The sequence below is a fragment of the Salvelinus namaycush genome, chromosome 14 (assembly GCF_016432855.1).
Source record: "Salvelinus namaycush isolate Seneca chromosome 14, SaNama_1.0, whole genome shotgun sequence".
NCBI classification, from domain to species: domain Eukaryota; kingdom Metazoa; phylum Chordata; class Actinopteri; order Salmoniformes; family Salmonidae; genus Salvelinus; species Salvelinus namaycush.
The window spans coordinates 21,571,223-21,715,401 of NC_052320.1; the positions used below are offsets into that span (position 1 = coordinate 21,571,223).

The following is a 144,179-nucleotide window of genomic DNA, read 5'->3' on the forward strand; positions in this document are numbered from 1 at the left end:
TTTCCCGAAGCGGATCCTCTGTTTTGCCCACCACCCAGGACAATGGATCGGATCCCAGCCGGCGAACCAAAACAACGACGCCGTAAAAGAGGCAGACGAAGCGGTCTTCTGGTCAGGCTCCGGAGACGGGCACATCGCGCACCGCTCCGGAGCATACTACTCGCCAATGTCCAGTCTCTTGACAACAAGATAGATGAAATCCGAGCAAGGGTAGCATTCCAGAGAGACATAAGAGACTGTAAAGTTCTTTGCTTCACGGAAACATGGCTCACTCGAGACACGCTATCGGAGTCGGTACAGCCAGCTGGTTTCTTCACGCATCGCGCCGACAGAAACAAGCATCTTTCTGGTAAGAAGAAGGGTGGGGGGGTATGCCTTATGATTAACGAGACGTGGTGTGATCATAACAACATACAGGAACTCAAGTCCTTCTATTCACCTGACTTAGAATTCCTCACAATCAAATGTCGACCGCATTCTCTACCAAGATAATTCTCTTCGATTATAATCACAGCCGCATATATTCCCTCCCAAACAGGCACATTGATGGCCCTGAACAAACTTCATTTGACTCTATGTAAACTGGAAACCACATATCCTGAGGCTGCATTCATTGTAGCTGGGGATTTTAATAAGGCCAATCTGAAAACAAGACTCCCTCAATTCTATCAGCATATCGATTGTGCAACCAGGGCTGGTAAAACCCTGGATCATTGTTATTTGAACTTCCGCGACGCATATAAGGCCCTCCCCCGCCCTCCCTTCGGAAAAGCTGACCACGACTCCATTTTGTTGCTTCCAGCCTATAGACAGAAACTTAAACAGGAAGCTCCTGCGCTCAGGTCTGTTCAACGCTGGTCCGACCAATCTGATTCCACGCTTCAAGATTGCTTCGATCACGTGGACTGGGATATGTTCCGCATTGCGTCAAACAACAACATTGACGAATACGCTGATTCGGTGAGCGAGTTTACTAGCAAGTGCATCGGCGATGTCGTACCCACAGCAACTATTAAAACATTCCCAAACCAGAAACCGTGGATTGATGGCAGCATTCGCGTGAAACTGAAAGTGCGAACCACTGCTTTTAATCAGGGCAAGGTGACCGGAAACATGACCGAATACAAACAGTGTAGCTATTCCCTCTGCAAGGCAATCAAACAAGCTAAGCGTCAGTATAGAGACAAAGTAGAGTCGCAATTCAACGACTCAGACACAAGAGGTATGTGGCAGGGTCTACAGTCAATCACGGATTACAAAAAGAAAACCAGCCCCGTAGCGGACCAGGATGTCTTGCTCCCAGACAGACTAAACCACTTCTTTGCCCGCTTTGAGGACAATACAGTGCCACTGACACGGCCCGCTACCAAAACCTGTGGACTCTCCTTCACTGCAGCCGACGTGAGTAAAACATTTAAACGTGTTAACCCTTGCAAGGCTGCAGGCCCAGACGGCATCCCCAGCCGTGTCCTCAGAGCATGCGCAGACCAGCTGGCTGGTGTGTTTACGGACATATTCAACCAATCCTTATCCCAGTCTGCTGTCCCCACATGCTTCAAGAGGGCCACCATTGTTCCTGTTCCCAAGAAAGCTAAGGTAACTGAGCTAAACGACTACCGCCCCGTAGCACTCACTTCCGTCATCATGAAGTGCTTTGAGAGACTAGTCAAGGACCATATTACCTCCACCCTACCTGACACCCTAGACCACATATGTCAGAGTCAAGGCCCGCGGGCCACATCCGGCCCGCGAGAAGGTTTTTTACGGCCCCTGGGATGATCTTGATTTATTATTAGAACCGGCCCGCAGACCGCAGCAAGCCGGCAGCCCGCAGATCTTTTACACGCACCAATACTACATTTCCCACAATGCAACGGTGACGCACCGAGCAGTAGGCTGCTTCATTTCAATATTTATTGGCACAGCAGTCGTCAGCATCACAGTAAAATTAACTTTCAGATACCCATCAAAAATGGCAAAACGGAAGGTGGACACTGAGAACCGGGGGTTTCAAACAAGGTGGGAGTCGGAGTATATGTTCACGGAGGTAGCTGGAAAACCTGTGTGTCTTCTGTGTGGAGAAAGTGTGGCGGTACTGAAAGAGTATAATCTGAGACGACATTATGAAACGAAACACACGGACAAAAACAAGAATATGGACATGGAACAAAGGCTACAAAAGGCTAGATTTTTGCACTTTATTTTATTGTATTTCAATCCAATTATATTTTAAAAATATTTCAGTTGAGTGGATGATAGAAAATTGCTATTATTGTTTTTTTCTTTGAAGTAAATTTAGCCCACTTTTGCTAAAATAGAAAATATAGGCTACTGATGGTGCCTTGAATACCGGTTTCTTTCATTTAATGTTCATGTTATGGGGATTTTTATATAAAGGAAATTTGTCTTTTGTGTCTGTTGAAAATTAAAGATTACTGACAGAGCCATAAGAAAATATTGCTTTATTTATCTGATCATATTGGAATATATTTGTTAGGTTTTCAGTAGGTTCAATTAGGTTCACTAGACTATATGCGTCATTTAAAAAATTTTCAATGAACATTCGAACAGTCCGGCCCTCGGCTTGTAGCTAAATTTTTTATTTGGCCCTCCGTCCATTTGACTTTGACACCCCTGCCCTAGACCCACTCCAATTTGCTTACCGCTCCAATAGGTCCACAGACGACGCAATCGCAACCACACTGCACACTGCCCTAACCCATCTGGACAAGAGGAATACCTATGTGAGAATGCTGTTCATCAACTACAGCTCAGCATTTAACACCATAGTACCCTCCAAACTCGTCATCAAGCTCGAGACATTGGGTCTCGACCCGGCCCTGTGCAACTGGGTACTGGACTTCCTGAAGGGCCGCCCCCACGTGGTGAGGGTAGGTAACAACATCTCCACTCCGCTGATCCTCAACACAGGGGCCCCACAAGGGTGCGTTCTGAGCCCTCTCCTGTACTCCCTGTTCACCCACGACTGCGTGGCCATGCACGCCTCCAACTCAATCATCAAGTTTGCAGACGACACTACAGTGGTAGGCTTGATAACCAACAATGACGAGACGGCCTACAGGGAGGAGGTGAGGGCCCTCGGAGTGTGGTGTCAGGAAAATAACCTCACACTCAACGTCAACAAAACAAAGGAGATGATCGTGGACTTCAGGAAAGAGCAGAGGGAGCACCCCCCTATCCACATCGACGGGACAGCAGTGGAGAGGGTATTAAGTTTTAAGTTCCTCGGCGTACACATTACGGACAAACTGAATTGGTCCACCCACACAGACAGGGTGGTGAAGAAGGCACAGCAGCGCCTCTTCAACCTCAGGAGGCTGAAGAAATTTGGCTTGTCACCAAAAGCACTCACAAACTTTTACAGACGCACAATCGAGAGCATCCTGTCGGGCTGTATCACCGCCTGGTACGGCAACTGCTCCGCCCACAACCGTAAGGCTCTCCAGAGGGTAGTGAGGTCTGCACAACGCATCACCGGGGGAAAACTATCTGTCCTCCAGGACACCTACACCACCCGATGTCACAGGAAGGCCATAAAGAACATCAAGGACAACAACCACCCGAGCCACTGCCTGTTCACCCCGCTATCATCCAGAAGGCGAGGTCAGTACAAGTGCATCAAAGCGGGGACCGAGAGACTGAAAAACAGCTTCTATCTCAAGGCCATCAGACTGTTAAACAGCCACCACTAACATTGAGTGGCTGCTGCCAACATACTGACTCAAATCCAGCCACTTTAACAATGTACAAATGTATGGAAAAATGTATCACGAGCCACTTTAAACAATGCCACTTCATATAATGTTTACATACCCTACATTACTCATTTCATATGTATATACTGTACTCTATACCATCTACTGCATCTTGCCATCTTGAGGTAATAAATGTATCACTAGCCACTTTAAACAATGCCACTTTTATATGTTTACATACCCTACATTACTCATCTCATATGTATATACTGTACTCGATACCATCTACTGCATCTTGCCTATGCCGTCTGTACCATCACTCATTCATATATTTTTATGTACATATTCTTCATTCCTTTACACTTGTGTGTATAAGGTAGTTGTTGTGAAATTGATAGGTTAGATTACTCGTTGGTTATTACTGCATTGTCGGAACTAGAAGCACAAGCATTTCGCTACATTCACATTAACATTTGCTAACCATGTGTATGTGACAAATAAAATTGGATTTCATTTAAACATTAAGTTAATTCGGAAAGTATTCAGACCCATTGACGTTTTCCAAAATTTGTTACATTACAGCCTTATTCTAAAATGAATTAAAATATTTTTTTCCCTCATCAATCTACACACAATACACCATTATAACAAAGCAAAAACAGGTTTTTTGAAATTTTAGCAAATTTATAAAATAAAAAAAAGGAAATATCACAAGTATTCAGACCCTTTAGTCAGTATTTTGTTGAAGCACCTTTGGCAGTGATTACAGCCTCGAGTCTTCTTGGGTATGACACTACAAGCTTGGCACACCTGTATTTAGGGAGTTTCTCCAATTCTTCTCTGCAGATCCCCTCAAGCTCTGTCAGGTTGGATGGGGAGTGTCGCTGCACAGGTACATTGGCTTGCGAAAGAATTCAACCCACTTGGCATTTTTCATATAAATTGATTTTTATTTGGATATCATGTAATAGACATACACAAAATAGTCCAAATTGGTGAAGTGAAATTAAAAATATAACTTTTTTTTAATGTAAAAAATAAAATAAAAAAACGGAAAACTGGTGCTTGCATATATATTCACCCCCTTTTCTATGAAGCCCCTAAATAAGATCTGGTGCAACCAATTACCTTCAGAAGTCACATAATTAGTTAAATAAAGTCCACCTGTGTGCAATCTAAGTGTCACATGATCTGTCAAATGATCTCAGTATATATACACCTGTTCTGAAAGGCCCCAGATTCTGCAACACCACTAAGCAAGGGGCACCACCAAGCAAGCGGCCCTATGAAGACCAAGGAGCTCTCCAAACAGGTCAGGGACAAAGTTGTGGAGTAGTACAGATCAGAGTTGGGTTATAAAAAAATATCTGAAACTTTGAACATCCCATGGAGCACCATTAAATCCATTATTAAAAAATAGAAACAATATGGAACCACAACAAACCTGACAAGAGAGGACCGCCACCAAAACTCACAGACCAGGCAAGGAGAGCATTAATCAGCAAGAGAACAAAGATAACCCTGAAGTAGCTGCAAAACTCCACAGCGGAGATTGGAGTATCTGTTCATAGGACCACTTTAAGCCATACACTCCACAGAGCTGGGCTTTACAGAAGAGTGGCCGGAAAAGAAGCCATTGCTTAAAGAAAGAAATAAGCAAACACGTTTGGTGTTTGCCAAAAGGCATGTGGGAGACTCCCCAAACATATGGAAAAAGGAAAACACTATGTCTGGTGCAAACCCAACACCTCTCATCACCCAGAGTACATCATCCCCACAGTGAAGCATGGTGGTGGCAGCATCATGCTTGGGGATGTTTTTCATTGGCAGGGACTGGGAAACTGGTCAGAATTGAAGGAATGATGGATGGTGCCAAATACAAGGAAATTCTTGAGGGAAACCTGTTTCAGTCTTCCAGAGATTTGAGACTGGGATGGAGGTTCACCTTCCAGCAGGACAATGACCCTAATTATACTTCTAAAGCAACACTCGAGTGGTTTAAGGGGAAACATTTAAATGTCTTGGAATGGCCTAGTCAAAGCCCAGACTTCAATCCAATTGAGAATCTGTGGTATGACTTAAAGATTGCTGTACACCAGTGGAACCCATCCAACTTGAAAGAGCTGGAGCAGTTTTGCCTTGAAGAATGGGCAAAAATCCCAGTGGCTAGATGTACCAAGCTTATAGAGACATAACCCAAGAGACCTGCAGCTGTAATTGCTGCAAACGGTGGCTCTACAAAGTATTGACTTTGGGGGGTTGGATAGTTATGCACGCTCAAGTTCTGCTTTCTTCTCTTATTTCTTGTTTGTTTCACAATAAAAAATATTTTGCATCTTCAAAGTGGTAGACATGTTGTTTAAATGAAATGATACAAACCCCCCTAAAAATCTATTTTAATTCCAGGTTGTAAGGCAGCAAAGTAGGAAAAATGCCAAGGGGGTGAATACTTTCGCAAGCCACTGTAATCGTCTAGAATGTCTTCGTATGCTGCAGGGTAAGATTTCCCTTTGGGTGGTGGATCATTCTTGATACCCCCGCGAAACTGTTGAGGTTGAAAAAAACGGTGCACCTGGCACCTACTACCATACCCCGTTCAAAGGCACTTAAATATAGTGTCTTGCCTATTCATCCTCTGAATCGCACACATACAGAATCCGTGTCTCAATTGTCAAGACTTTAAAATCCTTCTTTAATCAGTCTACTCCCCTTCATCTACAGTACACTGATTGAAGTGAATTTAACGAGTGACATCCATAAGGGATCTTAGTTTTCACCTGGATTCACCTAGTCTATGTCATGGAAAGTACAGGTGTCCTTAATGTTTAGTATACACATATACAGTACCAGTCAAAAGTTTGGACACACCTACTCATTCAAGGGTTTTACTATTTTCTACATTGTAGAATAATAGTGAAGACATCAAACTATGAAATAACACATATGGAATCATGTAGTAACCACAAGTGTTAAACAAATCAAAATATATTTTATATTTGAGATTCTTCAAAGAAGCCATTGCCCTTGATGACAAATTTGCACACAAAGAGAAACGACAGTCCATCATTACTAAGACATGAAGGTCAATCAATCGGGAACATTTCAAGAACTTTGAAAGTTTCTTCAAGTGCAGTTGCAAAAACCGTCAATCGCTATGATGAACTGGCTCTCATGAGGGCCTACACAGGAAAGGAAGACCCAGAGTTACCTCTGCTGCAGAGGAGAAGTTAATTACAATTACCAGCCTCAGAAAGTACAGCCCAAATAAATGCTTCACAGAGTTCAAGTAACAGACACATCTCAACATCAGCTGTTAAGAGGAGACTGAGTGAATCAGGCTTCCATGGCTGAATTGCTACTAAGAAACCACTACTAAAGGACACCAATAAGAAGAAGAGACTTGATTGGGCCAAGAAACACGAGCAATGGAAATTAGTCCAGTGGAAATCTGACCTTTGGTCTGATGAGTCCAAATGTGAGATTTTTGGTTCTAACCGCCGTGTCTTTGTGAGATGTAGAGTAGGTGAGCAGATGATCTCTGCATGTGTGGTTCCCACTGTGAAGCATGGAGGAGGAGGTGTGATGAGGTGGCAGGGTAGCCTACTGGTTAGAGCGTTGGACTAGTAACTGAAAGGTTGCGAGATTGAATCCCCGAGCTGACAAAGTAAAAATGTGTTGTTCTGCCCCTGAACAAGGCAGTTAACCCACTGTTCCTAGGCCGTCATTGAAAATAAGAATTTGTTCTTAACTGACTTGCCTAGTTAAATAAAGGTAAAATACAAATGGTGCTTTGCTGGTGACACTGTTAGGGATGTTTTTTAAATAATTCAAGGCATACTTAACCAGCATGGCTACCACAGCATTCTGCAGGGATATACCATCCTATCTGGTTTGCGCTTAGTGGGACTATCATTAGTTTTTCAACAGGACAATGACCCAGCACACCTCCAGGCTCTATGGGCTTTTTGACCAAGAACAAGGAGAGTGATAGAGTGCTGCATCAGATGACCTGGCCTCCACAATCACCTGACCTCAACCCAATTCAGATGGTTTGCGATGAGTTGGAGCGCAGAGTGAAGGAAAAGCAGCCAACAAGTGCTCAGGATATGTGGGAACTCCTTCAAGACTGTTGGAAAAGCATTCCTCATGAAGCTGGGTGAGAGTCAGAGTGTGCAAAGAGTGTGCAAAGCTGTCAAGGCAAAGGGTGGCTACTTTGAAGAATCTAAAATATATTTTGATTTCTTAAACACTTTTTTTGCTTACTACATGATTCCAAATGTGTTATTCCATAGTTTTGATGTCTTCTCTATTATTCTACAATGTAGAAAATATTACAAATAATGAAAAACCCTTGAATGAGTAGGTGTTCAAACTTTTGACTGGTCCTGTATATATATCTACAGACAATTCCTTCAACCTCATGGCTTGGTTTTTGCTCTGACATGCACTGTCAACTGTGGGACCTTATATAGACAGGTGTATGCCTTTCCAAATGATGTCCAATCAATTGAATTTACCACAGGTGGACTCCAACCAAGTTGTAAAAACATCTCAAGGATGATCAATGGAAACAGGATGAACCTGAGCTCAATTTTGAGTCTTATAGCAAAGGATCTGAATACTTATGTGAATAAGGTATTTCTGTTTTAAAATGTTAATATATATTTATATATACATATATATAGGGGTCTCATCTTAATATTGAGTTAGAATAGTAGTAGCAGCAGTTTTTCTCTTGTTACGTCAGTCACTGACATCCACTCAATTACATCCACTCAATTAGCCGATGTCAGCAACATTTGTTTTACTTCGGTAATATAGTCTAGCCATTGATTTTGTTAGTCACTCTCACTCCCACTCAGATATCATATTTAAAACTGCAAACATTTCTCTCCACCCTATGGCAAAATTAGTAGAATTGCAGAAAATTAGTTAACAAATTGCAAAATCTTCTCTCCGCCCCATGGCAAAATGTATAATTTTTTTTCTCTCCTCTGTCAAGAGGGTGGTCATTAAAATGATTTGCTCGCAACAAAATTTCACTTATGGCCCCTAAAAAACTAGGGCCGGCTCTGACTGCATGTGTCAATATGGATTTGGGTATTCACAGCCGCGAGCCACTGCAGCCTCATGATGAGTTCAGATTTGTTGTGGTCCCCACCCCAATCAAAGTTGTCCATCCCTGGGTTAAGGTTAGCTAAAATGCAAAAATGTTCAAATTTGGACATTCATTTGACAAAAGCTAGATCCCTTCTGTGTAAATTAATCTAACCTGCTACTAAAAAGTGACTTCCGGTCGTAGCTGTATACCACCTAGTCAAAACAAGACACTTCGATACAGCTACAACCGGAAGTAACTTTTCGTAGCAGGTTAGGAGAGCATTTTTGCTAACCCTAACTCGTTTCCTAACCTTACCTAATTCCTCTAACCTGCTGCGGAAGTGCTCTTAACCTGTAACAAAAAAGTCACTTCCGGTCGTAGCTGTATTGAAGTGGCGTGTTTTTAGGGAATATCGTCGCAGGTTTTGACTAGTGGTATATACGTACAGCTACGACCGGAAGTTACTTTTTCGTAGCAGGTTAGATTAATTTAAGCAGCAGGTTAGGAGATTTTTTGCAGCAGGTTAAGATAATTAGGAAAAGGGTTAGTGTTAGCTAAAATGCTCCCCTAACCTGCTACGAAAAGTCACTTCCAGCCGTAGCTGTACTCAATCTAGTTACAACTATGGTCGCAGGCTGGTTGGTGCTATCCGGATTCCTTGGGACGTCCCTACCCATAACACTAACCTTACCTTAACCATTTTAAAATTCAACTTCAATGGGGTAATGTCAGAGTTAGGATGTCCCAAGGATTCCGTCGCAGGCCTGGTCACAGGTCAAGTAATCAATCCGTCGATGACATCGATAGGTGTCCAATACAAGCATACAAAATGTAATCTGTCAAAAAGGATAAATGCATCCTCTTTTCGACTGTAGCCTGCTACATAAGAGTTGAACAGTAAAAGTCAACAACAAAAGTTAAAAAAGCACAAAATATTCAGCAAACATTGCATGGAATGGTGTTGATGAATGTATGACGCATAGCCTTTGTCAATTGCAGTTAGCACTGTAGGCTATTTCAAAACAACCAAAATAGCTAAGTAGGGAAATGTATGTAAACATATTATTCTTTTTTTTTCATTTTACCACATGGCTATGAGTAAACATGTAATTGCCTGTTGAAATATTGACCTTTACCTTTGTGATGTGAATAATCTGCATGCAGTTATCAAGAAAGATCTGCAGTTACTGTATCTGTAACCGGAGGCAAACACAGAGCACATAATTTTAATTGCTTTAATCATTGGAAAGAGCCATAAAACTCCTATGGCCTTCTCAATTTATGACCAGGTGATGAATGCTGACTGTGATGAACATATATAAAGAGAAAGAGGCATGCCTTCTTCAACACAATCTGCCTTCAGTCCTCAAAAGAGCAGTGGTGAGTAGACTGCCAGTTATTTTCTGGTTAAGTTGGGTGATTAGCAATAGGATTTGTTTATAGTTTGAGCCAGTGGGTTTGGGCAAGCTGATCAATGTCCTACAGCTCTAGCCACCTGTTTTGAGTTTTAATGTGTCATACAAAGACTCATTGAATGATACAATGAGATATAATCAAATAAAACAAATTCAATCATTTATTGAAATTTAAGTTAGCCTAAATGGGGGACTGAATAGGTCTAAATTGATTGTGGTAAGAAAGACCAAATGTCTTTTCACGATATTACCTATTCTATATCCATATTGTGCAACTCCATCTCTATCTCATCTTTACAGGTTGTTGAAGGAGTAAGTGGTATTTGCAGTAAATAAAATTCAGGGAAGAATGGCTTCTGACATGGACTCCAATACTGCTGGTGTGCAATACAACCGCTGGAATGAAGACAACATCAATCTGAATGTGGCTGGAACAGGTGTAACGGGGTAAGCTCTGAGGAAGACTCATGACTGGGTGACAGAAGATACAATCAGTGTTCTTACTATTATAGGGTACCCGTTGTTTATTAATCACAGGGAACAGGCAATATGAATTATAGTGAAGGACAATGTTCTAGGCAGTTCAAGAAACACTTACTTTACTTTCAATTAAGGTATATGAAGTTGAAAATTGTATTTAGTGCAGTGTTTCCTACCTTTAATCCTAGTTTATTAACTTTCCCAAATGATGACCCCTTGAGTTTACTGATTGTGTATGGACTGACCCCAACTGTAATCAGTGGTCATATTATGACATGACATGTTCTGTTCCCCAAAGGCTCTACAACAGAGTCTGCACTGGCACCTTGGGCATAGCTATCAAGGTGGCCGGAGCTTTGGCTGCACTGGTGGCTGTTTACGTCATAGGATACGTCACTGGATATTACGTCCACAAATGCTGACCGGACACTGACCGAAGGACCCTCAACAGATGGAATTATGTTATGTAGGGATTGTGTTGGGATTGCAGTTTGCTTGTTGTAAAGTAATTTTACAGCTTCCCACAGCTTTGTCTTATATGTGAAAAGTCATTGCAATTAAGTCCAAAAACATGAACATAATGTTTGACTTACAGTGCTTGGTATTCAATATGTTCTTGTCACTAAGTGATATCATCTATTTCAATTGTTTTTTCAAGATTGTACTACAGGGCTTGTTATGTTAGCCTATTCAACTGTATATCAAGGCCATGTGGATTCAATATTTTAATGAAAGGACACAGGCAATACTAATAGTAATAAAAAAGCTGTTGAAAATATGTTAATTACCTGTGTTATTCAACAAACATGGTGTGGTAAATATGCTTTCAAACAAGAGGTTTGCCTCTCTTGACAAGGACTGATTTTTTTATTTATTTAGGTGTCATCTGCAAATATATTAAACCTAATCATCATTACAAAAATACACTTTAATATTTATTTTCTCACCTCAAATCCATCTAGTCTGTAACGAGAAATAGCTTTATAATCAAACTGTCATAGAGATTAAAAAAGTCTGTACATTTGAGCCCTGGACCGGGGTGTAATTTATAGCGGGAAAGGGGGGACATGGCCCCCGCTCCCAATATTAGAGGTAAATGTTGTCCTCTGCAATGTTCCCCTCCCCAATGTTGAAGTCAAACCTATGCCCACTGCCCATAGAGGCTGTAATGTCCACAATGTATACTGAACAAAAATATAAAAACGGAACATAAGCGTTGGTCCCATGTTTCACGAGCTGAAATAAAAGAGCCCAGAAATGTACCATATGCACAAAACGCTTATTTCATATTTTGTGCACAAATTTGTTTATATCCCTGTTAGTGAGCACCTTGTACTGGGTACAAAAGGCCACTTTAAAATGTGCAGTTTTGTCACAGCACAATGCCACAGATGTCTCAAGTTGAGGGAGCATGCAATTGGCATGCTGACTGCTGGAATGTCCACCAGAGCTGTTGTCAGAGAATTGAATGTTAATTTCTCTACCATAAGCCACCTCACAACCGCAGACCACGTGTAACCACGCCAGCCCAGGGCCTCCACATCCGGCTTCTTGACCTGCAGGATCGTCTGAGACCAGCCACCCGGACAGCTGATGAAACTGAAGAGTATTTCCGTCTGTAATAAAGCCCTTTTGGCTGTACCCCTTCCCAGTCATGTGAAATCCATAAATTAGGGCCTAATGAATCTCAATTGACTGATTTCCATATATGAACTATAACTCAGTAAAATGTTTGAAATTGTTGCATGTTGTATTTATATTTCTGTTCAGTATAAATGACAGTGAAAAAGAAAATCTCACCTCGTTGCTCTACCTCATCAAATCAGCTTTTATTACTCTCCCTCATAGATAATTTTTATGGTGGCAATATCTTGCTCCTCAACAGAATTTACGCAATGCATTTCATCATCTGATGAGGAAAATAGGGTGGAGTTGACTTTCAAGACCCATTCTGCAATTCTCTGGTCTGTATAATAATCTGCATCATTGGGACAAAGAGAGTCTATGCCAGTCTTGATGGTATCTTTGTCTTCAGAGTACTGGGATTCTGTTTTAATAGCCGAGTCATCAGAGGAGAAATCTCTCTGCTGTTTTGTTTCACATAGACTGGCATCATGTTTAAGTCTCTCCGTCTTCACCCCGCTGTAGTTGGCACTAGGGTTACTCACATCATTTCTCCGTTGCCTTACTAACGGGTCTGTTGGTGAGAAACTTGATGCCACAGCTGGCTGGGCCCCAAAGGTCCCCTTGGTGCAATCTAGTCTGGAGCGAGTGTCTGGGTTCTGGATGGAATCTTTTGTAGACCTATTCAACATGGTTAGACTACCACTAACTAACCCAGCTTTGTTAGACATTTGACAATCCTGCGCATGTTGAGCAACCAGTACCCGAAACACTGCATTTACACTCCTTACACCAGACGTTGACAAGTGTGTATCTCCGTTGTCTTGTAGTGACCCGGCTGGTCTTGCAGAGAGAAACGGCACATTTGCGCCCTCCGCTTTACCAGCAATGATTCTTGATCCAGTGATGGGTGGCAGAAGGATACTCTGGGTGATAGCGGTTGTGCTTGCACGTCCTAGTTTATTTTGAATCATTAAATGCCTAGGACAAGTAAGATAGTTAATTGGGTTTGTTATCTTTGGAGCTGGTCTCAGGTTAGCATCCGCTTGAGCAGGGTCTCCTCGTGGAGCATTCGCCCTGTCAATCCGTTGCACATTAATCTCCAAGAACCGCATATCCTTTTCACTAATGCTTCTCCACCGTGACTTTTTCTCCCTGTTTGTATCCGACCAGGCTTGCTTCTTCTGTACTCTGTAAGTACTTTTCATAGTTCCAATGAATGGGTTGCCTTAAATGGAAGCTTGCATCTTGTGTCGAGTAGTCCAACTCAGTCCTTGACGTATAGGACACCTAACTGCAACTCTCTGGCTATTCTTTTATACTGTGTGTGTGTGTGTGTGTGTGTGTCTGAGACACATCCATTTACACACTCCCCCCAACCCTTACTGGACACTTGATATGTAACAGTACCCCGCACTTTTTAGTTAACCTGTTAATACCCAAGCAGTTTTACAATTCAGTCAAAGGGCCGTTCACCATGCATGCACATTAATTGACCAATCACTTTGGGGTTTCCTGTGTCATTGAGGCCAAGCATTCCTGAAATTATCAAGAAAATAGGATAAATGTTTCTACCCAGAACAAAGCATTGGCTTTCAACATGTGCAATAAAGAAATGCATAACCACTGCTGCCCTCAAGGTTCAATTTATTTTAGAGATCTTTTAAAATATTAGACATTATACACATTCCCTGCTCTTAATTTATTAAAGCGAGTAATGGAAAAAGGTTTTATACTTGTTTCAGTTCACAAATGCTAAAATGTTGTCATTAACTATGTCTACACTCTACAGACCACACAGGCTTGCTACAGACTTTACAGTTACTGTGAGTTGCCTTTAGTGTGTAGCAATATAAAAATAAGTATACAAAAACTGCAATATTTTAGGTTGGGTAGGTAGTTGATATATTCTATACCTTAATACAGCAGAATCTGTTTGTGCATGCCAAATAGTAATCAAGAACTTAAGCAAGGCTATAATTACACTATTTCTATGTTTGAGAAATTAGTGGATGTAATCGGCTTTGCTTACCAAGGGAACCCGGCAAACCAAATACATTGAACAGTGGCAACTCATATACAGTATTGTGATTAACTGTGTGAGACCGTAAGTGTATAAATCGAAAGGCTGGTTGTTGCGCAACTACCAAATGACGTTCAGGTCGCCGACGTCGGTGCAGAGGTCCGTTTTGGACGGGTAGACGACCTTGAGGTTCCCGTCAGGGTCCACGGTGCGAACCTGCTGGATGACCAGCTCTCCTGAGGTGGTACCATCCGAGGCAGGGACTGGGGGTGAATCCGACTCTTCCTCTGACCCAGCCTCCTCTCTGTGCTCAAACGTGAACTTGTTCAGCTCTGCCATTTTCTGAGCAGGAAACAGAGAGATGTGTTAATTGCTGACCATTGGGACCATATGGATGAAGTCTATTTGAGAAAGTAAACTAGAGCAGGGGTCGGCCGCAAATGAGTCATTTTTAAAAAATATATTTGGGGGGGATTTTAGTGTTTGGTCCAAAAAATGAGACTAAAATCACCAGGAATTCCACAAAAATAAAATCTAAATAGGAAATCTGTTCACCAAGTATCTCCCCCCCCCCAAAAAAAAATTGTCTCAATGTAATCAAGGTATGAAATTGTTATTATAGCATCAATCTTTACATTCTCCTAATTTTATTTCTTAAGCAATGGCGGCAAATTTTGTTGAAGGTATTGTAAACTTCTCACTAACTTGCCCCACTCGACTCACGTTTGTTGACACAGTAAAATATATAGGGGGAGGTATACAATCTGTCAATGAGATTGTGGAAATATAGGACAAGCACTTCCAGAACAGGAACTCTCATCAACAGTGCAACCTACACTGTGTACAAAACATTAGGAGTGCTATTTCTATGACATAGACTGACCAGGTGAAAGATATGATCCCTTATTGATATCACCTGTTAAATCCATTTCAAATCAGTGTAGGTGAAGGGGAGGAGACAGGTTAAAGAAGGATTTTTAAGCCTTGAGAGTGTGCCAATTCGAGCAGGAATTAAATCAACCCCAAACTCTCATGACCTGACCTCAAATCACTCCTTCAATCACCACACCCAATCAAAACCGTACCCTCTCTCAATAATGCCTATTTTGGGGCAGGAATCAGAGTGTGGATTAAACTCTTATCGGATGCTATGTTTCGACAAGGCTGTTATTGAAACGTGTCTGCTGCTGTGTGTACTGGTGGGTGTATGCAGCTCTAGGGTTGCAGTCGTATTGTGAGCTGTATGTTTAGACGGTGACACCGTACACCGCCGGGCCAGTCACCCTGGGCAGATGAGCTCACTTATTCCACTGAGTGCCAGAGAGGCCAGGATCCAGACGTCAAACCAGCACAACACCCTGAGACTGAGCATGACACCGGGTGTCATGACACTTTTCTGCTCTCGCCAGCCACCGTGTGTGTCTGACTGATGCATGCATGTGTAAATGTTTAATTCATGCAATCAACGGCTGTATGTGTTATGCATGTGCATTGCAATGTAGGATTCAGTCCTACTGCATGTCTCTTTGTATACAGGGAGAGAGCTGAGCTTACCACTATGAGAGCATCCATCACATCTTTACAGATCTGCAGGCTGGTAGAACTGGTCACTTCTAAGAAAAGCTCCTTAGTCGTCTTCCTGATCTATAATACGGGACAAAGACACAGTACATCACTTGCATGTAATATTGTCCCCAGCTAAAGCAGACTACTATTTTTTATTATCAAATTAATTCAATCTGTAAAGAGGGATGACAGGATAGAGTTGACAGTACGATATCATATCCATCCGGCATTAGAAAATAAATACATTGAATAAATGCAGTGCATTGCCTGTAAGCCTATTCCACGTCATATTCCCTTGAATTTACAAGCTACTATCTCGAAATTCAGAATAAGGGATCAGAACTACATTTTAGAATCAGAAAATGTCAGGTAGGACAACACCTGGTTGCGTCATCAACTAAGTCTTAAAAAGCCAGCGTTTGATTTCAAGGCTAAGTACTATACTCAAGATGAATTTATTGCAACCCGGATACAAGCATGTCCGCAATTAAGCAAGCAATAAAGATACAGATTTGTTTCTTTATCTGGTGTGGCTGAAATTTAAAGCTTCCAAAGTCAAAGTGCTGAAGGTGTGCAAAGTCTAAGGGAAAGTACAACTCAGCAAGGTTTTAGACTGCATTCTACACTGCTTGGGCCTCTATAGGTTGGCTAAATGTAGATACTGAGAACAAAGACTTATTCTAAATCATAACATTATGACATTTCTATTTGTAGCTGTATTGTGAAATCACTTGCTGATCCAGCAGTGCAAAGTGTATGAGTGTGACCTGTAAGAAAGGCACCCGTCTTTGGTCTGATAAAGATCACACACACACCTTGGTTCTCTCGCTGTTGGTGATTGGTGGAAATGAGATCACATGATCCTCTGCATCCACCAGACATGGGTAGAGTTCTTTTCCATCAAGAAGCTGCAGGTATCTGAGTAAAATAAAGTAAAATAACTTTAGCTGAGAAACAATGGCTAAAGTGTAATATTGCCCTCATGCCAACGATGGCTACAATAGCCAACAGAACCCTTTCATAAGAGCCCATTGAAAGGTCTACACCCATACTAATGGTGCAGATTGAAGTGACATTTGAGCTCTTTGAAAACTCCCCAAAATACTGTGTCATGGTATACTGTGTCATCTACCTTAAAGTAAATTAAAATTAGGCAAGTTATCTAACCTAATCTTGTAAATAATGTAATCTTTATCACTTGCCTATATCATGGCAATATCTTTACAGAAAATGGGTGAACAAAACTCAGCTGGGCTCAACCATGGCAGGTCCTAAAAACAACAGTCCACAAATTCTCATCCACATAAATAAAGGAGTAGGTCTATTTACTTCAACGTGGTGGCAACATGGTTTCTGGATCAAAAAGCCTTATGGCGCCCTCATGTGTTGAATGAGCAACCTGATCATTTTGCCTTTGTTTTGAGCTACTGAAGTGCTTGATAAAAACAATGCATTATTGCATAGGACACCACACCAACATACTGTAAATAGAAAATGAAATATGAATTCATTTATTACTACACCATAACATTTAAAGGGGCAATCAGCAGTTGCGACATACATTTTAGACCGATATGTACCTATTGATACATAAAGAATATAACTATAAATGCCTCATGTTTATTTTATTTCACCTTTATTTAACCAGGTAGGCCAGTTGAGAACAAGTTCTCATTTACAACTGCGACCTGGCCAAGATAAAGCAAAGTAGTACGACATAAACAACACTGTTACACATGGAATAAACAAACGTACAGTCAATAACACAATAAAAAAATTGGAGTGATAGATGTGCAGAAGATGATATGCAAGTAGAGATACTGGGGTGCAAAGGAGCAAAAAAATAAATAATATGGGGATGAGGTAGTTGGGTGGGCTATTTACAGATGGGCTGTGTACAGGTGCAATGATCGGTAAGCTGCTCTGACAGCTGATGCTTAAAGATATAAGTCTCCAGCTTCAGTGATTTTTGCAATTCATTCCAGTCATTGGCAGCAGAGAACTGGAAGGAAAGGCGGCCAAAGTAGGAGTTGGCTTTGGGGATGACCAATGAAATATACCTGCTGGAGCGTGTACTACGGGTGGGTGTTGCTATGGTGATCAGTGAGCTGAGATAAGGTGCTTAGTTTGCTTGTCGTACCCCATTAGAACCCAAAATATAAACTTATTTTAGTCCAATGTTTGTAAACAAAGTTAATGTAAACAAACACTGTATAGCATCAAAACATGGTTAACTACACCGAACAAAAATATAAATGCAACAATTTCAAAGATTTTACTGAGTTACAGTTCATAAGGAAATCAGTCAATTTAAATACATTCTTTAGGCTCTAATCTATGGATTTCACATGATTGGGAATACAGATATGCATCTGTTGGTCACAGATACCTTAAAAAAAAAAAGGTAGGGACGTGGATCAGAAAACCAGTCAGTATCTGGTGTGACCACCATTCGCCTCATGCAGCGCAACACATTTCCTTCGAATAGAGTTGATCAGGCTGTTGATTGTGGCCTGTGGAATGTTGCCCCACTCTTCAATTGCTGTGCGAAGTTGCAGGATGTTGGCAGGAACGTGCTGACGTACACATCGATCCAGAGCATCCCAAACATGCTCAATGGGTGACGTTTATGCTGCGTATGCAGGCCATGGAAGAACTGGGACAGCTTCCAGGAATTGTACACAGATCCTTGCGACATGGGGCCATGCATTAAAGTGCTGAAACATGAGGTTATAGCAGTGGATTTATGGCAGAACAATGGGCTTCAGGATCTCTTCACAGTATCTGTGCATTCAAACTGACATCAATAAAATGCTATTGTGTTCGTAGCTTATACCTGCCCATACCATAACCCCACCGTTCACAATGTTGACACTATACACGCTGTCTGCCTTCTGCCCGGTACAGTTAAAAACCGGGACTTATCCATGCCAGTGGCCATCGAAGGTGAGCATTTGCCCACTGAAGTCAGATTGCAGTCAGGTCAAGACCCTGGTGAGGATGACGAGCAGGCAGCTTCCCTGAGACGGGTTCTGCTAGTTTGTGCAGAAATCTCTGGTTGTGCAAACCCAAGGTTTCACCAGCTGTCCAGGTGGCTGGTCTCAGACGATTCCGCAGGTGAAGAAGCCGGATGTGGAGGTCCTGTGCTGGCGTGGTTACAGGTGATCTGTGGTTGAGGCCGGTTGGACGTACTGCCAAATTCTCTAAAATGACCTTGGAGGCGGCTTATGGTAGAGAAATTAATATAAAAATCCCTGGCAACAGCTCTGGTGGACATTCCTGCAGTCAGCATGCCAATTGCACACTCCCTCAAAACTTGAGACATCTATGGCATTGTGTTGTGTGACAAGACTGCACATTTTAGAGTGGCCTTTTATTGTCCCCAGCACAAGGTGCACCTGTGTAATGATCATGCTGTTTAATCAGCTTCTTGATATGCCACACCTGATGGATTAACATTCTGAGAGAAATAAGCTTTTTGTGCATATAGACAATATCAGGGATCTTTTAATTTCAGCTCATGAATCCAACACTTTACATGTTGCATTTATATTTTTGTTCAGTATATCATTTTGATATCATGGATAGTCAGTCCTTGCATCCATAGCTCTGTCTATGAACTTGAGAGGGATTACATTTTACAATTGCCATCCCTTAGTTTTTTACGCAAAAATCACTATTATTGTTTCAACTGCTGATTGGCCCTTTAAAATGACATTTCACGAGCAGCCGCGCATATATTGCAATGAACATGATGCAAGACTTCGCTCTCACACAGTCATACAACGTAGTAGCCACTAGGGGTGTAAAGGTTTGACAAACCCACGGTTCAGTAGTATTATGGTTTGGGGTCACCGTTCGGGAAAATTAAATGCCCTTCACAATGTTCCTGGAATTGTCTGTTGTGACCGGATCTCAAGTTTTCACTCTGATGCTGCGTTTGTAACCATGTGGGAGGTGTGAATTGACCAGTTATGAAGTCATAAATACCAGTTGGATACATTAATGTGATTTGAACTGGTTGATTATCGCAGATTGGCTAATGGCCAACAAGATGCATCCACCATAAACTAAAAGTACATCTATCATGCTTGTAAACAAATGACAGTTCAGAAACCACATTAAAAGACTGCTTTTTATAAATAATGTGTTGTTGCATTCAATTGCCGAAAGTGCTGTTATAGAGGACATTTCTTTAGTAGGTGATGTCAGATGTCACCATGTGGGAGAAGTGGGTGCTCTCGATGATAGACGAGTTTCCCACTAGTAATTGCCAGTTGGATGGCCGTTCAAGTGGATTTTTCCTAGTCGTATGTGATAAATTCCCACTTCCATCTTGGTTACAAACACATGACACTGTTTCCTTCAGTGCCATATGAGTACTTATAACTCTCGTAAAGGAGGCGTGTCTGCAGCACGATACATCCCCCTCCGGGGAAATGTGATGGGCTGTCACTGTTAAGTAAGCGCAAAACAGGGTGCATTGGCCTATTCATTGAACACTTTGGCTTGGCTTTTTTAGAGCGGGTATCGGTATGCTGAAATGGATGCAAGAGGGAAGTTCGTAACGTGGTTTGAGCAGTTTCACGAGGTGCGCCCTGAAACTCCCCATTTTTAACCACAGAATGGGCGCACACCCACAGCTATAAACCAAAAACTGTAAGAGCCTACTTATCGCTCTCCAGTCAGAATCAGCTGCCAAAGGCCGCTTGAATGCAGAGGGGAGACGTGTTGTGTTGTTGTTTCTTTGCGTTTCTGTCTTGCGCCGGTATACTGGGGTGATGTCGGCTTAAATGTGTCAACATATTTGAGGTGTTGGCAGCTGCATAGGCTATTCTCGTTGAGTGTGACGACATACTGTCAGCGTTTTATCCACAACTCTCTGCCCATCGCCATTGTTATCTACTGGGAAGCCAAAATGTTCCCAAACTGGAAATTTAAACGATGATGGAGGATCCTTCAATTCTGGTTTATTGACCCCACCACTCACCATCGTACAGAACTAGTTCCTGGCTGCGTCTCATAAAGGACAGTTTGAAATGCGCCAATTAAGATTATAATTTTATTACAATGTGCGCATAGGCTCTAGTTGTCTTAACGCAATAGCCTGAAATGATTTTTTTGTTGCTCAGATTTACTCAAGAGGCATAGGTCTACAAAGCAGCGTAGGCTTAGCCTATAGGCCTAGCTTTAATTGTGTTTTTTGTTTTGTTTTCATTCGGATTCACAGTGCGGACCGAACCGAGGTCCCCATACAAAACGGTTTGGTACGAATACGAATATTACACTCCTAGTAGTCACGGGACCAAAACAGTGGTGAAGTTTAGCCTCGCAATCTGTTGTTGCGGAAATTGACTCACTATGCTGTTTATTTGTGCATCTACGCCATATCGCTGACTCTACCTTTAAGAATGCTGACATCAACCCAGAGGCCACTGTGATTTTTCCCCCCCCCCCTCCTTTTAATAAGAAAACAAAAAAGAATGGGCATCAGGCCGACTGCAGCTTTGGGCTGCGTTTACAAATTCTACATCCTCCAGAAGTGTGCACTTTTATACTTCCTGTCATGGATTTATAAGCATTGAATTTGTGTAATCATTTGCTGTGTAGAGTTTCCATCATTGTTAAATCCATGAAGGGAAGTCTGCAAATATACACTTTGGGAGAAGAGTACAGAATCTGGACTCACCTATACTTTCAGCTCTGCCTTAAAGACAGGTGTTAATACTCACTTGTGGAGGCCAGACACATTCTGCCTCTTCCTCTGTTTCCTCTGGTCCTCTGCCTCTAGCTGCAGCTGCCTCATCAGCTCCACCGCAGTCATCTCCTTACGGCCCAGGGGGACTATCTAGTAAACAACATTTTATGTTGGGAGTTTATGAGAGATTTATGCTCCTTTCAAAAATATATTTTGCTTGTTTAAATAACCGTGAATGGGACCGAAATGCATTGACACAAACCTGAATGCAATTTATGAATATAATGATTTGTTCATATGCCAAGAGCGACAGGCAACAACCAGCAACAATTATTTTGTGTTCAAACTGTTGAGGTGAATCCGCATGAAGGTCTTTCAATAACAGACTGATGTCACTATAAAAGGCTTGTTGCCTGGCTTTGGCGTAAAATATATTTAAAAGGATCATGAATTATTAAGAAAGGAATAATGTTATGGCTCACAACTACTGATTAAAACTGTCCTTCAAAATACTGGATTCTACTCAAGAAAACAGAGGTATTATGTTCAATAGAAATAGAGCCTTGTTATATTCTCCAGAAACATTTGAGACTGCCTGCATAAACTACTTGAACAAAGACATGGAACAAGGTCCTGAGAAATGTCATCATAAACCAATCAATTGAGAAGAGTTTAAAATAGCTTGGAAAACACATAGAAGCTAGGAATGGGGGCGGGGGTACCTGGGTAGTTAACGTTAACTAGCGCTATAGTAGGCTGTACCTGCGGCAAAACTCAGGCATTTCTCATCCTATTGCTTGTTCTCCATCTTCTTTTTAAAATGGTGAGCCAACATGTTTTGGGCGCTTTTATCTCAAAATTCTCATGGCTCTCTTGTCCCTCTTCAGCAGACATACTGTAGTGAGCAATACATTTGAATTATATATCGAATCGCAATACATATTGTGTCGGCACCTAAGTATCGTGAGGTCCCTGACAATTCCCAGCCCTAATATAAGCTCAAGAAGTTAGTCATAGTAAATGTGTCAGATGTAAATGTGTTTTTTAATTCCATCTCAGAGCGACTTACATTTGAGAATTTGTGGCTGTCTAACATTGTATGAGCAAAATGTCAGGCAATGTGTCATACCTTTAACATAGGAGGTGTTCTGGCATCATACATGAGAGGTCCCTTGAGTAGCTGCATGTCGTGTGTTGCGATGGTCGCAGTTGTCCTTTTACCACATAGGTCATCGTGAAGTTTGGTCTAAAATACAACAGGTAAGAGAAAGAGTGGTGAAAACAGAATAATGCAAAAGAGACTTAACGATCATATATTATGTTACATAGCCTATCGAGGATGGTGTCAATTTATGAGCTTGCACAGTGGTGCAAAGTACTTAAGTAAAAATACTTTAAAGTACTAATTAAGTAGTTTTGGGAGGTATCTGTACTTCACTTTTTATATTTTTTGCCAACTTTTACTTCATTACATTCCTAAAGAAAATAATGTAGTTTTTAATCCATACATTTTCCCTTACACCGAAAAGTACTCGTTAAATTTTGACAGGAAAAAGGACCAATTCATGCACTTATCAAGAGAACATCCCTGGTCATCCCTACTGCCTCTGATCTAGCAGACTCAGTAAACACAAATGCTTAGTTTGTAAATTATGTTGGAGTGTGCCTCTGGCTATATGTAAATAAAACATTTAAACATTGTGCCATCTGGTTTGCTTAATATAAGGAATTTGAAATGATTTATACTTTTATTTTTACTCTTGGTACTTAAGTCAATTTAAAACCAAATACCCAGTAAAAGTTTAAAAGTAACTTTCACTTGAGTCATTTTCTATTAAGGCATCTTTACTTTTACTCAAGTATGACAATTGAGTACTTTTTCCACCACTGAACTTGAGTTTATTTTGTAGCGTGTTCTTAGTCTGTTTCTGCATTCAAAAACTACTAGCCTACATAGTTTCCTTGCCAAATATGACGTTGACTAACGCAGAAACAGACTGGTACCAAGGCTAACGTGTTCTCATCTCTGAACAGCATTACCTGCGCAACCAGGAACCTCTTGAGCGCATTCCCGGACCTGAAGTTCATGCCTCTGACCACACAGCACACCAAGTACGGCCTCACGTCCTTCAGTTCATTTGCCACCTTTACAGTGAATGCCCCTGGGTTGTCAGACACATGAAGCACTTTCACCACCAGCCGGTTCAACTCATCCACCTCATCCTCCTCCTCCTCGGTCTTCTTCTTTTTCTGCTTGCGCTGCTTTTTGGTCTGGGTCTTCTCTGCGTTCCGGCCCCCGTCGGCCTTATCCCCGTCCCCGTCGGCCTGCTTACTGCCTTTGCCTTTCCCTCGGCCACCGGCCCGAAGGTAGTCCAGGATGGACTTGGTCTGGCAACCGTTGACCATCTTCTCCAGTCGCTTGTCTTTGAGTTTGTTTCCTTTGAAGTTGATCTCCTTCAGTTTGGAGCAGTCACTCAGCTCGTAGGGGATGTCACTGAGCTTGTTGTTGGATAGGTCCAAAACCTGAGGAAAATTGTATATTTGTTATCATAGTTGAATGTAATAACATGAATTAAGATTAATAACCAAAACAGGGCTTTATCCTGGTCTCAGGTGTCTCACCATCGGTGAGGCCTTGTGCCATGAAAATGTTAAGACAGTCTCAGGTTTAATACAATGTTGATAAGATTAACTGAGAGCTACCCTGTCAATCATGACCATAATTCAGTAGGAATAGACAAGAGGTATTTATGAAGTCATGCACATTTTTGGTAGCAGTGGAATTATGGATTATTTCAGCTACAAACCTTTAGAGCAGAGAGCTTGTGAACATCTCCACTCAACTCTTCTATGGAATTCTCAGAGGCGATGACGGTGCTGAGGAGATCCAGGCGATAGAAGTCATCAGGGAACCGAGTGATGTCATTTTTGGAGATGTTGATGGTAGAGAGTTTCGTGCAATGACACAGTCCATCTGGTAGTGACTCGATGTTGTTGCAGCTCACGTTGAGTGTATTGAGATCGCTTAGCTGGGTTATCTCTTCAGGCAAAGCTTTCAGGTTGTTGACTGAAATGTCGAGGACTTTCAGGGACTTCAGATTTCCAATGGTTTTTGGAATAGAGGAGAGCTTATTCCTACAAAGAATCAAGCTCGTAAGGGTGGTCAGATTTTGTATGTCTCCGTGAATCTCTGTCAAACTCGGACATTGGATGATTTCTAGGTAATTTAGGAGCTTGAGAGAATAGATTGCGGAACACAGACCTCCATTAGAGGATATCTTTTCATCGATAACTGCACCTTGCAGGACCAGTTCGCGTCTTTTCTCTTTTGAGGCTTTCTCAATTTCTGGCCAACTCTCTTGACCATCCATGCTGCTACACCAGACCCGGAAAAGGAAAACTCATGCCACCCGGTAACACTTGAGCACAGACGCTTTAAGCCACCCGGTAACAGTTGAGCACAGACGCTTTTAGCCACCCGGTAACACTTGAGCACATACACTTTAAAATGTTTATCTGCTGAATTGAAGGCGCATTGAAATATGCATCGAGCAGTGGAGATGATATGCGCAGTACACGTGCAGACTGGATACTCAAAAATATTTTTGAATTTATTAAAAACTTCATGGACCACAGTCCTTCGCGTGAGACGATGGTCCGGCACATGCGCACCTTAGCTTACTAGTTGTTGTCAGCGGTGGTTATGGAGATGAAATGGGACTTGGGCAAGCCGTCAACATTTTTGTAATGTTCATGGTAAGATATCTTTGATATATTTGTAGTAACACTATACTTCAATAGGAAATACGTTGTATTCAAACGGAGGTTTTATTGTGCCTCCGGTGTCACTATATTTATATGAATTCAAGGTGTTTTACGTTACCATTCTAAGTAGGAACGAGTTAGCTAACGTTAGCTAGCTACAACACGCTAGCTAGGCTGTCTTTAACTCGCGCTGTCATCAGCTCCAAGTTCATTCCTTCCCACCCCAGGGACGTCAGAAGCAAGCAAGCAATACAATACCATATAGCTAACACGGAGTATTGAAATGTATGCTATTGAACTAATTTGTTTAGGGGCATACATTTGATATTAAATGGCAGAATGATATGAAAATTAAATGGCAGAATGATATCCCAAGTTCACCTACACGTCTAATCTTGTGTCCATTGTAGAGTAGTGTAACGCTAGCTGTCAAGGTTTATCTCAATCCCAGGGTGAATATTGCTGTCAGTCTTCCATGGTTTATGAGTATAGGTAACTTAGCTAGCTAATTACTGTACCAATCTATTTGATAGTGAAAGGTGCTTCAGATGATATTCAGTTGTAGATTATGTTATGTTTCTTCATATTTGATAGGGTGCAGCAGCAGGATGCCCCGGAAGATAGGATTCACCCTGGTCAGTTCCTCTGGTCACGAAGATAACTTCAGTGCCAAGGAGCTGATGGTCCATGCACCAACGATCAATGGCTGGAGATCTGCCAGGTAGACACTCTCTCTCACACACACACTCTCTCATGTGCGCCTCCGCCATATGCAAGTGTCCCAAAGCCCCCGAAAGCCACTTCGACCAAGCCAGCAAGCTCCAGAGCGAAGTGCTATCCCAACACACACTGCAATATGTTTGGAGTTTGTGCAATTTCATACAAAAAATTGCAAGGGGTGACAAATTATATGACACGTGCGTTTGTTTGTCTGATTTCGAGGCTTGACACATGAAACAAATGAAATACCTCCCAAATTAAATGTTTAACTGTTACTGACCTTTATATTTTGTTAAACAACAGGGGGAATTTCATGCTTGTTTTATTATTTAAATGTTGAACATGAATTGCGTCATTCAAGTCAGGAGTGTGTCCTGAAGTTGATGGGTTTATTGATCCCCTCGCCACTCTATTGAAGTCACCTTCTGAGTTTCGTCACCAACACGTGACAACGGAGGGCCCTCCAAACGAGTTTGTTGGGGCGAGGGGCTGGTTTGAGATTCACACACACACACTGCTTTTAGATCTGTTTTTCAGTAATGTACTGGAAGTTCAGTACTAGAAGTACCAACCTCACTGTTTCTTTCCACAGGTTCTGTCCATACCCTCAGCAGGTCACTTTGCAGTTGCCAGAGCGGAGTCGGGTCCGTAAGCTGCAGCTGCTTGCCCACCAGTACCTGATCTCAGGCAAAATAGAGTTCCACATCGGGGACCGACTACTAGAGGCCGACTCACCTGGTCTCTCTGGGCACCTCCGCAGGCTAGGGTGAGTCAGTAGAACCAGCGAAAAGAGATGTCTGACCGACACAGACAAGGCACCCAAAGCAAGAAACTGAGCTGAAACAGGGAGGGAGTATCTGAACTCGTCTGATAGAAAATTAGTTTTTTCTGTTGCAAAACATTTTGCTATGGTGTACCCTAATGTATATGAGTTTGGCTTAGTTGGTTGTCATGTTTCTATGGAGCATGGTGCTGTGAACAGAAAGGTTGTTGGTTCAATTTCTACCTAACACACGCAGTAATGAATATACATGCTGAACTTCAACATCTGTTATTTCTAAGTAACTATATTACTATTATGATATATAGGCCTACATTTTCATCATATTTACTGCTTTGTCGTTACAAGAAAGGTGCACAGTAATAGAAATTGATATGCAACTTTTGCCATAGGTATGTTTCTTTATCAGACAATGAGAAAACAGGCTTCAAAGCCCGGGAGCTGAAGTCTGTTCACGTGGATGCCATTGGAACATACCTCCGTATAACCTTTCACAGAAACCATGTCAACCGCTACAACCTTTACAACCAGGTACTCCACTATAAAGTCATAAAGACATAAAGTCGTTCCCCTTAACCTGTTTATTTGACTTACATACTACCACATTCATATCATTTTATAGTTTATTTGATTTATTTTTTCATCGACTTTTGTCATTTCAGGTTGCATTGGTTGCCATTAATGTTTTGGGAGATTCTGTGGATGGCACTGCTGTTGACACAATTGTAAGTGGTCGCTCTTTAACGTGTGTGTTCTGACATGTTTTATGTTACTGTATATTTAAGGTGCAGTACTACTGTGAAACACTAGAATGCGCTGCTGTGCTAGTATTTGTGTGAGCCTGCCAACCTGAAGTAAATTTCTTGATAGGCTGCGCTAATAAAAACATCTATTTGATTTCATTACTTGTCCATAAGCATTTAACCCACAACGGTGAGTATGGCTACTGTAGAACCATATACCCATTATATACCTACATTGTTCTGCAGATAATCATGGTCGATATTTCTGAATATTGTGGACTAGTTAAATAAAGGTAAAACAATGGATTAAAGCGTCTGCTAAATGGCATATATATATTTTATTGGTGTTATGTGTTTCCATAATATGTATTTATGTATAGAGAAAATAGAAAAAACCCTTTTCCACTGTTTATGTATGCAAACTGTGTGTCACTGTATGTTTACAAAATGCACACAGACTACAGTTTGCACACACACACAGTGTTTCTGTTGTTGCGTGGTTGCATGGTGGTCACTGTGTGTGCCTGTATTGGCATCTGTATTGGTGTGTGCGCTGCTTGCCCTGACAGGCGTGGGGCAGGAATGTGGTAATCCGACTCAGAGGGCAGAGTAATCACAGAGGAGGCCTTAGCCACTGTAATCAGATAGACCTGCGGACGGACAGCCCCTGGAAGAGAGTGGCCCAGCTCCGGGGGGAAGTTTCCCCTAGCTGCAGATATAAGATCAGCTTCCCCTCCCCAGTCCTAACCTTAACCATTCATGTGGAAAATGCAAAGCTGACCAAAGATCAGCGTCTAGGTGCAACTTTCCCCTACACCAAGTGGCCCAGCCTTACCTCTCCAACACACAGATAGGCAGATTCCACGGTACAAGCTTCACATTGTCACTCTCTAATCCCACTCTTAGGCACCTCCACCCAGCCACAGTCTTAGCTTGCCTGGTTATCTCTCAGGGATTTTAGTGTTCTTACTGCTGCATGTATGTTGTGATTGTACAGGTAAAGCCTATAGAGTGACTTTGAAGTATGTGGAGTGAGAGCTGGTCGTATCATTGACATACTTCTTGTGGTAGATCACCTAACTCTGTGGTGTTGTGGCACTGATGACTTGCCTCATCAAGTATTATACAGAGTTGAGTAGTCCTCTTATCAAGTCCATGTTACTGTTCACTCTCTTGTTTACCACTAGACTATACTCCATTCCTGTATCCATAATAATGACTCCGTTAACAGTGGTTGTGTGTTTTACTGAGCAGATGACCTGTCTGGGCCTTATGGCTGTGTGTTTTGCAGCCTGTCATTGAGGGAGGTTAATTGTACCTCTGTTTGCCCTCAGCCTAGCAGAGAGCAACTGATTGAGCACTACCTCAACAGTAGTCAGCACGAGACCGCCTTGGATGGAACATACATGGGGTAAGGGTTGAAGGCTCAAGGCGCATTGTACTGTGAAGTGCTCTGTGACAATGCTGTTTAAACAAAACATTAGCCTTGAAGTTGACGTATGATCACCACTCAATTTTCCATTTCCATTTTTTCTCTTTAGCTTGGACTATAGTCTGTTAACAGTAGATCTGGCTAATGTAGAACCCAGGAACTGATGCGTCAATTGGAATAGTTGTCAATTTGTCACTCTGAGACTCCAAGATGTCATTCACATTTTTAGAAAAACAAAACAATATCCCATAGATCAGGGGTAAGCATCTAGATTCAGCCTCGGGACAATTTTTTTCTTGGAGCAGATGGTTGGGGGGCCGGAACATAATTATACTATTTTGTACACTGTAAATTGACCACAACTACTGTAAGCCCAAAAAGAGAGAATTTCATACCTTGAATACATTGAGACAATCTTTTTTTTTTATTCGTGGGAATACTTGGTGAACAGATTTCCTAAATTAAACAATTTTTTTGCTGAATTCCTAGTGATTTTAGTTTATGAACAAAAACGAAAATCCTAAATATACCCACTGACTTTATTGTCCCCATGGGGAAATTTTGTTGCAGTGTCATGTACACATTTAAAGTGGCGTTTTAAATACAAAACAAAATTGACAATACAACTTTAATAACAGTTACATACCAATATATATATATATTTTTTAAAGACTAGCCTGCTGGCCTTACTGAGTCGATAGGAACATTAGCCCGAGCTATTTAGGAGGGATATCACACCTGGCACAAATGATTGTCTAGTTGTGTTTTTCCTGCTGAGGGGTGCCCTATACCTGCACCCAGAGGGGAGTAGTTCAAAGTACAGGTACAGGGGGTGGCTTGGGTCTAAAATGATTTTGTGAGCCTTGCGGAGGGCCCTGACCTTAAAGATCTCATCCAGGCCTGTCTGTTTGACTCCAAGTACCTTGCTTGCTGTGGTGATAATCCTTCTCAGCATATTTCTCTGGCTGACAGTGGCATTGCCAAACCAACAAACAATACAAAAAGTTAAAATACTCTCAATGAAAGATTTGTAAAACAGAGTCCGTATAGTACAGTCTACATTAAAAGATCCCAGCTTTTTGAGAAAGTACAGTCTCTGTTGGCTCTTTGTAGATCAGGTCTGTACATTTACTCCACTGAAGCTTATTGTCCAAGAGGACACCCAGGTATTTTTATTCCTCTACAATCTCTATATTCTGACCTCTGATAGATGTTGCAGAGGTAGGTGTTGTACACTTCCTGAAGTCTATGCACATCTCTTTGGTCTATATATATACAGTACCAGTCAAGAGTTTGGACACACATACTCATTCAAGGGTTTTTCTTTATTTTGACTATTTTCTACATTGTAGAATAACTATAAAATAACACATATGGAATCATGTAGTAACCAAAAAAGTAGCCACCCTTTGCCTTGATGAAAGCTTTGCACAATCTTGGCATTCTCTCAACAAGCTTCATGAGGAATGCTTTTCCAACAGTCTTGAAGGTGTTCGCACATATGCTGAGCACTTGTTGGCTGCTTTTCCTTCACTCTGCGGTCCAACTCATCCTCCCCCAAACCATCTCAATTAGGTTGAGGTCGGGTGATTGTGGAGGCCAGGTCATCTGATGCAGCACTCCATCACTATCCTTCTTGGTCAAATAGCCCTTATACAGCCTGGAGATGTGTTGGGTCATTGTCCTGTTGAAAAACGAATGATAGTCCCACTAAGCGCAAACCAGATGGGATGGCGTACCACAATGCTGTGGTAGCCATGCTGGTTAAGTGTGCCTTGAATTCTAAATAAATCACAGACAGTGTCACCAGCAAAGCACCATCACACCTCCTCCTCTATGCTTCATGATGGGAACCACACATGCCGAGATCATCCGTTCACCTACTCTGCATCTCACAAATACACAGTGGTTGCAACCAAAAATTGCACATTTGGACTCATCAGACCAATGGACAGATTTCCACCGGTCTAATGTAAATTTCTCATGTTTCTTGGCCCAAGCAAGTCTCTTCTTCTTATTGGTGTCCTTTAGTAGTGGGCTTGAGTTTATTTTGGGATGCAAAGAAACCAATACTAAAGGACACCGATAAGAAGAAGAGACTTGCTTGGGTCATGAAACCCGAGCAATGGACATTAGACCGGTGGAAATTTGGTTCCAACCGCCGTTTCTTTGTGAGACGCGGTGTAGGTGAAGGAAAAACAGCCAACAAGTGCTCAGCATATGTGGGAACTCATTCAGAGAATGCCAAGAGTGTGTAAAGCTGTCATCAAGGCAAAGGGTGGCTATTTGAAAAATCTCAAATATATTTTGATTCGTTTTTTTGGTTACTACATGATTCCATTTGTGTTATTTCATAGTTTTGATGTCTTCACTATTATTCTACAATGTAGAAAATAGTAAAAATTAAGAAAAACCCTTTAATGAGTAGGTGTTCTAAAACTTTTGAGCAGTAGTGTGTGTATGTACACTACCGTTCAAAAGTTTGGGGTGACTTTGTTTTTGAAAGAAAAGCAAATTTTTTTGTCCATTAAAATAACATCAAATTGATCAGAAATACAGTGTAGATATTGTTAATGTTGTAAATTACTATTGTAGCTGGAAACGGCATATTTTTTATGGAATATCTACATAGGCGTACAGAGGCCCATTATCAGCAACCAATGGCATTAGAAAACAATTTTGCAATTATGTTAGCACAGCTGAAAACTGTGGTGCTGATTAAAGAAGCAATAAAACTGGCCTTCTTTAGACTAGTTGAGTATCTGGAGCATCAGCATTTGTGGGTTCGATTACAGGCTCAAAATGGCCAGAAACAAAGAACATTTTGTAACTTGTCAGTCTATTCTTGTTCTGAGAAATGAAGGCTATTCCATGTGAGAAATTACCAAGAAACTGAAGATCTGGTACAAAGCTGTGTACTACTCCTTTCAGAGAACAGCGCAAACTGGCTCTAACAAGAATAGAAAGAGGAGTGGGAGGCCCCGGCGCACAACTGAGCGAGAGGACAAGTACATTAGAGTGTCTGGTTTGAGAAACTGACGCCTCACAAGTCCTCAACTGGCAGCTTCATTAAATAGTACCCGCAAAACACCAGTCTCAACGTCATCAGTGAAGAAGCGACTCCGGGATGCTGGCCTTCTAGGCAGAGTTCCTCTGTCCAGTGTCTTTGTTCTTTAGCCCATCTTAATTATGTATTTTTATTGGCCAGTCTGAGATATGGCTTTTTATTTGCAACTCTACCTAGAAGACCAGCATCCCGGAGTCGTGTTCACTGTTGACACACACACACACACACACACAATCATATTTTTTTAACAATACTGATGATACTTGGGAGTCGTGTTGTGACTCAACAAATGTAAAGAATGTGTTTAACTAATCACTCACTTTCAGATAACATTTTGAATACCTAATTGGGGTACATTGTTATCTAAAAGTGTGAAATTAAGCTCTGGTCTCTGCATTAAAAGTGGCTCTATCCCATTGTTTTTTTCAGTAAGTGTGAGTCCATCTCTCCTCTGGATGACCTGGCTTTTGACATGTACCAGGACCCCGAGGTAGCCCACATCATCCGCCTGCTGGATGACAAGAAGCAGGAAATGGTCCGTCAGGAGAGATACGAGTTCGCCAAAACACTCAAGCAGGCTGTCGCTGACCTGCAGAAGGTACTTCTAGGGTCTTCTGTGTGAAAATTGAACAAAATACTCAATAGCCTGTCCCCCCCCCTTGGCCCTTGTGTAGATCTGAAAAGATGTATTGCATAGTTAGATATAAGTAATATGACGGAAATTCTACCTAGCCTATCAGAGGATAAGGTGGAGTGCCATATTGCTTATACAGTACCTACCTATCCATCTACATGAAGTGCTTAGGGGTAGGGGAAAAAGTGTTGTTAGAATCACAAGCAAGAAGTTTGACATTGAAACAGTACACAGATATGTTATCTTTGCATTACAAGTGGACACATAAGGTATACTCCATATCACATCTTGTGAGTGAATTCAGATGCCACCCTGTAGCCAAAGAACTTCCCAAACCCAATTCCAATCCCCTTCTCCCCTTGGCCAATTAGAATTGCATGCGCTGCTGTTGCCAAGGTGGTCAAACCGAAACTCTTCCACCATAGCCTCTTGAGGGCATAACTCACACCAATGTAGGATTGATAGAAAAGGCAATTACTTCATATTGTGCTCCCGAGTGGCGCAGCGGTCTAAGACACTGCATCTCAATGCAAGAGGCGTCACTAGAGTCCCTGGTTCGAATCCAGGCTGAATCACATCCGGCTGTGATTGGGAGTCCCATAGGGCGGCACACAATTGGCCCAGCGTTGTCCGGGTTTGGCCGGGGTAGGCCGTCATTGTAAATAAGAATTTGTTCTTAACTGGCTTGCCTAGTTAAATAAAGGTTGAATATTGTCACATACTTCAAATATATCAACTACTAATTGTATTTTACATCAGTAGCTAATGCTGTGTTACCCATAGACTTATATATCTGTGTTACCTGGCACCGGACTAGCAAGCTTGCTCAGTTCTATGGAATTTCCCTGTAAAATGATGCATTGAACTGGAACCTCTGGTCTCCGTCCTAAGTGGCACCCTATTCCCTATGTACTGCACTACTTCCCCATGGGCCCTGGTCATAAGTAGTGTACTATAAAGTGATTAGGGTACCATTTTGGATATTGACAACGGTAAAATATCCAGTTCGTAAATGTTAACGATTCCGTCCATGGAATACCATGATGCCCTGTGGGCATGGCAATGCCCCGTTGCATACTAACCACAATTTAAGGAGAATTTGCTCAACATTTCTTTTATGCAGTCATGTTGAACAATAATAGATAGTTTGCCACTTCCTTCCAACATCTAGGCTTTTTAGTTGTCCATTCAAAAAAACATACTGTTTCTCTTTCTCCATCCTATCTCCTCTTTCTTCCTTCTATCCCCCTGTGTGACTGTGGGCTAGGTAGGAGAACGTCTGGGCCGATATGACGTGGAGAAATGCTGTGCCATAGAAAAGGAGGACTATGACACAGCCAAGAAGAAGAAGGAGCAAATGGAGGAGTACAGGACGACGGTGTACCATCAACTAGAGGTCCACAACCTACTGGACATGGGCATGGTGAGTGGCTCAATGTGGCTTCTTCAGTCATTTGAATTGTTGTGACTGGAAATGTACACTATAAATACAAAAGTATGTGGACACCCCATACCCGTTGCTGACAGGTATATAAAATTGAGCACACAGACATGCAATCTCCATAGACAAACATTGGCAGTAGAATGGCCTTACTGAAGAGCTCAGTGATTTTCAACGTCGCACCGTCATAGGATGCCACCTTTCCAACAAGTCAGTTCGTTAAAAATAGTCTGTCCTCGGTTGCAACACACACTACCGAGTTCCAAACTGCCTCTTCCAAGCACAAGCTTAAGATCACCATGCGCAATGCCAAGCGTCGGCTGGCGTGGTGTAATGCTCGCTTTCATTGGACTCTGGAGCAGTGGAAACGCGTTCTCTGGAGTGATGAATCACGCTTCATCATCTGGCAGTCCGATGGATGAATCTGGTGTTGGCGGATGCCAGGAGAACACTACCTGTCTGAATTCCTGGTGCCAACTGTAAAGTTTGGTGGAGGAGGAATAAGGGTCTAGGACTGTTTTTTATGGTTTGGGCTAGGCCCCTTAGTTTCAGTGAAGGGAAATCTTAATGCTACAGCATACAATGACATTTTAGACGATTCTGTGCTTCCAACTTTGTGGGAATAGTTTGGGGAAGACCCTTTCCTGTTTCAGCATAACAATGCCCCTGTGCACAAAGTGAGGTCCATACAGAAATGGTTTGTTGAGATCGGTGTGGAAGAACTTGACTGGCCTGCACAAAGCCCTGACCTCAACCCCATCGAACACCTTTGGGATAAATTGAAACACCGACTGCGAGCCAGGCCTAATCATCCAACATCAATGTCCGACCTCACTAAAGCTCTTGTAGAAGCAGGTCCCCGCAGCAATGTTCCAACATCTAGTGGAAAGCCTCCAGTAGAGTGGAGTCTGTTATAGCAGCAAAGGTGGGACCAACTCCATATTCATGCCCATGATTTCGGATTGAGATGTTTGACGAGCAGGTGTCCAAATACTTTTCGTCATGTTGTGTATCTTAATGCCCTCATTTAACAATATTCATTGGGTTTTTTAAAACAGCATAAAAACAGTGCTGTGACAACATATCAACTGAAAACAAACATGACCTTATAATGGAAAAATACATTACAAGTTCGTTCACTATGGCAGCGGTACCCAAACTTTTCCTATCCGGGGACCACCAAGTCACAGTCAAAGGCTATTGAGGTCCACCATTCGCAGAGTCGCATAATTCTTTTACATAAAATATCTATCTTAGCGGTCAATTTTTTGTCTATTTTATCAGTGAATGTAACAGCTTAAAGGCCTATTATGTTTGTTATACAATTTGCATTGTGAAAAGTAATGTAAAATTGCTTACAACATCATTATAGTCCCAACTGTTATTATTTTTCACAAAAAAAAGAAACAGGTTGAAAACCACTGCACTATGGTAATTAATGGTCTTTTTATTATTTTGTAACCAAATTAACTAGTATGTCTACAAATATTCATATTTTTTGTCATTTTAGCAGACACTCTTATCCAGAGCATCTTACAAGAGCAATTACGGTTAACTGCCTTACTGAAGGGCACATCGACAGATTTTTCACCTAGTCTACTCGGGGATTTGAACCAGTGACCTTTCGATTACTGGCCCATTGTGCTTAAACGCTAGGCTACCTGGCTCCCCATATATCCCATCTTCCATCATCTTGCATTAAATGACATTTGGTCATCTTTCAACCTTGACACCCACCAACATTGCAAAGCCAAGCAGTTTGACGAGGAAAGCCCTCCCTCTTCTCTCCTCATGTTGACTTTAGATAAGGGAGATGACAGAGTCACCATCCGAGGACTCTCCCGATGTGCCTTCCCCACGCCGCCACCAAGTAGGACACAAGATGAGGGTTGTCACGGAAACGAGGAGGAGGAGAAACCAGGAACCTGTGATCACGGAGACTGTGGATCCTTTACCCCCCAAACCTGTCAGTCCCCCCCAAACCCTGCTGCGCTCCCTCCCTCCGACACCACGCTCCTACCCAGCAGTGCCCAGGATAGACGTGAGTCCCACACTGAATCACTGAATGTAGCATTGTTTCACTTGTGAAACGAAGCATGATTCTGTTTGGATTTCAAGGCTAGCAAAGACTAACCCGCCAAGTTAAAAAGCTCTGATTGATGCCCAGTTATAGTTGAAGTTTTCTTATGCTATTCACAACTTTTTCCTTTTTCCCATGTTATACCAAACCCCAAAAGTTATTGAAGAAGAGTTATAGCCACAATGTCGCGACAAGAAACACACTGAGCCCCTCCTTATAATCTGCAGGGGTGTTTGAAACACTCAATGTGAGATTATGACCAAGATGTTATATGGTTTACTCACCAGTGTGACTGCAGACAGGTTCAGTTTAAAAGTGTGAAACAGTTGAGTGACTTTAGCACGAGCCAACCTGGCTGGAAGGCCCTGCTTTTGGCCTTTTACAGGAGTATTGTGCCAGTTGGCTGGCAGTTAAACTTGGATTAGATATTATACCTGGGTTCTAAAACTCATTATACATACAACGACAGCAAAGTCAATGAAAGCAACATTTGTTTTAGTAGATAATCTGATCAATCAATCTTTTCACCAGTCTGTCTAGCTCGGTCTGTTTGGTTGGTTACATGGTATTTTTCTCTTGAACACTGAACATTTCAGTGTATCTCAACACTTGCGATATCTGGGTGTAAGAAATGTAAACCTGCTTAAATCTTCACTCATCAAGTCCAAACTCTTAACCACCCCAACAGGTAACTTTTGTTTATTTCAATCCTCAATTAGTGTTGCTGCAAGCAAAGTAATATTAGAGGTTATCTTAAAGAAGTGAATTGATCTATATAGAAACATGATCTAACCACAATAATTAAACAATAGTTTGATGTCCCATTGATCTCCCATTGAATGACTGTATGCACAGGTCACCGCCCTGCCTTATGACGAGAGACCCCTACCTGCCCTGCAGAGAAAGGGGGAGATGCCTCAGAGCCACCCTGAGGAGTCCAGTCTCCCCCCCTCTCCCCTGGCCACCATCATCCCCTGTAGCCATGGTGTGACTGGGGAGCCTGAGCCCCTGACAGAGAGTGCCCAGAGAGAGGCCAGTTTCCCTATCGAGGTGTACGGAGACGGACTGGTGAGATAAATACACACAAGCATGTATGCATACACACACACACATACACAGGAAAAACCCAGACTTTACATGATGTATCTCTCATAGTCAGTCAGTCATCCTCTGGACAGTTTGACTTTCTAATCCTCTCATCCACCCTAGGTGGCTGGAGCTTATTCAAAAACTTGGTCCTACCGGGAAGATGCCCTGCTGGCTGTCTACAAGAAGCTGACGGAAGTTTCGGCCGGGACGCCCAAGGAGAAATTGAGGAACATGATGAGGGCAGCAGTGTTTCTGGTCAAGAAGGCCCTCAAAGATAAAGTATCATCTGTGAGTTTTAAATGGCATCGCAATGTGTGTCCCAAATGGTATTGTATTCCCTATATAGTGCACTACTTTTGACTAGGTTCCATTGGGATCTGGTCAAAAGTAGTGCACTATATAGGGAATAGGGTGTCATTTTGGACACAGACACTCCCTATTTAGCCTAGGTATGATAATTTACCGGTAGCTGTGATGCCAGGGGATCTTTTGGGGGTTGTGTTCTTTATTACTCAGAACAGTAGGTTAACATGTTTACCTTTTAGTGCCTTTAACCACACTTGGCCCAGATTGAAGTTACAAACAACATGTAGAACATGAAAAGAGCGAGCTACATGCCTTATGCCACAATGACTAACCACTCTTGTTGCCTGGGGCTGATTTAAGTAGGCCAACATTCAATCTAACCCACGCTTGGGAAACCTGCACTGGGGGAAGTGATATGGTACCGTTTCACAGTAGTGTGTTGTAATGAACAGAGAAGTCTATGTGCACTGAGAAGTTTGTGAACAGAGTAAATATTGGTCATGCAGTTTTAGAGGGTGGTTTGCACACAAAAATAGACAACTTCAGAAATAAATATATACATTTTTGGGCTTAGCCTACACAGCAGGCAGCGGGGACATTTTTGATAAATGTTTGTCTATTTTTGTGTTCGAACCATGCTCTTATTTGTGGACTTCCTTGTTTAGGCATTATTTAACATGGGATGATGTTATTTGTGACACTTTTCTCCCTGTGTTTGATGAACAAGTTCACAGGGTTTTTCCCTTAAGTCTATACGATCAGCGTAATATAGACTGATTAAGTGAAAGGCATTGTCCATGTTTTGAAGGCAGTAGGGTGCGTGGGTAAAATCACTGGGTAAGCCAAGCCAGAAAAGAAAGGTATACTACAACCTATGAGTTGTAATAATTGCGTTGTTTGCTCTAACCTGTTAGTTCATATGCGTTGACACTGCTCCCGAGTGGCGCAGTGGTCTAAGGCACTGCATCTCAGTGCACACTACAGACTCTGGTTCGATCCCGGGCTGTATCACAACCGGCCGTGATCGGGAGTCCCATAGGGCGGTGCACACTTGGCCCAGCGTCATCCGTGTTAGGGAGGGGTTTGGCCTGGGTATGATATATATATATATATATATATATACAGTTGAAGTCGGAAGTTTACATACACTTAGGTTGGAGTCATTAAAACTCGTTTTTCAACCACTCCACAATTTTCTTGTTAACAAACTATAGTTTTGGCAAGTCGGTTAGGACATCTACTTTGTGCATGACACAAGTAATTTTTCCAACAATTGTTTACAGACAGATTATTTCACTTATAATTCACTGTATCACAATTCCAGTGGGTCAGAAGTTTACATACACTAAGTTGACTGTGCCTTTAAACAGCTTGGAAAATTCCAGAAAACGATGTCATGGCTTTAGAAGCTTCTGATAGGCTAATTGACATAATTTGAGTCACTTGGAGGTGTACATGTGGATGTATTTCAAGGCCTACCTTCAAACTCAGTGCCTCTTTGCTTGACATCATGGGAAAATCAAAAGAAATCAGCCAAGACCTCAGAAAATAAATTGTAGACATCCACATGTCTGGTTCATCCTTGGCAGCAATTTCCAAATGCCTGAAGGTACCACGTTCATCCGTACAAACAATAGTAGGCAAATATAAACACCATGCGACCACGCAGCTGTCATACTGCTCAGGAAGGAGACGCGTTCTGTCTCCTAGAGATGAACGTACTTTGGTGCGAAAAGTGCATATCAATCCCAGAACAACAGCAAAGGACCTTGTGAAGATGCTGGAGGAAATGGGTAGAAAAGTATCTATATCCACAGTAAAACGAGTCCTATAGCGACATAACCTGAAAGGCTACTCAGCAAGGAAGAAGCCACTGCTCCAAAACCGCCATAAAAAAAGCCAGACTACGGTTTGCAACTGCACATGGGGACAAAGATCGTACTTTTTGGAGAAATGTCCTCTGGTCTGATGAAACAAAAATAGAACTGTTTGGCCATAATGACCATCGTTATGTTTGGAGGAAAAAGGGGGAGGCTTGCAAGCCCGAAGAACCCCATTCCAACCGGGAAGAACGGGGTTGGCAGCAGCATGTTGTGGGGGTGCTTTGCTACAGGAGGGACTGGTGAACTTCACAAAATAGATGGCATCATGAGGTAAGAAAATTATGTGAATATATTGAAGCAACATCTCAAGACATCAGTCAGGAAGTTAAAGCTTGGTCGCAAATGGGTCTTCCAAATGGACAAGGATCCCAAGCATACTTCCAAAGTTGTGGTAAAATGGCTTATGGACAACAAAGTCAAGATATTGGAGTGGCCATCACAAAGCCCTGACCTCAACCCTATAGAAAATGTGTGGGCAGAATTGAAAAAGCGTGTGTGAACAAGGAGGCCTACAAACCTGACTCAGTTACACCAGCTTTGTCAGGAGGAATGGGCCAAAATTCACCCAACTTTTTGTGGGATGCTTGTGGAAGGCTACCCAACACGTTTGACCCAAGTTAAACAATTTAAAGGCAATGCTACCAAATACTAATTGAGTGTATGTAAACTTCTGACCCACTGGGAATGTGATGAAAGAAATAAAATCTGAAATAAGTAATTCTATCTACTATTAATCGGACATTTCACATTCTTAAAATAAAGTTGTGATCCTAACTGACCTAAAACAGAGAATTTTTACTAGGATTAAATGTCAGGAATTGTGAAAACCTGAGTTTTTAAATGTAAACTTCCGACTTCAAGTGTGTGATATATATATATATATATATGGGCCTAAAGGCAGAGACAATAAGAAGACACAGTGGCAGAATAAATTCAACCATACCTTTGTTTCATCACAAAACCGGAGAGCAACATCTGTCCGGTGAGGTCCACAAAACGTATTACATGTAACAAACCATGACCTACTACAGCATGGTCAAGCAAGTTAATGATTTCGTCATTTTCGGGCTACTAAACAACTATTGATTTAGAACCACGGAGAGTTGCCTCAAGTCTCAATGAAAACCGGCGCTGCCTCCACTATTCCAGCACCCTTTCAACTTCAACATTTCAACATCATCTAATCACAAAATACAAATACAAAAAACTATTTAGTCCAATCAACGTCAACTAAATATGATGTGGCTGTCCATTGTACTGATGTCTGTGTTTGTGTGCAAGTAGAAACAACTTGTAGTGAAACGCCAATGCCATCCTCCTCTTTCATGTTGCCTAAACGGTCTATGACTCTGTCATGATACAGTACACACTTTTAGTTTTTGTTGTCCTAGGCTACCTGGCTAAAATGCCATTCTAGCTAGTTAACATTAGCATACTACATCTAGCTACATGTTGAACTTCCATCCTCTCAGGCCAGGGGCACAATGTCTGATTTTATAGTTGGATCAGAATCGGCGTTATAATCATTGGCCAGTACGGAGAATTAAGTAAAACCACAAGTCCAAATCACTATTTCCATCCCTGGCTAATTTAGGAAAATGCCAATGCTCGCTGGCTTCTCTTGTATTCAATGCTACGGGCGGCAACAATATCATATTATTTTTGACCAGTCCGCATCAGATAGATGAGCTTCACATACAGAGACAGAGGGGCGCTGTTTCGCTCTGAATATTTTCTCTGCGAATTGAAGGAAAATTATGAAGCACAGAGACGAAAGATGCATTATTTGATGTCTTTTTTTGGGTGGGAAGCCTGGCTTATCTTGGCACCCATGAATAGACACCACTGGAATGTGTAAGGTTTTGTTGTCAATTGGAAAGCTTTAGGCTGTGTAAATTGAATTGAAAATGGATAATTTGTTAGCAGTGACACACACAGACACACATGAAGGCCAGATATGTTTATTCCTGTCACAGGCTCTCTGAGTGCTATACACACACACATTCTACCCCCTCAACAATGCTGTCCCAGTCCCACTCACATTCCCACTGCTCGCTGCTAGAGGTCTCTCCTTAAACAAATATTAGAGAGGATTGGTGACAATGCTGGCCTTGTAAGTTGCAACCACTTTCCCTGACTTGTCCTGCAATGAGAAAGATGGTCCTGAGGCATTGTGTCCACCGGGTTTCCAACCCCCAAAACTTCCAATCTCAGGGAGGATACTCAGCTGCTGAGTTGACTAATGTTATACAAACAAAAATAAAACTAGAGTAAGTAACCATGTTTAATAGGACATTACAGAATGTTGTAATGAGATTACTTTTTGGTTACTTCTAATGTATGTGTGTGTTGTAGGTGTTCCAGGCATCTCTGAAGCTGCTGCGGCTGCTGCTGGCCCAGCTGATCCCAGGCCAGGCCCTGGGTAGAGCCGAGGTGGTCCACTGCGTGGAGCAGACCTGGCCCAACCTACTCTCCAGGACCGGGGACCTGGCCACCAGACTACGGGCCATGGCCACAGCTTTCATCCAGGTGGGTAGAGTTAGATCAGGGATGGGCAACTTTAATGGAAAAAATCTGAAAAATCTGAACTCCTCATGAGGGGCCACAGTTGCTCGCGGGTCTGTGTACCCACATACACCCCCCCCCCCCCCCCCCCCCACACACACACACACATTGTTTAGCAAAACATTTTAGCGGCCCCCCTCTTGACAACGGAGATACATTTTTTTAGTTTTATAGTAAATTTCATGCAATACTACACAGGAATGTTTGCAGTTTTTAAAATTATATCTGAGAGACTGACTAACAAAATCAATGAGCTGGCTGCTAAACTAACTTAGCAATCTAAAAAATGTTAGCTGACATGGGGTAATTGACTGACTATCAGTGACTAACATACAAATAGAAAAACTGCTGATGCACAACAACATTTTACTGTACTAACTCGCAACAGTAAGTTGAGACCCCGGAGGGGGTGATTGATCCGAGGGCATTCAAAAGGGGAGCTGCGGGCCGCATGCCCACCTTTGCCACAAAGCCTATTTTAGCATGGGCAGCATCATTGAGGACTTCAGCCAGGTGGGTTGCTGCTCCATGGATGCACTTATCGTGCTCTGTCCAAATTCCCAACCTGGTCCCCTTCATTTGCAGACCTGATTTCTTGCTAGGCCTATATTGCTATTGTAGTACGTACCTAACCTACACTGTGATAGCAGGCCATTGTGTGGCAGGCGTTTGGCCACAAAATGTCTGCTGCCAATCACACAGGTGGGAACTACATGTTGGTAGTTGTGGATGAGATTAATTAGAGAATATTGCTGTACAATACATCACCATTCCATTACAAACGTCTCATTGACTGCATGCCATCGAGGCCTGCGCCCGATCTAGAACGTTTAGACATGTAGCTAACATTTACTGTAGCTCTGTTTGGATGAAGAGCTAGAGGTGTTGCAGCTGATTTCAAACTCTCCAACAAGCCCCATGTTGTACTAGAAATGTTGGGGCCCTACAGAGAAACAGAGTGACTGTGTGTGTGTGTGTGTGTGTGTGTGTGTGTGTGTGTGTGTGTGTGTGTGTGTGTGTGTGTGTGCGCGCAAAACATTATTGGCCTTGGTCTATATAAACAACAATGGACACACAAATGAAACTTTACATTTTTAGTAGTACCATAAAAATACACATAGCATGAAAGGGTCTTCTGGTCCATTCTAGGAGTGAATAATACGTCCTTATTCATTATGCATTCATCTCACTTTCCCAGAACATTCTTGTGAGCAAAACATTGGTAGGGTACTGTAGGTTAGCATGCAATGACCTTTAAAGCCCCTTTACACATTATAGAACTTTAGCACAATGTTTCTTTAAAGGCTCTTGACTATGCACCTTTTAAAGATATTAGCAAATAGAGAACAAGCTTGTATTGTAGCTTTTCATGAATGGGCTTTGCCAACATAAAAATGACGCTTATGATTTAAGCATATGCACTTTAGATGGTGCCCAAATTGATGGTGTTCCTACATATCTGGATAGACGATAAGCTGTCTTTTTAAAAAGTATATTGATGAGTTAGGTTATTTTAATTAACTCCAGTACTTTTCTATGGTGCAATTGTTGTGCCTAAGGTCTGCATTCTAGAAAATGTTAATGTATCAATATCATGTTTGTATAGAGAATTTTTGGGGGATGTTTTTCAGCATGAAACATGATTTGAAGGGTCATCCTGAACCTTTTTATATTCACTTCTGTCATCTCCAAGGACTGAGCACCCATTCTGGGCTTTATTAAATCTTGAAATTCCTGGTCGTAGCTCCCTCTCCAGCATTACTGCTTCTCCACTACTACCTCCTGGTTTCAAAATGGCTGCCTTGCCTCTTCCTCTCGCTCCTGTGCAGGATATGGCCCTGTTTAAAGAGGTGCAAGCCCTGCAGTTGGTCCCTGGGGAGCTGGTGAAGCCCATTAAATCCAACATCCCCACACGGCAGGCCCTGAGCAGGGCTGAGCTACTGGAGAAGCTGCTGGGAGAACTGGGTACAGACAACTCAGGCTTCACTCTGGACAACGTCATGAAGGTAAACACTTAAGGCAACCATGATTTTTTTTACTCCCACTCCTGGAGGGTTGCAGTGTGTGCAGGCTTTTTTTTAAGAACAGTGGATGTCCACTCCCCTGTCATATTTGTTTATTTATTGTATCATTCAGAATTACATGGAGAGACAGAATAGAAAGTTGCAGGGCGGATTTTGAACCCATGTGTGGTCTAGAGTCAGCAACACTGACTATGCACTATGCAGTTCTATATCATAAGTTGATCAGTGGAATTGAAGGATGAGAGAGGATGGCCAAATAGATGATGTCCGTGTTTTGAATCAGTCATCCTAATTCACTCAACTCAAATAGGCGTTAGTCACCTCTGGTCAGCTGGGGGCATGCTGTCATTGGTGAATGCCACAGCACACCCCAACTCTCTCTCTCTCTCAGAACAGAAGATCATATTTTAGCTATGATATACAATATAGCCTTCACATAAGGCTCAGAAGCATACGCACATATGCATAAATATGTGTTCCACAAATTAAACCACCAAATAAATAAACAATAAATAAATAACAAGCATATTGCGGCATACATTGCTTGAAATGCAAGAAGCAGTACCCAATGAACATAGGGAATAGTTTATGTTTTCTCCATATAGACCAGGGCTCTCCAATCCTGTTTTTGGAGAGCTACTGTCCTGTAGATTTTCACTCCAACCCTAATCTAGTGGACCTGGTTCTAATAATTAGCTCGTTGATAAGCTAAATCAGGTTAGTTAGAACTGTGGTTGGAGCGAAAACCTACAGGAGGGTAGCTCTCCAGGAAAATGGTTGGAGAGCCATGATATAGACAAATGTTAATGAGACAACATGTTCATTATCTTCTTTCTTGCATGCATCAAAGGTTACTGTATCACATTTTTTTTCCCTCTCTCTTTTTTTCATATTTAGTATAGCTATGTTTGGTAGGAATCCAGGAGCCAGGTCTTCTGAGTGAGTAGGCCTTATTCCCTTCGTTCCACCTCAGTGCAGGGATGTACAGTACTTGATGCATTGTTTAGAGACCAATAACAGGCCTGGGAAGAAGACAGACCCAGCTGCTAGGATGGTCAACATTGTCCCACGCATTTGTCTGTGTGGCAAAGTTCAGCAGGTAATCTGGTCTTTGAGATTTCTCTCCACTATCGAGATTCTGCAGTTGGGTCAGCGGCCTGTCACCTCGTTTCCTGGGGAAAACGATTAGCAAAGTCTTTGATGTATTCTCTCTCTCTCTGTCTCTGTGTCTCTCTCTCTCTGTGTCTCTGTCTTTCTCTCTCTGCATCTCTCTCTGTGTCTGTCTCTCTCTTTCTCTCTCTCTGTGTCTCTGTCTCTTCACTTCCAACAGTGACCTAGTATCTATGTGTCAACTATCCAAGTGTTGACAAAGTGGGCAGTGTGATTGTCTGTCCTCTCTAGTTGACGTCAGACTTCTTTTGGCCGGCCTATGCTTCACTGCTGGCTTTATGGTAGGCGGGAGCAAATTGTTAAATTCTGCACCGGAGTCCCTCAAGTTGAAGAGCCCAAGACGGTACACTCCTCGGTGGCCTGTGTTTGCATGTTTGTTTGTTTGCGTGCTTGCAGACAGCTAGCACATGCACCAACTGCTTTATGTCAGCTCCTTTCAATGTTTGCTGAAAACTTTTTGGGTAAGCGTTGCATTCGGAGGCAATAGTGGGAGGGCACTATTCCCTATAATGCTTGCTCACTGCCTAAGACTGGAATTGGTTTCAGTTGAAAACTGTTGGTGTTCATTGACAGCCCTTCAGGAGTCTTGGCGCACCACTTGGCCTAAAAACACATAATATGTAAACCCTGTGGGTTCAGTCAGTGAGGTGTTATATGAAAATCGGTCTCACGGTCATAAACGTGAATTCCCAGACCCTGTTTTCCAGTTTTGTCAACACACCTGATTGCTGTTGTGAGATGATGGCTTCATGTCCATCCTCAGGCCTGTGTCGTCTCACTGAACAATGGGGGTTTATGCAACTGAGTCGTACTGCTTGAGTTTCACACCTTCCTCCTCGGGCTCCCTCTCCCCTCTTACAGCGGACAGACTGATGGGCACAGCAGGGCCGCTTGGGACTACTGTAGAATCTATAAAAATAGAGTCTATAACACGTAGGAACAAACCTGAAGAGGTCTGGATTGTGCACCTGTTGTGTCTGGCTCAAATATATTTGTTTTAAGATAGTAGCCTATAGCATAACTTCCTAGTGTAATGCTTGCCACATTGACCAGATTGGTACGAACCCTGAATTTGATGGTAATTGAGCCCACCATTTCCCCATTCTCTTTAGTGAGTATAACGAGCCTGGACCTAGGCAGGTTTCTCCAAATGTAAGAGATTAGTTATCAAATAAGGCAATTTTTTTATCTAGATTGCATGAAATGGCAGTTACAGGTGTTAAAAAACGCTAAAATCTCTGAGGCCTCCCTCCCGGCAGTAGTCAGTAGCACCACCTTGTTAAAAAAATCCTTTGGAGAACCCTACTAGGTTGCTCTTTGCTCAGTGCAGGGTCAGCCGGGTTATTTCCCCCTGGTCCGAGGACTGATACATTTCTCCCTTTCCCCTCCGGTTACCTGGGAGATAGGCCGGGAGCCGGAGCAAAGAGGTGATTGAATTTCCTGTAATTAAAATGAGAAGCAGAGAGAGACAACATAGAATAATGGCTGCCTGTCCCCAGCCCATTGACTCAGGGAGAGTATAGGTGCCCTTTGTACACAGTTTACCTTTTGAGGTAAATGCTCTCTCTGAATGTTCTCTATCCGATATGCTATGACGGCTATTGAGCTATCATTCTCACCAGACTATCGTAATAGAATGACTGTTGGTTTAAACAAGCATTGATTAGTATCATATTTCAATGAAATCTGTAGAATTTCTACATATCAATTACATATGCAGGCTTTTTCATTCAGTCAAAATAACTGTAATTTATACATTGTAGTTTCATTCACTATCTGAGTGGTGCTAGCATGCTTGCTTCTTTTTGGACATGCAACCTCCTTTTGTATTTCATGCTCTGTACAGGTACATCATGCTAAACTCAGTATGTTGTAGCTTTTTTAGTCTTCCACTGTATCCTCTTTGTTTTTGTTTAATTTCTGTTAAGGCTCTTATAGGTGGTTTCCCAGACTACAAATTAAGCCTTGTTCTGGACTAAAAAGCACTTTCAATGGAGATTCTCCATTAAGCAGGAGTTTTTTTGTCCAGGATTAGACTTAATCTGTCTCTGGTAAACCAGTCTTTTTGTTTCCGTTTCAGCTTTCTAAAAGCTCTTGTTCTCTCTTGTTCATCACCTCTGTGCCTCTGTGTCAGTTCTGTACAGGTGCGCTGCAGCACAGCGCGTCAGAGGTGAGAGAGATGGTCGTGCTCATCATCCTGGCTATGTACCGCCTGCACAAAACCGCCATCCTCAGCTACCTCCCGGCCAACGATGCCGCCACTCGCAAGAACGTCCTCTATAAAAACATATTTGACGGCTTCGCCAGGATCGATGGGCGGCCGGTGGAGTCCCAGGCAAGGCTCGGCCCATCTGTGTGTTTGAATGAGTCATGACTTAACGTTGGACACGCTGTGATTCTGAACAAGTTCTCACAGTTGTTTGGGATGGGTGACGAGCTGCTTCTTTTTTGTCACTTGTGTTCTCTCACCCCATTAGTCCCATTAAGTAATGACCGTGCTACTATTGAGTAATGTTCCACTGCTAAAATTCTGGCAGTGTCTCCTTGGGTAAGTTAAGGACACATCGTCATCATTGCAGTAGAGTCTGTCTGGAAGGCTTCCAGACATGACTGGGTTGTTAGAGAAGCATGGGCAAACACAGAGAGAGGGAGAGGAAGAGCGATAGAGGAGAAGAAGAACGACAGAGGGAGAGGAGAAAAGGAATGAGTTTGTGAGAGAGAGACTTATACAGTACCATGGCATTAAGTGTGTCACTAGACTCCTTTTAATTTTGTTTCAGACGTCAAAGAAGGGAGGCGCACAGCAGGAGGGGGAGAAGGAGAAGGAGGAGATCCGTAGTCTTCGGGAGCAGCTGGCTGCCTTGAATGAGATCAGTGTAGGTGGAGCTGTCATCACTGCACTATTACCTAATTTCCTTCAACAGGCCAGCGTGTCTGTGTCACTCCTCCTTGTTGTGCACTCATTCCACTGTACTGTATGTCCACAGTATAGACCACTGAAGTAAATAGAACACACACGTAATAGTCTCTATGGTATTGATTATTTCCAAAAGACACTTAATCATATGTACCATTGGTATGGATATAAGCACAGGTATATGGTTTTACAACACTTTTTAGACTGTATGTACTATATCTCTGCAAGATGTTGATTTGCTGTTTGTTTTTTTAGAAGGGCAATTCCAAAGTGGAAAACGAGAAGGGAAATACCAAAGGACAGAAGAAAGAGGCTGTTAAAGTTGTAAAAACAGGTCTGTATGAACCCTATCCTCAACCACTGTTCACACGTATACTGATTTTGATAAACCCACCTCAAATGCCACAAAAGGTTTTGGCCAAACCCATTGTGGTTCACGTTTTTGTTTTTACGGTGGAATGCTGGTTGCACCACTTTGAGGCATTATTTTAGGGACTACAATACACTGTCCCTCTAGTTTGTAGTGACAGGTGAAAAATCCCTGTTGCTTTCCAGGTGTCAAAACTGCACCCCAAAGCAACCCGGAAGATGCAGGAGATAACCAGTCTTCAATTGTCAACAACTTGGACAAGTGAGTGTTGATGCCCAGCAAAATCAGAAAGGAATCTACAAAGCTGACTGAAATGCTGTGAAAAATTGTCTAACACATAAAAGAGTGGAAAACACTTAATTGGCAACATGGAATGCCTTTGAATTTGATTTTCCAGCCTGTATTTATTCATAATGTGTTTCAGTCTGTGTATTCTTAATGTTATAGCGTATGTATATTCTGAATTGGTTTCAGCCTGTGTATATTCTCAATGTGTTTCGGTCGGTGTGTATATTCTCAATGTGTTTCAGCCTCTGTATATTCTGCGGTGAAAAAGATGAGTCCTTCACTGAGGATGGATTGGACCTGCACTACTGGAAGCACTGTCCTATGTTGCATTGCTGTGACCAATGTAGACAGGTACCCAAAGGCCAGTAGGGCCACTTCAAGTAACTCCTATAAAAAAAAATCTAAATGACCCATTGCGGAAGGACCATAGGGTGGGGAACCAGCAGGAGCTTTGGGTGGAGTAAGGATATGACCGTGTAGTGCATAGACACATTGAAGTGTGGTTTTGTGTGTCCTTGTGTTGGAGACCAGTGTGTTTTTGTGACTTACGCTGTCTCTCTCAGGTGGTTGAGATAGCCAGCCTCACAGAGCACCTGTTGGGGGAGTGTGAGAACAGGGCCAGGTTCAGTCAGTGCCCTCGCTGCTCAGAGGCCGTGTCCACTGACGAGCTCACCCACCACACCCAGAGCCCTGCCTGCAACCGTAAGTCTCAACGTTCCTCTAGCACTAGCAAACTGCTCTAGCAAATTGCTAACTTTGCTAATAGCTAAATGTGCTAACTTCTTACCCTGCTAACTGCTAACTCTGCTAACCTTGCCAAACACTTGATCCCTTCTTTTAGTCTTTGTAAGCAAGTATATCCTTACAAGAATCCAACACAGCCAAAGATATTGAGTATTTTGTGCTTGTTACTATATACACTCATCTACTCTTTCATTCATGTCTGTCCATTAACCCTCAGGGGCTTTTAACAGTTGGGTTGTCAAGTAAGCTCATTAAAACAGTACTTGTGTAAATGACTGATAGAAAGGAAACATTATCACTGAGCGGTAACATCACTGCATGGAGTATATACATTGGCGCTCAACCAAAATGTGGCCAATCAGTTTAATCTATAGCTTGAATAGTGCTGAATAAAATGTTTTACAAAACATTTTTGTAAAACAATACCATGGCAGTGTTATTATTAGGGCTAGCATGGTAAATGTATAACCGTGTAACCAATGATTATGGATAAGGATCATGAATAAAATAATCGTCGTAACTGTTCTAATACTTTCATTTTATTGTATTTTTAAGCAGAGGTCCGTGTGGTGTAATGACTCTGAATGGTCAGACAGCTACCAACAATGACACGAAGCTGCCATGTGGGGAATTGTAGGTGGCTTGTTTTAGCTAAACAACCAACCCGTCTATACGTTTTGTCCGGTTTGTAAAGATTAAAAACTATACTAAAAGCCACCGTCTCTGCTGAAATGAACTACCAAATGTAATTCTTGGTGAGTATGGAAATGTATAGACTGGTTGGTTGTTTAGCAACAAAACCGACGCGTATGTGCAACTATGGGGCAAAACAGACTGGGTTGGCTTAGATTGTTGACAACATGTAAACTATATTTCGTGTCTGTTTATTGAAAACATAAATACATTTGCACAATGAGCACTTGTTGTATCCCAAATACATTGTTACAGTTTTGAGATTCGATCCATATTAGCATCAACGTGACATCAGTCAAAACACCTCAAAACAAGACGTGGTACAAGATACAGTGAGCTGAAACAAGCCATCTATGATTCCCCACATGGCAGCTTCTTGTCATTGTTGCTAGCTATCTGGCCATCCAGAATCACAACAACACACAGACTTCTGCCTCATTGAAGCGTGTGCATTGTTTTCGTGACATTGGCAGCTAACCCATCTATAAGTGAATATAAATCCGAGACAAAGCAAACATTGCAAACTGCAAACAAAGATTTGTATAACTAACCCAAGACCACAGCCTGTCTTTTCCAATGGGAACAAATGAGTCATAGTGGGCAGAAGAAGCAAGGAGGTGGGCAGAGCCAAGCACAAGCTAGAGAGAATAATCCTAACAGGGAGAACATTTGGAACCTAATTTAGCCATAGCTCTGTGGGTTAAGGTTAGAATAATGGTAAACACTTGAAGATTTTAACATTTAGAAATGTTATCATTGTGGCAATGTAGGAGTGAGACAGACTAACATAATGAAATATGGAAAAATAGATAAAACCAAGTGTTTATATTTATTTAGCTTTGCACCATTGCTTTCCCACCAAACAAATGATGACACTTCATGAACATGATGTCATTGTGGGAAGGGGCTGTTTTCTTAAAGGACTATTACTGCAAACTAACAGGGTGGAAAGTGATATCAGGGACACACAATGTTAAATACAATAATAATAAATACAATCATGAAAAAAAGTTATAAAGTAATAAAGAAAGATATTAAATGTATTATTATTTTATGGCTTCTATTTCTCATAGAAGTTGATGAATAACACCCGAGGACATGTCAAAAATGCCTATGTCCACTGAAAAAAAAAGTTTTCAAAATGCATAAAAATCTCTTTCAAGATCCATATTTTTGTGTTTTTAAGGTAAATAACACATGACCTTTTATATTTAAAGCCTTTAGCAATCCACATTTTACCCAACAAAATTATATTTCCTGGGGACAGAAAAGGCACCGCATTGTAGGAATGACACAGCTAACTAATTCAGAACATCAACACATCACATGCAGAAAGGAAATAATGTTGGACAATTTCACTTTTGATGTGATTTGATTGGTGTGATGCCAAATCCAAACTGGCCTCCCTTTGGGGGGTGTTTTGGTGTGCAAGGACCACCCACAGTTGCGCTCAGCTCAACACTGATTGGGTAATTATTTTATACTTTTTATGCTCACTGGGAACAATCAATCAAATGCTACAGCAACAACATGTCATACTCTTTATGTTCAGACAGCATTAGATACATGAGAGGGGCGCTGTTTCCCTCGCTCTGAAGATTTCTCCGGTGAGATAGGTACAGTCAATTGCGAATTGAAGGGAAATGATAAAAACACAGAGATGAAAGAGAAATAGTTTTAAACTAAATTATTGGTCCATTTTTGGGGGGAAGCCTGGCTTCTCTTGGCATTCATGAATACATGCCACTGGTGATGTCATTTTCTGTGGGCATTTTGGGGTTCTGTGCAGGGCTGTGCTACTCATGTTTCTCTTTGTTTTCAGCTCCTGGCTCAGTCAAAGGCTCCAACCACTGTCCTTTGTGTCACAACAACTTCATGTCCGGAGAAGAGGTGAGCTTCTGTTGCACTCCCACAGATTATATAATAACGGACCGCAAATACTGGCCTTGGTCCTTTTCACTGTAGCCAGTCACTGTCAGACTCGGGCCACCTAAGCATTTGGAAGGGCCACCTATGCATTTTTTGGGGATGACTAAGTTCAAACAGTAAAAAAATATATATATATACAGTGGGGAGAACAAGTATTTGATACACTGCCGATTTTGCAGGTTTTCCTACTTACAAAGCATGTAGAGGTCTGTAATTTTTTATCATAGGTACACTTCAACTGTGAGAGACGGAATCTAAAACAAAAATCCAGAAAATCACATTGTATGATTTTTAAGTAATTAATTTGCATTTTATTGCATGCCATAAGTATTTGATCACCTACCAACCAGTAAGAATTCCGGCTCTCACAGACCTGTTAGTTTTTCTTTAAGAAGCCCTCTTGTTCTCCACTCATTACCTGTATTAACTGCACCTGTTTGAACTCGTTACCTGTATAAAAGATACCTGTCCACACACTCAATCAAACAGACTCCAACCTCTCCACAATGGCCAAGACCAGAGAGCTGTGTAAGGACCTGTAGACATGCACAAGGCTGGGATGGGCTACAGGACAATAGGCAAGCAGCTTGGTGAGAAGGCGACAACTGTTGGCGCAATTATTAGAAAATGGAAGAAGTTCAAGATGACGGTCAATCACCCTCAGTCTGGGGCTCCATGCAAGATCTCACCTCGTGGGGCATCAATGATCATGAGGAAGGTGAGGGATCAGCCCAGAACTACACGGCAGGACCTGGTCAATGACCTGAAGAGAGCTGGGACCACAGTCTCAAAGAAAACCATTAGTAACACACTACGCCGTCATGGATTAAAATCCTGCAGCGCACACAAGGTCCCCCTGCTCAAGCCAGCGCATGTCCAGGCCCGTCTGAAGTTTGCCGATGATCCAGAGGAGAAATGGGAGAAGGTCATGTGGTCTGATGAGACAAAAATAGAGCTTTTTGGTCTAAACTCCACTCGCCGTGTTTGGAGGAAGAAGAAGGGTGAGTACAACCCCAAGAACACCATCCCAACCGTGAAGCATGGAGGTGGAAACATCATTCTTTGGGGATGCTTTTCTGCAAAGGGGACAGGACGACTGCACCGTATTGAGGGGAGGATGGATGGGGCCATGTATCGCGAGATCTTGGCCAACAACCTCCTTCCCTCAGTAAGAGCATTGAAGATGGGTCGTGGCTGGGTCTTCCAGCATGACAACGACCCGAAACACACAGACAGGGCAACTAAGGAGTGGCTCCGTAAGAAGCATCTCAAGGTCCTGGAGTGGCCTAGCCAGTCTCCAGACCTGAACCCAATAGAAAATCTTTGTAGGGAGCTGAAAGTCCGTATTGCCCAGCGACAGCCCCGAAACCTGAAGGATCTGGAGAAGGTCTGTATGGAGGAGTGGGCCAAAATCCCTGCTGCAGTGTGTGCAAACCTGGTCAACAACTACAGGAAACATATGATCTCTGTAATTGCAAACAAAGGTTTCTGTACCAAATATTAAGTTCTGCTTTTCTGATGTATCAAATACTTATGTCATGCAATAAAATGCTAATTAATTACTTAAAAATCATACAATGTGATTTTCTGGATTTTTTTTAGATTCCGCCTCTCACAGTTGAAGTGTACCTATGATAAAAATTACAGACCTCTACATGCTTTGTAAGTAGGAAAACCTGCAAAATCGGCAGTGTATCAAATACTTGTTCTCCTCACTGTATGTATGTGTGTGTATGTATGTATGTATGTATGTATGTATGTATATATAGTTGAAGTCGGATGTTTACATACACCTTAGCCAAATATATTTAAACTCAGTTTTTCACAATTCCTGACATTTTATCCCAGTAAGAATTCCCTGACTTAGGTCAGTTAGGATCACCACTTTATTTTAAGAATGTGAAATGTCAGCATAATGGTAGAGAGAATGATTTCTTTCAGCTTTTATTTCTTTCATCACATTCCCAGTGGGTCAGAACTTTACTTACACTCAATTAGTATTTGGTAGCATTGCCTTTAAATTGTTTAACTTGGGGCCTCCCGGGTGGCGCAGTGGTCTAGGGCACTGCATCGCAGTGCTAGCTGCGCCACCAGAGTCTCTGGGTTCGCGCCCAGGCTCTGTCGACCGGGAGGTCCGTGGGGCGACGCACAATTGGCATAGCGTCGTCCGGGTTAGGGAGGGTTTGGCCGGTAGGGATATCCTTGTCTCATCACGCTCCAGCGACTCCTGTGGCGGGCCGGGCGCAGTGCGCGCTAACCAAGGGGGCCAGGTACACGGTGTTTCCTCCGACACATTGGTGCGGCTGGCTTCCGGGTTGGAGGCGCGCTGTGTTAAGAAGCAGTGCGGCTTGGTTGGGTTGTGCTTCGGAGGACGCATGGCTTTCGACCTTCGTCTCTCCCGAGCCCGTACGGGAGTTGTAGCGATGAGACAAGATAGTAATTACTAGCGATTGGATACCACAAAAATTGGGGAGAAAATGGGATAAAAATTATAAAAAATAAATAAATAATAATAATTGTTTAACTTGGGTCAAACATTTCAGGTAGCCTTCCACAAGCTTCCCACAATAAGTTGGGTGAATTTTGGCCCATTCCTCCTGACAAAGCTGGTGTAACTGAGTCAGGTTTGTAGGCCTCCTTGCTCGCACACGCTTTTTCAGTTCTGCCCACACATTTTCTATGGAATTGAGGTCAGGGCTTTGCGATGGCTACTCCAATACCTTGACTTTGTTGTCCTTAAGCCATTTTGCCATAACTTTGGAAGTATGCTTGGGGTCATTGTCCATTTGGAAGACCCATTTGCGACCAAGCTTTAACTTCTTGACTGATGTCTTGAGATGTTGCTTCAATATATCCACATAATTTTCCTTTCTCATGAAGCCATCTATTTTGTGAAGTGAACCAGTCCCTCTTGCAGCAAAGCACCCCCCAACATGATGCTGCCACCCCGTGCTCCACAGTTGGGATGGTGTTGTTCTTCGGCTTGCAAGCCGCCCCCTTTTTCCTCCAAACATAACGATGGTCATTATGGCCAAACTGTTCTATTTTTGTTCCATCAGACCAGAGGACATTTCTCAAAAAAGTACGATCTTTGTCCCCATATGCAGTTGCAAACCGTAGTCTGGCGTTTTTAATGGCAGTTTTGGAGCAGTGGCTTCTTCCTTGCTGAGTGGCCTTTCAGGTTATGTCAATATAGGACTCGCTTTACTGTGGAACTGTAGATACTTTTGTACCTGTTTCCTCCAGCATCTTCACAAGGTCCTTTGCTGTTGTTCTGGGATTGATTTGCACTTATCGCACCAAAGTACGTTCATCTCTAGGAGACAGAATGCGTCTCCTTCCTGAGCGGTATGACGGCTGCGTGGTCCCATGATGTTTATACTTGCGTATTATTGTTTGTACAGATGAACGTGGTACCTTTAGGCATTTGGAAATTGCTCCCAAGGATGAACCAGACTTGTGGAGGTCTACAGTTTTTTCTGAGGTCTTGGTTGATTTCTTTTGATTTTCCTATGATGTCAAGCAAAGAGGCACTGAGTTTGAAGGTAGGCCTTGAAATACATCCACAGGTACACCTCCAATTGACTCATGATGTCAATTAGCCTATCAGAAGCTTCTAAAGCCATGACATAATGTTCGGGAATTTTCCAAGCTGTTTAACTTCTTATGGCTGCAGGGGCAGTATTGAGTAGCTTGGATGAAAGGTGCACAGAGGTGCCCAGAGTAAACGGCCTGCTCCTCAGTCATAGTTGCTAATATATGCATATTATTATTAGTATTGGTTAGAAAACACTCTGAAGTTTCTAAAACTATTTGAATTATGTCTGTGAGTATAACAGAACTCATATGGTAGGCAAAAACCTGAGAAGAAATCCAAACAGGAAGTGGAAATTCTGAGGCTGGTCGATTTTCAACCAAGATCCCATTGAAATCACAGCGAGATATGGATGAGTTTGCTTCCACTAGATGTCAACAGCCTGTAGAACCTTGTCTGATGCCTCTACTGTGAAGGGGGGCCGAATGAGAGGGGAATTAGTCAGGTCTGCCATGACCTGACCATTCTTTGACCATGCGCGTTCACATGAGAGGGAGCTCTGTTCCATCGCTCATCTGAAGTCAATGTAATTCTCCGGTTGGAACGTTATTCAAGATTTATGTTAAAAACATTCTAAAGATTGATTCAATACATCGTTTGACATGTTTCTACGGACTGTTACGGAACTTTTTGACATTTCGTCAGGTTTTAGTGAACGCGCTTCCCTGACGTTGGATTTGTTTACCAAACACGCTACAAAAATAGCTATTTGGACATAAATGATGGACATTACCGGGAAAAAAATGAAGATTTCTTGTGGGAGTCCTGGGAGTGCATTCCGACGAAGATCAGCAAAGGTAAGTGAAGATTTATAATGTTTTTTATGAGTTTTGTTGACTGCACAATTTGGCGGGTATCTGTATGGCTTGCTTTTGTGGCTGAACGCTGTTTTCAGATTATTGAATATTGCGTTTTGCCGTAAAGCTTTTTGAAATCTGACACAGCGGTTGCATTAAGAACAAGTGTATCTTTAATTCTATGTAAAACATGTATCTTTCATCAAAGTTTATGATGAGTATTTCTGTTATTTGACGTGGCTCTCTACAATTTCTCTGGATATTTTGGAGGCATTTCTGAACATGGCGCCAATGTAAACGGAGGTTTTTGGATATAAATATGAACTTAATCGAACAAGACATATATGTATTGTGTAACATGAAGTCCTATGAGTGTCATCTGATGAAGATTATCAAAGGTTAGTGATTCATTTTATCTCTATTTGTGCTTTTTGTGACTCCTCTCTTTGGCTGGAAAAATGGCAGAATTTTTCTGTGAGTTGGTGGTGACCTAACATAATCGTTTGTGGTGCTTTCGCTGAAAAGCCTATTTGAAATCGGACACTGGTGGGATTAACAACAAGATTACCTTTAAAATGGTATAAAATACATGTATATTTGAGGAATTTTAATTATGAGATTTCTGTTGTTTGAATTTGGCGCCCTGCACTTTCACTGGCTGTTGTCATATCGATCCCGTTAACGAGATTGCAGCCATAAGAAGTTAATTAAAGGCACAGTCAATTTAGTGTATGTAAACTTCTGACCCACTGGAATTGTGATACAGTGAATTATAAGTGAAATACTCTGTCTGTAAACAATTGTTGGAAAAGTTACTTGTGTCATGCACAAAGTAGATGTCACAGTGGACTCCAAAGCCCTCACTTCAAAAGATAAATGTTGTTAATCCAAAGGAAAATAAAATGTGACAACTTTTCTTGCATTATGATTTCTTTTGGGCATGGCATTTTGGGAAAAAATTTTGCGGTTAAAAATGTAATCACCTTTCAGTTTCTTTCTCCGATGTTCATTTGTCTTTTTTTCCCTAATCAATCATACAGCTTAGCTCACGGCAAAGCATCTTCTTCCTTTACTTAATTCCATCGTTTGATACTTGGGCTTTCCATGTTGCTGGCCACTTAAGTCAGGGAGGGGCAACTCCAGTCCTCTGGGGCCTGATTTTTGTCGCACCTTTCCCCCAGCCTTAAAGCTAACACACTTGATTAAACTGAAAACCATGATTAGTTGATTATTGGAGTCCGGTGTGTTAACTGGGGCTGGGGCAGAAGTGTGTCACCAATCCAGGCCCCCGAGGACTGGAGTTGCCCATCCCTGACTAAAGTAATGAAATGCTCTTGTGTCCACGGGGCAAAATAAACACTGGCAGCACCTCAAACTTCTAACCACCTCAAACCTTTCATCCTTCTGATGAAATGGCTCAAAACAAGGCTGACACGTTACAATACAATACTATTCAACTTTATTGTCCATATGTTACAGCGAACATTGTAAATTCGTCTTCTGCTTTGTACTCAATGATAACTTTTCTGCTTATGCTTCTGTTTTTCAATGCCTTACCCACCACTAGTGTGCGTGGCCAAAGAGGTCTATTTTCATGTCATCTGACCATAGCACCGGTTCCAATCCAAGTGCCAATGCTGTTTAGGTCTGCGGGTAGCACTCCCACCTCTCTACTTTCTCTTCCTCTGTATCTGCTGCTAAAGCCATTTTCTGTCACTCTAAATGTCAAACTTCTGCCTCTAACCCTATGAAACTGTTTTTCCACATTCTCCCTCTCTGCGGACGACTTTGTCAACCACTTTGGAGAAAAAAAGGTTAACAACATCCACTCCTCATTCACTCAGCTTATTGAGTCCACTGGTCCCACTCACACAGAACTACCCTCCGCCTTGACCTCTTTCTCCCCTCTCTCCAGATGAAATCCAGCGACTAGTGTGGTCAGGCCACTCGACAACCTACCTGCTCAACCCCATCCCCTTCTCCAGACCAGCTCTGAAGACCTTCTCCCATTCTTCACTCCCCTCCTCCCTCACTCGACTCCTCTCACGTCAAAAATTACAGACACTTGAGCGTGCTGTTTCTGACCAACTCTCTTGCTATCTCTCTCAGAATGATCTTCTTAACCCTAACCAGTCATGCTTCAAGACGGGTCACTTAACCGAGACTGCTCTTCTCTGTGTCACGGAGGCTCTCCACACTGCCAAAGCTGACACTCTCTCCTCTGTTCTCATCCTCCTAGATCTATCCGCTGTCATCAACACCGTGAACCATCAGACCCTCCTCTCCACCCTCTTTGGGCTGTGATCGTCTCAGGGTCTGCACACTCTTGGATTGCATCCTACCTGGCAGGCCGGTCCTACCAGGTGACGTGGAGAGGATCTGTGTCAGCACCACTTACTCTCACTACTGGTGTCCCCCGGGGCTCAGTTCTACGCCCTCTTCTCTCTATACACCAAGTCGTTCAGCTCCGTCACATCATCAAATGGTCTCTCCTATAATTGCTATGCGGATGACACTCAACTACTTTTCTCCTTTCCCCCCTTCTGACACCCAGGTGGCGACACGCATCTCTGCCTGCCTGGCAGATATCTCAGCTTGGATGTCGGTCCACCAGCTCAAACTCAACCTCGCAGGATGGCGCTGCTCTTCCTCCCGGGGAAGGTCGGCCCGCTCCAAGACCTCTCCATCGCGGTTGACAACTCCATGGTTTCTCCCCCCTGGTGACCCTTGGCGTGACTCTGGACACCCTGTCGTTCTCTGCAAACATCAAAGCAGTGACTCTGTCCTGCAGGTTCATGCTACAACATCTGTAGAGTACAACCCCACCTCACACAGGAAGCGGCGCAGGTCCTATTCCAGGCACTTGTCATCTCCCATCTGGACTACTGCAACTCTGTTGGCTGGGCTTCACGCTTGTGTCATCAAACACCTACATCTTATCCAGAACATTGCAGCCCGCATGGTGTTCAACCTTCCCAATTTCTCCCATGTCACCCTGCTCCCCGAACATTCCACTGGCTTCCAGTCGAAGCTCGCAGCCACTACAAGACCATGGTACTTGCCTACGGAGTAGCAAGAGGAACTGCCCTTCCCTACTTTCAAGCTATGCTCAAACCCTACACCCCAACCTGAGCACTCCGTTCTGCCACCTCTGGTCTCTTGGCTCTCCCACCCCTATGGGAAGGCCGCTCCCGCTCAGCCCAGTCCAAGCTTCTCATTTGAACATTTGAAACCCTACCTCTTATTCAAATTATCCCCCAATTGCCTTTGGTGAACTAACATTCACACTTGACTTTTTTCTCACTCACACTCACACTTGACTTTTCTGATAGCCCCCTATTGAGGAAAAATGTACTTGCTATGACTGTGTTATGTAGTTGTTCCACCTAGTTATATGAATGCACGAACTGTAAATCATTCTGGATAAGAGTGTCTGCTAAATGACTAAAATGTAAATGTTTATCAAACTCTAGGAGGTGGTATGGTCAGATGACATGCAAATAGAAATATTTGGCTACCACACCAGTGGAGGGTTTGAAGAACTGAAGCATATGCAGAAAGGTACCTCATACCTGTGGTGGATCTTTGATGTTATGGGGCTATTTTGCTTCCACTGGACTTTACCAAGGACCAGGACATTTTAGCCAAAAACCTGGTTGCCTCTGCCAGGAGGCTGACACTTGGCCGCAAGTGGATCTTCCAGAAAGACAATAACCCTATGCACTAATCAAAAGCCACAAAGAAATTAATTTACCACAAAATCAACATTTTGCAATGGCCGTCTTAGTATAAAATAATGTAATTTCCAACATTTGGAGCATACAATATAGCTCAATATTTGTATTATTTATTTTGGTCGTTTTTGCTCATCTTTATCAAGGGTGCAAATAATTATGGGCCTGAGTATATATCATGATATTAAAAGTTCCAAAATGTATATAGCAATGGCAGATTGCCCCTTTTAAATAGTAAGAAATATGTTCTTTATCAGGGCTGTTAAGTATCAATCCTGGAGGGCCGAAACACTTCTGGTTTTCATCCTCTCCTTCTAATAAGGGACTAATCAAAACTGGGATACCAGGTAAGTGCAATTAACTACCAGGTAGAAACAAAAACCTCCAGGACCGGAATTGAACAGCCCTGCTCTTTTAAGGATGATGAGTATTATACAGTGGCAAGAAAAAGTATGTGAACCCTTTGGAATTACCTGGATTTCTGTATAAATTGGTCATCAAATTTGATCTGAGGCATTGCCTGATGTGAACCATGCCTCGAACAAAAGCGGTCTCAGAAGACCTAAGACTAAGAATTGCTGACTTGCATAAAGCTGGAAAGGGTTACAAAAGTATCTCTAAAAGCCTTGATGTTCATCAGTCCACGGTAAGCCAAATTGTCTATAAATGGAGAAAGTTCAGCACTGTTGCTACTCTTCCTAGGAGTGGCCGTCCTGCAAAGATGACTGCAAGAGCACCTCGCAGTATGCTCAATGAGGTTAAGAAGAATCCTAGAGTGACAACTAAAGACTTACAGAAATCTCTGGAACATGCTAACATCTCTGTTGACGAGTCTACGATACATAAAACACTAAACAAGAATGGTGTTCATAGGACACCATGGAAGAAGCCACTGCAGTCCCAAAAAAACATTGCTGCACGTCTGAAATTTGCAAAAGTGCACCTGGATGTTCCTCAGCACTACTGGCAAAATATTATGTGGACAGATGAAACTACAGTAGAGTTGTTTAGAAGGAACACACAACACTATGTGTGGAGAAAAGAAGGCACAGCACACCAACATCAAAACCTCATTCTAACTGTAAATTATGGTGGAGGGAGCATCATGGTTTGGGGCTGCTTTGCTCTCTAAGGGCCTGGACAGCTTGCTATCATCGACAGAAAAATGAATTCCCAAGTTTATCAAGACATTTTGCAGGAGAATGTAAGACTATCTGTCCGCCTATTTAAGCTCAAAAGAAGTTGGGTGATGCAACAGGACAACGACCCAAAACACAGAAGTAAATCAACAACAGAATGGCTTCAACAGAAGTCCTGACCTCAACCCGATTTGAGATGTTGTGGCATGAACTCAAGAGAACAGTTCACACCAGACATCCCAAGAATATTGCTGAACTGAAACAGTTTTGTAAAGAGGAATGGTCCAAAATTACTCCTGACTGTTGTGCAGGTCTGATCTGCATCTACAGAAAACGTTTTGTTGAGGTTATTGCTGCCAAAGGAGGGTCAACCAGTTATTAAATCCAAGGGTTCACATTTTTCCCACTCTGCACTGTAAATGTTTACACGGTGTGTTCAATAAAGACATAAAATTATACGTTTTCTTGTGTTATTAGTTTAAGCAGACTTTGTTTGTCTGTTGTTGTGACCTAGAGGAAGATCAGATCAAATTTCATGACCGAGTTCACATACTTTTTCTTGCCACTGTAAATAGAAATATTACAATAGAATGTAAATGCTCTACTTGAGCTGCATTGTCAATGCATGTCTACACTAAGCCTCCTTTTTGGGGAAATTTGACAGTGTGTGACTCTTCTGTATAAAACATCCGGAACCTGTTTGTGTGTCTGACAGTCAGGCAAAGATTGAAAATGTCTTTCAGCGACTTTGGAGCTGTTGTCTGTGCCAAATAATGTTTGTATCATGCTTTGTGCTGCTGCCATGCTGTGTTGCTACTGTATTGTTGTCATGTTGTGTTGCTACCATGCTGTGTTGTCATGTGTTGCTGCCATAGGTCTCTCTTTATGTAGTGTTGTGGGGTCTATCTTGTTGTGATGTATGTTTTGTCCTACATTTTTTATTTTTAATCCCCCATCCCCGCAGGAGGCCTATTGCCTTTTGGTAGGCCGTCATTGTAAATAAAAATGTGTTCTTAACTGACTTGCCTTTTTTAAATTCATAAAAACACACATGCAGTGTCCTTCTTAAGATGAACTGAGGATGCACATTTTCAGGAAGCCCTCAAGCAGCGCTGCCGCATTCATTCTCCCTCACACTTCTCCTTCTTACCTTCGACAAGAAAATCTCTCAGTAGCGGCCCAAACCCTTGCCTGGTGTGCCAGATGAAAAGCCCCTGTGTTGGAGCCAAGTCGGCCATTAGCCAGGCTCTGACACCGGCCCATAGTGCTGCTGCAGAGCAAAGGCATGCATGGAGTAAGAGGGAGAGAGTCAATTTTATAGGGCAGCAGCAGACTGACTTGCTCTTTGTCCTCCAGGCCTGGAAGGCTCACCTCATGGGCCGAGAGGGCTGTAAACAGAACTCACGGAGGACTGCGGTATTGCAGAGAGCCCAGCTGGCACAAGGTAAGTCATTCATACACCCACTTACCCCCCCCCCCCCCCCCGCTCTTCCACCCAAGCCTGGGGGGGTAGTGTTAGACCCATGGAAAGGGCCCATGCTGCATATTGGTCAAATATAGAGCTGTGTTCCAGTCTCGTGCCGAGAGGTGCATTGAAATGTCAATTTGTTGTATAGTAAATAATGTGTTTTGCATTCTTGTGAATTCATAAAAACTGAAAAAGGCAGTAATGCTTTCAAAATGCAAAACCAATGAGTGCATGTAAATGATCAGTACAGTATGTGCTCAAGTGATAGGTCATTGGTTACGAATTGTCTGTTTATATCCTTTCACTGAAAGTTTATTTTTTGTTTGAATTTGTCCTTTCCTGACCTTTGCCATCACAGGAACTTTCATGTTTTTTCCTCTGTCCTTTGTGTGCGCATACATGCATGCCCGTCAGGGGAGGATGGCTCATAATAATGACTGGAATGGAGTAAATGGAATGGCATCAAACGTTTGCTGTATTTTATACTATTACACTCCAGCCATTACCAGGAGCCTGTCCTACCCAATTAAGGTGCCACCAATCTCCTGTGATGCACATTCTGCAAACGTGTACACACACACACACACACACACAGCATTCAAACACTGTACAACCTTCTTGCCTTGCAGTTTACCTGTATACAGTACACACAAGGCAATTCCAGACTGAAAATATTTTGGCTATCAGATTGTTCTGGCAATTATCACATAGAAACTTCATTGGGAGGAAAGATGTTTGGCATGCTTTTACATTTTGTATCACTTTTTATTTTTTAAATCATGATGACAATTGGCCATTTTAGGCCCTTTTTAGACCTACAGTGCATTCGGAAAGTGTTCAGACCCCTTGACTTTTTCCACATTTTGTTACGTTACAGCCTTATTCTAAAATTGGTTCATTTTTTCCCCTCAATCTACACACAATACCCCATAATGACAAAAACAAAAACAGGTTTTCAGAAATGTTTGCAAATGTATAAAACAATGTATTCAGACCCTTTACTCAGTACTTTGTTGTAGCACCTTTTGGCAGCAATTACAACCTCAAGTCTTCTTGGGTATGACGCTACAACCTTGGCAAACCTGTATTTGGGGAGTTTCTCCCATTCTTCTCTGCAGATCCTCAAGCTCTGTCAGGTTGGACGGGGAGCATCGCTGCACAGCTATTTTCAGGTCTCTCCAGAGATGTTTGATCGAGTTCAAGTCCGGGCTCTGGCTGGGCCACTCAAGGACATTCAGAGACTTGTCCCGAAGCCACTCCGGCGTTGTCTTGGGGGTGTGCTTAGGGCCGTTGTCCTGTTGGAAGGTGAACCTTTGCCCCAGTATGAGGTCCTGAGCTCTCTGGAGTAGGTTTTCATCAAGGATCTCTCTGTACTTTGCTCTGTTCATCTTTTCCTCGATCCTGACTATTCTCCCAGTCCCTGCCGCTGAAAAACATCCCCACAGCATGATGCTGCCACCACCACGCTTCACCGTAAGGATGATGCCAAGTTTCCTCCAGATGAGACACTTGGCATTCAAGACAGAGTTCAATCTTGGTTTCATCAGACCAGAGAATCATGTTTCTCATAGTCAGAGTCCTTTAGGTGCCTTTTTGCAAACTCCAAGCAGGCTGTCATGTGCCTTTTACTGAGGAGTGGCTTCTGTCTGACCACTCTACCATAAAGGCCTGATTGGCGGAGTGCTGCAGAGATGGGAGAACCTTCCAGAAGGACAACCATTTCAACAGAGGAACTCTGGAACTCTGTCAGTGACCATCCCTTCTCACCCCGATTGCTCAGTTTGGCCAGGCGGCCAACTCGAGGAAGAGTCTTGGTGGTTCCAAACTTCTTCCATTTAAGAATGATGTAGGCCACTGTATTCTTGGGGACCTTCAATGCTGCAGAATCTTTTTGGTACCCTTCCCCAGATCTGTCCCTCGACACAATCCTGTCTCGGCGCTCTACGGATAATTCCTTCGAACTCATGGCTTGGTTTTTGCTCTGACATGCACTGTCAACTGTGGAACCTTAATTGACAGGTGTTTTCTTTCCAAATCACGTCCAATCAATTTTATTTACCACAGGTGGACTCTAATCAAGTTGTAGAAACATCTCAAGGATGATCAATTAAAACAGGATGCACCTGAGCTCAATTTCGAGTTTCATAGCAAGGGGTCTGAATACTACATTAAATAAGATATTTCTGTTTTATTTTTATTAAATTTACAAACATTTCTACAAACCTGTTTTCAATTTGTCATTATGGGGTATTTTGTGTGTGTGTGTGTGTGTGTGTGCATGTGCCCATGTGTGGTTGAGGGGGGGGGAAAGTATTTTAGAATAACACTCAGTACTTCCTAATGGTGGAGGAAGTCATTCTCTTCTTTTTCTCCTGTGTTCAGGGAAGCCTGGCAGTGTGGCTAAGCTTAAGCAGGTGTGGTCAGTGGGAAGTAGGGGCAGGGCAATGGGCAAAGGGAGCAGGATTCCGGCCTTGGCACCCAGAGCCAGCCGAACCCACACCAGCCGCCTCACCCCAGTCAAACGGTGAACCCACACCCAACCGTCCCTGCCCCAGTCTTCTCACACAAGAGCACCCTAGATTGTCCAAATGCTTGGAATGAGGAAGAACCATGGTACCGTCCCAACAGTATAAAATACCTTCCTTTACAATCACTGATCTAAAATGACATGATAGGTTTCAATCATATGGCTTTATCCCAACCTATGTAGTCGCCTTACACCAATGGGAGAGGAAATGAGGGAAGAAAATTTGTCCGTTTTGGGCTACAGTTTCATGTTGACACCCTGACTAGGGAGGACTGGATTAATTTCCCTTGCAACTGAGTCCGTCAGAACAGGGACCAAAATCTGGCTAAAATCAAAAGGGAGGGATACTGAATGATATTGCAATATATTATATATTAGTATACTACATACTAAGTTATTATAATATAGTAATAATACTAAGCTGTTTATTGATTACTCCAAATCCAATAACAGCCTGAGTGTAGCTTTACAACAAGCTTTATGCAGGGAATCTGTTTACATTTCTCTTTATGTCTCTCTGTGTGGCTTGTAATCTAATCAAATATGTTTTACATTGATACAGTAGTTGTGTAAATGTGTGTCTTTGTTTCTTACTGTAATTAATTTCCCTACATAGTTATTATATAGCACCTTTTGCTTGCCAATGGAATTTATCATGCTTTTCACATTGTCACACTATTTATTGTCTCAATCTGTGTTTTTATATTTTGAGTGTTTAGACAATCAACACTAAGCACAGATATTTGGCCTAGCCAAAAAGTCATTTCAGGTAAAATAGGAATTCTTAATTGCTAATTGAAATAGAAAATAAATGAGAGCAAACCTTCTCTTTTTTCTTTAGGAGTAATGTACGTTAGTGGTAATTTTCCCAAATATCTAAGATTTGAGAATGGTCCCACTTGATGAAACATCTTAGGCACTTAGTTCACTGTAATACTTTCTAGATAGGGTAAGATGCACCCTTTTATAGGGTTGCATTTTTTTCCCATATGTTACTTAACATGCTATTGTATTTTGTATAGGTAGCCTAAATCAGAGGGATTTTATACCAAATGTGTGAATCTTGACCTAAATCTACAAGTTATAATTATCTCCAAGGTACACCCTACACCAGTACAATGTGGACTGGAACTAATATAAAGTGTCCACTTAGCAGACAATACTATTTTACTGCTTCATATGTTATATGGTGTGTTTCATTGTTATCTGATGGTCCTTTGCCTTGAGTTACCAATCTTGATCAAATTATAGGACAATTTGACATTTTCTTACATCCCAATATTTTTGTCTCTTTCAGCTTTTTCATATTTAGGAAATGACATAGGTGTATATCACAGGAGGCTGGTGGCAGCTTAATTTGGGAGGACAGGCTCGTGGTAATGGATGGAGCGGAATCAGTGGAATGATATCAAATACATCAAACACATGGTTTACATGTATTTGATGCCATTCCATTTGCCCCGTTGCAGTCATTATTACGAGCCGTCCTCCTCTCAGCAGCCTCCACTGATGTATATTTTCCTTGTGGATTTTCAGTACATATCAATCAGTATTGACTGTACATATTTGATTTACAAACATTTTGTGCAGAGATTGAAACATCTATGTTTGATTAAATAAAGTTAAATGAATCTATACAGTGCTGTTGTCTCTTACTCTGGTGAGTTTGAGATGCCAAATATGTATTTCAAAGACACCTGTTGCAATATTTTACACCAACAATTACAGTATCTGTTATCCACCCAGAAGCCCTCAACTCTTACCCAGCACTCAGCCACATTAAAACACTGATATAACAATACATATTTAATGAATCTGTTAAACATCAACACAAAAACTAGTTGTGACTTAAAATGTCATTAAATATTTGTTCTAGAATCTATGGCAAACATTTACTAAATTATATTTTTATGTATCCTTTTTAGTTACTAAAACATCCCTAATCTCAAAAATCAAAGGCACTAAACTGGCATGAAAAAAGCTTTTCAGTGTTAAATGCTGCCATATATTTACAGTTTGCTGAAAAAGTGGTTAATTTTGTATAGACATAAGTCATGTACACTTACTAATTTTGTTTTCCTACCTATTGACATTACAATAAACATTACAAAAGTGAAACATTAAACAGGTCAGTGAGAATGAAAGAATGTCATTCTTTTCACATTGTCTTTCTTAGTTGGATATTTTAGTGACATCAGTGTGTCCTACTAGGCCTACATACACATATTACAATTAACAATTTAACAATATTTGTTGCATAACCTTTGTCACACTGGACTTTAGCTTGACAATCATGGTGCAGTGTTTTTGGCACAAACCAGCTCCTTATTTTCCACTACACTCCACATCCTGAATAGCTCCTGAGGACTCAATTTATGGACTACGATGAGGTTTTTGAAAAAGCAAGGTTCTCTGTTCATTGGACTCACTCTGCGTTTCATGATGCCAAATGTCCTGAAACCTATGTGCATCTCTGGAGTCAAGTGTAGCTTCTGGAGGCACATTCCCAAAAACACATCATCAATGGGATAGAGCTCCAAGTCCTCCGAAACCACAAACAGTCTCTGAGCTAATTGTGAGGACATTAAAAACCCACCACCACCAACATAAGGTGGGTACGGTTTGTCAAACAGCTCTTTGGGGATGTAGTATTTACTTTGATGGTTTCTGATGGGGATGGCTTTGGATATGGTGTCCCCAACAAATAAGTTCAGCACTTTGCGGTCCTCAGTCTTGAAACTAATAAGTTCCAGTAAGTTCTTTGTATTCACAAAAACGTCGTCATCCCCTTTGAATATAAACTTGGCACTGGAGCAGTGAATATCAAACCATTTCAGAAAATTCACCTCTTTCAAGGTGAGGTTGAAAAATGTGTCCATAAAATCCCATTGAAGAATGTCTCCATATATAATGTCCTCATACTCAATCAACTTTTGAAGGTTTTTCGTGTCTTTACCATTTGTAGGGCTTCCTAGAAGAAACAGCGTTTTTATTCTCTTACCATCAATTGCCTGTTCCCTACCCCAGGTATTCCGCACGGCCTCTCGCCTATCATGCTGCTCTATAACGGATTTTACAACCATGAGCAAGTGCACGTCTCCATTCCTGCATTTATCCGGGTGATTTATTAACATTGGGAAATACCGACAATGTCTGTGTAACACAAATTGGTGGAACCTCGGATCCAAACGTCGAAACCAATCATTTTTCCTCACGGCTGAATATTCACTGCAGTTCATAACGTGTACATCCCAAGTAGCCAGAGTAGCGTTGGACATCTTCACCCGTGGCGCATCCAAATCATCACCAAGAACAGGCGGCGAGTAGTTTCCCAAACTGCTTTTCAATAGGCCTTTTCCTTTGTAGAAATCACACTCAGGTCCACACCAACCGGCGTCTTCCATGCGTTTAACCTCCATATCATCCTTGATGCTGTTATCCACAAGCTTGAACTTTTGGATCATCAATAAAGACGCAAAAACTAGAGACAAGCTCAGGAGAGTTTTCAATGCCCTCTTTCTCCTGAAAAAAATATCCATATCTATGGCACAAAACGTGTAATGAATAAGAAATCCTTAAATTGAATAGGTACCCCTATTGTTAAAGCATCTCATCATTCATTAGTGTCAATTTTGAAAAATTGAAAGCTGCGCATAAATTACAGTTTGGCTACATCTTAGTGAATCTATTCACTGTCCCGTGACCAGCTACCTTGAAAGTAGGTAGCTGGACGCCACCATGCTATTCCTTTAGCGTACAAAAAGACGAATCTATATTTCTTGGAAAGTAATCTCTGCTATATCATACTAAAAAAACTTGTTCGATGAGATTGTGGACTGGTCTTGAAAAGTGACTGTTGCCTACAAGCTTCTCCCCTTACTCAGTTCCCACTAAGCATGGACCGACTTCTTTTGTACATATTTTTGGGGGGTCCTGCCCAGACCGGCCTTCTTTGTTTGGTATGTTTTTGGTGTGGCCTGGACCAGCCACGGGTTGTTGATTTTTGATCCGGTCCGAACCAATCATAGATGTCTATATTTGGTTCAGATTTCGTCCGTTCCGGAAAATATGTATTTTGAACTTTCATTCATAACCTAAAATTAACCTAACTTCGACGTCAGAAAAATACGTATTTTCAACATTATTTTGCTTACTGGGTTTTTTCTCGTCTCCCCAATACACCTATCTGTGACAATATGCAGTTTTCTTATTTCACATCACAGGTGGCTCACTAGACTGCGTCTCCGGTTGGCTCACTCATCTTTTAGGCTTTAAATTAGATATCTAATGGCATAAGCTACTTGAAAAACTAAGGCTGAGGCTATATTGTCCATTTGATTGCACCTGCTATTTATTTATCAGCCATCAAGCAATACAGTGTATTGTCTTATTATAATGATAATAATACTGTATTATATAATAGGTTATTGTGCATTATTATATGCATTATAATATCACAGCCTACATACAATTGCCCATCAACGTAGCTAAGGAACTAAACTTAAGTCCCTTAGCTACCATCAACGTAGCTTCAGAAAACGTAATTATAAATTATAGGGTACATTTGTTTTGCAGCAATCGCCCATTAACACAAAAATATATTTATCACACACATACACACAAAGAGAAAGAGAGATCCACAGGGACAAAATCAGCGTAACTCTAGACGCCCAAGCACAGATTAAAGGCGAAACCGGTGCCTTGGGGCTGTGTGAGGAAATACATTACAAGCTTTTACCACCCCCGTGTGTCGGTTTTGGAAATTGTCAAATGTGTCGTGTTTTTCCACCTCAAACAACGACCTTATTTATGCCCTGTATAAACATGTATTTAGTGCAGTAAGACACGACACTCAAGTTTTAGTCGAAATAACAAAGGCAAACAGTAGCTAGTAGGCACCATTGACTGGCACAAGGAATCAATTGTTTCTTGATCAATCAATATCAGAGACCTCGACCTCTGATTGAACTGCACGTGATTTCTAGACGTAGCTATATTTTTCAGAATTCGAACGCTGTCTCGATTCACCACTCGGATTAGAAAACAACACGGTGTCTTTTTATCACGACGATTTTACCGTTTGCTGACGACCTGTATTTAGAACGACATTTCTTTTGGTTGAATTAGCTAGCTACGTCCACAGAAATTTGTGCAAAAGCGACTGTTAACAAGATTGCAATCCAGTGACTGACATGTAGCTAACTTCCGAAAATGAGGAAGAAACAGGTGAGTTTGTCCGAGTTAGTAGCTAGCAAACGTTAGCTAGTTAACCTCCCCACAATATACTATTATTTAACAGTATTTAGTTAGCGATTAAATTGTCCTACCTAGCAAAACAAAATGCTACCTAGCAAGCGATTTAATTGTTTGTCTTTGGGAATCCTGTTTAGTCCTTTCATCGACTAACTAATTGTAGTCTGTTAGCTACCGGGGCAGTAGTTAGCTAGCTAACTATCTGTTGGTTATGGTAGCCAGCTAAGAAGTGTTAGTTACTTAGCTAGTTAATGTCTGTGCAACTGTGTTGATTAACAAAATGTGTAAACTCATTTCAGATGTCGAGTTAGCAACTTGAAGCGGTGAAAGGAGAAGTGCGCTGTTGCCTCAAGCGACCTAAACCTCAAGGTGAAGAGTTCAGATAAGGTGAATGTTGTTTTTAGTTCTCGGTTTAGATAACGCCTTGGTCCGTACAATTGACCTTATTTTTGCGCCCATTAAACGTAATACTTCCAGATCAACTGTAATATAAATACCATTGTAAAGCACAATTTCTCCCCTTTCCAACTAAATTAATGACGAGACTTTCATGATGCCCATCTCTGCATAATTCAACAAGGCAATGAACTCCGTCGCGTCTTTTTAAAAATGGCGGGTGGGGAGCGAATGCTACGAAGTGATCTTGAAAGGGGGAAATATGTTGTGTGAAAACAGTTTTTTTCACCCGATTTGTCCAACTAATCAACTTTAAAATGTAAATAAAACGTAAAGAGTTTATGTAATGTCTTATCACATACCTATTTGAAGAGGGGTTTAGGGCTGCGCTATCGTTAGCCTCACAAGTGAACTGCAGCTGTTCCGGGTTTTGAGTGTCATGATGGCTCGCAGTAATGACGTGCAATAAAATGCAATTGGCACCATAGTCATGAAATATTAGTTTAATATTAGCAATAATTATATTAATTTAGACAAAAATAATGACGTTTTCTTACAAGTGTATATGGTTCAGCATAATTTTAATCTGCGAGAGAAGGGCTACCCCTGGTGGAAAGAGGCTGTAAGGCACAAAATGAGTTGCAAATGCGCGCTGTACGTTACGTAGTCACACGTCACGATGTAACGTACAGCATCAGAGGGGTCAGTTTTTTCATATTTTCTCCAATGCTGTTATAGGCCATTACCATGTCAATCAACGCTGAATCGAAACGTAGTTCACACCCCGGATTTTGATGCCAACACAGTCACTACAGTCCCATTCGTTTTCATTGCAGCCTCGTTTGAATGTCGCGGTTACGCACATTTGTACAGAATGGGGTGAGTTTACGTTACATGTTAAATTATGGCTGGTCCATCAGTGTTATAGAAGCCTTTTAGTATTTTTAATAATCTGTTTTGTCTTCATAGAGTTCAGTGAAGAAGATGGATGTTAAAAAAACGAAAATGGAAGACTCAAAAACCGAAATTCCCCTGAATGACTGTATGGTTGGCGGTTGTAGGGAGTCAACAACTACTTCTGAGAGGCTCATCTGTGACGGTTATAAATGCGATGAAAAGACACGGTGTGGCGCACCACCAGACATGGATGAATTGTGGGAGGGTAAAGAGAACGGTCTGAGATTTGAGTTGAATTACCGCAGAACAAATGTGTTACCAGAGAATATGGAGGGTGACGAAACTGAAGAGGGTGTTGTGATTGACAAGAGTATCTTCCTTGATGATGACAGTAACCAGGTTCTTCCTGTGGAAAAGTTCTTCGGAAACATGGAAGTTGTACAGGTGAGGAGATTTTTATAAGAAGTCCAATGTGCTTGGTGTGATGGGTGAAATACTGGTCTGATGTTTGGAGTATGTGGCCTAATTTCAAATAGTGTTATTTCCATTTGCCTTGTAGGATTGTCCACAGAGATCTGCAGCCTCCTCGAACTTCAGCAGGAGGGAGCACCGGAGACAACAGTACTACGCCAAAGAGGACAGTGAAGAAGAAGAGGGCTACACAGACATGCAGCAAGAGGACATAGGTGGCACTTAGTTTATAGAAGTAACTAAATCCTATCAATGGGATGGATTAAAATCTCCTTTTACTAGCCTAATGGCAGACAAGCCTGGGAAAGTGGATTTGTTCAATGGAACGAGGGTATCAAGTTAACTTTTTGCCAGCATGTACCCCAAAGTTTTAAAATTTGTATTGATATTTAAAAAGCTATTTGCACTAACAAAGTAACTTCTTGCTTTTCAATTATCAGGACCTATAGTTTATAGTGTGTATATTGTTTAATTGGTACAGGGTAAGCACTCGTTATAATTTTTATTGAATGTGTCTTTTAGTAAGTTACTGGTTGCCTTGTCAGTATGTATGCACAGTAATATCTTTTTATTTGGCGTTTTTATATTGCTATGTAATAATAGCACGACTGAATGAATGCAACATATAAATCTTGTAGTCTTTAGGCAGGTTTCCATTGACCCGGGTTTATTAGACAAAAGAAATGTAGCGACAAAATGGGGATGTGTAATGGAAACGGCAGAAATAGGAAACACTTTCTGAAGACATTTATAAATTATATATATGATATACATTTATAAGTCATATAAATTACAACATTTCTATCTGTTCGACAGGTGGGATTTTCCTTTATTCAAACTTTCTTTGTGACAAATGATGATGGAAATGGTGTTTTTTGAATAAATGATTGCTGAATACTTTGGAAGGTTCATGGGGAAAGTGATGTCATCATGTAACTATCAGCTCCATGCTACATTTAATTCTAAATGCCTACTGCTTGCAAAATCAATTTCTTCAACTGGTTGGCTGGCAAGTTTCACCATTTAATTATTTCTGATCTGCAGGAGCGAAGTTTCACAGTGGCATGGACTGTGGTGAAACGTTGGCACAATATTAGTCAATTATTGCATTATATCCATTCTGGCTTTCTCGGACTACCTGAGACATGAAACCGATAGGTGGGAGAGAATAAAGTCTTGTTGCCAGTTTATGAGTGCAATTTGCCTAAACGGGTAATGGAAACTCATTCTGATTGGCTGGGCCTGGCTCCCCAGTGGGTAGGCATGGCTGCACACCTGCCCAGTCATGTGACTAGACATGAATTTATTTCAATTGGCTGATATCCTTATATGAACTGTTACTCAGTAAAATCTTTGAAATTGTTGCATGTTTTTTATATTTTTGTTCAGTATATTTTCAATGCCAACTTTGTAAATGTCGACAATAAAAATCACTGTAGAAGTTAAACATAGGTAATGTTACAATGCCAATACAAGGAGCAAGTAAACTTTTTTGAATTTTCAATGACCCGTGTCTGTACAAACACATTTACACTTGCCCAAATGAAAGCATAACTTTATCACATAATTATCTGATGACGCTTACAGGCCATGGAGCTGCAATCAGATCTCAAATCAAATTTTATTTGTCAAATGCGCCAAATAAAACAGGTGTAGACCTTAGTGAAACGCTTACTTACCAACAATGCTTTGAGAAGTTTTAAGAAAAATAAGTGTTAAATGGAAAATAAAAGTTACAAATAATTAAACAGCAGCAGTAAAATAACAATAGCGAGGCTATATACAGGGGGTACCGGTACAGAGTCAATGTGCGGGGGTACCGGTTAGTCGAGGTAAAAGAGGGGTCTGGGTAGCCCTTTGATTAGCTGTTCAGGAGTCTTATGGCTTGGGTGTAGAAGCCTTTTGGGCCTAGACTTGGCGCTCTGTTACAGCTTTCCGTGCAGTGGCAGAGAGAACAGTCTTTGACTAGGGTGGCTGGAGTCTGACAATTTTTAGGGCCTTCCAATGACACCGCCTGGTATAGAGGTCCTGGATGGCAGAAAGCTTGGCCCCAGTGATGTACTGGGCCATATCCACTACCCTCTGTAGTGCCTTCCAGTCGGAGGCCGAGCAGTTGCCATACCAGGCAGTGATGCAACCAGTCAAGACGCTCTCGATGGTGCAGCTGCAGAACCTATTGAGGATCTGATGACCCATGCCGAATCTTTTCAATCTCCTGATGGGGAATAGGTTTTGTTGTGCCCTCTTCATGACTGTCTTAGTGTGTTTGGACCATGATAGTTTGTTGGTGATGTGGATACCAACCTGCTCCACTACAGCCCCTGTCAATGAGAATGGGGGTGTGCTCGGTCTTCCTTTTCCTGTAGTCCACCATCATCTCCTTTGTCTTCATCATGATGAGGGAGAGGTTGTCCTGGCACCACACGGCCAGGTCTCTGACCTCCTCCCTTAGGCTGTGTCATCGTTGTCGGTGATCAAGCCTACCACTGTTGTCATCTGCAAACTTGATGATGGTGTTGGAGTTTTGCCTGGCCATGCAGTCATGGGTGAACAGGGAGTACAGGAGGGGACTGAGCATGCACCCCTGAGGGGCAACCCGTGTTGAGGATCAGCGAGGCGGATGTGTTGTTACCTACCTTTACCACCTGGGGGCGGCCCGTCAGGTAGTCCAGGATCCAGTTGCAGAGGGAGGTGTTTAGTCCCAGGGTCCTTAGCTTAGTGATGAGCTTTGAGGGCACTATGGTGTTGAATGCTGAGCTGCAGTCAATGAATAGCATTCTCAAATAGGTGTTCCTTTTGTCCAGATGGGAAAGGGCAGTGTTGAGTGCAACAGAGATTGCATCATCTGTGGATCTGTTGGGGTGGTATGCAAATTGGAGTGGGTCTAGGGTTTCTGGGATAATGGTGTTGATGTGAGCCATGGCCAGCCTTTCAAAGCACTTTATGGCTACAGACGTGAGTGCTATGGGTTGGTATTCAATTAGGCATGATATTTTAGTGTTCTTACAGAGAGCGTGATCACACAGTCGTCCGGAACAGCTGATGCTCTCATGCATGTTTCAGTGTTACTTACCTCGAAGTGAGCATATAAGTAATTTAGCTCGCCTGGTATGCTCGCGTCACTGGGCAGCTCGCGGCTGTGCTTCCCTTTGTAGTCTGTAATAGTTTGCAAGTCCTGCCACATCCGACGAGTGTCGGAGCCGGTGTAGTACGATTCAATCTTTGTCCTGTATTGACGCTTTGCTTCCGGGTTAGAGTCCCGCTCCTTGAAAGCGGCAGCTCTACCCTTTAGCTCAGTGCGGATGATGTCAATCTTTGTCCTGTATTGACGCTTTGCTTCCGGGTTAGAGTCCCGCTCCTTGAAAGCGGCAGCTCTACCCTTTAGCTCAGTGCGGATGATGCCTGTAATCCATGGCTTCTGGTTGGGGTATGTACGTACGGTCACTGTGGGGACGAAGTCATCGATGCACTTACTGATGAAGCCAGTGACTAATGTGGTGTACTCAATGCTATCGAAAGAATCCCGGAACATATTCCAGTCTGTGCTAGGAAAACAGTCCTGTAGTTTAGCATCCGCTTCATCTGACCACTTTCTTATTGACCGAGTCACTGGTGCTTCCTGCTTTAGTTTTTGATTGTAAGCAGGAATCAGGAGGATATAATTACAGTCAGATTTGCAAAATCGATTTAAATTTCCCTGCATTAAAGTCCCCGGCCTCTAGGAGCGCCGCCTCTGGATGAGCGTTTTCCTGTTTGCTTATGGCCGTAAACAGCTCTGCTGTAATAAAATCTGCGTGACTCCAAAACAATATAGTCAAACCTGAGACAACTCTCTTTCAATACTTTATTGGTTCCCCCCACACAACTATCGTGGAAACAGTAATGAAATTAGAATACACGTTATACAACCAAATATAATCTGAGAACACATTAAAAGTATAATATATATATATATGAAAATGTCCAAACAAATCATTCTCTATGCATTGGGGTGGCAGGGTAGCCTAGTGGTTAGTGTTGGACTAGTAACCGAAAGGTTGCAAGATCCCTGAGCTGACAAGGTACAAATCTGTCATTCTGTCCCTGAACAAGGCAGTTAACCCACTGTTCCTAGGCCGTCATTGAAAATAATTTGTTCTTAACTGACTTGCCTTGTTAAATAAAGGTAAAATAAAAACTGGATTTGACAGGTGTAATCAATCTGGTAATAGCTCCACCTTGACATCTGATAGGAGAGGGGGGGCCTTCAGTACAACAAAACAGTGTTCTGCATTTTAAATTCAACGGAAAAAGGTAGTGAACGACCAGTTGAAGAACAGTGCGATTATGGCGGTCCAGAAGAAGATTGTACGGTGTGTGCTTCACGTGTTTCAAATTTTAAATAGTCACATCCATATTGATCAGGCCACAACCACCAAACGGGCACACATTTACCTCAAAGGCTGTTGAAGCATGGTGAGCACCATTTTGGGGACACGTGTCTTTCAGTACAAACCGTCACACAATGTAGCAAGCATTGAATCGCACTGAATGCACCCTGTGCATAGGGATTAGGGGACGATTTGGGATTGGCCCATTGACTACTACCCAATCAGTGGCTCATAATTGAGTGCTTTTTAATATCACTAGCACAAAATGATCAACAAATCAGCTGTTCTGAGAGCAGCAGAAAACAATGTTCCCTGCCCAGAATTACATTTAGTTCAATTTACCAGTAGTCATAAGTCTTGTACTTTATCCGTTTAAGAATACCCAACAAACACTACAAAAAGCATCTGCCCTGAAATGTAAAAAGCGTTTTCCCTTTATAATCATTTTCGTTTGCCCCATTTGTACATGTTTCTTTTATCACACAGCAAGTCATGGGCACCTTTCTTGTGGCATACAATATGCACCAGCTTTAGATTCTCCCGAGTGAACAGCAGTTTATAAAAATAGTCCAGGTTTATGTTGCTGCTCTTGCGGTTCTGCAGTGCTTCCACCAGGGCAGGAATAACCGTCCTCTTCTTCTCAATCCTGGGACAGAGATTTCTACAGATTTGATCCATAACCGACAGGACATACATAACATTCCAATTGATAATTAAGCAAGCTTTTTTGTAATACTGTTTCAAACACGATTGTGAGCCTGACATTCTAAATGATATTAATAACCGTTATTCACTAAACCCACCTGTGGTCCAAGTTCCAGGTGCTAAAGAGAATCCTGCTCTCTCGGTTGCCATAGGGGTTGATGGAGTGGAGGTAAATGCATTCATCCTGGTCAAATGCACCCTGAGGAAGGGAGAGGGATGGGGAAAGGACACAGGCTATAAGACAGGATGCTATGGAGCCAAACATGATCTGGTACTGTTGGTAACCATTCACATCTCCATCATGACTGTTACTATTGTACATCACATAATTAATTATGTTGTGTTTATGCTTTATTAGTCAAATCCTGCATTACTAGCCACTTTCAGGTTCATAAATGTTACCTGACAGGAGAACCATCCATCCTTGGTGCATAGTCGATTGAGTTCCTTCTCTGTCCTGTTGAAGTAGCAGCCATTGTACTTGTCAGACTTCAGCTGCATCACCAAGGACTCTGCAGTCTTCTTGTATTCAGCCTTGAGTTTAGGCTTTTGGATTATTTGAGCATAACTATCCACCTGTGAATAAGCAAACTATAAAATCAGTCATGAGTAAGTATATTATTTCCCCTCAGGAAATAGAAGGGCAGATAACAATTTGGAGTAGATTTGTTATAATGAGGTACTCCTTGAGGATCACTTCTTGACAGTCCCAACCACTTTTAGTGTCAAACCAAAGCATCAGTAATACAGTTTTACCTCCTTCATGTATCCACGAATCCTGCTCTCACAGTTGTACTTCATGTAGGCCGATTTGGTCTTAAATCTGACATCAATTCCTGAAAGCACAGAAATGGAAGAGTGCAACTTTAAAAGGCAGTTTGTTTCAGCTAAATATAAAAAGTGTCTTATACTTTGCTCCATCTTGCTTTAGGCTATCACATTGTTTCCTGCAGGATTTATTTCCATCTCAAGATAGAGGACTTTTTACCTTGGAACCAGTCTTCATCATCTTCTCTGTTTTCAGTCTCAGAGCTGTCCTTCAAATGCAGCAGCAGTTCCCCCAGGAGTTTGCGTATCTTTGGAGACCGCTCGTCAGAGAGAAGCCCCTTAGCCGCATCAATCAGAAGATCTGAGTTCCTGTCGGTGTCCAGCAACCGGCCTATGTCACAGACAACTGGAATAATAACAAATCATACCTGTTATTTAAATTGATTCACAGAACAACTTTTGTTAGCTACACATCTAAGCCATGGCACCAATGTGACCAACTGGGTTTGAAACCCAGACAGCCTAACTGGCCAACCTGGCCTCTTAGGTAGACGTAACATAGTAAATGTAAATCTGTAACACTCCAATTAGTATGATATGTTGCGTTTCTTATGGTATGTATTAATTTGTGGATGTCCATCATCCATTTCGTATGATACGTTACGAATTAAAATTCATATTAATACTGTATGTAACAAATTGCAATTCGTACAATATGTTTCTAATTCCAATTTGTTGTTGCTAACGTTGGCTAAGTGGCTAACGTTAGCTAGGTTAGGGGTTAGAATCAAGATGAGTAGTTAGGTTAAAGGGTTAAGGTTAGGGCAGTGTTTCCCAGGACCAAGTCTGGGAAACACTGGGTTTGGGGAAGGGTTAGCTAACATGCTAAATAATTGTAAAGTAGAAGGTAGTCGCAAAGTTGCTAAAGCTGTCCATGATGAGGTTCAAACACGCAACCTTTAGGTTGCTAGATGTTCGCGTTATCCACCCTACTTTTTGCTTAAGTAACCTTCTGTCTTATGCAACCATACCAAACATATCATACTAATTTGGGTACCCCGGATTTACATTTACTATGTTACGTCTAGTCTATGAGACCAGGCATCACTGGCAGGTAAAGTTAAGCTACACATTAGTGAGTGTGGTTAACTGCTCTTCCTACAAGTGAAAGCATGGCTAATCCATCCTTTTCAAATCAATTAACTCAATTATTTGCCTACATAAAGTATTTGAAGAAGTGCATATTTAAATTAGTATTGTTATCATATATTTACCATGCACAGCTACATAAAGTAGGTCTCATCATTATATTAATGTGCATGCAACCAAGTCTGAGGTGGTTAGTTGGAAACAACTAACAAACAACTGTTTGTTTTAACTGTTTTTTTACAGTCAGTTACAATGTTTAACTCACATCCGCTCCATCTCTCATCCATGGCAAGAAGGACAAGTTCAGCATTGTCTGGAAGACTTCGGAAATAGTCCTCTGACAATTCTGTTCCATCTTCATACAAGCAAATATGCGAACCGACGAGTGGAACCTATAAGAAAAGGATTCACATAATTTCAACAAAAGAACAATGTAACTGTCACTATCGCCATTTCCTTATTGCAGATCTAGACCTGCTGTTTCGGTCTGGTAGCAGTAGAATGTGCTAAATATTGCTAAACTACTGGGCGAAATCGTACCTGTAGAAGTTTACTCCCCTTTTTGAGAAGCTCTTTCAGACTTGTTGCAGCCACCCCATATTTTGTAGTTTCATTCGGACTTCTTATTTTGACAAGTTTGTTTTTTCTGAAAAGTCCAAACATCGCGCCTTTTCTTCTATGAAGACCATTGTGCAAAGAAAGGACTCATACTGCCAACTACTGGACAGGCTGTAAAATTATCCAATAATCTTCTTCTATGGTATATTGGCGATCACACAATTTAATGTGATTTCCGGATGGAAACAGGATTCCCCAAAAAACGTAACAAATTACCATCATTTAAAAAATAATACCGATCTGGTCCCTACACAGGGGAGCCTGGGAGGGTGGGTCTTCCGGCACCAGTACCCGTTGCAAGTCTTCAGATGAAAAATCCTTAAGTCCTGAAAACTTTTCTGCCGCAGCCACAATAATGTCCAGTTTCTTCTTTGAGACTTGTGGTGTATAGTTTATAACTGTGGCAATGAACGCAACAAAATCCACCCTTTTAACACGCAGGGTATCTTTTGTCTGGCAGAAAACATTTACTACAGGCTGTGGTGTATCCACTACCATTTCTTCACTAGCATCACATGTTTTCTCAATTCTTTTAATCGCCTCTGCATAGGATATTCGATTGACAGCTCTAACTTTTGCCATCTCAATCTCCTTCACCCTTAAAGGGCACTTCAGGAACTCAGGATCCTGATCCCCACCACAATTGCAACACCGTCGTCCTTCTACACACCGTTCTTCAGTATACTTTGTTCGTCTGCACACACTTGAAAGATGGCCAAATCGTTTACAAGTCTTACACTACAGTGGTTTGGGGACGAAAGTAAGATAAGCTTACGGCTTATCTTACATAACCAAGCTTCACATGCGTAGGTATTTAATCTTTATCAAAAAACAACAGGACCAACAGACTTACTTATTTTTCCCCATTCACCCAGCGGTCAGACGCCAGGCACCAATCACACCAGGAATTATCTTCATGTATTCAACCTGAACATCTGTTGTCACCCCTGAGATGACTCCGTTGACGGGTGCTCTACTCCGAAGTTCAAAACACAAAACTTCTGTTGTCCGGATTCTTCTGAGCCCCACTGCAATCTTCCTCTGCTCTTCAGAAATACATTTAATCACAATAACACCACTCCTGGTCACTCTGACAGACTCCACTTTTCCAAGCGCATTCTTCACCATTTTCGACACCTCAAATGGATTTCCCACATATGCATCCTTACTCAACAAACGCATCTCAACAAGATGCGATTCATTATGATTCACACACATATATTCCACTCTAATTTTAGACAATTTCCTTTTTGTTCCAGTTTTTGATACTACTGTTGTCCATTCAGAACATTCGTCTCTTATGCAATTTTCAATTCAAAAGCTTTATTAGCATTAGAAACATACACCATTTATACAAAAGTATGGGGATACCCCTTCAAATGAGTGGATTCGGCTATTTCAACAACACCCATTGCTGACAGGTGTAAAAAATTGAGCACACAGCCATGCAATCTCCATAGACAAACATTGGCGTGGTCCCGTGTGGCTCAGTTGGTAGAGCATGGCGCTTGCAACGCCAGGGTTGTGGGTTCATTCCCCACGGGGGGACCAGGATGAATATGTATGAACTTTCCAATTTGTAAGTCGCTCTGGATAAGAGCGTCTGCTAAATGACTTAAATGTAAAATTGGCAGTAGAATGGCCTTACTGAAGAACTCAGTGACTTTCAATGTGGCACCGTCATAGCATGCCACCTTTCCAACAAGTCAGTTCGTCAAATTTCTGCCCTGCTAGAGCTGCCCTGGTCAACTGTAAGTGCTTTTATTGTGAAGTGTAAACATCCAGGAGCAACAACAGCTCAGCTGCGAAGTGATAGGCCACACAAGCTCATAGAACGGGACCGCTGAGTGCGTAGCACAAACTGCCTCTGGAAGCAACATCAGCACAATAACTGTTCGTCGGGAGCTTCATGAAATGTGTTTCCATTGCCGAGCAGCTGCACACAAGCCTGAAATCACCATGCGCAATGCCAATCGCCGGCTGGAGTGGTGTAAAGCTTGTCGCCATTGGACTCTGAAAAGTGGAAACGCATTCTCTGGAGTGATGAATCAAGCTTTACCATCTGGCAGTCCGACAGACAAATCTGTTTGACGGATGCCAGGAGAACGCTACCTGCCCAAATGAATAGTGCCAACTGTAAAGTTTGGTGGAGGAGGAATAATGGTTTGTGGCTATTTTTCATGGTTCGGGCTAGACCTCGTAGTTCCAGTGAAGGCAAATCAAATCAAATTGTATTGGTCACATACACGTGTTTAGCAGATGTTATTTCGGGTGTAGCAAAATGCTTGTGTATTGTGCCTTTTCTTCTATGAAGACCATTGTGCAGAAACATGCAAAGAAAGGACACACTACAGCATAGAGTACAATAACATTCTAGACGATTCTGTGCTTCCAACTTTGTGGCACCAGTTTGGGGAAGGCCCTTTCTTGTTTCAGAATGACAATGCTCCTGTGCACAAAGCGAAGTCCATATAGAAATGGTTTGTCGAGATCGGTGTGGAAAAACATGACTGGCCTGCACAGAGCCCTGACCTCAACCCCATCGAACACCTTTGGGATGAATTGGAATGCCGACTGCGAGCCAGGCCTAATCGCCCAACATTAGTGCCCGACCTCACAATTGCTCTTGTGGTTGAATGGAAGCAAGTCCCCACAGCAATTCCAATATCTTGTGGAAAGCCTTCCCAAAAGAGTGGTGGCTTTTATAGCAGCAAAGGGGGGGACAAACTAAATTTTAATGCCCATGAATTTGGAATGAAATGTTCAACGAGCAGGTGTCCACTTACTTTTGTTCATGTAGTGTATGTTTACATTGCCAAAGTAAGTTAAATAGATAATAAACAAAAGTGAAATAAACAAACAATCAAAAATGATCAGTCAACATTACACTCACAAAGGTTTCAAAGGTTTCATTTGAAATGTCATATTATGGCTACGTACAGTGCTATAACGATGTACAAATAGCTAAAGTACAAAAGGGAAAATAAAAAAACAAATATGGTTGTAGAAAAAAGAAGGAAGGGAAGCGCTGCTAAGGTATACAGTCGTGGCCAAAAGTTTTGAGAATGACAAAAATATTATTTTCACAAAGTCTGCTGCCTCAGTTTGTATGATGGCAATTTGCATATACTCCAGAATGTTATGAAGAGTGATCAGATGAATTGCAATTAATTGCAAAGTCCCTCTTTGCCATGCAAATGAACTGAATCCCCAAAAAACATTTCCACTGCATTTCAGCCCTGCCACAAAAGGACCAGCTGACACCATGTCAGTGATTCTCTCGTTAACACAGGTGTGAGTGTTGACAAGGACAAGGCTGGAGATCACTCTGTCATGCTGATTGAGTTCGAATAACAGACTGGAAGCTTCAAAAGGAGGGTGGTGCTTGGAATCCGTGTTCTTTCTCTGTCAACCATGGTTACCTGCAAGGAAACACGTGCCGTCATCATTGCTTTGCACAAAAAGGGCTTCACAGGCAAGGATATTGCTGCCAGTAAGATTGCACCTAAATCAACCATTTATCGGATCATCAAGAACTTCAAGGAGAGCTGTTCAATTGTTGTGAAGAAGGCTTCAGGGCGCCCAAGAAAGTCCAGCAAGCGCCAGGACCGTCTCCTAAAGTTGATTCAGCTGCGGGATCGGGGCACCACCAGTACAGAGCTTGCTCAGGAATGGCAGCAGGCAGGTGTGAGTGCATCTGCACGCACAGTGAGGCGAAGACTTTTGGAGGATGGCCTGGTGTCAAGAAGGGCAGCAAAGAAGCCACTTCTCTCCAGGAAAAACATCAGGGACAGACTGATATTCTGCAAAAGGTACAGGGATTGGACTGTTGAGGACTGGGGTAAGGTAATTTTCTCTGATGAATCCCCTTTCCGATTGTTTGGGGCATCCGGAAAAAAGTTGGCCGGAGAAGACAAGGTGAGCGCTACCATCAGTCCTGTGTCATGCCAACAGTAAAGCATCCTGAGACCATTCATGTGTGGTGTTGCTTCTCAGCCAGGGGAGTGGGCTCACTCACAATTTTGCCTAAGAACACAGCCATGAATAAAGAATGGTACCAACACATCCTCCGAAAGCAACTTCTCCCAACCATCCAGGAACAGTTTGGTGACAAACAATGCCTTTTCCAGCATGATGGAGCACCTTGCCATAAGGCAAAAGTGATAACTATGTGGATCGGGGAACAAAACATCGATATTTTGGGTCCATGGCCAGGAAACTCCCCAGACCTTAATCCCATTGAGAACTTGTGGTCAATCCTCAAGAGGCGGGCGGACAAACAAAAGCCCACAAATTCTGACAAACTCCAAGTATTGATTATGCAAGAATGGGCTGCCATCAGTCAGGTTGTGGCCCAGAAGTTAATTGACAGCATGCCAGGGCGGATTGCAGAGGTCTTGAAAAAGAAGGGTCAACACTGCAAATATTGACTCTTTGCATCAACTTCATGTAATTGTCAATAAAAGCCTGTGACACTTATGAAATGTTTGTAATTATACTTCAGTATTCCATAGTAACATCTGACAAAAATATCTAAAGACACTGAAGCAGCAAACTTTGTGGAAATTAATATTTGTGTCATTCTCAAAACTTTTTGCCACGACTGTACGATAGTACATTTTGGTAGACAGAAGGTGCTCTTTGGTTAAAGGGTTAAATTGGTCATCAAAACGAAAGGAGGACCAAGGCACTCTTCATATAATTAATTGAAATGCCTTTATTTGTATGGCATGTTCAATGGAAACAAAGTTTAAAAACTAAATATGGGTTGTATTTACATTGGTGTTTGTTCTTCACTGGTTGCCCTTGTCCTGTGGCAACAAGTCACAAATATGGCACACTGTGGTATTTCACCTTATAGATACGGGAATTTCTCAACATTGGATTTGTTTTCGAAATCTTTGTGGGTCTGGTGTAATCTGAAGGAAATATGTGTCTCTAATATGGCCATACATTTGGCAGGAGGTTAGGAAGTGCAGCTCAGTTTCCACCTCGTTTTGTGGGCAGTGTGCAATATACTGCCATCTAGTGTTTCAGAACAGCACGTGCACACAGTTGACTTCTAAATTATAAACTGTCACGGCTGCTTAAAATATCCTGAGGCAGATGCAGATAAAAAGTAGCCTGGTTGCCGTCTCTGTTCAGCTATTACATTCCACTCTCTGTCACTCCTTTCATTTTCCAAAGAGACTGTTCTTTTGGCAATCTTCAAATATGAACATTATATCAATAATGGTGTTACAAGGTTTAACGTGACCACGCCACCTAGTAGGGTACAGCCACAGATTGAACAATGAGCCAGATATTTTACCGGATGTATAAATTTGAAGCATCCGGTTTGCGTTTCCACTCACTATTTAAACATTTGATATCCATACAGTTTTTCTGTTTCCAAAACTAAAATTTGTAGCAAACAGAGTGGACTACGCTTTATAGACTTTACCCTTTGCCAAAGTAAAAAAAAAAGAAGCGTTATTTAGAAGAAGCGCAAGGGCAAATTGAGTTATTGCACACGCGCACTCACAGAGTATGAACGCGCCAATAGGATCTCACTAGCGTGTGCTTGTCTCTGTCCACCTCCTTGCTTTTTCTGCCCACTATGATTAATTTGCTCCCTTTGGAAATGACAGGCTCTGGTCTATCTTGAGTTAGATATAAAACATCTTTGGTACAGCCGTAGGGTACTCCCGTTACTCAAATTGCCTACTTTATGCATAACCCGACAACGGCTGTATTATTTTTTTTCAAATAATTATATAAACATTTTTTATATGTTTGGTTGGTCATTTTTAATCAACAAACTACATCATATTTAAAAACACTTAAATTCGAAACATATTTTTTTTTGCATGAACAACCCCGTAGGTGGTGGCAATACACCACTAGATGTAATCTGCCATAAAACCTTAAAGAAGAAAACGTTAGCACGAACACAGTCATTTTCGGAGGCAGTAAAACAGATTGGTTGATCTACAGTGCCGACTGATTAAGCTTACATGGATGTACCTGTAGTAAGTGGACCTACTGTCGGGTCTGGCATGGTTTCGAGGCCTTAAGAAATATTGTGCTCATGAATGTGTGGTGTCAATGGACACTTTGATAATTAATTAAGTTGACTTCATAGCTTTTATTGGTAAGGTTATCAATACGACTCAAGGGTGGAGTGTTTCAGCATGATGTACATAAAGCTTAATGAGGTTAGGGAGTTTCTTTGGTGTGGTAGAAATTAAGGATTTATTTGGTTTTGAATTTTATTTTCATGGTAGTACAGAATTTGGCAGATCATGGTTGATAGTACATTCCAACACAGTAGGTGGCGGCATGCACTTTAAACATTTGTTTGCGGACCATGATATCATAGAAGAATAACTTCGTTCAGTTCAACTCAAAAGACACACCCTCGTCAACTTACCCTCGCGTTATTCCCTTGGGGGAATCCCCGTCACCATCTTGGCGGGCGGTACAAATGATTAACCAAGCAAGGGAAGTTTACAACATAAGCCCCTCAGCCCTCGTTTTTAGTCGAGTTTGTGAGTGTAGAATTATGTTCACTCCGGGGCCTGAAACTCCCCACAGTTCAATTCACGACGATTGTACATCCGCTAAGAAAAGTCAGCCAAAACTTACAAACAACATCAATGGAGAAGTCAACATACAAGTGTAAGTAAAAAGGTTGCTACTGATGCACATGACGGTACAAACGTCTCGTAAAGTAATGATGTTTTTGTCTGGTAAGCTTTTGGAAATTGTAGAAATTAAACATTTTCCTTCTTCAGAAGTTGTAGCTAGGCAGGCTAAAGTTAGTTAGCTAATTCATTTGCTAGCTATCATACAGTAGGCGTATATTAATAACTATATGGGCGGCAGGTAGCCTAGTGGTTAGAGCGTTGGACTAGTAACCAAAAGGTTGCAAGATCAAATCCCCGAGCTGACAAGGTAAAAATCTGCCTTTCTGTCCCTGAGCAAGGCTGTTCCTAGGCTGTCATTGAAAATAATAATTTGCTCTGACTTGCCTAGTTAAATAAAGGTAAAAAAAAATATATGTAGTTTTTTGTATTTATTTTTTATCATCAACAAATCAATACAGGAAGTACACATGTGGGAACACAGGAATATATAAATCATATACAAAGGACAATTGTGCTAGGGGGTACAATATCACATTACACAATAACCTTAAGGGACATACATACAATTATAATTCTAACAGCTTTTTTGTTAGTGGAGTATTTAATTGTCTTCAAATATAGTAAAATGTATTTTTGTGATGTAAGAAAATGTGGTGTTTTGTTTGTAAATTTACATTTGTGAATGAAATTTGGCCAAAAGAATAATGAAATTAATGTTAATTACATACAATTGTGTCATCTTATTTCTATCGTAGGTAAAGAATCCAAGCAGTAAAATCATCATAAATTTGTTTAGTTATAAATCTACTGATGTCTTGCCACAGTTTCCTTACATTAATACAATGCCAAAAAAAGATGCAACTCTTCAACTTTGATGGGTTCATCACACTGTTTAGATTCTGTATCACTGACAGAGTGAACATTATTCAGTGAGTCAAAAAACATATCTGTGGATTCCTGACTACGTAGAGCTATACCATTTCCTGTAAAAATTGCTACAGTATTTAGCGATTCATTTCTGGTCATCTGTAATAACACCATCAACGTTTAATTTATGGATAGTGTTATTTGTAGAGTGAAATTTCTCAAGTCTAAAGAAATAGGATGAATTCTGTTCTCCCTCCTCAATCCATTTTTTCCTAGATCTAATAAAGGCTCTTTCTGCTTTTAATCTATATATATTATCCAGTTTATTGAATCTCTATATATATATATATTATCCAGAAAGTTATCTTAATGATCACCCTTTCCTCCTCAGCTCTTCTGGTCTTAGCAAGATTACTACCATATTTTCTAAGGTATTTAGACACCTCAAATTTAAAGAGCTCCCTATTCTTGCAATAAGATTTTTCTTCACAAGCCATCCCAAAAGTGTGAAAGCTGATCTTTAACCTCAATCTTAACTATATCATTATTTAATAACGAGCTATTTAGCTTCCAGTAGGATGCTCTACCAAGGTTGGTATCAGGGATACATATTTTGATATCAATGTAAATGGCCCTGTGGTCTGTGAGGGGAGTAGTACAAATATTTGTAGTAACACACTCACTATCAATACATTTGGATATTAGCCAAAAATCTATTCTGGACTGTCTGGAACCTGTTTTGTTACTCCAAGTGAATGATCTGTCGGCCAGAAAACGCTCTCTCCATATATCAGTAAGATCAAACTTTTCCATAAAAAGTATTAAACCCAAATTCTGATTGGTTGGTCTACCTGGGGGGCATCTATCAGTTGAATTATCTATAGTAATGTTAAAGTCCCCTCCTATCAATAATAACGAATTGGGAAATTTAGATAACCAATGAAGTATATGTTTCTCTATAGATTCAAGCAACTCATCATTCTCATGTTTGGTGTTGTACCCGTAGGAGTTTACAGTAATGAGCGTAATGTCATTGTAACTGATCACAAGACAAATAAAGTGACCAAAGGGGTCACCTTCCGAGTGTAGAATATTACCACCAAAGGTATTTTTCATTGTAGTGATACCAGCGGAGCATTCAGATCCATGGGAAAGCCAAATATCTTTGCCCCACCGTGACCTCCAGAAGTTGGCATTAGCAGAAATTGAGTGAGACTTTTGAAAAAAGCAAAAATCTGTTCGAAGTTGTTTAGCAAATAAAAACAAGGCCTTGCGCTTCACATTGTTTTGTAACCCCCTAGCATTAAGAGAAACTACAAAGACAAAACCACAAAGATTACATGAAAGTATAAACTGTAGGATGAGTCAAAAACGTAAGAGCAGTGAACGTAAGTGATATGGAACCGAGATCTGCACCATTTAAGTCAACTTAAAGTTAAAATAGCTTATACCATAAACTCTGAGCTAGTTGTTATCCGGCTTTTGAAATTCAACTGAACAGAAAATTATGTTAAGACTAAACCAAGGGTTTTCTGTAGTAAGAGAGACTAAAAACCATCTTTAGTGTAAGAACTATTCTGAGAAATAAAATACAAAATAATAATTTAAATAAAAGGGTACCTACTATTTTAAGTGATCATAAAAAAAATAGAATAAAAAATGTGTTACATATACAGGTTCCTAAGACCTTTGTCACTTGGAAATAAGTATTAATAACTAAATGGAACAATAACCGTGTAAAGTCAGAGCAGACCTGTATGCCCTTTAAAACAGTAAATACAACTTCCAGTCTTCTTCGTAAGTTTGTAAACATAATAGGCCTTCTGGTCTGGTCATACAAGAACAAACTAATACATTGAGGTACCTGAGTATTCTGAAAAATAGTCACCTGATGCTTGTTAGGTAACGTTAATCAGTACAAGGAAAATGAGAATACCATGGCTGAAACCATCAATCTGTTCCTTCGGGTGAGATACTAGAGAGGAATATGGATTTCTGAAATGTTGATGAAGCCTCGTCCTCCGACGAAGTAAGCAGCCTTTCCCTCATTTCGTGCTTTCTTGATCGTTGGCCACAACTTGTTCCTTTTTTCTATGTCCTCCGGGCTGAGATGCTCGGCGAAACGCAGACCATGGCTCTGAAGGAAGGCGTTCTTCCTAGCAGCTTTCCAGACAGCATCCCTGTAGAATCTGGCAGTGAAGAGGATGATGATACCCCTTGGTCTTGAATCGTTTTGCTGTTGCTTCTTGCTGAGGCGATGCGCAACGTTAATGGTATCACCAACTTTGTTCATCTCTGCAGGCATAACTTCTTGGCAGATGCGGATGGCCTCTCGTCGCACATCTTCATTCTCCACCTCTGGCACGCCGTAGAGTCTCAGGTTCTTCTTTTGTATTGTTCCAGATCAGTGAGACGTCTATGGTAGACATTGTTATTCTTTTCCACCTTTTCCACACTTTTTTCAACTTTTGCCACTCTCGTTTTCACATCCTTGACTTCACCACATGCAAAGTTCAGTCTTTTTCAAGTCTTCGATAACCATGGTGTTCATGCCTACCATTTTCTCAATGGCGTCAGACCTGGAGTTGATGATTAAGGAGAAGGTAGCCACGATGTCAGAGTTCATGTTGGGTTTTTTGGAGGGTGGAGGTTTGCACAGAGTAACCGGTAAAGAGGGGATCTCGTCATCTTCAACAGCATTCGAAAGCATGATATTATCCATAGGGCAAGCGTTGTTATGGCAGTTGTCTGTAAGCACGTTTCTCTCTTGTTGATTAGCAATAGAACAGCTAGCTTCTTCCTTTATTTGTCACGACTTCGCATGGACATGTCAAAATAAATTATCCAATTATTATTCCAGTCACAGGAAAGTTCTTATATCTTGAACAAATAAAGACAGTAATAGTAATGACTGTAAACTTGTTTTTTTTTCACAATCTTTCTGAAGTTTGGTGCGGAACTCTGTAAAAAAGTGTCTGTTCAAGCCGCCATCTTGGCCTCTCCTCAATTATATAGTTAATATAAGTAGACATGCAATCATAATTGACTGTAGCGCATATAAAGCACCCACAAGGTGCTGGTGGCTGAAAACACAATCATCGCGGGATGAATGAATGATGAATTTCCGGGCAAGGGCGGTCCATTTTAAAAATCATTCCCTCCCTTGCCCTTCAAGTGTATACTCGTCAGACGTCATGACACGTCATCAGAAGTGTCCACTTAATTTGAGGGCAGAGGAGGTAGGGTGTGTATTTTAAGTTTTTGGACTGCAACCACAAACTGGTGTGAGTGGGGATGCAGCCAAGTAATGGCTAGCTAGAGTATGAGTATGTTGTAGAGAGATGGTGGCGATACAGCACAAAATCCCAGCGAATGATGGCTGTATTATATCCAGTCAGAGGTTCCTGTCAGTCTGTCTGGATGGCGATGTATTTAGTGTCACTAATCCTTATGAAGGATTTCCTGGCAGAAGTGGTTACTCGACCAGTCAGCAGCTGATATGCCAGTTCAATCATTTGTGAAATTTAGCTTGATTTATAAATTGTTTGTTAATATCAGTAGTGGGTAGGTGCTCTATATAAACTCAGCAAAAAAAGAAATGTCCCTTTTTCAGGACCCTGTCTTTCAAAGATAATTAGTAAAAATACAAATAACTTCACGGACCTTCATTGTTTCCCATGCTTTTTCTATGAACCATAAACAATTAATGAACATGCACCTGTGGAACGGTTGTTAAGACGCTTACAGACGGTAGGCAATTAAGGTCACAGTTATGAAAACTTAGGACACTAAAGAGGCCTTTCTACTGATTCTGAAAAACATAAAAAGAAAGATGCTCAGGGTCCCTGCTCATCTGCATGAACGTGCCTTAGGCATGCTGCCAGGAGGCATGAGGACCGCAGATGTGGCAAAGGCAATAAATTGCAACGTCCGTACTGTGAGAAGCCTAAGACAGCGCTACAGGTAGACAGGACGGACAGCTGATCGTCCTCGCAGTGGCAGACCACGTGTAACAACACCTGCACAGGATCGGTACATCCGAACATCACACCTGTGGGACAGGTACAGGATGGCAACAACAACTGCCCAAGTTACACCAGGAACACACAATCCCTCCATCAGTGCTCAGACTGGCTGAGAGAGGCTGGACTGAGGGCTTGTAGTCCTGTTGTAAGGCAGGTCCTCACCAGACATCACCGGCAACAACGTCGCCTATGGGCACAAACCCACCGTCGCTGGACGAGACAGGATTGGCAAAAGTGCTCTTCACTGACGAGTCACGGTTTTGTCTCACCAGGGGTGATGATCGGATTCATGTTTATCGTCGAAGGAATGAGTGTTACACCGAGGCCTGTACTCTGGAGCGGGATCGATTTGGAGTTGGAGGGTCAGTCATTGTCTGGGGCGGTGTGTCACAGCATCATCGGACTGAGCTTGTTGTCATTGCAGGCAATCTCAACGCTGTGCATTACAGGGAAGACATCCTCCTCCCTCATGTGGTACCCTTCCTGCAGGCTCATCCTGACATGACCCTCCAGCATGACAATGCCACCAGCCATACTGCTCGTTCTGTGTGTGATTTCCTGCAAGACAGGAATGTCAGTGTTCTGCCATGGCCAGCGAAGAGCCCGGATCTCAATCCCATTGAGCACTTCTGGGACCTGTTGGATCGGAGGGTGAGGGCTAGGGCCACCCCCCAGAAATGTCCGGGAACTTGCAGGTGCCTTGGTGGAAGAGTGGGGTAACATCTCACAGCAAGAACTGGCAAATCTGGTGCAGTCCATGAGGAGGAGACGCACTGCAGTACTTAAGTCAGCTGGTGGCCACATCAGATACTGACTGTTACTTTTGATTTTGACCCCCTCTTTGTTCAAGGACACATTCTATTTCTGTTAGTAACATGTCAGTGGAACTTGTTCAGTTTATGTCTGTTGTTGAATCTTGTTTTGTATGTTCATACAAATATTTACACATGTTAAGTTTGTTGAAAATAAATGCAGTTGACAATGAGAGGATGAGTTTCTTTTTTTGCTCTGTTTATTTATATATATATTATCTCTATGTATCCTGTAATTTTATATATATATATCCTATAACGATGTTTATCATCAGCGCTGTTTGGCGCGTTGGTAACACATTCACTTTTAGATTAGACGACCAGAGTTCGAATCGCAGACAGCATCATGATTCATGAAATCTCATTCAAACGTGGTCATTATAAATACATTGTGATTTGGTTTAGGTATCAGACTAACTTTTCTCATGATTTTGTTTGCAGAGCATTCAGGCTGGCAGTTTATCACCAGTTCACCCTATGGGTACAAGGGAGAATTGGACGAGGTGTACGGCGTCTCATCCTCTGCGTGTGTCGTTTATTCCAAGGCGCACATAGCCAGAAGCAAAGGCATTGAATAAAAGTTTGAATAAAACCAGTTAATTTAGTAAATCTAGCCTAAGACATAGACATAATGCCTGAGCCTTATGTAAAAAAAAGTATTAGTTAACTTGTCCAGTATAACAACAGGTTCAAGCGTAACCAGATGGCCGTGATTGGGAGTCCCATAGGGCAGCGCACAATTGGCCCAGCGTCGTCCGGGTTTGGCCGGTGTAGGCCGTCACTGTAAATAAGCATTTGTTCTTAACTGACTTGCCCAGTTAAATAAAGGTTCAATAAAAAATGAAACTACTTTCTGTGAGCACTAATCCCATGTCCCTGTGCTAGAGTAGTGACTTGAACTAGCTTTGGCTGCCATCTATTGGAAAGGAATGGTAACTCCACTGGGTAGCTAGTTGGCAGAGTCAAAGTAGACTTTAATAATATATGCCATTTAGCAGACGCCTTTATCCAAAGCGAACTGGGTAGATGGTAGTGGAAATAGATCATAGAAACATGATTACAATTTTGATTTCATGGATGGTCAGTCCTTGCTCCGTCTATGAATTTGAGAGTGGTTACATTTCTCCAGCCCCATCCCTCAGCTTTTTACTGAAAGAGGAGCAGGGAGACACTTTGTTTCTACTGCTGATTGCCACTTTAAAAGTTAAGATGGAGATTAAATACACACATATGTTAGACACTATAAAAATGGCCCATCACTCAGAGAGTTAGTGAATACACAACATCCAGCACAGCAAACAATCAATCAAATGTATTTTACAAAAGCCCTTTTTACATCAAAATAATAACCACAGTGGTTATAGAGGGTGCAACAGTTCAACACCTCAGGAGCAAATGTCAGTTGTCTTTTCGTAGCTGAGCATTCATAGGTTGAGAGAGAGAAAATCGAAACAGCAGAACCGGGACAAGGTAGCACATCTATTGAAACGGGTAAAAAAAAATCTGCATTAAAACAATTCCACTCCGATTCCCTTTATGGATGGGTGTATCTTTGAATTCGCTGTTGAATGGCCTGCTCCTTCTCCCTTTTCAGAACACCATCCCGCTCCCCCAAAGTGATCGATAGTATATCTTGGCTCGGACTGTGATGATTTTGATTCTGAGCTCTCAGGTTCATACAGCGAGTTCTGGTCTTCACTGATCTCACTCTCCGTCAGCTCCATCTGTGGCGTATAGGGGCAGGACCCGGTTGTATACTGATGGTTGTGAGCGCAATCTAGCTGGGCCCTGAGCTATTTAGTGATGGTCCTGGTGGATGTCTTCTCCACCGCAGCATGGGAACACTGGCACCCAGGAGTCAGTTTGGCATGCTGTACTAACTGTTCTTTCCTGTTGGTAGAAAACAATTAAGGCATCTATTAGGCTGTAGTAATATTCAAGAATCACTGCATATACTTGAAATAAACAATGGCCTTAGAAATAACATGGATTTGCATGTACCACCTCTGCCTCCAGCACAGTCTCCTCCAGGATGAAAACGTTTTCAGGGATGAAGATATCATCCTGAAAACAAAAAAATGTTTTGTTAAGACAACTCAACCCAAATACAGTGGGGCAAAAAAGTATTTAGTCAGCCACCAATTGTGCAAGTTCTCCCACTTAAAAAGATGAGAGAGGCCTGTAATTTTCATCATAGGTACACTTCAACTATGACAGACAAAATGAGATTTTTTTTCTCCAGAAAATCACATTGTATGATTTTTAATGAATTTATTTGCAAATTATGGTGGAAAATAAGTATTTGGTCAATAACAAAAGTTTATCTCAATACTTTGTTAAATACCCTTTGTTGGCAATGACAGAGGTCAAACGTTTTCTGTAAGTCTTCACAAGGTTTTCACACACTGTTGCTGGTATTTTGGCCCATTCCTCCATGCAGATCTCCTCTAGAGCAGTGATGTTTTGGAGCTGTTGCTGGGCAACACAGACTTTCAACTCCCTCCAAAGATTTTCTATGGGGTTGAGATCTGGAGACTGGCTAGGCCACTCCAGGACCTTGAAATGCTTCTTACGAAGCCACTCCTTCGTTGCCCGGGTGGTGTGTTTGGGATCATTGTCATGCTGAAAGACCCAGCCACGTTTCATCTTCAATGCCCTTGCTGATGGAAGGAGGTTTTCACTCAATCTCACGATACATGGCCCCATTCATTCTTTCCTTTACACGGATCAGTCGTCCTGGTCCCTTTGCAGAAAAACAGCCCCAAAGCATGATGTTTCCACCCCCATGCTTCACAGTAGGTATGGTGTTCTTTGGATGCAACTCAGCATTCTTTGTCCTCCAAACACGACGAATTGAGTTTTTACCAAAAAGTTCTATTTTGGTTTCATCTGACCATATGACATTCTCCCAATCTTCTTCTGGATCATCCAAATGCTCTCTAGCAAACTTCAGACGGGCCTGGACATGTACTGGCTTAAGCAGGGGGACACGTCTGGCACTGCAGGATTTGAGTCCCTGGCGGCGTAGTGTGTTACTGATGGTAGGCTTTCTTACTTTGGTCCCAGCTCTCTGCAGGTCATTCACTAGGTCCCCCCGTGTGGTTCTGGGATTTTTGCTCACCGTTCTTGTGATCATTTTGACCCCACGGGGTGAGATCTTGCGTGGAGCCCCAGATCGAGGGAGATTATCAGTGGTCTTGTATGTCTTCCATTTCCTAATAATTGCTCCCACAGTTGATTTCTTCAAACCAAGCTGCTTACCTATTGCAGATTCAGTCTTCCCAGCCTGGTGCAGGTCTACAATTTTGTTTCTGGTGTCCTTTGACAGCTCTTTGGTCTTGGCCATAGTGTAGTTTGGAGTGTGACTGTTTGAGGTTGTGGACAGGTGTCTTTTATACTGATAACAAGTTCAAACAGGTGCCATTAATACAGGTAACGAGTGGAGGACAGAGGAGCCTCTTAAAGAAGAAGTTACAGATCTGTGAGAGCCAGAAATCTTGCTTGTTTGTAGGTGACCAAATACTTATTTTCCACCATAATTTGCAAATATTCTGAAATATTCAAATATTAAAAATCCTACAATGTGATTTTCTGGATTTTTTTTTCTCATTTTGTCTGTCATAGTTGAAGTGTACCTATGATGAAAATTACAGGCCTCTCTCATCTTTTTAAGTGGGAGAACTTGCACAATTGGTGGCTGACTAAATACTTTTTTGCCCCACTGTATATCAGTTGGCATTAACAAGCTACCCGTATTGTATGCTTTGTCCCCACACACACAGCAAACACAGGGACATTTATTTTTCAGCAAACATTAAGCTATGTCAACTTCAGTCTAGCTAAATGAGGTGGAGCTAACAAAACATTACAAAAACAAATCTGTCAACAAACTGTATTACAGTACTTGACTATCTGAGGTGGAAGCTAGCTACAACTAGTAACGTTGCCTAATAACGGGGACACGAAACTGTGTTGGAATTTTCGTTGCAGTTGAGTTGCTTGCTGACGTTATTTGCTGGGGGGTGTTACACAAAACACTTCAGACGCAATTAGCTAGTTACCTTCAACTAGAGTTGCAATAAAGTTGTCCAGTGTCTAACGCTAGCCTAGTCAACAACAGTCCTGACCGTTTAACGTTACCTCAGGCTCCATTGCATTTACTCGTGTCGCCTCCTCCATTCAGTTGCTTTTGCTTGACTCAAATCAGTGATGTTCATGATGGTCGGTCGGTAACCCCTACACCATAACCCTAAATTTCAAATGGAGGCGCAAGCAGAGGGCTTCAACGTAGGCCTATGACTCCTTTCCATTCGGAAACTCCCGGTTTCCGCATCGAAAGTGTCCTTCATTGCGAAGTCTACCTCCGCGAAGTGCTTTCTGCAGATCCTGCTAGGTCAAGCTGGCACGTCCTTCCTCTTCAGGACATGGAGCCACTTCTTCTAAAGTTGTAGGTCCTTGGGAAGCCGATGGTAGTTTACAGAGGGATTTTTTTGGAGCCAATTCATACAGCCTGGCGCTATACAGTTCATGTTTGAATTACAACTTGCTTTTACCATCTTCGTTGTCCGCCCCTAACCTCACTCTCTTCATTCACTCTCCGCGCAAAACTCAATACCACAGACGATTTGCTGATGCCCGCCAGTGACGCACTGGCGTCAGTCGTTACTATGGCAATTTAAAATGGCGCTGACCGTAGCTCAAATAAACCTTGTCGGCGATCAAAATACTAAATATAGAGATGTTTTTACGTTAAATGCACATGTTTTTAGTATTAGTGGATTGAATACATCTCTTTGCTTAGATTTACTTCCTAAAGTGTACATTCCCCTTTATCAGGTCAAAATTCCCAACGAATGTGCATTGACACCCGCGCCTTAACGCCAGCCGAAAATAGAGATCTATAGGGGCACGGGCTAGGCCAATAATTTTTGGAAATGGAAGTCCATTCTTAAGAAGGCTTCCATTGGTCAGCAGTCTTTAGACTAGTTATAAGGAATTTGTTCAAGGGAGAGCTGACACTCAATTAGCTGTTAAATGGGCTCAGTCGCTAAGTAGCTATTGGCCAATATTGTTTTGATGCAATATACCATTATGCATTTCACATTAGACCCCTCCGAGGACAAGCTATTAAGAATGTTGCAATGTTTGAGCACTAAGAATTTGTCAGCTGCTTAATAAAAATAAAAGTGAGTAAATAGATTTCTTCAAAGGTTGGGGTCAATTCCAGTAACACAGTCAATTTAGGATTTGTGCTCAAATTAAATGGCCATTTTCAGTTAAGGTATTTTTCAAATAATCCTGAATTGACTGAATACAATTTAATTAACCCCATGCCTGTTATATTTTAGTCACTTAGCAGACGCTCTTATCCAGAGCAACTTGGGTTAAGTGCCTTGCTCAAGGGCACATCAACCTATTTCTCACCTAGTCAGCTCCGGGATTTGAACCAGCGACCTTATGCTTACTAGTCCAACGCTCTTAACCGCTAAGCTACCTGCCACGGCTGTTGTTCACAAACACCATTGAGCAGCAGAAATACTGCATTCACAGACGCATACTGTAGGCCTTCATTAATTCCATATTTCAGATCCCATCAGCCCCAGGCGGTCGTAACACATCATATATCTTATCAGGATTATTAAGTGACTACGGTCTGGTTTCTGTCAGGCTGCAAGAGGCATATCCATTTTTGATTTGATTTGGGCCGATGCATTGCATTCATGTTGGTGTTTATGAGTGGCAAGTTGCTGTTTGATCTCAGTGAAATTGCATAGATTGGTTGGTTTTAATATCGGGCAAAGAGAATGACTCACAAACAATCAAAGTGATTAAGGCAGAAAGAAAAGGCTCCTATTAAGTCTTCTCACTCACTCACTCACACGCTCCCTGTCTCTCTCTTTCTCTCTCCGTAGAATTGAGGCATTGACATCATGACAATGAGGATGTTCATGTTTATGGACACATCATTTACTCCTTCACAGGTAGAACTTTTAATGACAGAAGAACCCAACTTTTAAATGGCTTTTATTGCTGTATTTACTTTTATTAGGGGTTCACAGCAAAGCTTTTTTGTATTTTATTAGGATCCCCATTCACTGTTGAAAAAGCAGCAGCTACTCTTTAGCTACTCTTCCTGGGGCTCGGAGAGAACCCCAAGGCTTCCCCACTGCACCAAAACATAAAATCCATGTGCCTGCCTTTTCAGTCCTCTCTCTCTCTTTTTTATATTTCTTAGGGATGTATGGTTATCGCATATCATGTCGCAAAATGATTGGTTGAGGCTTCTTAGATGCGTGACGTCACTCCGAACCCTTACCAAAACACCAAACATGGCAGACAGTTTCCCTCACAATCTGAAACCAGTAGTAACCACCAACTTTAAAACCTCTTGACGCTAGGGGTCAGATTTTTTAAAATATTTTTTTAATAACGTTCCCAAGGTAAACGGATTATTTCTCAGGTCCAGATCGTAGAATATGCATATAATTTACAGATTAGGATAGAAAACACTCCAAAGTTTCCAAAACTGTCAAAATATTGTCTGTGAGTATAACAAAACTGATTCTGCAGGCGAAAACCTGAGAAAATCTAACCCGGAAGTGACACAGTAAATCTGTGTTTCCTGGCCCGTCTTTCTTCCATTTAAAGGGGTATCAACCATATTCCTTTTCCAATGGCTTCCTCAGGCTGTGACCAGGCTTTAGACATATTTTCAGGCTTTTATTTTGAAAAATGAGCGCGATTTTTCAAAACTAGTCAGGTGTCCTCTGATTAGTTCCTGTGCGCGAGACGGTAGCTCTCCATTTTCTTTTTCTCTCTTATTGAATAGGTTACGGTCCGGTTGAAATATTATCGATTATGTTTGTTAAAAACAACCTGAAATTGATTAGAAAAAAACATTTGACATGTTTCAACGACCATTACGGACACTTTTTGGAATTTTCGTCGAACGGAACGAGGCTGTGGTTTTCTGAACATAACACGCAACCCAAATGGCGTTTTTTTTGTTATAAAAGTAATATTTATCGAACAAAAATAACATTTGTTGTGTAACTGGGAGTCTCGTGAGTGCAAACATCCGAAGATTATCAAAGGTAAGCGATTTAATTTTATTGCTTTTCTGACTTTCGTGACCAAGCTAACCAAGCTAATATAAGGCTAACTGTTCTAGCATTGATTGATACACTCACCAAAGTTTAGATTGCTTTCGCTGCAAAGCATATTTTCAAAATCTGACACGATAGGTGGATTAACAACAAGCTAAGCTGTGTTTTGGTATATTTCACTTGTGATTGCATGATTATAAATATTTTTAGTAATATTTTGCGCCCTGCAATTCAGCGGTTGTTTAGGAAAATGATCCCGTAAAAGGGATCCGTAGTGCAGAGAAGTAAATGGCAGTTAAATTCAAATTAGAAGACTAATCTAACTTTCAGTGCCCCAATAACATTGTCGCAAAGGAGGGCATGCTAGATAGGTACAGTGTTTGAGTCATCTCATTTCTTGTTAAACAGACTTTAGCATTTCGCTAGGTCTCTGATTACTACGTTGTTTCCTTTTCGGTCTCCCTCCTCCAACCCTACCCACTCAGCCCCTACCCAGATGGTCATGCACCGTCGCAATCTTCGCTCTCTCTCTCCCACTACTCTCTTATTTTCTATCCTATCATCTCTTCCTTCTGTTAAATCCTTCTCCCTCCTGTCTCCTGATCCTGCCTCTTTGACCCTACTCTCCTCTCTTCTACATCCTATGACTCCCACTGTCCCCTTTCCTACCGGCTGGCTCGGCCCTCCCTTCCTGCTCCATGGCTGAGTGACGCGTTGCGAATTTACAGAACAGGGCTGCAGGCAGCTGAGCGAAAATGGAGGAAAACTAAACTTCTGAGGGCCTATCATCCTTCCTCTCTACCTTCTCTTCTTCTGTATCTGTTGCTAAAGCCACTTTCTATCACTTTAAATGTAAAGCTTTTGCCTCTAAGCCTAGGAAACTCTATCCCTCTGAGCAGTATCACTTCTGTATTTTCTTCCAAAACACTTGTGTGCTGTCTCTGACCAACTATTTTGCTATCTCTCAGAAAGATCTTCTTGACCCTAACCATTCAGGCTTCAAGACGGGTCACTCAACCAAGACTGCTGTCCTCTGTGTCAAGGAGGCTCTCCGCACTGCCAAATCTGACTCTCTCTCTGTTCTCATCCTCCTAAATCTATCCGCTGTGAACCATCAGATCCTCCTCTCCACCCAACAGGGCTGTGAAGAAGTATGAAGATGTGAAGAAGTATTCGTATTCTTTCAAAGTGTCACTCAGAAGCACTCTAGTCTTTTGGTGCGCGTGAATGAGTGCTCCTTGTTGTTTTTCTCCGGTATTGAATACAGTTTATTCTGTCTCAAATTTTATCGATTATTTACATATTAGGGTACCTGAGGTTGGATTAGAAACATTGTTTGAAATGTTTGGACCAAGTTTAAAGGTAACTTTTTAGATTCCTTTGTAGGAATCTAGGTGTATTGAACAGGTGTATTTCTGAATCAAACGGGGATGGGATTGCAAAAAGATGAAGATCTTCAAAGGTAAGTGATTTATTTTAGCGCTATTTCTGACTTTCGTGATGCATCTGCTTGGTCGGAAAATGTTTGACGCGCTCGGGTGAGGGCGCGCACTTGGTTATTTATCTCCGGTATTGAATATACTATTTTCCATCTTAAATTGTATGGTTTATTTACATATTAGGGTACCTGGGGATTGATTAGGAACATTGTTTGAGATGTTTGGACCAAGTTTATTGGTAATGTTTGGGATTAACTTTGTATGCATTTTGAATGAGAGGAAACGTGGATTATTGAATGAAGCGCGCCAAATAAAAACATACTTTTTTGGGATATAAAGAAGGACTTTATCAAACAAAATGACTTTGTTATGTAACTGGGACCCTTGTGATTGCAACCAGATGAAGATCTTCAAAGGTAAGGGATTTATTTTATCGCTATTTCTGACTTTTGCGATGCATCTGCTTGGTTGGAAAATGTTTTTATGCTTTTGTATGCGGGGCGCTGTCCTCAGATAATCGCATGGTGTGCTTTCGCCGTAAAGCCTTTTTGAAATCTGACAACGCGGCTGGATTAACAAACAATTACGCTTTAAAATGAAGTATGACACTTGTATTTTCATGAATGTTTACTATTACAATTTCTGTAATTTCACCGGATGTTGTCAAGGTGGGTCACTTGAGGCACATCTAGCCCAAAGAGCACATTGTTACAAGAGGAGTATAGCCTACCAGGCTGGCATGAAAATGAACCATGGGAAAAGTGTCCATTCGCAATTTAAGTACATTGATAACATGTATTTTTTCCGCTGCCCGTTTCGATACAGGTGTATGATAATGGTCCATTCTAAATCAAAACAAATTTCACACACATAATATTTAGTATATGTAAAGACAAGATTAAATCAAGAATCGTGTGATGGGTGACAATATTAGCTTGTGAATTATATATTATCACTTGTGAATGATGCCCAGTTTAAGGCAAGAAAGGCGCATGCTTTTTTAGTGCAAAATGTTTTTCTCCATTTGTTTTCAAATCATAGTCGCACACTTCATGTAGCCTAGCCCATAGGCCTATATGTTTTGATAAGGTTTGTATCACAACTAAAGTGGCCAAATAACTTCTTAAAGTGAAGCACATTAATTCACTTTACAACGGGTGTAGAGTCTAAGTGGTATATATACGCAGCGCGCGTGAGTTCCAAGTTTGTGAAAATAATTTTCACCATAAAAAATGCACCTTTTTATAATTAAAGCATTGCATACATAATCACATTTGTGGGCACTTTTGAGAATGGTGTTTTCCTGCTAATGTAACATTTGCGCTTATAGCCAGCCTACTGCCGTGCGCACATTGCTGAGCTTATAATGTGAAGATTGAACATTTTAAGCTAAACGTTCTCATCTGCTGCGTCAGGCTAATTGCTTAAAACACGTTTTTTATGCTAGTGGTTGTATTAATTTGGGATCTATCGCATCCCACAACTGTCCCAGACTATGTTTGGAATATTTATTTCTGGTACAAAATAGAATAGGTCAACGTTTGTACTATGGGGGATAGTAGATTGGCAAAGGCTAGTGCTTTTGCTGTTCGTTAGGCCTACCCATCTTGTTGGCTGACGAAAAGTAAATGTGGACAGTTCTTCCAATATCTTCAATATGCACCTCGGAATTGGATAAGGACGTACACAGTTGCGTCCCCAATGTGTATGTCTTCATCTGTAGCCTGTGAGAAAGACCTGATCACGTGACGGAGAGCCATGTGAGTGAGGGGTGCTTTGGCACGCAGCCGGGAGAAGGGAATTATAATGATTATATTCAGCCCAAGGGCACTGGCCGCAAAAGGCATGGATTTGTTTTAGGGGGAATTACGGCCACACAAAGGGGATGCAGCTGGGAAATTCGAGGTATTATCAAGTGCTTGTCAAATTGTGAATGAGAGACTCATGAAGTGTGTACAGCCTGCGTAAAAAAACAAAGCAGAGCTCATGCCTTTCATGCGACTTAAAAAAAAAAACATCATTAGTTGTATCATGCAGCCTTAGAAGGTATAAAAAAATCTAAACATATAGCCCAAAATTTGTATGTAACTCCAGATTAAGCATATAGAAGTACTTGTTTCTTTATTAGCCACTCAACACAGAATAGCCGCATGTGCACACTCCGTCAAATCGTTTGGAGAAAATATCCTTTGTATTTTATCCAGCTATGTTCAATTATATTCTTCATACTAACAAATAATGCCACGGAAGTCTAAGCAAATCTTGTCTGCTAGATGAACTAGTGTAGCCCACAGCCATATGGCATAGCCAGATCAGGGCATAACAGCTATTCTGTTCTTCTGAAATGGACTACATTTTCATCATATCATGTTTCTTTAGACCGGTCTAAAATAAATAATGGATTTATTGTGATGGTGTAGGCTATGTTACATGGATTTATTAGACTTTTTAATGTAGATGTTCAAAAGGTCTTTATCAGTGGCTTGTAGGCTATGCATGGAAGCAAGGAGATACTAAATGTGTTAATGTTAATTAACGGTCAATTACCGTGAGACCGGCAGTTATATGCTTGACAATCAGGCTGACAAAATTGAATGCCTGCCACAGCCCTAAGTGTACCAACTGATATTTAAATCAACATGGTAGTGCTTTCACTGATTGCACATAAAGGAACGTAGTTCCTACATGATAGAGTACTTGCTTTATCCAACAAATGTTGTCCTTTCTGTCAACCTGTGAGCCCTTTTCATTGCTTCACGCAGCTATATTTTGTTTAGATTTGAAATGTAGGCTATTGCCCATTCATGAGCAGAGAAAACAGAAATAATGTTGTGTTGAATGCTATCATAAAATACTATATTGTTCGGCAGGCCTGCAATTGAATTTGCAACAGCCTAAATTCATTGGGGCATGGACTCTACAAGGTGTCGAATGCGTTCCACAGGGATGCTGGCCCTTGTTGACTCCAATGCTTCCCATAGTTGTGTCAAGTTGGCTAGATGTCCTTTGGGTGGTGGACCATTCTTGATACACATGGAAAACTGTTCTGCATGAAAAACCCAACAGCGTTGCAGTTCTTGACACAAACTAGTGCACCTGGCTCTTACTACCATACCTCGTTCAAAGACGATTCAATATTTTGTCTTGCCCATTCACCCTCTGAATGGCACACATACACAATCCATGTCTCAATTATCTCAAGGCTTAAAAATCATTCTTTAACCCATGTCCTTCCTTTCATCTACACTGATTTGAAGTGGATTTAACAAGTGACATCAATAAAGGATCATAGAATGACCAGGTGAATCCAGGTGAAAGCTGTGTCATGGAAAGAGCAGGTGTTCTTAATGTTTTGTATCCTTGGTGTATATTTTTTCAATAAGCTATATTTCAAATTCAAAACCTTGCTGTGTTCTTTAGGCATAGTATGTCCACATCCAGTGACATTTTCCAGTTGCTGACAAAGACCTATTGTCGTTCGAAACATTGTCCTTATAAAAACAAATCAAATAGAAGAATACAACAGATTGCAGGTTAATGTTTTAACCATGAGGCTTTGGTTCTGTGTATTTTGTTAGTCGGAATTATAAAAATGATAAATATAGCACCTCTTTTAGTCTCTTAAAGTTTTGTTTAGCAAAATTAAGGAATTTTGGAAATTGGAATAGTTTTGGAATGAAGCTGGAAGTTGTCCCCTTCACTACTTCTACTTTCTCAGCAATACGGGATGTCACCTGGTTCCTCAAGTGTTCCAATAATGTCAACCAGCTCCACTCATTCTCTGTCAGTAGGCCTCATTAATAGTACCTGTTGAGCTTATTGGTCAAACTTGACATTTTAAGTTGTGTTGGTGATAGCAATAGTTCTCTCATTCTCCACCCTCGCTGTGAGTTTGAGGCAATGCCAGTTTTGGTCAGTAGATGGCTCTGTTGTGCCATAGGTGGCCTGAGGAGAGAGCTAGCCTCATGGAGGTGGAAGTATGTAGCTCTGCTCTGTAGTTCATGCTCTCATTCTGATCACTCCATTTTGTTACACCGTTAATAAGAACCTATGGTGCCATCTCTTTCCAAAAGCATGCCCAGGTTTGTTGATGCACTTGGTACTTTATGTGTGAGTGATACAGGTAAGGCATTTTTGTTCTGAACACGCACACCATTACGTAGCTTCTAAATGGTACTTATTGAAAGGCAGTAAGTCACTACTGGGAAAACATTTGAACATCCGTGAGTAGAGCAATTTTGTTTTTGCAAATGCGCTCTCTAAAGAGCACAGTGGTTTCAAAAGGAGAAATCCTCTCTGCGCTTAGCCTAGAATAGCAAATGTGTGGCAATGTTAGACATCACACATTTGTCCATTTTTGTCCTGTTTTCAACAGTGACTAAACTTTTCCCCAAGACCAAAATACACTGAACAAAAATATAAACGTAACATGCAACAATTTCAAAGATTTTACTGAGTTACAGTTCATATAAGGAAATCAGTCAATTGAAATAAATTCATTAGGCCCAATCTATGGATTTCTCATAACTGGGAATACAAATATGCATCAGTTGGTCACAGATACACCCCTACTTTTTTTTTTAAGGTATCAGAAAACCAGTCAGTATCTGGTGTGACCACCATTTGCCTCATGCAGCGCGACACATCTCCTTAGAATAGAGTTGATCGGGCTTTTGATTGTGGCCTGTGGAATGTTGTCCCACTCCTCTTCGATGGCTGTGCGAAGTTGCTGGATTGGCAGGAACTGGAACATGCTATCGTACACGTCGATCCAGGGCATCCCAAATGCTCAATGGGTGACATGTCTGGTGAGTATGCAGGCCATGGAAGAACATTTTCAGCTTACAGGAATGGTGTACAGATCCTTGCGAAATGGGGCCATGCATTATCATGGTGAAACATGAGGTGATGGCGGCAGATGAATGGCACGACAATGGGCCTCAGGATCTTGTCACGGTATCGCTGTGCATTCAAATTGCCATCGATAAAATGCAATTGTGTTCGTTGTCCGTAGTTTATGCCTGCCCAACCCCAGCACCACCATGGGACACTATTCACAACGTTAACATCAGCAAACTGCTCGGCCACACATTGCCATACACCGCCATCTGCCCTGTACAGTTGAAACCGGGATTCATCCGTGAAGAGCACACTTCTCCAGCATTCCAGTGGCCATCGAAGGTGAGCATTTGCACACTGAAGTCTGTTACGACTCCAAACTGCAGTCAGGTCAAGACCCTGGTGAGGATGACGAGCACACAGATGAGCTTCCCTGAGACGTTTTTTGACAGTGTGCAGAAATTCTTCGGTTGTGCAAACCCACAGTTTCATCAGCTGTACGGGTGGCTGGTCTCAGACGATCCCGCAGGTGAAGAAGCCGGATGTGGCGGCTTATGATAGAGAAATTAACATTACATTATCTGGCAACAGCTCTGGTGGACATTCCTGCATTCAGCATAATTGCATCAAAATCTTCAAAACTTGAGACATCTGTGGCATTGTGTTGTGTGCCAAAATATCACATTTTAGAGTGGCCTTTTATTGTCCCCAGCACAAGGTGCACCTGTGTAACGATCATGCTCTTTAATCAGTTTCTCGTTTTGCCACACCTGTCCGGTGGATGGATTATCTTGGTAAAGGAGACATGCTCACTAACAGGGATGTAAACAAATGTGTGCATGAAATTTGAGAGAAATAAGCTTTTTGTGCAAATGGAACGTTTCTGGGATCTTTTATTTCAGCTCATGAAACATGGAACCAACATCTTTACATGTTGAGTTTATATTCTTCTTCAGTGTAGATTAAAAAAACTAATGCAACCAGTGGTCGAAAACAATCCAAATTCCTCACTTCCCAACTTCTTGTCAACTTCAATTGCATACACAATTATACATAGAAAAAGGGAACTGGTGGGGCTTTGGGTTTTGCCGGTTAACTCCCTTTTTGACAGCCATGCTTGGAAATCCTACTTCAATTATACATGGAGCTGGCTCAGTCCTGTGCTTTGTCTGGCTGGGAGCGATCAATATTTCAGCTCATGTGGGAGTAAACATCTTGTGGAGCAGCTGCTCCTTAAAGGCTTTACACACTCCAGCTGTGTTCTCGGTAATCTACCGCTGTGTGACCATTGAGAGCATTTCAGACTCTGCCACCACCACCAGACCAGAGCAGCTAGGACAGAGATGAGGTGTCTCTTTCACTCCCCCACTCTCACTGACACATACAGTACGTGCATGCGCACACACACACACACGCTGCTATGTGCTTGACCCATAACTCTGCTATTAGCTCTCCCAGGGGTCTGCTCTGTGTGTGGGGATAAAAAAAGACTGAAAATTGAGGGAGAACGAGCATAGGGTTTCACAACGCAAGACAAGATGGAGGAGAGCCTAGTCTCTCGTCAGTTTTTTTATTTTGGGAGATTGCAAAATATGACGTTTTCATTCAAGATAGGAGAAACATATTGTTTCAGGTGATAATGAAACATGCTTAGTTATTTTTTCCTCAACTTGTTTCTCCATACCATATCAAAATAGCTTACAGAGCAGCTAGCTTGCTAAAAGCTAGGCTAGGTTGAAGATACTGTAGCTAGTAACCTCCACCTAATAATTAACATAAAAATAAAAAAACAAAATCATTACCATCACAAACTAAAACGAGAGGCAACAGTCATAATATAATTGGCTTAACAGTCAATGTGTATTATTTAACATTACTATTAAAATACTACTCACTTATAGGAATCCCATAAAGCCATAGCCGAAAACCACGTTTTTAATCATGTTCAGTAGTTTGCTAACTTTCTGTTCTATTGACAGACGGTCTGCACTGAAGCGCACTGAAGACAACGCAAAGTATACGCCACCCATTTCGCAAAGGAGCCTTGAACTTTCCGTACAGTCCCTATTGAAATGAATGACATCCAATGCAATGAACTGCTCGGATGTAACGTGAATAAGGCATGAGATCCTGTTTCATTGTGACAGAGCTGCAGGCGTTTAAAGACCTGGTTCTTGTCAGGGAATGACGGACAGAGACGATATCAGAGGCACAGGTGAAGAGAACTCTGCTGTTTGGGAGTACTTTACTAGGTTACTTCAGTTGGTATAACAACATATAGGCCTAGGCCTACCATATACGCAGGCATGTTTTTCTCCATAGTGGTATGTTTATAGGACAGGTTTAGAGTTAATTGCTGATACTGTATATGCAATGGACTGGGAGTTTGGCACATGAATGCTTGTCCAATGTGTAGTCTTCATTCAAACCGAAAATTCATGAATACCTCATTGTTTTGATGGACAGAACACTGTGGATGCATTTTTGGTCATGATTTTCTTATGTAATGTCATTCATTTGTCAGTCTGTGTGGACAGCTAGGATGTCTCCTCAAGCAAAGCATGAAACAAAGATTAAAGTCACTTTTCCCCCATTTTTCTCATATTGTGGCATCTCAAAGATGAGGGCGCAAGTGTGTGCATGGTTTGTGTTTTGCATGCATCTGTGTGTTTCCTTTGAGTCATGCATGCAAGAACCCTCACGCTCTCCCAAACTAAAATAAGCAAATTTTACAGCACAGGGCTCTACGCTGAGCTTTTTTACCGCGAGCACAAAGAAATTGAAGAGCAAAATAAAAAATATTTGAGAAATTAAAACTAAATTCCTTGACTGAGTTAGAATAGCTCATGATAAGCTGTAGAACATACTATTTACCAATTAGAGTTTTCCCTGTTTATTTTTAGTAGCTGTCTATTTAACACCACAAACTGATGCTGGCACTAAGACCGCACTCAATGAGCTGTATAGAGCCATAAGCAAACAAGAAAATGCTCATCCAGAGGCGGCACTCCTAGTGGCTGGTGATTGTAATGCAAGAAAACTGAAATCCGTGTTACCTAATGTCTATCAGCATGTCACCTGTGCAACAAGAGACGAAAAAAACTAGATCACCTTTGTTCCACACACAGACTCATACAAAGCTCTCCCTCCATTTGGCAAATCTGACCATAACTCTATGCCATTGATTCCTGCTTACAACAAAAACTCAAATAGGAAGTACCAGTGACACGCTCAATACAGAAGTGGTCCAATGAAGAGAATGCTAAGCTACAGTTTTGCTAGCACAGACTGTAATATGTTCCCGGAACTCATCCGATGGCATTAAGGAGTTTACCACATCAGTCATTGTTTTCATTAATAAGTGCATCGACGACGACGTCCCCACAGTGACTGTACGTAATATCCCAACCAGAAGCCATGGATTACAGGCAACATCCGCATTGAGCTAAAGGCTAGAGCTGTCGCTTTCAAGTAGCGGGACACTAACCCGGACAATTATAAGAAATCCCGCTACACCCTCTGACGAACCATTAACTTCTCTAGGATAGGGGGCAGCATTTTCACTTTGGATGAATAGCGTACCCAGAGTGAACTGCCTCCTACTCTCCCAGATGCTAATATATGCATTTTATTATTACTATTGGATAGAAAACACTCTGAAGTTTCTAAAACTGTTTAAAAGATGTCTGTGAGTATAACAGAACTCATATGGCAGGCAGGCAACCTGAGAAAAAATCGAAACAGGAAGTGAGAATTCTGAGGCTGGTCGATTTTCAACTCATCGCCTATTCAAATCCCAGTAAGATATGGATCTGTTTGCACTTCCTACTCCTTCCACTAGATGTCAACAGTCTGTAGAACGTTGAATGAAGCCTCTACTGTGATGTGGGGCCGGATGGGAGGTGTTTCAGTCAGTGGTCTGGCAGAGAGCCAGTTACTGTTCACGCGCATTCCACATGATATCGCCTTGCGTTCCATTACTTCTGTAGACACAAAGGAATTCTCCGGTTGGAACGTTATTGAATATTTATGATAACATCCTGAAGATTGATTCTCTACTTAGTTTGACCAGTTTATTCGACCTGTAATATAACTTTTTGAAGTTTTCGTCCGACGTTCGCCTGGACCTGCGTGAGTGTTTGGACATGTGTACTAAACGTGCTAGCAAAAGTAGCTACTTGGACATAATTAATGGACATTATCGAACAAAACAATTTATTGTGGAACTAGGATTCCTGGGAGTGCATTCTGATGAAGATCATCAAAGGTAAGGGAATATTTATTATGTAATTTCGTATTTCTGTTGACTCCAACATGGCGGAGAAATGTTTTTTATATCTGAGCGCCGTCAGATTATTGCATGGTTTGCTTTTTCCGTAAAGTATTTTTTAGATCTGACACAGCGGTTGCATTAAGAACAAGTGTATCTTTAATTCTATGTAAAACATGTCTCTTTCATCCAAGTTTATGATGAGTATTTCTGTTATTTGACGTGGCTCTCTGCAATTTCTCCAGATATTTTGGAGGCATTTCTGAACATGGCGCCAATGTAAACCGAGATTTGTGGATATAAATATGCACATTATCGAACAAAACATACATGTATTGTGTAACATGATGTCCTATAAGTGTCATCTGATGAAGATCATCAAAGGTTAGTGATTCATTTTATCTCTTTCTGCTTTTTGTGACTCCTATCTTTGGCTGGGAAAATGGCTGTGTTTTTCTGTGGCTATGTACCGACCTAACATAATCGTTTGGTGTGCTTTCGCCGTAAATCCTTTTTGAAATCAGACATGTTGGCTGGATTCACAACATGTGTAGCTTTAATTTGGTGTCTTTCATGTGTGATTTCATGAAAGATAGATTTTTATAGTAATTTATTTGAATTTGGCGCGCTGCATTTTTACTGGCTTTTGGCCAAGTGGGACGTTAGCATCCCACATACCTCTCTAGGGTTAAATAGGCAAAGTATCAATACAGGACTAAGATCAAATCCTATTATACCGGCTCTGATGCTTGTTGGATGTGGCAGTGCTTGCAAATTATCAGGGATTACAGAGGGAAACCCAGTTGCGAGCTACCCAGTGACGCAAGCCTACCAGACAAGCTAAATGCCTTCTATGCTCGCTTGGAGGCAAGCAACACTCAACCATGCATGAGAGCATCAGCTGTTCTGGATGTGATTACGCTCTCCATAGCCGATGTGAGAAAGACCTTTAAACAGATTCAACTGGATCCTGGACTTTCTGATGGGACGCCCCCAGGTGGTGAGGGTAGGCAGCAACCCATCTGCCACGCTGACCCTCAACACTGGGGGCCCCTGGGGATGAGTGCTTAGTCCCCTCCTGTACTCCCTGTTCACCTATGACTGCGTGGCGGTGCAAGACTCCAACATCATCATTAAGTTTGCCAACAACACGATGGGGGTATGCCTGATCACCAATGACAATGAGACAACCTATAGGGAAGAGGTCAGAGACCTGGTAGGGTGGTGCCAGGACAACAACCTCTCCCTCAATGTCAGCAAGACAAAGGAGCTAATCGTGGACTATAGGAAACGGAGCATGCCCACATTTCACATCCATTGGGTGTAGTGGAGCGAGTCGAGAGATTCAAGTTCCTTGTTGTCCACTAAGGATCTATCATGATCCAAACACACCAACACAGTCGTGAAGAGGGTACGACAACACCTCTTCCCCATCAGGAGGCTGAAAAGATTTGGCATGAGCCCTCAAATCCTCAGTTATATAGCTGAACCATTGACAGCATCATGACTGACTGCATCACTGCTTGGTATGGTAACTGCTTGGTATCTGACCTCTACGACCCAGCACATCAATGGGGCCAAGCTCCCCGCCAGCCAGGACCTCTATATCAGGCGGTGTCAGATGTAAGGCCTAAAAATTGTCAAAGACTCCACCCATTCAAGCAATAGACTTCTCTATGCTACCGCACAGCAAGCGGTACCAATGCACCAAGTTTGGAACCAAAAGGACCCTGAACAGCTTCTACACCCAAGCCATAAGACTGCAAAATATACTGAACAAAATTATAAACGCAACATACAATACTTTCAAAAATTCTACTGAGTTACAGTAAGGAAATCAGTCAATTTAAATAAATGAATTAGGCCCAACTCTGTATTTCACATGACTGGGAATTTAAAGTATCTGTTGGTCACAGATACCTTAAAAAAGGTATGGGCGTGGATAAGAGAACCAGTCAATATCTGGTGTGACCACCATTTGCCTCATGCAGCGCAACACATCTCCTTCGCATAAAGTTGATCAGGCTGTTGATTGTGGCCTGTGGAATACTGTCCCACTCCTCTTCAATGGCTGTGCAAAGTTTCTGGATATTGGCGGGAACTGGAACACGGTGTCGTACACGTCGATCCAGAGCATCCCAAACATGCTCAAATGAGTGACATGTCTGAGTATGCAGGCCATGGAAGAACATTTTCAGCTTCCAGGAATTCTATACTTTGGCGTGCAGCCAAATTCTCATAAACAACGTTGGTAGGGAAATTAACATTAAATCATCTGGCAACAGCTCTGGTGGATATTCCTGCAGTTGGCATGCCAATTGCATGAACTTGAGACATCTGTTGCATTGTGTTGTGTGACAAAACTGCACATTTTAGAGTGGCCTTTTATTGTTCCCAGCACAAGGTGCACCTGTGTAATGATCATGCTGTTTAATCGATTTTATTGATTATCTTGGCAAAGGAGAAATGCGCACTAACAGGGAAGTTAACACATTTCTGCACAACATTTTAGATATAAGCTTGTTTTTGTGTATGGAACATTTTTGGGAACTTTTATTTCAGCTCATAAAACATGAAACCAACACTTTTTTGACTAATCACATACTCTACTATCTCTCACTTTATTCCTAGTTACATGTACATATCTACATCAATTACCTCGTACCCCTGCACATCAACTCGGTACTGGTACCCATTTTGTATATAGCAAAGTTATCGTTACCCCCTAATAAAAAAACAAGGAGATATATACACACACACACTACCGTTCAAACTTTGGGGTCACTTATAAATGTCCTTGTTTTTGAAAGAAAAGCAATTTTTTTGTCCATTTTTAAAATAACATCTAGTTGATCAAATACAGTGTAGACATTGTTAATTTTGTAAATGACTATTGTAGCTGAAACGGATGATATGTTTTACGGAATATCTACATAGGCGTACAGAGGCCCATTATCAGCAACCATCACTCCTGTGTTCCAATGGCACGTTATGTTAGCTAATCAAAGTTTATAATTTTAAAAGGCTAATTGATCATTAGAAAACCCTTTTGCGGTTGTTAGCACAGCTGAAAACTGTTGTGCTGATTAACCTTTTCACACATACCAACACAAGGGTGTGATCATTCTACAGTGGTGCCTGTAGTGTATGATCAAACCGGTGTGATTAGAGTGGGTATTTAGAATGTCCAGTTTCGACTCATGATGCAACAATCAGCATTTGAGCTGGTCACACAGTTTTTTTCAGAAACATTTTGCACAAACAAAGTCCTTACAAAGTTATGTCCAGAATGTGAGCAGTTTATTTTTAGAGTAGCTACAGCTACAGTATAACACAATCATCCAAACCGGAAAGATGTAGGCTACATTTGTCCTAGGCTGACAAACTACAATATGAATTAGCTAATAGCAATTACTATTTATAATTAATCACATCACTGGTGCGCTCGCCATTGATCAAAATCATTGAGTAAAACAATCGAAAGTAATCAGTTTGTGCGCGCCGCCATGCTTCTTTTTTCCGCATCAACCAAAGATAATAAGAGACAAGATGAGTTTGGTCTGTTTATAGTATGCATGTTGAAGGGGGTGTGTCGTCTACGATCATCCACTTCCCTTCATTCACTTCCCGGAAGTTTACTAGAAAGATGAGTGAACCATTCCTTCACCTCATTATAACATCTTTGGTCTGGCAGATTACGTGACACCCAGAATGCATTGTATAATGTCAACAAACATGGCGCCACACATAGCTGGCAGATAGCTTAGCTAATTATAATTAGTGCAACTTTCCAAAAAGTATTTTACACACATCATAGGTGTCCATTACAATATATGCAATACTCGGAATGCATTTTTTGTCACCAGTAATTGAAAACATGAATAAAACTGTAAATAGATGATGCTCCATACATACATGTATACTAAGGTGACCAGATTTCTGAAATGAAAACCGGGGACATTTCCAGTTCGGTGGTCAATATATAATTAAAATAGCCAATGTTATATTATCTATGAAATAAAAAAGGGGGACAATTCCAGTTTCATGTATTTAGTCTAACAGGCACACTGTGATACAGAGAAAACAACTATATTACAGAAACGCTACAGACAAGACAGAACTGTCCGATCTGAACAGCCATTCAGTGGTCCTGGTAGAATAAGAGCAGAAGAGAACATGAGCAAAATTGGGAAAAAAACCAGACAATAGTATATGTGAAATACTTAACATAATAAAGAAAAGATGCTGATGAGATTGGTAACTACATAATATACTTATACCAACCTAATCTGTACATTCTTCTGAGAAATATATCTTCTTCAGGATTGCTCTGTCTTTGGCCAGCTTCTCCATGAACTCCTGGCAGGGGAGGTTGAAGTTTATCTTCACAATAAGCATGGCCTTGATGGTAGGAACAGTGAACCTATTTCTTGCTGCTGTCCATAGATCATTAGTTTGGGAGAACACTCTCTCGACTGGTGCATTACTTCCAGGTAAGCACATGACAACAGATGCTAATCTAGCCAGGTTAGTGTGTGGGATATCATTCTCTTTGAAGTGGGTAACCACCGTGCTCCATCTCTGACTAAGCGGTGTCTCAGATGTTTTCCATTCTTCAAGCGATCCCCCTTTAGGAACTCTTGCAGGCCAGTAACCTTGTCACACAATGCATCCTCATTGATGGTCACATTGGGGCATTTTTCCTGCAGTGTGCCTGCTGCCTTCTGGATCTCTTCACGCAGAGGTTGCCTTTTTAAAAGGAGACCATGTAAATCTTTTAAATTATCTGTGTGCTTTCCCCATGCTTGCAAGTAGTTCACAGCCATAGTGAAGAATGATTTTCACAAAAGCCCTTCAGTCTTTCTACTCTGATGGTGAAAATATGAACATATCCAAATATCTTTGTGAGCAGGTACTCAACATCATATCAAAAGCTGTTCTGGCCGTGTTATGAATGATGTGGGCAGGACAACCTAAGCCAATCACCTCCCGCTGCAGAGCATTTTTAACTTTGGTATGGACATTGACCCTCCCCAGCCTATACAGTCCTCCAAAGTTGGTATTTGTTGTCGGCAGAGAATGTTTTCCAGGTTACATTTTTGGATGACCACCAGGACCTCGGCTGCAATTTCCTCTGCTGTTTCTCCATTCAATTCAACAAAATCAAGCAGTTTTGTTTCCACAGATGTGCTGCCATCATATATCTTACATATCTGACTACTATTGGCAGCAGCTTTACATGTCCATGATTGGACACATCAATGGACAGGGACACACATTCAACCTGGTCTAGGTCCTGTATTACCAGTAGTTGCCCATGTTGCTAACACGTTACTCACTATGGCTTCACATTTTGTTCTAGCACATGTAAACTTTGGCTCACAAAGCTTCTGTGTCAGTTGTACTGTGCAGTCCATAGATCTGTAACTATGATTGTGTCACACGTATGCAAAGACACCCTCCTGCAGAGCTAAACCATATTCTTCTTGGGAAGGCTCTACCTTCTTGAAGAATGTGGTGACAGAGGGCACACCAACACGGGCAATCAGAGAGGCTTTATGCTTTTTCGTCTGCTGATGTTCTACCACTGCCATTCTTCTCCGGCTGCCAATTGAAAGAGAGGAATTACAAAGGGTGCAGTGAACAATTCAATCGTCTTGACCTGAGCGTATAAATGTAAATTCTCTCATGTTTTTCATAAAAAGTGCATTTCCGTTTCTTGGAAAGAGTCTTTATCTCCTCTGTCTGTTCTTCACTCTCCTTGTCACTCTTCTTACTCTCTTAACTTTTTCTTCTCCTCATCTTTCTCCTCCTCTTTTCTTCACTCGTCTTCCTTTCCTTCTCTTCACCTTTCCACCTCACTCTTCTACACTCTACACAAATAATTTAAAATTGACAAGTTGAAACAGCCTATAGATAATTAGCAGGCAGCGTTAACTGTCCTGTTGCATAATAATCACATTTTTGAAAAGTGAGTGCATTTTGACATCACATGCATGCATCAAACAACTCACGCTGGGGCGACCTTTAGAGATATTTGGAACTCACCTGTGAAAAGGTTAAAGAAGCAATAAAACTGGCCTTTAGACTAGTTGAGTATCTGGAGCATTTGTGGGTTCGATTACAGGCTCAAAATGGCCAGAAACAAATAACTTTCTTCTGAAACTTGTCAGTCTATTCTTGTTCTGAGAAATGAAGGCTATTCCATGCGAGACATTGCCAAGATCTTTTGCCAAGAAACTGAAGATCTCGTACAACGCTGTGTACTACTCCCTTCACAGAACAGCGCAAACTGGCTCTAACCAGAATAGAAAGAGGAGTGGGAGGCCCGGGTGCACAACTGAGCAAGAGGACAGGTACATTAGTGTCTAATTTGAGAAACAGACACCTCACAAGTCCTCAACTGGCAGCTTCATTAAATAGTACCCGCAAAACACTAGTCCCAACGTCAACAGTGAAGAGGCGACTCTGGGATGCTGGCCTTGTAGACAGAGTTGCAAAGAAAAAGCCATATCTCAGACTGGCCAATAAAAATAAAAGATTAAGATGGGCAAAAGAACACAGACACTGGACAGAGGAAGATTGAAAAAAGTGTTATGGACAGACGGATCTAAGTTTGAGGTGTTTGGATCACAAAGAAGAACATTCGTGAGATGCAGAAAAAATGAAAAAATGCTAGAGGAGTGCTTGACACCATCTGTCAAGCATGGTGGAGGCAATGTGATGGTCTGGGGGTGCTTTGGTGGTGGTAAAGTGGGAGATTTGTACAGGGTAAAAGAGATCTTGAAGAAGGAAGGCTTTCACTCCATTTTGCAACACCATTCCATACCCTGTGGACGGTGCTTAATTGGAGCCAATTTCCTCCTACAACAGGACAATGACCCAAAGAACAGCTCCAAGCTATGCAAGAACTATTTAGTGATGAAGCAGTCAGCTGGTATTCTGTCTATAACGGAGTGGCCAGCACTGTCACCGGATCTCAACCCTATTGAGCTGTTGTGGGAGCCAATCCAACTTGTGGGAGGTGCTTCGGGAAGCATGGGGTGAAATGTCGTCAGATTACCTCAACAAATTGACAACTAGAATGCCAAAGGTCTGCAAGGCTGTAATTGCTGCAAATGGAGGATTCTTTGACGAAGCAAAGTTTGAAGGACACAATTATTATTTCAATTAAAAATCATTATTTATGACCTTTGTCAACGTCTTAACTATATTTCCTATTCATTTTGAAACTCATTTCATGTATGTTTTCATGGAAAACAAGGACATTTCTAAGTGACCCCAAACTTTTGAACTTTAGTGTATATATACATTGTAGAATAATTGTGGAATAATAGTGAAGACATCAAATCTATGAAATAACACATGGAATCATGTAGTAACCAAAAGTGTTAAACAAATCAAAATATATTTGAGATTCTTCAAAGTAGCCACCCTTTGCCTTGATGACAGCTTTGCAGACTCTTGGCATTCTCTCAACCAGCTTTATGAGGTAGTCACCTGGAATGCATTTCAATTAACAGGTGTGCCTTGTTTAAAGTACATTTGTGGAATTTCTTTCCTTCCTAATGGGTTTGAGCCAATCGCTTGTGTTGTGACAAGGTAAGGGTGGTGTTCAGAAGATAGCCCAATTTGGTAAAAGACCAAGTCCATATTATGGAAAGAACAGCTCGAATAAGGGAAGAGAAACGGCAGTCCACCATTACTTTAAGACATGAAGGTCAGTCAATCCGGAACATTTCAAGAACTTTGTAAGTTTCTTCAAGTGCAGTTGCTAAAACCATCAAGCGCTATGATGAAACTGGCTCTCATGAGGACCGCCACAGGAAAGGAAAACCCAGAGTTACCTCTGCTGCAGAGGATACGTTCATTAAAGTTACCAGCCTCAGAAATTACAGCCCAAATAAATACTTCGCAGAGTTCAAGTAACAGACACATCTCAACATCAACTGTTCAGAGGAAACGGCATGAATCGGGCCTTCATGGTTGAATTGCTGCAAAGAAACCACTAGTAAAGGACACCAATGAGAAGAAGGGACTTGCTTCGGCCAAGAAACACAAGCAATGGACACTAAACACAAGCAATGGAAATCTGTCCTTTGGTCTGATGAGTCCAAATTTTAGATTTTTGGTTCCAACCGCTGTGTCTTTGTGAGAAGCAGAGTAGGTGAACGGATTATCTCTGCATGTGTGGTTCTTACTGTGAAGCATGGAAGAGGAGGTGTGATGTTGTGGGGGTGCTTTGCTGGTGACACTGTCAGTGATTTATTTAGAATTCAAGGCACACTTAACCAGCATGGCTACCACAGCATTCCGCAGCGATACGCCATCCCATCTAGTTTGCACTTAGTGGGACTATGATTTGTTTTTCAACAGGACAATGACCCAAAAACACACTTCAGGCTGTGTAAAGGCTATTTGACCAAGGAGAGTGATGGAGTGCTGCATCAGATGACTTGGCCTCTACAATCACCCGACCTCAACCCAATTGAGACGGTTTGGGATGAGTTGAACCGCAGACTGAAAGTAAAGCAGTCAACAAGTGCTCAGCATATGTGAGAACTCCTTCAAGATTGTTGGATAAGCATTCCAGGTGAAGCTGGTTGAGAGAATGCCAAGAGTGTGCATCATCAAGGCAAAGGGTGGCTACTTTGAAGAACTCAAATATAAACTATTTTTTAAATGATTCCATATGAGTTATTTCATAGTTTTGATATCTTTATTATTATTCTACAATGTAGAAAATAGTGAAACTAAAGGTTTGTCCAAACTTTTGACTGGTACTGTACATACATACTGTATTTATTATACATTTTATTGTTACATGTTTTACTTTAATATTATTTCTCTATTTTATTTCACTCTGCATTGTTGGGAAGGACCCGTAAGTAAGCATTTCACTGTTAGTCTACACCTGTTGTTTACAAAGCATGTGACAAATATAATTTGATTTGAAATGTATTGTGTGATAAAGACAGTCTGAGAATTTCACATGAAGAGGATTTGGCGCTCTGACATACCCACTGGTTATATGCCCGTCAAATGATTTATCCCCCCCCCCCCCCCCCAAACGCATCCTCTGTGCTGCCAAAAACCAGTATTAAAACAGTACAACTGAGCATCTGCCTGAAAGCATGCGCTTAGCTTCACAAAATGTCATGCACCAAGCGACGTGTTTGTTGTTTTAAGTTATTCCCTTTTAACAAGAAGTCATTGGCTCAGTCACGTGGCAGGAGGTTGACTTAAGGAGCAAGTGAATATTATAGAACAGTATGCCGTTTCAGTTGTATTCATTAGGGTGCATCGTAGCAAAACTTTTCGCAACAGAAAAAAACAAGCATTTCTTATTAGACAGATTCAGGTAGTCCCATGTTTCAGTCCATTTGCTTCCGTTTGTTGCCTAATGAATACGACCCAGCTCTCGCATATTCAACCATTCTCTCGTAGCTCACTTGCTCATTCAGGTTACATAGACGTGTTTTAGTGCTGTGTGTTCAAAGGGCAGCATGTGTACATGTTAGGTCCAGATGAACAGATGATTCCTGCCCTGCTCATTGAGCCGGCTCCGCTATTGTATAACGCTCAGGTAGCTGACTCTCGTGTTGCCAGTGCCTGTCTCTCCGTGTCCTGCATATGTAAATGCCCTCTGCTCGCCTTTCTCTCTCTCGTTCTCTTTCTCTCTCTCTCTTTTTTGTTGAAAAAATGGTGCCGAAGAGGATGGCTGAAGTTTTACATTCCTGTAATCAATTGTGCTATTTTGTTCTTTTTTTTTTTTTTTTGCATACTTATTTTTTTGTACTTATTTTGTACATAATGTTGCTGCTACCGTCTTTTATGATAAAATAACTTCTGGACATCAGAACTGGGATTACTCACCACGGACTGGAAGAAGCTTTTTCCTTTAACGAGTCCGACGAGAAAGATATACTGCTCTCCCGGGAATAGGCCCAGATCCACGTCATTTGTGTGAAGAAAAGAGGACGCAGATCAGGCTGCCTTTTGAGAATCCGTAGGCGAGCAAGTAAGCTCCATTGCCATCAATTCTACTTGCTAACATGCACTCATTGGAAAATAAAATGGATGACTTACGATTATCCTACCATTAACAACTGTAATATCCTATGTTTCACCGAGTCGTGGCTGAATGACGACACGGACAATATAGAGCTAGAGGGATTTTCAATGCACCGGCAGAACAGAGAAGCTACGTCTGTTAAGACGATGGGTGGGGGTGTGTGTCTTTTTCTCAATAACAGCTGGTGTGCGATGTCTAATATTAAAAACATCTCGAGGTATTGCTCGCCTGAGGTAGAGTACCTTATGATAAACTGTAGACCATACTATCTACCAAGAGAGTTCTCATCTATATTATTCGTAGCAATCTATTTACCACCACAGACCAATGCTGGCACCGAGTGCACTCAAATAACTCTAAGGCCATAAGCAAACAAGAAAATGCTCATCCAGAAGCGGCGCTCCTAGTGGCCGGGGACTTTAATGCAGGCAAACTTAAATCAGTTAACATAATTTTTACCAGCACGTCACATGTGCAACCAGAGGGGAAAAAAATCTAGACCACCTTTGCTCCACACACAGAGATGCATATAAAGATCTCCCCTGCCCTCCATTTGGCAAAGCTGACCATAATTATATCCTCCTGGTTCCTGCTTACAAGCAGAAACTAAAGCAGGAAGTCCCAGTGACTCACTCAATACGGAAGTAGTCAGATGGCGCGGATGCTACGCTACATGACTGTTTTGCAAGCACAGACTGGAATATGTTCCGGGATTCATCCAATGACATTGAGGAGTATACCACCTCAGTCATCGGCTTCATCAATAAGTGCATCGACGACGTCGTCCCCACAGTGACCACACGTACATTTCCCAACCAGAAGCCATGGATTACCGGTAACATCCACATCGAACTAAAGTCTAGAGCTCCCACTTTCAAGGAGCGGGACACTAATCCAGACGCCTATAAGAAATCCTGCTATGCCCTCAGACGAACCATCAAACAAGCAATACGTCAATACAGGATTAAGATTGAATCCTACCACACTGGCTCTGATGCTCGTCGGATGTGGCAGGGCTTGAAAACTATTATGGGCTACGAAGAAAAACCCAGACGCGACCTGCCCGGTGATGCGAGCCTACCAGACGAGCTAAATGCCTTTTTATGCTCGCTTCGAGGAAAGCAACACTGAAGCATGCACGAGAGCACCAGCTGTTCTGGAGTACTGTGTGATAATGATCTCGGTAGCCGATGTGAGCAAGACCTTTAAACAGGTCAACATTCACAAAGCCGCTGGGCCAGACAGATTACCAGGACGTTTACTCAAAGCATGCGCGGACCAACTGGCAAGTGTCTTCACTGACATTTTCAACCTCTCCCTGACTGAGTCTGTAATACCTACATGTTTCAAGAAGACCACCATAGTCCCTGTGCCCAAGGAAGCGAAGGTAACCTGCCTAAATGATTACCGTACTCACGTTGGTAGGCATGAAGTGCTTTGAAAGGCTGGTCATGGCTCACAACAACAGCATCCTCCCGGATACTCTAGACCAGGGGTGTCAAACTCATTCCACGGAGGGCCTAGTGTCTGCAGGTTTTTGGTTTTTCCTTTCAATAAAGCCCTAGACAACCAGGTGTGGGGAGTTCCTAACTAATTAGTGATGTTAATTCATCAATCAAGTACAAGGGAGGAGCGAAAACCCGCAGACACTCGGCCCCCCGTGGAATGAGTTTGACACCTGTGCTCTAGACCCACTCCAATTCGCATACCGCCCCAACAGATCCACAGATGACACAATCTCAATCGCACTCCACACTTCCCTTTCCCACCTGGACAAAAGGAACACGTATGTGAGAATGTTGTTCATTGACTACAGCTCAGCGTTCAACACCATAGTGCCCACGAAGCTCATCACTAAGCTAAGGACCCTGGGACTAAACACCTCCCTCTGCAACTGGATTCTGGACTTCCTGACGGACTGTCCCAGGTGGTAAAGGTAGGCAACAACACGTCTGCCACGCTGATCCTCAAAACTGGGGCCCCTCAGGGGTGTGTACTTAGTCCCCTCCTGTACTCCCTGTTCACCCATGCCTGCGTGGCCAAACACGACTCCAACACCATCATTAAGTTTGCTGAGACACAACAGTGGTAGGCCTGATCACCGACAACGATGAGACAGCCTATAGGGAGGAGGTCAGAGAACTGGCAGTGTGGTGCCAGGACAACAGCCTCTCCCTCAATGTGAGCAAGACAAAGGAGCTGATCATGGACTACAGGAAAAGGAGGTCTGAACAGGCCTCCATTAACATCAACGGGGCTATAATGGAGCGGGTCGAGAGATTCAAGTTCCTTGGTGTCCACATCACTAACGATCTATCATGGTCCAAACTCGTCACCCAAGTCATAGACTGTTTTCTCTGCTCCGCATGGCAAGCGGTACCGGAGCGCCAAGTCTAGGACCAAAAGGCTCCTTAACAGCTTCTACCCTCAAGTCATAAGACTGCTGAACAATTAATCAAATGGCCACCGGACTCTTACATTGACCCCCCCCCCCCCCTTTGTTTTGTACACTGCTGCTACTCGCTGTTTGTTATCTATGCATAGTCACTTCACCTCTACCTACATGTACTGCTTTTAAATGCAAGTTAAACTAAAGGCATGCTCTTCAACCATTCGCTGCCCACACCTGCCCGCTCGTCCAGCATCACTAGTCTAGATGGTTCTGACTTATGTGAACAACTACAAATACCTAGGTGTCTGGTTAGACTGTAAACTCTCCTTCCAGACTCACATTAAGCATCTCCAATCCAAAATTAAATCTAGAATCGGCTTCCTATTTCGCAACAAAGCATCCTTCACTCATGCTGCCAAACATACCCTCGTAAAACTGACTATCCTACCAATCCTTGACTTCGGTGATATAATTTACAAAATATCCTCCAACACTCTACTCAGCAAATTGGATGCAGTCTATCACCGTGCCATCCGTTTTGTCACCAAAGCCCCATATACTACCCACCACTGCGACCTGTATGCTCTCGTTGGCTGGCCCTCGCTTCAAATTTGTCGCCAAACCCACTGGCTCCAGGTTATCTATAAGTCTTTGCTAGGTAAAGCCCCGCCTTATCTCAGCTCACTGGTCAACGTAGCAGCACCCACCCGTAGCACATGATCCAGCAGGTATATTTCACCGGTCACCCCCAAAGCCAATTCCTCCTTTGGCCGCCTTTCCTTCCAGTGCTCTGCTGCCAATGACTGGAATGAACTGCAAAAATCACTGAAGCTGGAGACTCATATCTCCCTCACTAGCTTTAAGCACCAGCTGTCACAGCAGCTCACAGATCACTGCGCCTGTACATAGCCCATCTGTAAATAGCCCATCCAACTACCTCATCCTCATACTGTTATTTATTTTGCTCCTTTGCACCCCAGTATCTCTACTTGAACACTCATCTTCTGCACATCTATCACTCCAGTGTTTAATTGCTATATTGTAATTATTGTCACGTTCCTGACCTTATTTCCTTTGTTTTGTCTTTATTTAGTTGGTCAGGACGTGAGCTGGGTGGGTATAGTCTATGTTCTATGTTAGGTTTGTCTTATTGGCCTGATATGGTTCTCAATCAGAGGCAGGTGCTTTACGTTGTCTGTGATTGGGAACCATATTTAGGTTGCCTGTTTTCACTATTGGTTTGTGGGTGATTGTTCCTGTTCGTGCGTTCATGTGTTTTATGTTCACTAGTTCAGGACTGTAGCTTCGTTGGTTTTCGTCTGTTGTTTTTGTTCGTATTGAAAAAGTATTCCAATAAATATGGAAACGTACCACGCTGCGCTTTGGTCCGATTCTTCTTCCACCACAGACGATCGTTAGAATTATTTCGTCACTATAGCTTGGCACCTGGCACCGGCGCAGCGGAAGGCTCCAGCCATGGAGCTGGGTTGGACGCCGCGCCTGGACTGGGCACCGGCGCTGAGGAGAGCTCCGGCCATGGAGCTGGGTTGGACGCCGTGCCCGGACTGGGCACCGGTTCAGGGGAAGGCTCCGGCCTTGGAGCTGGGTTGAACGCTGTGCCCAGACTGGGCCCCGGCGCCGAGGAAGGCTCCTGCCCTGGAGCGTGACTGGCCACCGTGCCTGGACTGGGCACCGGCGCAGAGGAAGGCTCCTGCCATGGAGCGGGACTGGACACCGTGCCTGGATTGGGCATCGGCGCAGAGGAAGGCTCCTGCCTTGGAGTGGGACTGGACGTCGTGCCTGGACTGGGCACTGGCGCAGAGGAAGGCTCCTGTCATGTAGCGGGACTGGAGGCCTGGTGCGTGGAGCCGGCACAGATGGCCCCGGACTGATGACCCGCTCTTCAGCCCGCCTGCGCTGCAGCTTACTCCTAGCTAACCCCTCTCTCCGGTATCCTTCCTCACATTGTTCCATCGACTCCCAGGCGGGCTCTGGCACTCCCCTCGGCCCGACCGACCACCCCTCATGCCCCCCCCCCCCAAAAAAAAATCTTTGGGTTTCTGTGGCCGCGGTCCCCGGCGTTGTCGTTGTCCCCCTATGCTCCTTGGCGACTCCCGCCAAGGAAGGGTCTCTTGTCCTCCGATTATCTCCTCCCAGGTCCAACTCACTTTATCCTCCACCGCACACTGTTTGGTCCTTTCTTGGTGGGATATTCTGTCACGCTCGTGAAAAAGGTCAGACCAAGGCGCAGCGTGAGTTGGGTTCCACATATTTTATTAGTGAAACTTCTACAAAAACAATAAACACGCAACGAACCAATGACATAAGTGGTGCAACATGCACAACACAAAGCAATATCCCACAAACACAGGTGGGAAAAATGGCTTCCTAAATATGATCCCCAATTAGAGGGAATGATTACCAGCTGCCTCTAATTGGGAACCATACAAACTAGCCACATAGAAAATAAATGACTAGAACACCCTCTAGTCACTCTGACCTAAACACCATAGAGAACCGAGGGCTCTCTATGGTCAGGGCGTGACACACTGCTTTGCTTTATCTTGGCCAGGTCGCAGTTGTAAATGAGAACTTGTTCTCAACTAGCCTACCTGGTTAAATAAAGGTGAAATAAAAAATATATAAAAAATACATGTACAAATAACCTCTAACTTGTACCCCCGCACACTAACTCAGTACGGGTACCCCCTGTATATAGCCTCTTATTGTTATGCTTATGTGTTACTTTTAATAATTTTTTACTTTACTTTATTTGGTAAATATTTTCTTAAGTTGGTTAAGGGCTTGTAATTAAGCATTTCACGGTAAGGTCTACACTTGTTGTATTCTGCGCAAATTAAGTTCTGTCACAAATTAAGTTTGATTTGAATAAAATGTCAATATACGGGGCTTTATTGGCATGGTAAACATAACAAAGCAAGTGAAATAGATAATAAATAAAAGTGAAATGAACAAAAAATTAAGAGTAAACATTACACTCACCAAAGTTCCGAAAGAATAAAGACATTTCAAATGTCATAGTATGTCTATATACAGTGTTGTAACAATGTGCAAATAGTTAAAGTACAAAAGAGAAAATAAACATAAATATAAGTTGTATTTACAATGGTGTTTGTTCTTCACTGGTTGCCCTTGTGGCAACATGTCATACATCTTGCTACTGTGATTGCACACTGTGGTATTTCATCCAATAGATATGGGAGTTTATCAAAATCTGTTTTTTTCAACCAAAAAATCTTTGTGGGTCTGTGTAACCTGAGGGAAATTTGTCTCTAATATGGTCATACATTTGGCAGGAGGTTAGGAAGTGCAGCTCAGTTTCCACCTCATTTTGTGGGCAGTGTGCACATAGCCTGTCTTCTCTTGAGAGCCAGGTTGTCACGCCCTGACCTTAGATATCCTTTATTCTCTATTTTGGGTTAGGTCGGGGTGTGACTAGGGTGGGCATTCTAGTTTCTTTATTTCTAGGTTGGCCTGGTACGTTCCCAATCAGAGGCAGCTGTCTATCGTTGTCTCTGATTGGGGATCATACTTAGGCAGCTTTTTCCCACCTGTTGGTTTTGGGATCTTGTTTGTGTATAGTTGCCTTGAGCACTGCATAGCTTCACGTTCGTTTTGTTCTTTACTGTTTTTTGCCGGTTCACGTAATATAGATGATGAACCCAAAACCACGCTGCATTTTGGTCCGATTCTTACAACAACGGTCCACCTAGACACCATTGCCCTAGAGCACACAGAAAAATACGTACCTCGGCCTAAACATCAGCACCACAGGTAGCTTCCACAAAGCTGTACATGATCTGCGTGACAAGGCAAGAAGGGCCTTCTATGCCAACAAAAGAAACAGGTCGTCTTCGGCGGCCTTTCTCAATAGCAAGGCTATGCTCACTGAGTCTGTATATAGTCAAAGATTTCCTTAATTTTGGGTCAGTCACAGCGGTCAGGTATTCTGCCACTGTGTACGCTCTGTTTAGGGCCAAATAGCATTTTAGCTTGCTCAGTTTTTTTGTCAGTTATTTATTAAATATATTATGTCAAGTAATTATCTTTTTGTTTTTTCATGATTTGGTTGGGTCTACTTGTGTTGCTGTCCTGGGGCTCTGTGGGGACTGTTTGTGTTTGTGAAAAGAGCCCCTGGACCAGCTTGTTAAGGGGGCTCTTCTCCAGGTTAATTTCTCTGTAGGTGATGGCTTTGCTATGGAAGGTTTGGGAATCGTTTCCTTTTAGGTGGTTGTAGAATTGAATTGTTCTTTTCTGGATTTTTATAATTAACGAGTATCGGCCTAATTCTGCTCTGCATGCATTATTTAGTGCTTTGAGTGTAGTCTCAATTTGGTGTTTGTCCCATTTTGTGAATTATTGGTTGGTGAGCGGACCCCAGACCTCACAAACATAAAGGGCAATGAGTTCTATAACTGATTCAAGTATTTTTTGACATCCTAATTAGTATGTTGAATTTCATGTTCCTTTTGTTGGCATAGAAGGCCCTTCTTGCCTTGTCATGCAGATCGTTCACAGCTTTGTGGAAGCTACCTGTGGTGCTGATGTTTAGGCCGAGGTATGTATTTTTTTGTATGCTCTAGGGCAATCGTGTCTAGGTGGAATTTGTATTCATGGACCTGACAACTGGACCTTTTTTGGAACATCATTATTTTGGTTTTACTGAGATTTACTATCAAGGCCCAGGTCTGACAGAATCTGTGCAGAAGATCTCGGTGCTGCTGTTGCACCCCCTTGGTTGTGGACAGAAGCACCAGATCATAAGCAAACAGTAGACATTTGACTTCAGATTCTAGTAGGGTGAGGCTCCGTGCTGCACACTGTTCTAGTGCCCTCGCCATTTCGCTGATATCTATGTTGAAGAAGGTGGGGCTTAAGCTGCATCCCTGTCTCACTCCCCAGCCCTGTGGAAAGATGTGTTTTTTGCCAATTTTAACCGCACACTTTTTTTTTTTTTGTGTACATGGATTTTATAATGTCGTATGTTTTCCCCCCAACACCACTTTCCATCAATTTGTATAGCAGGCCCCCGTGCCAAATTGAGTTAAATTGAAATCAAAGCATGAGAAGACTTTGCCTTTGTTTTGGTTTGTTTGTCAATTGGGGTGTGCAGGGTGAATACGTGGTCTGTTGTGCGGTAATTTGGTGAAAGGCCAATTTGACATTTGCTCAGTACATTGTTTCCCATTGTATGAGTCTGCTGTTAATGATAATGCAGAGGATTTTGCCAAGGTTGCTGTTGACACATATCCCACTGTAGTTATTGGGGTAAAATTTGTCTCCACTTTTGTGGATTGCGGTCATCAGTCCTTGGTTCCAAATATTGGAGAATATGCCAGAGATGACGATGATGTTGAAGAGTTTAACTATAGCCAATTGGAATTTGTGGTCTATATTTTACATTTTAATTTAGGATAGCATCAACCCCACAGGCCTTTTTGGGTTGGAGGGTTTGAATTTTGTCCTGTAGTTCCTTCAATGTAATTTCAGAATCCAGTGGGTCTTTAATAATTGACTATAAGATTTGTATTTGATCATGTATATGTTTTTGCTGTTTTGTTCTTTGTTATAGAGCCAGAAAGATTGGAGAAGTGGTTTATCCATACCTCTCCGTTTTGGATAGATAACTCTTAGTGTTGTTGTTTGTTTAGTGGTTAGACTCTATGGATTCTTCAATTACATTGAGCTGATTTCTGACGTGCTGTTACTTCTTTCTCCGTAGTGTATTTCTGTATTTTAGTGATTCACCATAGTGAAGGCGTAGGCTCAGGTTTTCTGGGTTTCTATGTTTTTGGTTGGACAGGTTTTTCAATTTATTTCTTAGGTTTTTGCATTCTTCATCAAACCATTTGTCATTGTTAATTTTCTTAGGTTGTCTGCTTGACATTTTTGAATTGATAGGGAAGCTGAGAGGTCAAATATACTGTTTAGGTTTTCTACTGCCAAGTTTACACCTTCACTATTACAGTGAAACCTTTTGTCCAGAAAATAGTCTAGAAGGGATTGAATTTGTTGCCTAATTGTTTTTTGGCAGATTTCCACACTACTTTCCTTCCGTCAATAGCATTTCTTAATATTATTCAGTTCCTTTGGCTTTGATGCATAGCTCTGTTCAAGTAGTGTCATTTTGCTGTGATCTGATAGGGGTGTCAGTGGACTGACTGTGAATGCTCTAAGAGACTCTGGGTTGAGGTCAGCGATAAAGTAGTCTACAGGAGATGTCAGGTTCTTGTTCAGTTCTGGCATTTAGGTCGTCACAGTCCCTGGGCCTGGAAATTGTTGATCTCCTCCTCTAGGATGGAGAAGCTGTCATCGTTAAAGTATGGGGATTCTATTGGGGGGATAAAGGTAGCACACATCAGGACATTTTTCTCTGTTGAGATAATTTCCTTATTAATCTCCAGCCAGATGTAAAATGTTCCTGTTTTGACTCATTTAAGTGGGATAGGTCTGCTCTATTCCAAATTAGCATACCCCTGGAGTCTCTTTGATGAATTCTGGGTTCCTTCTCTTTAGGTCAAAGTTAGATGATCTCAGACCTTGTATATTCCAGGATGAGATAGTAAAAGCTTTGTGTTCCATAGTGTCTAGTGTTGTTTTTGTGTGGTTTAGGCCTGGACCACCACAGTAGGTTTGAGCAGAGCATGTTGAGCATCTGTTACACACCTCTTAGGTTGCAGGATGGGGCTTGATGGGTGTAATAGTGGGGGTTGGGCCTGTTGCTCTGCTCATGGCCTGGGTATATGTCCTGCTGTCATGTTGAGGTCCTTGCAGCAGGGGCGGGGGGCATGGTGTGGGCAGAAGGAGCAGAGATCTAATATGGGGAGGCCTATATAGGGTGTGGCCAGGGTTTGCTTGGGGTGGTCTTAGCTGGTTGGGGTGTGGCTGGTGATGCTGTGGTCTGGGTGTCGGTCCTCTTGGCGTGGGTTCTCTCGGTGCAGGTCCTTCAGGAGGGGGTCTTGCAGGTCTGGGAGGGTGTCTCGCTGGTCTTGGCATGGTGTCTGTTGCTCTGTTACTCCTCTGTGAGGTGCAGGGGCTACGGTTGAAGGTGACATCCTTCAGGGTCCTTGCAAAAGTCCGGTCCGGAGCCTCCTGAGACGGGCCGCAGTCCGGAGCCTCCTGAGACGGGCCGCAGTCCGGAGCCTCCTGAGACGGGCCGCAGTCCGGAGCCTCCTGAGACGGGCCGCAGTCCGGAGCCTCCTGAGACGGGCCGCAGTCCGGAGCCTCCTGAGACGGGCCGCAGTCCGGAGCCTCCTGAGACGGGCCGCAGTCCGGAGCCTCCTGAGACGGGCCGCAGTCCGGAGCCTCCTGAGACGGGCCGCAGTCCGGAGCCTCCATTGGTGGTTCCCGGCCCAGAGTCTCCGGCGACGGTCGGCGGTCCGGAGCCTACAGCAGGGGTTCTCAATCCAGAGCCTCCTGCGACGATCCACGGTCCGGAGCCTCCGGCGACGCCCCACGGTCCGGAGCTTCCGGTGATGCGCCCCGCACCGGAGCCGCCCCCGACGCCCTGTGTCATCCATCATAGATGCCCACCCGGACCCTCCCCTATTGAGTCAGGTTTTGCGGTCGGAGTCCGCACCTTTGGGGGAGGGGTACTGTCAATCACTGACCATAGTAAGCTGTTTATTCTCTGTGTTGGTTGGGGTGTGATAGTGACTTGGGTGGGTCATCTAGGTGTTTTGTATTTCTATGGTGGCCTGATATGGTTCCCAATCAGAGGCAGCTGTTTATCGTTGTCTCTGATTGGGGATCATATTTAGGTAGCCATTTTCCTCATTTGTGGTTGTGGGATCTTGTCTATGTTTAGTTGCGTGTCAGCACTATTTGTATAGCTTCACGTTTCGTTTGTTGATTTTGTTGTTTTTTGTTCAGTGTTCATTCATTAAAAGAGAATGTACGCATACCACGCTGCGCCTTGGTCCATTCCATACGACGATCGTGACACAGTGGATGTGTGGGGGTTGTCAAGAGGGCTATCACGGGAGCTGACAGAGGTCTGTTGGGTTGGTAGTGTTGTCTGTCCCATTGTGGTGTTGAGGTTGTGGTCTGAATCTGAGGTGGGCTGTTCTGCTGGCTTCTCTGGGGGAGTGTTCTGCTCTTTGTCACACGTCAGCTTTGTCACCTCCTCCTTCAGTGCCATGTGTGCCTCTATAAGTTCTCTCACCTCAGTCCGTAGAGCAGCCAGCTCTCTCTGACAGACGTCCATCACCGTCTTCTACCTTTCGTGTCTTGTTGGGGGGGGGGGTGTTGTGCTGGTCTGTTTTGTGGGTTTGTTCTGTCTGGATTGTGTGGACTAATTCTCTGAGCTCCACCATGTCTCTCTCCAGCTCTGTGAATTTATCACTCTCAATGATGGAGAAGCAGTGCAGTTATGGGACCTGGGTGTGTTCAGTGCTGGGGGTGGTGACCATCCTCGTCTGCAGGACAGTTCGAAGAGGTGTGGTCAGACTCACTCAGGATGAGTGAGTCCTGCTGTGCTCTCTTTGATCCCGTCAAAGTCCTGCTGGAACTGCATGAGGATGCCCTGCACCTCAGACATTGACAGAGGTTGTTTCAGTTACCTCAATGTCTAGTGTTCTGAGTTTCCACCCTGTGCCAATAGCCTCTCTCTTGACACAGGGGTAGTGTGCTCTTATAGCACTGTGCCATGCCAGGGGATGGTCTGTGTGGAAAATTAATTTGCTTACGTTCCCCTCTTTGTAGCAGTCAGCAAATAGTGTCTCTAGATTGTCCATGAGGAGCTTTTTTTGGTACTACTTCAGTGCAGTGTTATTGTTGTTTTTTATCCATGGGGTACTGTATTGTAATGTCCTCTGCACAGGGATAAGCCATGGGGGCTTCAAAGGCCTCTGCATTTGGGTGGGGGGTCTGAAACTCTCCTGCCATTGTTAGGTTCAAGAGTTTTCACACCTCTCACTTCACACTTCAGTGGTAATTGAAGTTGCAGCCAGGTCAGTTCTGTCCTAGCAGCTAGGTAGCTTAGTAGCCGTATTTATTAACCTTTATATAACAAAATTACCTAGAGATTATTGTATTTTACTTTTTGGCTTCAGAAGTAGGTTTAGACTGAACATTACTCACTCAGTTTTGTGTTGGATGGTATTTCCAGGTTCCGCTGTAGGTTTTGGTTTGTTAGAAGTTTTTTCTTGATAGTACTTGGTAGTAATAGTCCATTCTGGTAATTTTGTCAAAAATCAACGTGTTAGGTATGGAATTTTGATTTGGATTGAAGGTTTTGATGTTGAGATTAGTATCCTGCTTAAGTCCTTGTGAAGAAATGGAAGTGTATCTACATTTATCCAACTCTAATTCTATCTTTTTGCAGAACAACTCAGGCGCCCATGAGCTCACTACCTGTCTCTCTCTCTCTCTCGGAATCTCTTGGGTTTGATGACAAGCCTCTGTCAGAGTTTCCTTATAAAGAGCCCTCCATGCTAAAAGACAGTTTATTGTATTTTTACTATGACTTTAGTCCTCCAAGTGTTCAGCCTGGGAGGTATTTATTCAGGCACCAAACAGAATAGACTGAAACAGGGAGGGACTGCCTGAACTTGTCCAATAAAAAATGTTTGTTTTGCCGTTGCTTACCCTAATGAATATGAACCTGGTGAACTTGTGAGTTCAGTGGTTCATCTTGACAAAATCTTTTCCGAGCCCATCACCAAATTAGCCAGTTAGCCTACAATATGTGTGTGTTTGGTATTAGTAACGGGAAATTGATAGTTACATATCGGGATATTATTTTTTACAATATATCATAATATTATTTTGACAATATCGCAATATTATTTTTGCTCTAATTTGTTATACCTGCACCAAAACTCCAGTGTTTTTTCTCCATCTTCTTTTTAAATAGGGAGCCAATTTTGTTTTCATCACTTTTATTTTCATGACTGAAAACTTTCTCATGGCTCTCTCTTGTCTCTCTGCAGCAGACATATGGTGAGCAATATGTTTGGGACATTGAATTGCAATAAAATCACAGTATTGAACCGCAATACATATAGAATGGCGAAATATATCATATCAGCACCTAAGTATCGTGATATAATATCGTACTGTGAGGTCCCGGACAATTCCCTGCCCTATTTATTATGAGTTGGACAGCTTAGGAAAGCATTGGGGAATATAAGGTCTTATAATACCAATAACATTCTGAACAATAATACCAAGGGGATAAGACATATATACCAATTGAATGAGTAAATACCCCAAAGTCCTACTGGAAATGTGCAGGTGATGAATTTGAAATGTCAGTGAGTTAGGCTCACGTACAGTAGAAGCTGTAGTTTAGGGCCCACCCGGAGACACGATGAGTCTAATCCTACCCAGCCATGTTGTTCTGGAATTTATTCTCTCCAAACACTGCACATTAACAATGATGGCAGACACCATATAAAATTGTCCCACACAACAGTAAAAAGCACCGGGTTGTTTTAACGCGGCGAGCCTCAATGATGTGTGCTCATTGTTGTATAACAGACTCCTCTCGCACATAGGGCCTTGTTAATTTATCTGTCACCCTCAGCACAGCGGCTGACTATAATCCCCTATCTGCTGACACTGACAGGGTGCTGCTACTGCTACTGCTGGTGCTACTGCTGGTGCTGTCTGGGCTATAGAGCTATATCCTGGATGATGTTTTAATGTAGCCCCATTACAGCTCTTTTTGCCTTTGTCAAATTCACAGGAATATTTACCCCTTTGACACACGATTAATGGTTTGTTGACTAAGTTGCTTGAGAATACCCTCTCATTAGGTAAAGCATGTGTTATCCCTGGCATTGCCGGCGTGCAAGCTGTTTTCTCATTGACATCCTTACACTCCCGTGGCGACAGGAAAGAACAAGATGTCAAACAGCTTTTCTGCAAGGTTCTCAGTACGTGACTGCGCTGTACTAGTAGGCCTATTTGCAATGCGCTGCCCCTGTTTGTTGCGTAGACAATGATCGTGATTTTAAGTGTCGCTGAAGTGAATTAGAATGTCATTCAAGTGTCAGCATCTGCTATTTGAGGGTGGGCGTGTGGCGTGCCCCTGACAAGAAGAGCCTGCAGATATCAGTGAGGGAGTGAAGAAGATTCCAACAAATGACTGATGACGTTGGGATTGGGAAACTGTGGTTGTGACTAGATGGAGTAAAGCTATGACCGGAAGATACTTTTCGTAGCATGTTAGGAAAGCGTTTTAGCTAACCCTAACCCCTTTCCTAACCTTAACCTAATTCTTCTAACCTGCTACATTAATTCTCCTAACCTGCTACGAAAAAGTCCCGGTTGTAGCTGTATTCCACCTAGTTAGAACAGGAAACTGTGCCTTTTTGTTTGAAGGGGACAGTCAAAGTCTTTGGTTTTGAGTTGGCTTCATACCTTTGTTTTAAGACCTTAATCATGTTCAGAGTTTGCATGTTCTTGTTAAACACTCAGTCCTCCAGGAATTGGAATCCCTGCAAATTGAGAAAGGATATTTGGATAAGAGCAGTTGATTTTAGAGGAATTGGAAGGGAATCAATTTGGAGGAGAATCAAAGAGAAGCTCTATTCAAAGGAGGACTCTGTCTTTGAATTAGAAATACATGTTCTGAACAACGTCCATTGCGGATAGCCTGGAGACAAGGGTCAGCGTCTCTAAACAATGCAAATCAATATCGCAGGGGAGTAAATGTGGGTGAACCATGATAGAAAAAATTGATTCCTATAACTCTCTTTATTCAATGCCGAGCGGTTCAAATTAAGTTCACTTTAAAATAAGCCTTTGATTTGGGAGTTAAGGTAATATGTTTTTTTAATAAAAACAATTGGAAGGAAAGTTTTCAATCTGTGAATATTGAATGAAATGCATTTTTGGAGGATGTATTTCATTTCCTAAGCCAAGCCGTTATTTGTGTTTGCCAACACATTTCCCTGTGCTTTCAATGCACATAGGCATACGCACGATGGCCATTCTAAAACAAGCCAAGATTAATATTTGAAAAATATAAATTAATGTACCCCCAAAACTAATTTTCTGTCCATTATCATTTCTAATCAGACTCTTCCATGGTGTTCAGTATTGGATTTCTCCATAGTAATTCAGTCAGCCATGCAGAATTCTAAGACATTGTCACCCATCACTTTCTGTCTCATTGAATTGTTCTTGACAAGGTTGAGTGCATAATGTGGTAATGATGAATCATGTACCAAGTGGGGATTTTCAAACTGCGAGGCTCAATGAACTTGATGCTATCGTCTTTGAATGACCAAGGCCTGGCTGACAAGGCAGCCTCGCACACACATACAGTACACACACACATGGCACTCAGAAAAGGGACAGCAGAGGCTGTGTCTCCCATTTCTCTCCATTTACATGTAGCGGTATTTGAGAAACTTCCAGGATGTGATTTAGAGTAAAACATGTCGTGCACGAAATTGTCACGCCCTGGCCTTAGTATTCTTTGTTTTCTTTATTATTTTAGTTAGGTCAGGGTGTGACATGGGAAGTTTGTGTTTTGTCTAGTTTAGGGTGTGTGTATTGTTTAGGGGGTGTTGTATAGTGTATGGGGTTGTGTTCAGGAGAGAGTTCTAGGAAAGTCTATGGTTGCCTGGTTTGGTTCTCAATCAGACACAGATGTCATTAATTGTCTCTGATTGGGAGCCATATTTAAGGCAGCCATAGGCTTTAGGTGATTGTGGGAGATTGTCTATGTTGAACGTAAGTAGCTTGTGTGTGCACTTTCGTTTGTAGCTTCACGGTTGTTTGTTGTTTTGTATAGTTTGTATAAGTGTTTCGTTTCGTGTTCATCTTCGTCGTAAAATAAAAGAAGATGTATTCATATCACGCTGCGCCTTGGTCCATTCATTCACCTCAAGACGACCGTGACAGAAATGCAGATGATAAAAGATTGTGGCTAAAATGCGATGCCCCTGTGGTTTTGAATTTGAAAACACCTTCGCCTACTCGGAACAGCCAACAGAGTAAAAATGAACAGGCAGAGACACGGGTGCCATCAGAAATTGCCTCTATTTCAAAAAAAGGGGAATTATAATTTTACAAATTAATTACAAATGGAGCGATTAAATGTCTTGAGTTAATAAGTATTCAACCCCTTTGTTATAGCAAGCCTAAATAAGTTCAGGAGTAAAACTTTGCGTAACAAGTCACAAATTGTATGGACCTTTTGCAATAAGTGTTTAGCATGATACCGTACACATATACAATTAATTATATGTAAGATCCCTCAGTCTAGCAGTGAATGTCGAAACACAGATTCAACCGCAAAGACCAGTTTTGACTTAAATGTACTTGAAAATCTACGGCATGACCTGAAAATTGTTGTCTAGCAATGATCAACAACCAATTTGATGGAGCTTGAAGAATGTTGTAAGGAATAACTGGCAAATTTGCACAATCCAAGTGTGAAAGCTCTTAGAGACTTACCCAGAAAGACTCACAGCTGTAAGCGCTGCCAAAGGTGCTTCTTCAAAGTATTGACTCTGGGGTGTGAATGCTTCTGAATTTCATTTCCAGTATTCATTAACATTTTTCTAAAAACATGTTTTCACTTTGTCTTTATAGGGTATTGTACAGAAGAGTATTAGAGCCAAGTGAATTGAAAAATAAATAAAAAACAGCGATGGGTGGTGGTACTTGGATTTTCATGGATAGAACTTTAAAATAGTGGCAATATGTCGAGAATAGTAGCAATATTTAGAGAATGAACAAACCATGGTGCATGTCATGGTGCCTTTCGAATTTGCTACAATGTTATCCTCAATCCCCTGCATATGCCAACACCTTGCATTGTATCTTAGATTGTAACCACTAGTCCAGCAGCCTATATGTCAAAACGAAAGGTTAACTTACAAATTTGTGCGTAATGGCATGGTGTTTTATTCCAATGAGGTAACTTCATAGGCCTACGCTTATTATCTTGTGAATGCAAATCACGGATTGCATGGAGACGGATAGCGAGTCCCTGTCGGGCTCTTGGGCTGCACCCAAACCCCTGTCATGGACCATGTAAAGCCAGGGGGCAGGGGTTTGGTTAAAGTCCTGTCTGAGACAGCAATTTACGGTCCATTATTATAACGTAACAGGTCTAGCCACTAGACTCTATGGTGAACAAGTGGTAACCTGAGTTAGCCGTATAGCTGAGACAAATACCTGTAATGAACACGATGGGAGACAGAGAGCTGGTTTCAAGCGCAGGGCGCAGCAGGTGTTTATTTGTAAAGGACCACAGGAGGAGGCAGGTAGCTGGGTCCAGGGGCAGGCAGAAGGTCATACACCTGGGGTCCAAAAAGGCAACAGTACAGACAGGGAAAAGGCTAGTAATGTCATCCGGGAGATCAGGCAATAGGTTGATAACAGGAAATCCAATAGGCTAAAGTACAGGCAGGGAATAGGCAAAAGGTGTCGTTAGTGAGTCAGGCAAAAATTATCATACATGGGAGGATTAAATTACGGGAAAAACAGAGCTCCGAATAGAAGTGTGTCACAAAACAAACAATACCTCACAATGATGGGGTGCAAAGAACTGAAGTAAATAGTGTGTGATAATGACATGCAGGTGTGTGAACAGGTGATCAGAATTCAGGTGATTGGGATCTAGAGATGAGCTCCGTTGAGGGGATCTATGTGTTTGAGAGTGTGAGTTGGAAGCAGACGTTACAATAACAGAGACGATGCCCCTGACTGTTTTGGGATAACCTATGCATCCTTCATTCCTTCCATCCTTGAAGCCATCACTGATAGATGGATAGTGAAAGGAGATATTACACTAGGCTACATACCAAGTCATGTCAGATCAGTGATTATTTTTTTTTTATAGCCTATCATTTATCTAATAGGCCTACTGTATATTTAGATTAATGATTATTTAAAGAAAGGGCGATTCCATCCATGGATATATTCAAACAGCGCCTCAGATGAGCTGCTTTGCGCATGCAGGAGTGGTCCTTGAGTTGCCTCTCCTCCCACAGACATGTTTGCGTAAAACCCCTGCTTCATTATTCAGTCCTCCCGCAGCCATTGGATAGGCTTATAATTTACTTTAGCTTGCCCACTGTAACGTATGATTAGCCTACAGGTTAGGTTACTCAATCTAGTGGGCAGCTATAGGTTTATAATGGGCTGCAACATAGCGGTGTTGTAGTGTATTTGGAGAGCAGCTTGACATGGGACATGCACATGCATAGCCCCCAGTCTCCAGCATCCCAAGATAATTAGTTTTATTGAGTAGCCTACTAGCCCAGCCATGTCACCTGTGATACAAGTCAGTATTCGACGTCCATCGATTGGAACAACTTCAAAATGTGATGTTTGAGAAACATGGATGAACGTCTAATTCTGACGTGAGACTGAAAGCTGGTCGCAGAGCTTATAGTTGTTAGAAGGATAGTTGTCATATGGGGGAAATACTACCCTTACTAAAGCACCACGGATAAGGTAATTAAAAGTTGCCATTATGCACAGATCTTTTGCGAGATGTTCACCTAGGCTATGCAGCAGAACGTTGTAGCGAATTTGGAGGGCAGACTGACGGGGACTCAGCCCCAGTTCTCTTCTCATTCAGTGACAATAACGTTTTTTGGGTTTGTGCTCATAATGCACCATGGCCGTTAGAAGAGTGTATGTCTATAGTCCTGAAATTACTAAGGGGAAACTGTGTGCGAGTAATTAGATCATTCGATTGATAAGCATGAGTGCGCAGTGACGCCTGTTTGAACGAATGTATTAGATTGATGGTCATTTGTTTTTACCCCTGCCCCCCCACACACACAACCCTCTTATCTCTACCTACAGTGCATTCGGAAAGTATTTAGACCCCTTGACTTTTTCCACATTTTGATACGTTACAGCCTTATTCTAAAATGGATTAATTCGTTTTTTCCCCCTCAAATGACAAAGCAAAAACAGGTTTTTAGAATTGTTTGCACATTTATAAAAATAAACCTGAAATTCTACATTTACATAAGTATCCCGACCCTTTACTCAGTACTTTGTTGAAGCACCTATGGCAGCCTTATAGCCTCGAGCCTTCTTGGGTATGACGCTACAAGCTTGGCACACCTGCATTTGGGCAGTTTCTCCCATTCTTCTCTGCAGATCTTCTCAAGCTCTGTCAGGTAGAATGGGGAGCATCGCTGCACAGCTATTTTCAGGTCTCTACAGAGATGTTCAATCGGGTTCATGTCCGGGCTCTGGCTGGGCCACTCAAGAATATTCAGAGACTTGTCCTGAAGCCACTCCTGCATTGTCTTGGCTGTGGGCTTAGGGTCGTTGTCCTGTTGGAAGGTGAACCTTCACGCTGGTCGGTTAATCTTTCCCTCGATCCTGACTAGTCTCCTAGTTTCTGCCGCTGAAAAACCACCCCACAGCATGATGCTGCCACCACCGTGCTTCACCATACGAATGGGGCCAGGTTTCCTTCAAACGTAACTACTTGCATTCAGGCCAGAGTTCAATATTGGTTTCATCAGACCAGAGAATATTGTTTCTTATGGTCTGAGATTCCTTTAGGTGCCTTTTGGCAAACTCCAAGCAAGCTGTCATGACTTTTACTGAGGAGTGGCTTCCGTCTGGCCCCTCTACCATAAAGGCTGCAGAGATGGTTGTCCTATCTGGAAGGTTCTCCTATCTCCACAGAGGAACTCTGGAGCTCTGTCAGAGTGAGTCGGGTTCTTGGTCACCTCCCTGACCAAGGCCCTTCTCCCCCAATTGCTCAGTTTGGCCAGGCAGCCAGCTTTAGGAAGAGTCTTGGTGGTTCTAAACTTCTTCCATTTAAGAATGATGGAGGCCGCTGTGTTTTTTGGGGACCTTCAATGCTGGCACAGTTCCCCAGATCTGTGCCTCGACACAATCCTGTCTCTGAGCTCTACGGACAATTCCTTCGACCTCATGGCTTGGTTTTTGCTCTGACATGCACTGTCAACTGTGGGACCTTATATAGACAGGTGTGTTCCTTTCCAAATCATGTCCAATCAATTGAATTTACCAGAGGTGGACTCCAATCAAGTTGTAGAAACATCTCAAGGATGATCAATGGAAACAGGAAGTGCACCTGAGCTCAATTTCGAGTCTTAAAGAAAATGGCCTGAATTCTTATGTAAATAAGTAATTTCTGTTTTTTATTTTAATTACATTTGCAAACCTGTTTTGCTTTGTCATTATGGGGTATTGCGTGTAGTTGGATGAGGGGGGAAAAGTATTTTATACATTTTAGAATAAGGCTGTAACGTAACAAAATGTGGAAAAGTCGAGGGGTCTGAATGCACTGCACTGAATGCACAGTTCCTTCTGAAAATAATATGTGGCACAACCTCTTCCAGGTCCTAATAATTATAATAATATGGTTATTATGTGCTAAAAGAGCAAGGATTTCCTTGTTACTAAGTATAGTTTCACCAGTCATCTAACTCAGGTATTTCATCGGTGGCTCGCATAGCAACAGGCAGCCAGGGAGACATGCAATTAACCAAATCCCATATCTTAATCTTGAAATATAACTGACTTTATTCTCAAAATGGCGACTTTATTCTCAACATTTTTAGTTTATTCTCAAAATCCTGCCTCTTATTCTCAAAATATTGCCTCTTTATTCTTGAAATATTGCCATTTTTTTTAAGTACCATCCTGCAAAAAAATGTTATCCAAGTACCACTTGGCCCTAATACTCATCCTTAGTATTGTGTGTGGATGGGTGAGATTTTTTAACACAACAAAATGTGGAATACATCTAGGGGTTGAGGTCAATTCACCATCAATTTAGCACACAAAGGAGGATACATTGAAATTTCAATTCAACAATAGAAAAATCTTTGCTTCATGAATTGATACTGAATCAAGACCAACTCGTTGAGGGAAGGAATAATATAACTGTTTTGGAATAGAAAAAACCTGGTGTTATTTCTCTTTTCAGAAATAGGTCTATTGAATGTTGTGTAACACTTAAAACCAACATGTATAATACTTTAAAACCTATTATTATTGTGAATGTGTACCTCTATTAGCCTAGTAGGGGGTTTCACATTACATTTGCAAAAACTGCATTGGGCCAGCCATTGTTTTTCCCATGGAGGAGGAGGCGCGTAGAGGCTCTGAAGAGTTCCATTTATAACAGTGGCACATGGCAAGAGTCTTTGGGGGCTCCAAGTTCAAATGATTTGAACTTTCCAATGCTCTTGCCTCCTGCACCTACCTTGAACTTACAGCAAGAAAAGCACCTTTTAATGTGAGACAGTCATAGTCACCAAACGGCCACAGAACACAGATAAAGCTGACAGCTCTCAATTGATGAAAAAAGTTAGACACAAACTTTAAACAGAAAATTTGAAATTATTAGTAGTTCTAATACAGTATTTCACAAATGTTTCATGTGCATTTGTGTCTATTATGAGTCACTCCCTAAACAACTTGTCTTGATTGATTCTCAGCGTCGTTTCCTTTGTTCCTAGGCTAAGTTTGTAGCATGGAACACCCAGGACCCTGCTCCATCTACTGCCGAAGGATCCTAGCAAGCGTAAGTGTCTTTCATACGCCCTCTTACACCAGTACACCACTGTCAATATTCAGCTTTAACAACCATTAAGTCTGAACCCCAAATGGCACCCTATTCCCTTCATAGTGCACTACATTTGATGGGCTCTATAGTGCACTATGAAGGGAGTAGGGTGCCATTTGAGACACATCCTAACTTAGATACACAGACAGGCGAACAACTAGGCTAGATCTTACGACCGCCTCATAAACGCTGCAGTCCGCTTTGAAATTCAATTCAACTGGCAGATGTCAACATTGAGTCTCTAAGGAACCCTTGTAGACACACTAATCCAAGTGGAGTGGGCCGCCCTTGTGTTGAATCTAATTACGACGTGTTTTGTTTTGAGTGTTTAATAAAGAGATACAGTATCAACACCCGAGTGCCAATGACAAAGCATGCTAAATCCCAGGGATATTTTAATTGGGAGAGGCGGTGCCACTGTCTGATTACATGTATCATATTTATTAAGTCTAGTGTGCCACAACCATCTCAGCCAATTTGAATAGAGTGAATACTACTTTAGTGTGTGTTTTAACTAAATTACATAGGAACCATGTTAGAATAGGCCTACCACATTCAGATTTGAGGTATGTAATTGTGTTAACATTTCATTCCACTGGGTGGAGTAGACCGTATCAAAAAAGAAGATGCTGATCTTCAACGTTCTACAATATACTTACAGCAGCCTGTGGCATGAAATAGGCTATTTGGTTTAAATACACTTAGGTTGGAGTCATTAAAACTCTCCACAATTTTCTTGTTAACAGACTATAGTTTTGGCAAGTCGGTTAGGATATCTACTTTGAGCATGACATAAGTAATTTTTCCGACAATTGTTTACAGACAGATTATTTCACTTATAATTCACTGTATGACATTTCCCGTGGGTCAGAAGTTTACATACAGTAAGTTGACTGTGCCTTTAAACAGCTTGAAAAAATCCTGAAAATTATGTCATGGCTTTAGAAGCTTCTGATAGGCTAATTGACATAATTTGAGTCAATTGGAGGTGTACCTGTGGATGTATTTCAAGGCCTACCTTCAAACTCAGTGCCTCTTTGCTTGACATCATGGGAAAATCAAAAGAAATCAGCCAAGACCTAAAGAAAAAAATTACAAAAAACAAGTACAAAAGTATCTATATCCACAGTAAAATTAGTCCTATATCGACATATCCTGAAAGGCCACTCAGCAAGGAAGAAGCCACTGCTCCAAAACCGCCATAAAAACGCCAGACTACTGTTTGCAACCGCACATGGGGACAAAGATCGTACTTTTTGGAGAAATGTCTTCTGGTCTGATGAATCAAAAATAGAACTGTTTGGCCATAATGACCATCGTTATGTTTGGAGAAAAAAGGGGGACGCTTGCAAGCCGAAGAACACCATCTCAACCGTGAAAGACGGGGGTGGCAGCATCATGTTGTGGGGATGCTTTGCTACAGGAGGAACTGGTGCACTTCACAAAATAGATGGCATCATGCGGGAGGAAAATGATGTGGATATATTGAAGCAACATCTCAAGACATCAGTCAGGAAGTTAAAGCTTGGTCGCAAATGGGTCTTCCAAATGGACAATGACCCAAAGTTGTGGCAAAATGGCTTAAGGACAACAAAGTCAAGGCATGGAGTGGCCATCACAAAGCCCTGACCTCAATCCTATAGAACATTTGTGGGCAGAACTGAAAACTGTGTACGAGCAAGGAGGCCTACAAACCTGACGCAGTTACACCAACTTTGTCAGGAGGAATGGGCCAAAATTCACCCAACTTATTGTGGAAGGCTACCCGAAATGTTTGACCCAAGTTAAACAATGTAAAGGCAATGCTACCAAATACTAATTGAGTGTATGTAAACTTCTGACCCACTGGGATTGTGATGAAAGAAATAAAAGCTGAAATAAATCATTCTCTACTAATTTTCTGACATTTCACATTCTTAAAATAAAGTGGTGATCCTAACTGACGTAAGACAGGGAATTTGTACTAGGATTAAATGTCAGGAATTGTGAAAAACTGATTTTAAATGTATTTGGCTAAGGTGTATGTAAACTTCCGACTTCAACTGTATGTATGCAAAGAGTTGCACAGTAGAATTGCTAATGTTTGAATTACAACATAATAGTCCAAGTAGCTGTGTTGGCTATTTTGTAACATGAATATTGGAAAGGCCTCTCTCTCAAATGGACTCCTATGTACATTGTATTATTAAGAGTGTCTGTAGGATGCCTTTTTTTGTTTTCATGTCAACGACTAGTACTTCCATGTTCAAGCGGCTCTCTTCTTACCGTCAATGTTGTCCTCACACACACACGGTGACAACACACACACATTCTGTGTGCTGCGAATTAAGACCGCTGTTTACCTTGCTGTATGGGATAACAAGACCAAACAAAGCAAGCCTTAAGGTCGTTCCACCTCAAAAAGCACAAGAAAGAGGATTTCAACACCCACCATCTCAGATTGTTCTGAAATCGGTTATGTTGTTAGAAACAGCTAACATTAGCATTCCTGCAACATTATTTTGTTGGAATATAATTTGATCTCTGAGAAATTAAGCTAATTGATTGCACCCAATTTGGCCATTTTAATTTATATAACCTAACATCTGATTAGGACTAAACTTTTTCTAACAATGAATAAGACATGAGGAATCCAAAGAAGTGGTCAAAAGTCATCCACAGACCCCCTACACTCCATGCCAATCCCACCCCAACAAGTATATTGTATCTGTTCTGTTTGACAAGTAGTATGGAGCTGCGGCTCTGAGTATTGTTTCTTCATCCTATGTAATGTATTCTTAGTTTCCCACCCCCCATTCAGAGAAGACGTTGGGTATATGTCCCATCCTACATCCTGATATTACCAGGTTCTGACCACTAGATTGTGCTGTTCCTGCTATTAAGTGATTCATTTTTAAAGGGATAGAGTGTAATCAATTAGCTTAAGTTCTCAGAGTTTCCGGAACGCTTATCTTATCGGTTTCTAAATACAGAAATTATTGCAGAACAATCTGAGATGGTAGATATTATGGCTTGC

General features: G+C 42.0%; 6 protein-coding genes across 8 annotated transcripts; 3 read left to right on the plus strand and 3 right to left on the minus strand.

Moving 5' to 3' along the window:
- The first annotated feature begins 10,549 nt into the window (after positions 1–10,549).
- smim1 (small integral membrane protein 1) lies at positions 10,550–11,134 on the plus strand. The gene is made up of 2 exons (XM_039007411.1): positions 10,550–10,679; positions 11,011–11,134. Exons 1-2 carry the CDS (start codon positions 10,582–10,584, stop codon positions 11,132–11,134), a joined length of 222 nt encoding a protein of 73 aa, XP_038863339.1. The 5' UTR covers positions 10,550–10,581.
- Positions 11,135–13,965: 2,831 nt separating this feature from the next.
- Positions 13,966–25,011, minus strand: LOC120059266 (leucine-rich repeat-containing protein 47-like). The gene is made up of 7 exons (XM_039008182.1): positions 24,430–25,011; positions 23,663–24,145; positions 22,752–22,868; positions 21,657–21,772; positions 16,740–16,842; positions 15,913–16,002; positions 13,966–14,700 (listed from the first exon to the last, which is right to left on the minus strand). The coding sequence occupies exons 1-7, from the start codon at positions 24,991–24,993 to the stop codon at positions 14,479–14,481; spliced, it is 1,695 nt and encodes a 564-aa protein (XP_038864110.1). The 5' UTR covers positions 24,994–25,011; the 3' UTR covers positions 13,966–14,478.
- Positions 25,012–25,314: 303 nt separating this feature from the next.
- On the plus strand, positions 25,315–67,164 carry cep104 (centrosomal protein 104). The gene is made up of 22 exons (XM_039008184.1): positions 25,315–25,378; positions 25,982–26,108; positions 26,700–26,873; positions 27,281–27,419; positions 27,551–27,613; positions 28,966–29,042; positions 32,560–32,728; positions 34,032–34,187; positions 36,010–36,246; positions 37,141–37,353; positions 37,495–37,662; positions 41,919–42,092; positions 43,958–44,134; positions 47,457–47,657; positions 48,103–48,198; positions 48,495–48,573; positions 48,795–48,870; positions 49,140–49,248; positions 49,461–49,599; positions 52,157–52,224; positions 62,885–62,972; positions 65,379–67,164. Exons 2-22 carry the CDS (start codon positions 25,996–25,998, stop codon positions 65,522–65,524), a joined length of 2,862 nt encoding a protein of 953 aa, XP_038864112.1. The 5' UTR covers positions 25,315–25,378; positions 25,982–25,995; the 3' UTR covers positions 65,525–67,164.
- Positions 66,976–71,541, minus strand: b3gnt7l (UDP-GlcNAc:betaGal beta-1,3-N-acetylglucosaminyltransferase 7, like). The gene has a single exon (XM_039008185.1). It carries the CDS (start codon positions 69,060–69,062, stop codon positions 67,815–67,817), a length of 1,248 nt encoding a protein of 415 aa, XP_038864113.1. The 5' UTR covers positions 69,063–71,541; the 3' UTR covers positions 66,976–67,814.
- On the plus strand, positions 70,354–73,442 carry LOC120059270 (UPF0688 protein C1orf174-like). 3 transcript variants are annotated; one of them, XM_039008186.1, is made up of 5 exons: positions 70,354–70,749; positions 71,076–71,163; positions 72,009–72,051; positions 72,142–72,513; positions 72,629–73,442. In XM_039008186.1, the coding sequence occupies exons 3-5, from the start codon at positions 72,019–72,021 to the stop codon at positions 72,764–72,766; spliced, it is 543 nt and encodes a 180-aa protein (XP_038864114.1). In that variant the 5' UTR covers positions 70,354–70,749; positions 71,076–71,163; positions 72,009–72,018; the 3' UTR covers positions 72,767–73,442. The 3 variants fall into 3 exon arrangements, with proteins under 3 accessions (XP_038864114.1, XP_038864116.1, XP_038864115.1); XM_039008188.1 differs by lacking the exon at positions 72,009–72,051 and having other exon boundaries at positions 70,356–70,749; positions 71,076–71,145; XM_039008187.1 differs by lacking the exon at positions 72,009–72,051 and having other exon boundaries at positions 70,358–70,749.
- Positions 73,443–76,370: 2,928 nt separating this feature from the next.
- On the minus strand, positions 76,371–80,221 carry LOC120058897 (DNA fragmentation factor subunit beta-like). Its single transcript, XM_039007641.1, has 7 exons — positions 80,073–80,221; positions 79,798–79,924; positions 78,604–78,789; positions 78,372–78,451; positions 78,018–78,191; positions 77,714–77,814; positions 76,371–77,556 (listed from the first exon to the last, which is right to left on the minus strand). Exons 1-7 carry the CDS (start codon positions 80,193–80,195, stop codon positions 77,352–77,354), a joined length of 996 nt encoding a protein of 331 aa, XP_038863569.1. The 5' UTR covers positions 80,196–80,221; the 3' UTR covers positions 76,371–77,351.
- Positions 80,222–144,179: the final 63,958 nt, after the last annotated feature.

What these genes read in the sequence shown, in the direction of transcription:
- smim1 (XM_039007411.1), top strand. Translation starts at nt 10,582, where the DNA reads ATGGCTTCTGACATGGACTCCAATACTGCTGGTGTGCAATACAACCGC. An exon ending in GCTGGAACAGGTGTAACGGG is followed by an intron (nt 10,680 to 11,010) that starts GTAAGCTCTGAG and finishes TGTTCCCCAAAG; the next exon opens with GCTCTACAACAGAGTCTGCA.
- LOC120059266 (XM_039008182.1), bottom strand. Translation starts at nt 24,993, where the DNA reads ATGGATGGTCAAGAGAGTTGGCCAGAAATTGAGAAAGCCTCAAAAGAG. An exon ending in ACAAGCTCTCTGCTCTAAAG is followed by an intron (nt 24,146 to 24,429) that starts GTTTGTAGCTGA and finishes AATTTTCCTCAG; the next exon opens with GTTTTGGACCTATCCAACAA. An exon ending in AGAGGTTCCTGGTTGCGCAG is followed by an intron (nt 22,869 to 23,662) that starts GTAATGCTGTTC and finishes GTTGTATTTTAG; the next exon opens with ACCAAACTTCACGATGACCT.
- cep104 (XM_039008184.1), top strand. Translation starts at nt 25,996, where the DNA reads ATGCCCCGGAAGATAGGATTCACCCTGGTCAGTTCCTCTGGTCACGAA. An exon ending in TTGGATGGAACATACATGGG is followed by an intron (nt 29,043 to 32,559) that starts GTAAGGGTTGAA and finishes TGTTTTTTTCAG; the next exon opens with TAAGTGTGAGTCCATCTCTC. An exon ending in CTGTCGCTGACCTGCAGAAG is followed by an intron (nt 32,729 to 34,031) that starts GTACTTCTAGGG and finishes ACTGTGGGCTAG; the next exon opens with GTAGGAGAACGTCTGGGCCG.
- b3gnt7l (XM_039008185.1), bottom strand. Translation starts at nt 69,062, where the DNA reads ATGGATATTTTTTTCAGGAGAAAGAGGGCATTGAAAACTCTCCTGAGC.
- LOC120059270 (XM_039008186.1), top strand. Translation starts at nt 72,019, where the DNA reads ATGTCGCGGTTACGCACATTTGTACAGAATGGG. An exon ending in GCACATTTGTACAGAATGGG is followed by an intron (nt 72,052 to 72,141) that starts GTGAGTTTACGT and finishes TTGTCTTCATAG; the next exon opens with AGTTCAGTGAAGAAGATGGA. An exon ending in GAAACATGGAAGTTGTACAG is followed by an intron (nt 72,514 to 72,628) that starts GTGAGGAGATTT and finishes TTTGCCTTGTAG; the next exon opens with GATTGTCCACAGAGATCTGC.
- LOC120058897 (XM_039007641.1), bottom strand. Translation starts at nt 80,195, where the DNA reads ATGTTTGGACTTTTCAGAAAAAACAAACTTGTCAAAATAAGAAGTCCG. An exon ending in GGATGAGAGATGGAGCGGAT is followed by an intron (nt 78,790 to 79,797) that starts GTGAGTTAAACA and finishes TTATTATTCCAG; the next exon opens with TTGTCTGTGACATAGGCCGG. An exon ending in ATGGATGGTTCTCCTGTCAG is followed by an intron (nt 77,815 to 78,017) that starts GTAACATTTATG and finishes TCCCTTCCTCAG; the next exon opens with GGTGCATTTGACCAGGATGA.